We start from the raw sequence: 144179 nt of genomic DNA, 5'->3' as shown, positions 1-144179 counted from the left end.
CCAATATAACTTGCAGCCGGGTGCCAAGGACATGCTGAGTGGTGGGAATGACATAAGCAGCCGGGCTGGATTGTGTAAGTAGGGGAAAGGTGACTTCTCCTGTCACACTTTGTGCTGTTCCACCTGGAGGGCCTCCGGGGCACTTTGTGAGTCATTTAAAAGTCACTTTTCAAGGTGAAACAAAGCAGAGTCCCTTTTTCTAAAAAGCTTTAGAGATAAAGTTTTCAAGAGACTGACACAGCCTTCCTGTTGTTTCCAATTCTGTGCTTGTGTCTCTGGATCTCTGCCCACTCACAGGCCCCACACTCTGGGTCTCAGGCCTGACTTGCGCTGCACATGCAGCCTAACCCTATTACAGCTCAGCCCCCTGTTAAAATTAAAGGGGATTTCACCTTTACATTAACTTTTAGTATGACTAGACTAGAGAGCTGTGAGGGGCGGACCAGGGGCAGAGCTGAGGCGGGCCGAAAAGAGGGATTACAACTTTATTGGCTAATACATTGTAAAACTGGCCTGGTATTGACTGGTATTTTACCAACCCTACCGATGGGCCCCTGTTGCTGGATCACTCATAGGGTTGCCATCCTAGCCGGTAAAGCACCTGCCGGTAAATTTGTAATACCCTTTAAAAAGAGCCCTCGGCCTGCCCCCAATCCCCTATAACTAATCTTTTCTCCTCAGTCTTCGGTTCTCTGCGCTGTGACCCTGCCCCTTTTGATGTCGCGGCCCCACCCCTTTTGTTCCCGCCCCCCACCAGCCGGTAAAAAATTTAAGAAAAGGTGGCAACCCTAATCACCCACCACCAGCCACTCCCCCCCCCCTGTGTGCACCTTATACATACTTTTGTCGCAATCAGCAGAGAGCAGTGACAGAGGGCAGGCGGGGATTGGGTCTGGGATGGCAGGTTAATGAGGGTTTTTTCCTTGATGTCCCACCCAGTCCGATCTTGAGAAAGTGGCAATTTCTACAGGCAACAATGTGCCCTTCTTCTATCACCCTTAACTAAACAAAGGATAATCAGGGAAGATTGTATAGTGTGGGAGACAGGTCTGGGCTGAGAATTAAAATAGGCCCTGGCATTTCAGGTACACAGGCTCAATCAGCCCTATACAGAGGCTCAATCGGCCCCACCAGCCCACTAAATACTGGCTTTCTATGGCACCTTATTGCAGCCCCTCTGGCATTTGTCCGGGCCTGGTGGTAGCCTATTGTTCAGATAAGGAAGATCAAAGCCTCTGAAGCCTTGGGAACAATGGGCAGGTGGGAAGCTTTCCGGAATCAATAACAACCATGATTTCTTTGAAATCAAAGTAACCCACATATAAATGTGTGACATTGGCAGCCAGACCCGCCTTACAAGTTTAAAAAAAATGGTGGCCAGGGAACAACCCTACAAGTTAAAAAAAGATCCCACAAAAGTAAAAAAAAACCCACTGGTGGTCAGGGTCCCCCATAAAAGTAAAAAAAAACCCAAAAACCATTGGTCTTCTTCATCGGCTTCTTCTTTGGCGGCTTCTTCTTTGGCGGCTTCTCAAGCACCCCATTTAAAGTGGACCTGTCACCCAGACACAAAAATCGGTATAATAAAAGTCCTTTTCAAATTTAACATGAAATCCAATTTCTATTTTTTATTAAAATAATCATAGCTGTTGTAAGCTCATTTAAAAATCACAGCTGTCAATCAAATATTGTCTGCCCCTCCTCTATGCCTTAGGGAAACAATTACTTTCACTTTCCATTCAGTTCACTTCCTAGATGTCACTGCTCTCCCCCCATTCCCCCGTTCTCTTTACCATTTAATTGTGTAGCCAGGGCATGGGGATGGACATCAGGTCCCCCATTCTGGTGCACAAACAAGATTCTGAGATGATACAAGGCTTGTCTTAATAACAGTGTCCACAAAATGGCTCCTGCCTGCTTGCTATAATTATTAATTCCCAGACGGAAGTAAGCAAGATTCAAATAAATTATATAGTGTAATTAAAGTTCATTTTGCTTGGCTAATGTGATAAAATAGGATTTTGAATAATTTTCTGGGGTGACGGGTCCCCTTTAACATTAAACTTAGTGTCCCATAGGCAGGCCCGGACTGGCAATAATCTGTGGGTTCTGGCAAATGCCAGAGGGGCTGTTATAGGGTGCCATAGAAAGTCAGTATTTAGTGGGCTGGTGGGGGCTGTGTGGGCTGATTGGGCCTCTGTGTACCTGAAATGGCAGGGCCTATTTTAATTCTCAGTCCGGACCTGCCCATAGGGCATTTGCCCCAATAAACAGATTGCCAGTCCAGGCCTGATAACAGAAATCCTTTTAGGCTAGGGGCACATGATGTACAGGCACAGCATTGCCTGGGTGCACATTCAACGAGCAGATTTTCTCCCGTTTACAGTGGGTTTCCTGAGAATGTTGGCATTTAAAAATGCCCGATCCCCCCATCTCTGATGTTAAAGGGGTGGGATATGGCATTCACGTGTCTATAAATAAAGACTGGCAGAGGAGAAGTGGGGCATAATAAGGTCGCAGATGGAAAGAATAGTTCAGCCCAAACCCACATTTGACCCAGGAGATATGGATGCCAGCCCAAAGCCACTGCCCTGACCCATGGGGTTGAGGCTAGTGTGCCACACAACAGATGAACAGGAATAGGTCTAAAGGCATCAGGGGAGGAGTTTGATTGGTAGAAGGTTCATCATAAAGATGATGGCCTTAAGAGAAATGGGATTTACAGACCAGCCAAAATCAGAAATATTCAGCTCAGTACCCAAGTAATAGATTCTCAGGAAGTCCCAGTGAGTGGCAGTAGCACAGGCATCCGATATCAGTGTTACACTGGTGTTTAATTTCCAGATGCAGCTTTTACACTCTCAGCTTTCAGGAAAATGGCACATTGATTTATCTGCAGTCTTCACCATATCCCATTGCATTTCTATAGCTTTTTTTTACAGTTCCCCTTGGGGTTAAACTCAAGGGGCAGAAGGTAGATGGCATCCGGTCACAGAAGTAGTTGCAAGAGATAAGAAATCAGGGATTTATATAGTGATTTTTATCTAGGGATTTAAATGACACATTGATTTACAGCTGCACTCATCGCCATATCCCATCTCATTTCTGTAGCTTTTTTTTTTTTTTTCAGTTTACCTTGGGGTTAAACTCCAGTAGAAAGTAGATGGCATCCGGTCACAGAAGTAGTTTCAAGGGATAAGGAATTAGGGATTTATATAGTGCTTTTTTCTCGTGGGACTCAAATCGCTTTATAGCAACAAAGGCAGCCATTATAGGTACACTAAGTATGCCAGGACACCAGGAGATTAAGTGACTTTCTAGGGTCGCAGGTCACTGGTGGGCAGGTTTGAGTTGAGATTTGGCCAACCATTCTGGGTAAGGGTTGGAAGTAGGTCAGACTGGGGAAGTATACTCCTCCTGAAAATTCAAGTAGGGTTTGGTGTGGGGGTCAAGGTTTTGCAGGTTAGGGTCGGTGCATGTTAAGGTTTTGCAGGTTATGGTCGGGTGTGGGTTAAGGTTTTGCAGGTTACGGTCGGGTGCGGGTTAAGGTTTTGCAGGTTATGGTCAGGTGCAGGTTAGGGTTTTGCAGGTTAGGGTCGGGTGCGGGTTAAGGTTTTGCAGGTTAGGGTCAGGTGCGGGTTAAGGATTTGCGGGTAAGGGTTGGGTGCAGAATAAGGTTTTACAGGTTAGGGTTGGGTGCGGGTTAAGGTTTTGCAGGTTAGGGTCAGGTGCGGCTTAAAGGAGAACTAAACCCTTTTTATTAAAATCCCCTACCCTACATAGACCACCCTCCCTGCTCTCCCCCCCCCAGCCTGGGTGTTACCCTGGGTAAATGCCCCTAACTCTTTACTTAACCCTCGTTGCAGATTCAGGGCATTGGAGTTCACAGGCGCCATCTTCTTCTCTTCGGTTATCATCAGGTCTTCTTCTGGGTCTTTGGCAATTTCCGTGGCTTTCGGCGCATGCGCAGTTGTTCAGGACCAGCAGATTGCGGAAACTGTGCATTCGCCGACACGCCATTCTCTTCCTGAAGATTACCGAAGAGAAGAAGATGGAGCCTGTGAACTCCGATGCCCTGAATCTGCAATGAGGGGTTAGTAAAGAGTTAGGGGCATTTACCCAGGGTAACACCTAGGCTGGGGGGGAGCAGGGAGGGGGTCTATGTAGGGTAGGGGAGTAGGGGATTTTAATATAAAGGATTTGGTTCTCCTTTAAGGAATTGCGGGTAAGGGTTGGGTGCAGGTTAAGGTTTGGATCGGTGCGGGTTAAGGATTTGTGGGTTAAGGTTGGGTGCAGGTTGAGTTTTTCATGACACACACACATCACTAGTCACAAGGAGCTGCCACATGAAATCAAACCAGGGTCTCTAGTATAAGATCAAAGGCTGATCACTTAAGCTCTAGGCCAACTCTGATGTTGGGGTGCCTGCCAGAGACCCCAGAAAAAGGGTAAGCTCACAGGTGGAGGCACTGGCCAATAACAGTTACTTACCCGAGAACAGAATGAATCTCAATCTCCCTCTTTAGCTGGTGTTTCATTGGAATGAATGCTTTGCCAGCCATCAACAACTCGAATAGAAGAGTGTGTTTAGTGGTATCTATAGGTTCAAGTTTATGGTACAGCATTATTAAAGGGGCAGACAGAAGTACCAGATATGTTCTAAATTACCAATACTATATGCTCATCTCCCAGTAGTGGGAAACAGGTTCAGTTTTTTTAGTGCTACAGGAGTTCCATACCATCTCCTTAATCATATTTTGGATATTCCTGAAAGCTTGAGCATTTTGAATTTATTTTAAATATGTAAGCCCATTCTTGTTTCCCATGCTGTAGTATAAGAAGGCATATTTAAGTATTTATAATCCCTTAATCGTGTGTAAATTAATGCTAGAGTGTGTCTAAGCTTTGTATCCAGTGAATAAAGGGTTTCAAAAGTGGTCAGTTTTCTGCATTTGGACTTTGTTAAAGGGTGGTTCGCCTTTCAGTTAACTTTTAGTAGGTTATAGAATGGACAATGCTAAGCAACGTTTCAATTGGTCTTTGTTATTTATTTTTTATAGGTTTTTTTTCTTTTTTTACTTATTTGACTCTTTTCGGCTTTCAAATAGGGGTAACAGACCCCATCTAAAAAAACAAATGCTCTGTAAGGCTACAAATGTATTGTTGTTGCTACTTATTACTCATCTTTCTATTCAGTCCTCTCCTATTCATATTCCAGTCTCTTATTCAAATCGCTCCATAGTTGCTAGGGTAATTTGGACCCTAGCAACCAGATTACTGAAATTGCAACCTATAGAGGCGATGAATACAAATCTAAATGACTCACTTACAAATAAATAAAAATGAAAACCAATGGCAAATTGTCTCAGAATATCACTCTCTACATCATACTAAAAGTTAATTTAAAGGTGAACAACCCCTGTAACAGTAAAGTATATATAAAAAGTGTTGCACTTGCAGATATCTCTAGTTATCTGTAGATAGGGTTGCCACCCTTTCTGGAAAAAAATACCAGCCTTCCTATATTTTTATCTTTTTTCCCTATTAATAACATTGGGATCAACCATAATTTTTACTGGCCAGGAAAACCTATCTGTAGATGACCATCTCTCTTTGGTTTTTATCACAAAAGGTATCATTTCTACTTCAGAGGGAAGGAAACATTTCAAAACTGGATTGGATAACCTGAAAGCAGTGCCAAAACCCAGATCTAATATACCAGGTAAGGATTCCGGATTTTGTGTCAGTGGAGACAGGGAAGATGGTGGGTGAATAAACTTATGCCATATTTCCAAGCGATTATTATGGTACTAAAATGTGTGTTTTGGCTAAGGGAGGAATATCAATTTTCTCTAAGTGTATTCATTGTACTGTAGAAGAGACTTTTGTAAATTCCAAAATTTTAGTCAGGATACTTGCTTGATAGTAAATTTCAAAGTCTCCTTTAAATAGTTTGTATAAATCTTCCCTTTTAATCCTACTTCATTTTTGGTTCCACGTATAGGCCCCAATGGTTTTATTTAGGGCAGTAGGATTAGGAGATGGAATCATAGAGAAGAGATAATTACGTTTTGGTAGTCCAGGTATGGGATCCGTTATCCAGAAACCTGCTATTGCCAGCTGCTGGTAATTTTTCTGACCAGTCTGACCACCAAGTAGTCAAGGAAGTTGTCAGGAGAAAAAAAGCACTGCTCTGATGTTCTTCTGCTTAGGAAAGATTTGAGAAGGGTTTCTAATTTTTTTCCTAAGCAGAAGAACATCAGAGCAGCCCTTTCTTTCTCCTGACAACTTCCTTGACTACTTGGTGGTCAGACTGGTAGGAAAATGACCAGCAGGCTGTTGGAACAAAATTCATTGATGTTAACAGTACATGTAACCTTTAATATCTTGGAATTAAAATAAATAATGAATGTACATTGCAAATATTCTTACAATAGCACTCTCATCAATTTTGCATTCACTTTAAACTATATAGAGCACCTTCAACTAAAAATCCTTCGTAACTCCCATAGGCACCACTTTCGTCAGATTTACCCTTTGCAAGGAGGTAGACAGGTACCACCCCACCAGGCTTGCCTGAAGTTAAGTTCCCAGTGCCCAGTTTGTCCTCTCCCATTCATTTGCACCATAGAAATTAAATCTTACTTTTTTTCATGTTGCTGCTGGTTCCAGGCAACATGTCTCCCCTTCTTTTTCTAATTTATCTTAATATTCTGATGTAAAGTTTTCAATGAAAAAACATAAAAACCTTAAAGAGCTGGGGGGCCCTGTGGGGTGGATACATAGAAACAATAGAGCCGCCGTGGGTGCAGAATCAAAGAAAGGACTAAGATCTCAGGGGCAGTATGATGAAGTTTCAATGCTTAACTCACGGGACCTCTCAATAGATATATTATTAGTTCACCCACTGAATATTTTTGTTAAAGGGGAACCCCCCCAAAAAAACACTCTGTGCTAAAAATGAAAAAAAAAATTCTACACAACTTTCCAAAATCCATTTATGCATCATTATAGTTATATGTAAGTGTCATTGCTACTGTCTGGCTATTTATATTCTCTGCACTGCTGGTTCTGACTCCCAGTTTGTTTAACCCACAAATGGCTACTTGAGTAAGAAAAAAAAACTTATTGGATCAAAGTTTTTAAGTGAAAATATTTGCTTGGTTGGTAGAATTGGCTCACAAAACTTCAAACCAGTGGGTCCTGGTGCACGTACCCTGAATGGCCACCTTCCAATCCTCTTACATCAATTGGTTGAAGTACAGCACCACAATTCTTTTCTTGAATGTCTTTATTAGGAACACTGGCAGGACCTGGATAAGCAACGTTTCAGACGGCACAGAGCCTTTTTTCAAGCTTACCATTAGTGATGTGCGGATCAGGGTTTTCCTGACCCGCACCCGCACCTAACCCGCCCTGCTGCAGCTAGGGTTGCCACCCGGCCGGTATTTTACCGGCCTAGCCGGTAAAACACCTGCAGGGGCCGGCAAAATCCCCTGCCCGCCAATGTAAACTTACATTTTCTTCGGCTTCAGGCATCGGCCCCGCCCCTTTTACGATGCTACTCCCCATGGCTCCACCCCTTTATGATGCTACCCCATGGCTCCACCCCTTTTGCATCACACCCCGTCCCTTTCTTTTCCGCCCCCCACCATGGCCGGTAATTTTTTTTTAAAAGGTGGCAACCCTAGCTGCAGCCCGCGCCCGCCCACACCTGCGCTTCCGGGGTCCTTTTATAGACCCGCCCTGCCAATGAAGTCACAATGACGTCACAAAAGGGTGGGGCGATCAGATGCGAGACTATAAAAACCGGAAGTCGGATGCCGGCATTTGAAGGTGGTGGGCGAGGAGAGCAGGAGAAGAGCTCAACCCGCACCCGCCCGCCACCCGAGAGGAGCAGTGCGAGGTCGGCCCGCACATCACTACTTACCATACATACAATCAACAATACAGCTTTTTGTACAGAAACATATTGCGCCATCTGCTGGCTGATTGTTACACATCAGTTACAATTTTCAACAGGTTGATTACATTGTCACAAGCTGATATCCCGTTAACTCTTAAATGGTTGAACAATCACAAGTTAGCCCAAGTTCTAAGATATCTGTAAGACATAAATTTAAAAACAATTAAACCCAGAAAATAGCTTGTAGATCGTATTCCCTATTTAATCCCTGAGGAGTGAGGGTTTCTAATCTTCTAATGGCTTCTTTCCTAAGGGCAAGGCCAGACATGGCGTTTTTTACGTTGCATACATACGCCACTAAAACCACACGCGACTGTCAAAATGCGTTTTTCAGCACGTAGGTTTCTTTTCCCAACATGCACTTCTTATTGTTCTCGTTCCCCATAATTCCGCTGGCTGGAAATAGAAAAGCTATTTAGAAATAGAAAAACTATTTACATGCAAAATGGAGCAGGAATGATCATCAATACACAACGTAATTACGTCACCGGTCGTAAAAACGTATATGTGTCATTTATCTTGTGAGAATTATGATGCCATATTGAAAATACGCTGCATGTTTACGTAACGTGTGGTTTCAAACTTGCAGATCCTATAGAGTCTATTTATTTGGTAGTTTCTTGAATTATTGGCGTTTCTGCTAAAAAAAATGCCAATACTGGTGTCCCGTGGCAGATTTCAGCTAGCAAGCAGCCTGTGAGAATTGCCATAGTGCGTTTTCCATCAGTTTCAGTGGTAGTGCATTTATGCGTATTTACGCCTGACAGAGCTTTTTTAAAAACGCCGCGTCTGGCCTTGCCCTAAGGAGCCCATTGGTCCTGTCATCCCCTCGTTGCAATCTGGATGCACGATCTATAACCTGATATTTTAACTGCTTGTTCCACCTTTTTTGTCCGGTTAATTCATGTTCCCTGATCCGTTCTCTAACTGGGCAACTCGTCTGGCCCACATACATTAAACTGCACGGGCATCTCATTACATAAATGGCGAAATCTGTTGCACAAGTTTAATAACCCCGTACCCATGTGTGGATGATAAATTACATCACCTTTATGGCAGTTAGAACAGAGGTTGCAACTCAAACATGGGAAGGTGCCACATTTTACCAGACCCAGAAAACATTGCTGTGGCTGTACCACCCCCAAATCTGATTTGATTAACATTGATCCAATTGTCCGATTTCTTTTATATTTGTCAAACCAAGTCACACCAGGGATGCCATCCCTCAAAACTCCCCAATGTTTCCTTATGATGGTGGTGATGGTTTCCTTATGACCTGGTGGCATAGTACATTAAATCTCGAAACAAAGGGAATACGATCTGCGTGTCCTTGCTGTAGGCCTTTTCTTATATTTGTTCTCTCTGGAAGCTCTACCTCCTCCCATTGTTTTTGTAAGAGATTATTGGGATACCCTCTCTCCCTGAATTTTTCTTCTTAAGTGAGAATGTCACAAATGGAAAAGTGCATTTCGAATGAGCCTTTAATTAACGGTGCTCACCCCAATCTGTACATTACTAAATAAATATAATCCCCCACACACCTACCTGCACCCAACCTTCCTGCACAGATAGAGAAACCAGCACAGCTGCCCTGTTCTAATAGGCTAAGCTCTGTCCAGCTGTGATTTCATTGTCTTCAGGGGATCAGTTTAAAGGTTTAAATGCAGTGGCGGAACTACCGGGGGAGCAGGGGGTGCGAGCGGGCCAGGGCCTGCACCCCCTCAGGACCCCCCGGTAGACCGTGCGCCGTTGCCAAATGCAGCCGTTCGGAGGGGGCGGGGCCCGGCTGTGCGTCACACACCAGGGCCCGGCCCCCTCTAGTGACGCTTCTGTTTAAATGTATCATGGCAGGCCACTCTGATTCCTAAGCAGCCATGGACCTAAATAAGTGCCAAAATGAGTTCATCTGTGGGTGGTATTAAAGGTGTAGGGACTACAGAAGTTACCACTCCCCTTAAAAACTGGATACATGTTAAATCCACTACAACTTTTTGGCAATCGCTTTAGAAGCATGTTGCAGACTGATTTCTGTGTTTCCGTACAACATGCAAAGTCAGTATAATGATACATGTGGGGCAGAGACCTCTTTCCCTGTTTGTACCATAATAAGTCATCTTCCTTCATTATTATGTGTTATTATAGGTGCAGGTGCTTCTGCAAATGTAACAACTAGAGCTAATAAAGAACACTAATTTAATTAAACTAGTTTTGCCACAAGGGGGCGCTAGAACCCTATATTAATTCTGACAGTTGCAGAAATTGTCAGGCAAGTTACACTCTTGTGTGTTCTGTTTTCATCTCAATTCATTTTTTTTGAGTGGCACTTTCTATTCTTCCCTGTGCCAATAACTATTATGAAAAATCTATTGCCATGGTACCATACCAAGTAAAACAATATGGCAGCTCCCACCCATATGTATAAATATAAATTACATTGTTCTGAGGCCTGCAGAGCAGAGAGGCACAGATTACAGAGAGATAAAATGATGATCAGGACCGCTGACCCAAACAAGGACTTGCTGATGGGTTTATTCCCCAGAAGGGACAATGACCCCCCACCACGGAGAATTCACAGATGAGATCAGAGCACAGTCAGTGTCTCCCATTGAAGAGGAGGCCTCAGTGCTCCCACATCTGCTTGACAGTCTGCAGGTCTCGCCTGAGCGAATCCTCCATATCCTGACGCTCACAAAAGGCTCTGCGCAGTCACATGGATCCGTCAGCAGACAAGGAGCTGTGCTCAGTCCAGTTGGTAACGCTTGTCACATCCTATTCATTGGCCCATCTTCCCTGGCCAGTGATTGCCTTTGTACCGTAAACTCTTCCTTTTTCTCACTCCGAGCTTCTCCAGACTCCCGGCCGCCTTTCTCATATAGAAAAAAAAAATGAAAGGCCCCAAAAGCCGATGTGTCGCCAGATCCCTGGTTCCCACAGGCGCTGCAACTCCCGACAGCCAAAGGTGACGTATTTCTGCTGTGAAGGGCCGGGGGACCACCTAGAAAGAGATGGAGGGACAAGTGGCACAGATGAGAAGGCAAATGGGTAGAAATAGGAATGAGCGAAATATTTAGCTGCAAAAAAATATGCCCATGGACTCTAATGTATAATAGAAAAAAAGTTGAACGAAGAATGCCCTTTGACTTCAATGCGTTTGGTGATTTTTTTTCGGCAAAGCGAACCAGCTCAGATTCACCCATCACTAGTTATAAATTGGGGCTGAGTGAAGAATGAGGGGAAGGAAAGAGTTGCTCTAAGGACAAATAAAGGAAACGAAAAATGAATGGATACTGGGAAGCTCCTTGAAATAACTTTTTATTTTTGGGTTTCCATCCCCTTTAAGGGTCAGGGCACACGCTCAGATTCGGAGAGATTAGTAGCCCGGCAACAAATATCCTCTTCTTCGGGGCTACTAATCTTCCCGAACTGCCTCCCGCAGGCAATTAAAATTCTAGCTGACGGGAGGCAGTTCGGGAGATTAGTTACCCCAAAGAAGAGGAGATTTTCCTCAGGAGGAAACTTCGGGCGACTTCGGAAAACAAAGCGATCCGAGTGCCATCCCGCCAGCATCTCAAGTACATTCTAGCCGGCAATACCTTCCAAATGCCGGCTTCCGACTTTCGGGTTGAAGTTTTATAGAGGCACGCCTCTTGCCCCGCCCATTTTGACGTCATTGGAAGGTCAGCGCAGGTCTTTAAAAAGAACACGGATGTCTGGCTCGGATGCAGGCCCGGACTGGCAATCTGCGGGTTCTGGCAAATGCCAGAGGGGCTGCTATAAGGTCCCATAGAAAGTCAGTATTTAGTGGGCTGGTGGGAGCTGTTTGGGCCTCTATGTGGGCTGATTGGGCCTCTGGGTACCTGAAATGCCAGGGCCAATTTAAATTCTCAGTCCGGACCTGCTCGGATGGGCAAGGGTGGAGGGAGGGCAGGTGGCGGGTGTGTGCTTGCCGGAAAAAGCCCGACCAGCACATCACTACTGTATATATATTCTTCCTTGGACTGGTTACAAGATTTCAAGGTACCCTGTGAGTTGTAGTACAGGGTAGAGGGAATATGGAACATATTTCAACTGGTTCATCCCACCTTGATCTTTTTTTTTTTTAAATATTTGTCTATAATACACAAAAGACAAGATTATCTTGTAAACTAAATCCTTATAAATGGTGACTAGTGATGTCATCAGTTATAAACAGTGAGTAGTGATGTCATGTTGTCACAAACTTGTGTATTATAATAAAAACGTACCCCTTGTTGGCCTTCAGCCTCATGCTTTTATATGGTCATGGAACTCCTTGGTGATTTATAATATCCTTATATTTTACAATAGCGGGTACTTTATTCACTATATAAACATGGTTAAAACATGTGAATGCATCTGTTAACATTGCTCTACAAGCCGCTTGTAGACCTGTCAAGGAAACTGCCATATCGCTTGATACTTTAGCTGCAATTGCTTGCATGAACCAGCAGGTGGAACTCATGCACCACCAGTTATTCATACCACTGCCACTTGTGTGGGATGTGGTAGTGGGATACATTTAAGATAACTGCCAATTATAAGGGTGCAGCCAGTTGCATATAAAGGTCTATATAAAAATATTTTCCATAGTGGCATATTTACCCTTGTACAACAGCATGTAGGGTTAGTGGCAGCTATGAAACCCAAACAGCAGTCACTCAATTGTCAACCTGCTTCTGGCTTCTGTTCTGGATGTCCCATGTTGTTATTATTAGCAAATTCATTGTAGCACAGAATCCCGAATCTTTTGTGAAAGATTTGGCTGAATCTGAACCCTAATTTGCATATGTAAATTAGGGGCTAGGAGAACTGCTCATGGTTATGAAAATTTTTAATTCCTTTTTTGTGTGATGAAGTTTTTTGGATTCAGTTGAATCCACTGAATCTTGACCCAATCCCAAACCAAATCCTGGATTCGGTGCATCCCTAATTGTAGCATCATCCTGATTTGTTTAGGATAACCCAGAATGCCTTGTTCCCACAGAAGCACTGATTGTTCTTTATTAAGCAGAGGTAGATGGTGGCTCAGTTTTTTTGTTGTGCCTCTGACATAAGCACAACTCTCTGTATGGACCACACAATCAGTGGCAGTGTATATCATTTATACATCATGTTAACAGCAGCAACATGGAATCGAAAAGACTCCCATGGGGTAAGAGAAAGGAATCTTTGGCAGTGTATTTGTTGTTTAGAAACACAGGCACCTGGAGAACATGGGCTTAGTCCTTTTATCCTTGGGAGTGATGGTGATCCAGCCCAGGCACACAAGTGCTTCTCATATCAACAAACAATCACTGGAAGGGAACTAAAAGTAAGGGCTTAACAATCAAAAAGGTGGTCCATATAAAATTGATTCCTTTTTGCACAGCAGTCCTGTACTGGCAGAAAGAGTCAGATGCTGACGCTGTTCTTATGTAGCTGGGAAAAGGGACGGTGCCTTAAACATATCATCTATAAACCAGTTTATTAGCAAAAACATTTGCCTTATAATGCACATTCTAATTAGCCAAAATTAGATCTTGCAGCTCCCATTGCACCCACATATTGTTTACTCCAGGTGAGTGAAACAATATGGGCACACACATACATATCACGAGTGGACTGGATCCCTTATGGGAGGTGCAACCCAAAGCAGCCGGTGGCTATAAAACAATCACTAATGCCCCCAACACTAATCCCATGAGCAAAAGACATGGACCCAGGTGTACCCCAGGCAGGCAGGATTCACACCGGAGGGGCTGGGGGAGGTTTATCCGAAAATATTGCTTGAAGATTCCATCTCTGATGCTGCTGAACTACAATTCTCAGCTTGCTTTAACCCACAACAGTATGTTAGGGTTGGTCGTTCAGAGACATTACAGTAGCACTCTAGCAAGCGGGGTCCCACTGAGACATGGCCACAAAGAGCCCTTGATGAGTGAAGTGCAGTGGAAGAGCTAGCAGTGCAGGAGGCTGGCTCGTAATAATAATTATAATATTGCCAGTGTCAGTAACTGCGGGGTACGTTCCATCCGCGTTCCATTAAAGTTTTATTTTGATTGTCTTCCTGATTCCCTCTACAGGGGAAAAAAAAAAAAATCAATTAAAAAATGCTGCTTTACAGTTTGAATAGAAAAAAAGAAGAAGAAATGGGGTCCGAGAATTCACTTTATTTTGCTTTCCTTTTCCTGGGAGGCTTTTGGGGGGTACCTATGAGACAAGAAATATACAGGAGTCAGAGAGGAACCAGAGGGGTGACCGTGAATACCTGTCTGCATGCACATGATTTTTGGCCAGATATTAATCAGACCCATTTGAGATGAGACTCAAACTTTCCTTACTCATATCTGGCTGCTATCAAATATTAGGGAAGCCGTCTTCAGACCACAAGCTGCCAGCTCAAGAGTTAGCAACCAAATTTTTGGATACACTTTCACCTTAATGCTCAATACACAAACTCTACATTACACATAGACCCCTTTAATCCAGGGGGCCAATGTCCAAAGTGTTTCACATAACTGATACAATCACTCTGTAAAATATGCTTTTAATCCGTTTTAAATGCCGAGAAGAGGCATTAGCGACCCGACCCAGGGCATCAAACACGGTTCGGAAAGGCTTAGAGGAATGCTTTGACATCAAAGGTCAATGGAGAATTTTTCTCCCAGAGAGATGTTACCCACTCGAGCGGTTTGCCCTCCAGACGAGACATCACATACCCCACCTTGGCGCATTCACTGGAGTGAGGGTTTTATACTTGAATTGGATCTGGCACTGTGTAGCGAAACCTCTGCAGGCGTGAGGATCCCCATTATAGCGAGGTGGAGGAGGAGGGATACGTGGCTCGCCAGCCGATGAGACTGCAGCAGGAGGAACAGCGGCTGTGGGAGAATTACCAGCAACTGGAGATGCTGGATTGAGTATTGAGTACCTGCCCAATGCGGAACTGCTGAGCTTCATAATCTTCCATGCGGTAAGCAGCGCCGTCGGGTGCTTCCGGCAGTCCTGACAGATGGCAGTGGATGTGATTTACTTAGACTTTGCTAAAGCATTTGATACAGTGCCACACAGAAGGTTACTTGTTAAATAAAGGAATGTTGTCCTGGAACATAGTATTTGTACCTGGATAGAGAACTGGCTAAAAGATAGACTACAAAGAGTGGTGGTAAATGGAACAGTTTCTAATTGGACCAGTGTTGATAGTGGAGTACCGCAGGGCTCTGTACGAAGTCCTTTGCTCTTCAACTTGTTTATTAATGACCTGGAGGAGGGCAGTGAAAGTACTGTTTCTATTCTTGCTGATGATACATATCTGTAGATTCCAATCAGGGTGCTGTCGGTTTGCAGTTAATTGACCATTGTAAAACTGGACAGCAAACTGTAAAATGAGGTTCAATGTTGATAAATGCAGGTTATGCACTTTGATATGCACAAAAATAATATAAATACAAGTTATACACTAAATGGCAGCGTGTTGGGAGTTTCCTTAAATGAGAAGGATCTTGGGGTTTTTGTAGATAACAAGTTGTCTAAATCTGGGCAGTGTCACTATGTGGCCACTAAAGCAAAAACAGTTCTGTCTTGCATAAAAAAGGGCATTAACTCAAGGGATGAAAACATAATTCTGTCTCTTTATAGGTCCCTGGTAAGGCCTCATATGGAGTATGCAGTGCAGTTTTGGACTCCAGTCCTTAAGAGGGATATAAATGAGCTGGGGAGAGTGCAGAGACTAAGTGCAACTAAATTGGTTAGAGGGATGTAAGACTTAAATGATGAGGGGATTGTTTTCTCTGGAAAAAAAGGCGCTTGCGAGGGGACATGATTACACTTTACAAGTACATTAGAGGACATTATAGACAAATAGCAGGGGACCTTTTTACCCATAAAGTGGATCACTGTACCAGAGGCCACCCCTTTAGACTAGAAGAAAAGAACTTTGAAGCAACGTAGGGGGTTCTTCACAGTCAGGACAGTGAGGTTGTGGAATGCACTGCCGGGTGATGTTGTGATGCTGATTCAGTTAATGACTATAAGAGGGACTTGGATGATTTCTTGGACAGACATAATATCAAAGGCTATTGTGATACTAGACTCTACAGTTAGTATAGTTATGGGTATATATATATATATATATATATATATATATATATATATATATATATATATATATATATATATAATTTATGTGAAAGTAGGGAGGGGTATGTGTATGGATCCTGGGTTTTCATTTGGAGGGGTTGAACTTAATGGACTTTGTCATTTTTCAAACTGATTTAACTATGTAACTATCTTACCAAGCCATGTAGAGCAAAGAAGAGACGGCCATTATGGATATGCCCCTTTTTATGTTGGGATACCGATGTGAACAGGCTCGATGAGGAGGAGCGGGAGGACAACTGTATGCTGGGAGCAAAAGAAGACAATAAGATCAGACAAGCAGGTATAATACGTTGTTTAATTATGAATTGACTCCTTATATTGTCTCTATGTGTTGGCTTAAGACTCTACAGACGCACTACAAACACACTATAAGGGTGATGTGCCATGACTTCTGTCTATTGGGGAGAGTGTGGAGGGGACACTTAAGGGAAATTCCAGGTTGGCAAAGGTGCAGCCTCTGAGTTGCAGGAGGGAGGAGGAAAACACATTTTTCTTTGGCAGCAGCATTGGCACTAGATCCACCAGGACACATATTGCAAAGAACACGGTCTGAAGAACCTGGAACAGAGAAACAGTGTTATGCTTACCCAGCCCAAAAATGCACCCACCCATCCCTTTAATGGTGACTTTATGCTTGAGCTTGGACTTGGGTCCAGCTGGGGGTTCATTAAAGGGGTGGTTCACCTTTAAGTTAGCTTTTAGCATGTTATAGAATGGCTTATTCTAAGCATCTTTTTCAATTGGTCTTCATTGTTTATTGTTTTTTAATTATTTTTATTTTTCTTCAGACTCTTTCCAGCTAAAGAACAAATGCTCTGTAAGGCTACACATATATTGTTATTGCTGCTTTTTATTACTCATCTTTCTAATCAGACTCTCTCCTATTCATATCCCAGTCTCTGATTCAAATCAGTGCATGGTTGCTAGGGTAATTTGGAACCAAATTGCTGAAATTGCAAAGTGGAGACTGGCTGAATAAAAAGCTAAATAAATCACCACACTGGAAAAGTGGAATGTGAATAAGAGAGCCTGAATAGAAAGGTGAGTAATAAAAAGTACCAATTACAATAAATGTGTAGCCTTACAGAGCATTTGGTTTTTGGATAGAGTCAGTGACCCTCTTTTGGAAGCTGGAAAGTGTCAGAAGAAGAAAGCAAATAAATGAACTATAAAATAAATAATGAAGGCCAAATGAAAAGTTGCTTACAATTGACCATTCTATATTACACTAAAAGTTAACTTAAAGGTGAACCGCCCTGCAGTTGGAGTTGGAAACAGTAAAAGGGATGAAATCTCTACACAGTCGCAGACTGCTCTACAGGGAAACAAACAAAGCTGCTTGAGTTCTGCATGGCTGGGAAGTAAGGCGGGGGCTCCCCTTGCTGTTCATAAGAATGATTGTTTCCCTGCTCAGCAGTTAGAGACCGTCTGACAATTCCTATCCAGAGCAGTAAATGAAGGGAGAAATTCACAGCATACAGTCAGGTTTCTTATAAAATGGTACACATTAAAGTATACTGGAGATAGGTTTCTTTTTCATTAAAGAAAGTAAAAAGTTGTTTTTGCCTTTGAGCCCTTTAAGAGGCCTAGCATTTGCAGGATTAGAATATTTAATGATATATTAAATATTTAATGATGAGCACCCTTTTCCTTAACTGTCCCAAGAGCTCACGCTCTATAGGGAATAATATGCTACAGAATGTCCATGCAGCACTGGTTCTGTTACACATCAGGAGACACAACAGGTATCAGGAGACACAACATATTTCATGATTTCACAGGGAAACATCTGTAGTTACACAAGGGTCACATTCCTGAATCCCTGTTTGTGTTGGATCATCCATTATCTTTGACTTTATCCAGGGGCCCCAGAGTTCCTAGATAATTCAAGGGGGCACCAATAATTAATGTATAGGGGGGATTATGTAAATGGACTCAATATCTTGTATAATAAATAGGGTAGATGCTGTGGGGTTGTGGGGAGTACAGACAGGTGGGAGGATCAGACAATCACAAAACACTCACTTGTGCAAGCATGTTACTGACATGTATAGAGGCCAGCGACAGTCCCTTTCTATGGTTGCTGCATGACTCTCACTTAAAACCCATCTGTACCATGATAAGCTAAGTCTATGGCATCCTATAGAGGCACCCCCTAATCTGCTTGTCCACTCGGGTACGTTCTAGGAGCATAGTGGAGGCTGCAGCAGCATAGGGGATAAACCAAGTGGACATGCAAGATGGAAGGCAACACTGGAGAAGCATTTATACAGGATCCATACACAGAACTCAGACTTGGCCAGGTTAGTACCCAATACCAGCCCATACAGGGCCATCCTAAACATCTGTCTCATGTTCTTCTTTTTGTATGATGTAGCGCAGGCATGTCCAACTGGCGCCCCGGGGGGGCCGCATGTGTCATGTGGCCCCACTTGTGTGGCCCCCGACATGAAAGTCTGCCTGCTGTGTATGCTTAACATGTGTAAGATTTAAAAGGGATCACTACAGAGATTAGCTGGCCCCTGCATTGTTTAAGACTCAAATTCAGACTGTAAACCCCTGTATTGTTCACACATATATTCCTCCCTGCATTGTTCACACCTGTGCCACCTCTATTGTTTCAATTCAAAATTGGGAGTTCATATAGTTATTCAGCCAGGCCCAAGGGACTCGCCCCAGTTCAAAAAGGCAATCAACTGCAGAAAAGTTTATATCAAAAACGATATAAGTCCCAAGGCCTCTTCAAGTAAAAAATATTAATTTATTGTTATTCACATTAAAACAGTAGCTGGTACATACTACCCCACCTTACGCGTTTCGCACCCTCGGGCGCTTAGTCATAGGTGTATCAGATACACCTATGACTAAGCGCCGGAGGGTGCGAAACACGTAAGGTGGGGTATGTGGTGTAGTATGTACCAGCTACTGTTTTAATGTGAATAACAATAAATTAATATTTTTTACTTGAAGAGGCCTTGGGACTTATATCGTTTTTGATATAAACTTTTCCACCTCTATTGTTCACACACCTAAAGCCCTGTACTGTTTACACCTGAGACCCAGACTGAAACTGCCCACATTGTTCACCTGTTCACACTTCATACAAACTGTATGTAGTACATTTTAGAGTGGTCTTGATAGGTTTCCCTGTCTCTTGCTCTGTTATGCCGTACCTATGCTCCTTGTGTGTGCCATAATCTGCTTGCCCAGTGCTGCTTGAGTGTGCCATACTTCATACCTCCCAACATTTTGGAAATAAAAAGAGGGATAAAAAAAGTTTCTGCACGTATCGCGGTGAAATATTTTTGCCCACGCCCATTTTCTGCCCACACCCCCTAATTACCATGTTCATTTTACAAAATTTGGCAGGTTATGAAAGTATGAACATATTTCTGTGTTTTTTTTTCAATTATTACAGTTTTGCTAATGAAGGTGAATTGCCCTTTAAGCTGTGAGTCTAACTTCTCCCAAGCGACCTGTTATATTATATTGTTAAAATTACTTATCTTGAAATTTTATCTTATCTACAGCTGTGGCTGTTCTGGGCTCTCTGCCAAAAGCCAATTTAGTTAGAAACTTTGTTTCTTTTTTTGGCTGTTCAGTGCAGACAAAATCTGGACTTTCCAGTACAAACGAGGGACTGAGGGTTGAGCTGTCAAAAGAGGGACTGTCCCTCTAAAAACAGGATAGTTGGTAGGTATGTCAGGAGAGTCATTTTTGCAACTGGTTTTCATGTAATTTTGGCGTTATTTAGCGTTTTATTCAGCAACTCTCTAGTTCGCCATTTCAGCTATCTGGTTGCTAGGGTCCAAATTAAATTGAATGAGGCTGGAACATGAATAGGCGAGGAACTGAATAGAAAGAGTAATAAAAAGTAGTAATAACAATAAATTTGAAGCCTTACTGAGCATTTGTTCAGTGACCCCCATTTGAAAGCTGTAAGAGTCTGAAGAACAAGGCAAAAAGTTCTAAAACTATAAAAAAAAAAATAGATAATGAAGGCCAACTGAAAAGTTGCTTAGAATTGCCCATTCTATAACATTCTAACAGTTAAATGTGAGCCATCCCTTAAACTAGACGCAGGGCTGCAATTGGCAATCACGGGGCCCCGTACAACAACATTTTCAGAGCCCCCTTTGGAGGTTAGTGCCCCCCATAAGTTTTTTTTAAAAAACATTGGTGCTAGGGACCTATAGAGCATTAAAATAATACATTGGTGGCTAGGGGCTTAAAAATAAAAAACAAACAAACATTGGTGTTCAGAAGAACTGAACTCGTGGCCTCAGGACTTTAACTTCGGCTCCTTTCGTGACATTAGGTTTTTTCGCGGATTCAGGACTTCAACTTCTGCTCTTTCCGTGGCTTCAGGTCTTTTTGCGGCTTCCGGACTTCAAGTTTGGTTCTTTTCGTGACTTTGGGTCTTATCGTGGGTTCAGGACTTCATCTGCTCGGCTCTTCGGGACTTCGGAAGAGGCGGCATGGCTTCAGTGCTGTCTAGGCGGGCCGGCTATTTGGAAAAGTGCAGCACAGCTGGGGCCCCCTTTAGGCCCCGTCCTGGTACTGGAGTACCCCCTGTGCCCCCTTGATGGCGGCCCTGACTAGACGTATAGTCCAAATACTGCTGATAATACTGTTCCTTCTGTCCATATCGTGTGTAGAGAATTCTTGTACTGTACTGTTGGTAGTGATACTAATAACTGTAGCCATTTGGTTTAGTAATAATTATAGTACAGCTGGTAATAATACGGGTACTGCTGCCCATATAATGTAGTGAACATGCTAGTGCCAATGGCATAAACAATACTATAAACAATATTAATGACTTTGTCTCTGCTACTAATATTGAGCTAGTTCAGATATAACTGCCCCGCCATAGATCATACTCAGTACAGCTGTTATTATTATTGTTATTTATTTGAATAATTTCTCACCCGGGAAGCACCTTCCTTCTTCCTAATGATATAACGACCCAGCCAAAAGCATCGCGGTTACCATGGAATTGGCCTCTGGTTTTATTACCAGCACATACACAATGTATCACCATGGTGACTCCACTTACAGTTCTTGACTATAAGGCTGATCATATAACGAGAAGTGCTGACTCCAGTAATGCCCGGAGCGACGCGGCTTCATATTCAGATGTGCCTGGAGGAACTCGGCATCGAGCTGCTCAGTGCTGACTCTTTATAACCATTATTAACATTCAGCTGAATATGTTTGTTATGTGCAGGAGTCAGATCTCTTTGCCTGAAAGAAAAAAAATCAAATCACACACACACAGCTTTACAAGCCAGACAGAATTTTAACTTGGAATCTACGAATCAGTTACACATATATAGGCTTGTTTGCCAATTACGATTTAAACTGGCCATAGACATACAGATCATAGCCTAAAGTCGAACGATCGTCCGTGCCAATCTTCCGACCTGCAACTAACCAGATAGTAGGGGTGTCCAAACTTTTTTGCAATGAGGGCCAGATTTAGTGAGGTGAAAATTAGAGATGTCGCGAACTGTTCGCCGGCGAACTTGTTCGCGCGAACATCGGGTGTTCGCGCTCGCCGGAAGTTCGCGAACGTCGCGCGACGTTCGCCATTTTGGGTTCGCCATTGTTGGCGCTTTTTTTTGCCCTCTCACCCCAGACCAGCAGGTACATGGCAGCCAATCAGGAAGCTCTCCCCTGGACCACTCCCCTTCCCTATAAAAACCGAAGCCCTGCAGCGTTTTTTCACTCTGCCTGTGTGTGCTGAAGAGATAGTGTAGGGAGAGAGCTGCTGCCTGTTAGTGATTTCAGGGACAGTTGAAAGTTTGCTGGCTAGTAATCGTTTTGATACTGCTCTGTTATTGGAGGGACAGAAGTCTGCAGGGGTTTGAGGGACATTTAAGCTTAGGTAGCTTTGCTGGCTAGTAATCTACCTTCTACTGCAGTGCTCTGTATGTAGCTGCAGTGGGCAGCTGTCCTGCTTCTGATCTCATCTGCTGACTGCTGCAATAACAGTAGTCCTTGTAAGGACTGCTTTTATTTATTTTTTTGTTGTTTTACTACTACTACTACTACTACTACTATAAGAGCCCAGTGCTATTAGTCTAGCAGTGTTGGGGAGTGGGACTGGTGTGCTAATCTGCTGCTCCTAGTAGTTCAGCAGCACCAACTTTAATTTTTTTTTTTTAATATTCATTTTTTTTTTATTTTACTTTTTTTTATTTTACTACCGCTGTAGTAGTGTATAAGTTGACCTTTTAGGCATTATTTGCCCTGTAGGCATTATTTGCACACTGTTTTCTTCAACCCGCCATCGAGCTGTGTGACCTTGTTCACATTCTGTCTAAATATCCATAATATTACCGTCTCCAGAAAAAACACCGGAGTCACTTTTTTCAAGCAGCCATAATATATTTTACGTAATCCGTATCCACCGCTGTAGTAGTGTATACGTTGGCCTTGTAGGCATTATTTGCACACTGTTTTCTTCAACCCGCCATCGAGCTGTGTGACCTTGTTCCCATTCTGTCTAAATATCCATAATATTACCGTCTCCAGAAAAAACACCGGAGTCACTTTTTTCAAGCAGCATTCATATATTTTACGTAATCCGTATCCACCGCTGTAGTAGTGTATACGTTGGCCTTGTAGGCATTATTTGCACACTGTTTTCTTCAACCCGCCATCGAGCTGTGTGACCTTGTTCCCATTCTGTCTAAATATCCATAATATTACCGTCTCCAGAAAAAACACCGGAGTCACTTTTTTCAAGCAGCATTCATATATTTTACGTAATCCGTATCCACCGCTGTAGTAGTGTATACGTTGGCCTTGTAGGCATTGTTTGCCCAGTTTTTTTGGCCACAGCCACTGAAGCACAGAGGCCAGAAAAAATATGCCATATAAATGCTGAAAATAGTCATTTTTTGCCATACGTTGACTCAACGTATATGGCAAAAAATGACTATTTTCAGCATTTATGTGGCATATTTTTTCTGGCAACTGTGCTTCAGTGGCTGCAACCAAAAAAATTTATATTTTCAGCATTTATATGGCATAATTTTTCTGTCAACTGTGCTTCAGTGGCTGCGACCAAAAAAATGCATGTTTTCTGCATTTATATGGCATAATTTTTCTGGCCTCTGTGCTTCAGTGGCTGCAACCAAAAAAGTTTATATTTTCAGCATTTATATGGCATAATTTTTCTGTCAACTGTGCTTCAGTGGCTGCGACCAAAAAAATGCATATTTTCTGCATTTATATGGCATAATTTTTCTGGCCTCTGTGCTTCAGTGGCTGCAACCAAAAAAATTTATATTTTCAGCATTTATATGGCATAATTTTTCTGGCAACTGTGCTTCAGTGGCTGCGTCCAAAAAAAACTGGGCAAACAATGTCTACAAGGTCAACGTATGGCGAAAAATGACTATTTTCAGCATTTATATGGCATATTTTTTCTGGCAACTGTGCTTCAGTGGCTGCGTCCAAAAAACTGGGCAAACAATGCCTACAAGGTCAACGTATGGCAGTTGTTTAAAGAGAACAGTAGATTACTAGCCAGCAAAGCTACCTAAGCTAAAATGTCCCTCAAATCCCTGCAGACTTCTGTCCCTCCAATACAGAGCAGTATCAAGCAGATTACTAGCCAGCAAACTTACTATCATCTGTCCCTGAAATCACTAACAGCTCTCCCCCTACACTATCTCTTCCAAGCACACACAGGCAGATTTTTCAGATACATTTTTGCCCTTGATCCCCCTCTGGCATGCCACTGTCCAGGTCGTTGCACCCTTTAAACAACTTTAAAATCATTTTTCTGGCCAGAAATGTCTTTTCTAGATGTTAAAGTTCGCCTTCCCATTGAAGTCTATGGGGTTCGCGAACCGTTCGCGAACCGCTCGCGTTTTTGCGCAAGTTCGCGAATATGTTCGCGAACTTTTTTTCCGACGTTCGCTACATCCCTAGTGAAAATATGTGAGGGCCGACCATTCAGCCTGACATCCATTCCGAGGTATCTAGCTTGCAATCAGGATCATTCACTCCTGGAGATGGACGTGTGCACGGCGTTTAGGAAGTGGAGAAGTAGAGTCTGTTTGGACTTAGCCTTCTTTAAATAAGGAATCGTGAGGCATAGCAGTAATATTTGGGCACATGATTAGTGAAATGATCGTCTATACTGCTGCCTGTGTGCTGAAGGTTTTAACAATAGACACGCACTGGCACGTAGTCACGCACTGCTCTCGCATACGTCTTTCGTTTACTGTACTGGTACGTCAGTACGTCTATTGCACCTTCAGCCCTAAAGAAGTATGTGAGAGTGGTGCATCACTCTGTGCCAGTCTATTGCTAACACCTTTAGCACACATGCAGCAGTATAGACTAAACAGCAGGTCATTTCACTAATGTGCCCAAATATTACAGCTACGTGATTCCTGATTGCACTGTGCTGGCGGCCACATTATTATTAATTTCATGACGGAGGCTGAGGGCCGGTATAAATTTGAAAACGGGCCGCAATTGGCCCGTGGGCCGGACTTTAGACATGCCTGATAGCATAAAGTAGTAAAGAGAAGAAATAACAAGATTCTTTGGTCATTTATTGGCAGACAGCAGTCACATAAAAGTTATGTCCAACAAATCATAGTGACTTTATAGTATTCTCCTATTGATATTGTCAGATAGGCAATACATGCAGAGATATTAGCGTCAGCCAATATAAAACTTTTAACCTATCTGATCTAATGATTGCCACGGTACAAAAAAAGTCAGGACAAAAATAATTTTGTACGATATTATCTTTGCCAGCTTTACTCCTACACCTCGTAATGCTTCTCACTCTCACCGACTTTAGCCCATTGTTGTGCGATACTCTTTTTTTTGTAGACCCTAGATCAGGGATCCCCAACCTTTTGAGGCTGTCAGCAACATTCAGAAGAAAAAGGAGTTAGGAAGCAGCACAAGCATGAAAAATGTTCTTGGGGTGCCAAATAAGTGCTGTGATTGGCCATTTGGTAGCCCCTATGTGGATTGTCAACCTACAGTGAGGCTCTGTTTGGCAGTGCACCTGGTTTTATACAAACAAAAATAAGCACCTGTTTTGAGGCTACTGGGAGCAACATCCAAGGGGTTGAAGAGCAATGTGTTGCTCACGAGCTACTGGTTGGGGATCCCAGCCCTAGATAGAAAATGAGATTTTACTTACACCATCCTTGTACATCTCAATCTCCTCAAACCGTTGCCGATCTCCGCTCCTTACTCTGGCGAGTCTCTTTGTATCTCACCAGTTACTTCATGGTTATGGTTCCTCCAGTGGGACAAACCTCAATTGGTGTGTGTAGTGTGTCCCATCCTAAAAAGCAATGTGGCAAGAAAGGTGAGGGGAAAAGGGAAGTGGGCTGCAAATGTCAAAAACTTTTTTTTATTTAATAATTTAACATTAAAAGCAAACACATGTTTCTTGTGTTCCCACACACTTCTTCAGGGGAATTAAACTTTTAAAGCCAAACTTCTTGCTGTTTATGTCCCATGATTCCATTCCATATATCTCACATTTGCTGCTGTCATGTGATCAGAAAAAAAAAATAATCATAAATGCAGAGGAAAACAGTAAAAATCACGTGATTGCCAGGAAATAAGTATTGTTGGTTAAGCATGAAAACCAACAGTAACAAATGCATCCACATTAATTGTGATAGGAAACTCTAGTGGTTAACCCAACCCAATAACTCGGGGGGGGGGGGATTTCTCATCACATAAACTACTAACTGAAGTTCCTACAATGTTGTGATACCTGCTTGCAGGTGGGCCCAGGAGGTACAGCCAGCACCACGAGGCCCTAATTAAAGAGCGATTTCAGAATATATTGGTAAAACAGGACAATCTCTGGATATGTTGGTGGCCTACTATTAATTTGCTGTGGGGCCCAGTGACATCTAGTTATGCCACTGGTCACCATTTTCTTTGCATGGCTTATACCTATTACAGTTTTGGATTTTGGTTGACCCAGTGCTGGTCAGGTGGCATAATAATAACATCTTCGTATTAATCTCCTTGCTTTGACAATGACATTTTTGACATGCAGGTATAGGGATACCATATATATATATATATATATATATATATATATATATATATATATATATATATATACTGTATATAGATAGATATATATATATATAGATATATATACACTTCAGGCTGTGGTGCACTCCAATCCAGCAGAGTTTTACTGCCTGGGTGCTGTCATATATAGTGCAGATAGTCGTGTTCCAAGGAATGACGCACTCCAGGACTTCATAATGAGATCAAGCAAAGTGTTTAAGTTTAATTGTCAACGTTTCGGTCCAGTCTGGACCTTTCTCAAGGTGTGTATATATACGCACCGCGTCAGAATTTGACGCTGCGTGTCCGAAACGGACGCTGGCGTGGCCAGATTTGATACCGCCGACCAAAATTTCTACGCCGACCCCTCCGACCTCCCCACAAAATGTAGATTATAATGCATAATGTACCCCCCTACTAGAAATTTATAAAGATATCAGAAGTCACTACGGCCTGCGGCCTCATGCTTTTATATGGTCACATAACTCCTCTGTGACTTCAGGGGCGTAACTACCGGGGGAGCAGGGGGTGCAAATGGGCCAGGGCCCGCACCCCCGCAGGCCCCCCCCCGGAAGATCGTGCGCGCTGCAGCCGGCTGGAGTCGGCTGCAGCAGCACAGTATAATCGCGCACACGGCTCGCACCAGGGCCCGCCCCCACCAAGTTACATTACTGTGTGACTTATAATATCTTTATAAATTACAGTAGGGGGTACATTATCCACTATATATACACAGGGATGGGATCTGGAAACATGCTCGGAATTCCCATAGACTCCATTTTATCCAAATATTTAAAAAATTTTTCCTTTATCTCTGTTATAATGAAATAGTCCAAACTCAGATATAATTAACCCTTATTGTAAGCAAAACCAGCCTATTGGGTTTATTTAAAGTTTACATGGTTTTATAGTAGTAAGGTATGAAGATCCAAATGGCAGAAAGATCTGTTATCTGCAAAACCCCATTCTGGCTAACAGGTTCCATACCTGTACTTTATCTTACAGCACGTTCCAAAGCAGACCAGTCTTTTGCTGTAAAAGCATCATATAGTTTATTAGTCCTGAATTCTTGCTTAAATATACGCCATGTGTTCCTGGGTGCAGGATGTCCATTTAGCCCCAGTGTTTAATCACCAGTACACAGACTGAGTTTAAACTGACATTTCCATGAAACAAAAGGGATCTTGTTAAGAACATGACCTAAAGAGAATGCCCATTATTTAGTCAAAGATTACAAGGAATTAAACACAATCTTTGCATGAAGGACATTATCTAATACACGTTGATGGATTTTATATAAATAGTTTCCCTTTAAATAAAGTTGTCTGATGCCCTTAATTGATTTTGCAGCTTGTTGTAAGTGGCATTCTTATGGGATGTTGGGTCAGTGTAGAGCAGGGATCCCCAACCTTGTGAACCCGTGAGCAACATTCAGAAGTAAAAGGAGTTGGGGAGCAACACCAGCATGAAAATGTTCCTGGGGTGCCAAATAAGTGCTGTGATTGGCCATTTAGTAGCCCCTATGTGCATTGTCAACCTACATTGAGGCTCTGTTTGGCAGTGCACCTGGTTTTTATGCAGCCAAAACTTGCTTCCAAGCCTGGAATTCAAAAATAAGCAACTGCTTTGAGGCCACTGGGAGCAACATCCAAGGGGTTGGAGAGCAACATGTTGCTCACGAGCTACTGGTTGGGGATCGCTGGTGTAGAGCATAAAAGGCAGGATTTAAGGTCTCTGATATTACAACCTGCTGTCCATATACCCCTTGGCTTTCCTCAGTTAGTAGAAAAACAATTAAGTGTATAGGGAAGCCATGGATATTTCCAGATGTGCTGATATAGCCTTTCATGTTATAATATCTTTATAGAACCTTAACCATGGGTTCCCATGTTGAATGAAAAAGCTGACCCTGTGAGGGAAGGACAGCCTTCAGCTCTGGTGGAATTTTTTTTTTAATGTTGGTGACGTAAAACGGGTATTTTTGTGCTATTGTCATTTGTGTATGTTATTCTGTGTCCTTAATATCCTCAGGAGAACAAATATGGTTAAGTAGAGGGAGAAAAGAGCTTTCTTAAAATAATTTGCAGGTTTCGTGATATACATGTAGCATTTAGAGTCATGCATATGGCTGTTTATATGAACCCTTTGTTCTCATCTTTTTATTGCTTTGTCCTAAATCTACTTCTAATCAATTTAAATCAGACTTTTACCTTTATGCTTTTGTAATTTTTGTGATTCCCAAACAGCTCTACGTGTGTTAGTAGCAAGATATCTACAGGGAGCAGAACTGCGAGCTTTTTAATTAGGCAGCTGCTACCTTTACCTACCAACTTTAGGCTGATCATTTCGAGTTATTGCACCAAACGTGACATCTTCCACTAAATATGAATCTAAATTGCATAATTAAAATATATAAACACCATTATCCTAAGTCAGTCGTTATTAGACTTTTTCAGTTCAACCCCCTAAGTTCTAGTTTTGTCAATATCCCCACTTAGCTCATAACAAGGTTACAGATATATAGAAACATTGGGGTAACAGGCACCCTGCTATAATTCCAGGGGTACCCAGGGCACAAATAAGCACTCACCCCATATGTCCCCCTAACTGGCCTTCAGGCTGGTCCCCTTAGCTCATAACAAGGTTACAGATATATAGAAACATTGGGGTAACAGTCACCCTGCTATAGTTCCAGGGGTACCCAGGGCACAAATAAACACTCACCCCAAATCTCCCCCTAACTGGCCTTCAGGTTGGTCCCCTTAGCTCAGCCCCTTCATGTATTTGGGTCACAAAATGTTGCTTGTGCAGTGGGTAACACAGAAGGTATGTAAACTTTGATGAGGTTGTCCTGTTGAGCTGGGTAGGAAAATACAGTAGATTGAATCACAACATTAATTACATATAAACATGGAATTCTCTTTTTCTTTTAATGAACATTTCTGTTAAGGCAGTATGGTAGAAGAAATGTAGTTAAACATTATGGAAACCCCCCTTAAAAATCATAAAGGTTGTTCTGTTAAGAGAACCCCACGCCGCATTGTTGCAGGCCCATGGCATGGGGTTTTGGCTAGGGTTGCCACCTGGCCGGTATTTTACCGGCCTGGCCAGTAAAAATTATGGTTGATCCCAATGTTATTAATAGGGAAAAAAGATAAATATATAGGAAGGCTGGTATTTTTTTCCAGAAAAGGTGGCAACCCTAGTTTTGGCTGGTGTCACATCCATAATTTCAGTGTTATAAGACCCAGTAGTCTGGTCTGTGATACAGAGGCACGTTATCTGCAGAGATATCATTTGCCAGATGGCTGCAGGCAATTTGGGGTAATAAGTATATGGGGGGCAGCACAGCACAGGTAGTTTTAAAGAGTTAATGTGGTGACAGCTCCTGAAAATGAACCAACTCACGGCAGCCCTCTAATTGTCACTTATATATTCTTTGGTTGTCTAGTAACTATGACTACTGGAATGTAGACATTTAAGAGCGAGAGAGATGGGTTGGGGGGGCGAAAAAAGCCTGGTTTCCGTGACAACTGATGAAAGCATAACTGCATGAAAGGAAGAAAATAAATAAATTAAAATCATAACAGAGAAAGTGCTGCATCTTTATTTTTGGTGGGATGAAATCATCGAGGAGAAGGCAAGTGAAAACACGCCATAGGGGTGCGTGAGGATTTATGGTGGTAAGTACCATTGTACCTATATGCAATTTACCCTGGAGCGGTGTAGGCTGAGCTGTGCCGGGCAGCTGTCTTGGAAGGAGACTAATTAAAGGTGAAGTGCACCTCCTGATAGAATATGGGTGATCGATGCTGAAGCAGCATGTGGCGGATCCTAGGGGGGCTTTGTAACTTCTACACTGTGTTTAAGTTCAGTGCTGTGTTTGGTGATGGTGAATAAGCAGAAAGCAGGTTCCAGTGGCTCATATATTCTAACCTGCACCCTGTAGTAACAGCAGCTCATCCGTAATTAAAGAATATATACATATTTTAAAATATAAATATGCATGAATTTGGGAATGTTTTTGTCACCTCCATGAATTTCACCTGGTACCACTAATTTCTCCTGCTGTCAGGCTGCACAAATAAGCAGGGATTTTTTTTGGTATAATTTTCTATTATTATATAACAGCACATATTCAACCTTACATTCTTCTTGGTTACCAGGAACACTTTCTCTGTCAACTGCGGGACTGACCCCCTCCTTCTCATGTGTTTTCCCCCTCAGTCCTGTCTGTGTCAGGATAATGATCTGAACTGAGCAGAGCTTCTTGCAGATATTAAGAAATTCACGTTTCTGTCAGTGTAGGAATATCTAGATACTGGCCATTCTGCTGTTTCGTAATTGGGGAACACATGGAAGGAAAGTAAATATTGTTAATTGTTTTGCTTTTCCCAAACGTGGTTCTGGCCTTTTCTCTGTCATTATACCATGCTTTAGTTTTAGAGCACGTGGCTTGTCTAGGAGAGAGCCTTGTTGTTGCAGAATGGAAGAGAAGAACAATGTCTCTCCTATTGCCATGGGGTTAAACCCTAGATCATTGCCAGTGCCCATTTGACAAACATTATTGCAGTGATTGACAGAAAATGCTAATGTGCTGCTTGAGCTGGAACACAGAGTTCACAGGTGATCAGTTCTAAATCATTTCCTGACCTGAAAGGAGCTGCTGTTTAACCTCCTTCCCAAAGCATCTGTCATTATGAATTAATTGATACAGACTGCCCTAGCGCTAACAAACCTTGTTATATTGCATTGGGGGTGTATTGTGTGGTTTGAGGATGCTATTACATTGAGTTTTCCACATTACAAGGTCCTCCAAAGGATCAATAATAGGCTTGGCACAGCCTGTCTGAATAGAGAAGGGAAATTAAATATATGAAGATGTGAAGGAGAGCTGGAGATGCGAGGAAGAGCTGGAGATGTGAAGGAGAACTAAAGATGTGACAGAGCTATAGATGTGAAGGAGAGCTGGAAATGTGAGGAAAAGTTGGAAATGTGAGGGAGAACTGCAGATGTGACTGAGAGCTGGAGATGTGAGGAAGAGCTGGAGATGCGAGGAAGAGCTGGTAATGTGAGGAAGAACTAAAGATGTGAGGGAGAACTGAAGCTATAGATGTGAGTAAGAGCTGGAGATGTGAGTAAGACCTAGAGATATAACAAAGATCTGGAGATGGTAAGAAGAGCTGTACGGAGAGCTAAAGATGTGAGGAAGAACTGAGTAGGTGCAAAGTATGAGTAGACAAAAAGGCCTGGGGCCAACAGTATTCTGAAGCTTTGAAGGCAGTTACAAGTTCATAAAGATTAAGGAAGACAGAACAGGACATAGAAAAGAGGAGATAGTTTGCGTTAGTAGATGGATTGTGGATGAAATTTACTTTGTTTTTTAAGAAGAGAGCAAAGCCATGAGGAGAGTGTAGGAAGAAGAGTGGAAGTGTAGGAAGTTGAGAGATTTAGGGGCAAATTTACAATAGGGTGAAGTGGCTAACACTAGCGAAAATTTGCCAGTGTGATATCAATTCGTTACTTTGTCAGTGCTGGCGTAAATTCGCTAGCGAAGTGGACCTACTCTGTCCAGGCGAAGTTGCGCTATGGCGAAGGGACGTAACTACGCTAATTCACTAACTTGGGGATTTTACTGAACGTTACATCTTGCGCCAGACTTGCCTTCGCCACCATGGCGAAGTGCAATAGAGTAGATAGGGCTTGCTTCAAAAAAAGTTGAAATTTTTTCTTAGTCCCAAAAAAGCTGGCGTCTTTTACTTTTTTAAGGGTGATAGGCTGAAAAAGATCGTAAATTTTTTTGGGGGTACATTTCCTAACATATGGCACATAAACTATACAATGGGCACATGTATAGGGCAAAATAACAACTCTATTTTATTTTATGAAGCTTTCCCAGGCTTGTGTAGTGTAATGTATTTGCTGCTACATACAAGTCCATTGTACTTTAACTTGGCGCCGTATGCAAATTAGGCATCGCTAGCGTAACTTTGCTTTGCTTGACGAATTAATGGTAGAGCAACTTAGCTACATTTCGCCTCCCTGAGCGCAACTTCGGATTTTAGTGAATTAGCGCATCCTGTCAAAACTTCGCCTGGCAAAGTGCGGCAAAGCCAACGCTGGCGCAACTTTGAAGGTAAGTAAATTTGCCCCTTAGTTGGTTAGGGATTTAGAAGGGAATTGAATAAAGAAAACATGTGTCATGAATTAGGCTTATTATTGTTTATGAGGATACTGTAGTAGTCTTTCTTGGCCTTTGATAGGGCATGACAGGTGGAATTTATAATGAATGAAGGCTGCTTGTGTATGGATTTTCCTCCACATACGATCTGCAGATTGAGTACAGATGCACAAGAATCACAGGAGTTTAGCCATGGGCATGAATCATGAATACAATGAGCCTGTAAGGGTGCATGTGAGTTGATGGTGGAAGATAGAATGTGGCTGTAGTTCTTAACCAGAATATTAGGAATCCTTAAGGCAAGAGAGACTGGTCTTTAGAGGGGGAGCCAGGGTTGGCAGGTCAGTAGTTGGAGGAAGGAGAGTGATAAAATGAAGATAATGATAAGAAAGTGGGAAGAGATTTTTGATGAAGACTAGATCCAGAACGTGGCCATCCTTATGGGTTGATATGCCCATCTACTGGAGTTCAAAGGAGGTAACTGTGAGATGGAGAAAAGAAAGGACCAAGGTAGTGAAGGATCATCGATGTGACAATTAAAGTCACCAAGGATTATTGCAAGCCTGCCATTCCCGTCAGAGAGCAGCTACCAGAGGCACAGACAGTGAACAGATTGTTTGAATTAAGTAGGTTTTTTAGTACTTTGCTATACATATTGGCATAGAGTGCTTCCTATACAAACATGTCTCTCTGAGTTAACTGGGTCTGATACTTACAGCCATAAACTCAAAATACAGTTCACATGCTTATCCCTTCTCCATGGCTACACAGTTACACAATTTAGTGCCAAACATGTACCAGCGACTGTTCCATTACATTCATACAAATACTGTGCATACACTGGCACATGGTGGGCCAGACTGGGCGGATCCAATCAATAGACCAGTGGCCCAAAAATCATACGGGAGACCTGCTGAGAGAAGTCTTAAGGTCCCCATGGATGCAAAGATTTCTCTTGCCGAATGACCGATTTTAGCGAAGTCCGACCAATCCTTCGAAATTATCGTGTGGTTAGTGGGATTCGAACGATCAACATCTTACGATTTTTTGGCTGATATCTGTCAGGAAATTGATCGGCCAGGTTAAAAAATCTTTGTCGGTCCCAGTGCAATCTATCTACTGTATGTTTGCAGGGCCAAGCAGGCAGCTACCCTTTGTTTTCCTGGCAAATGGTCTTTTTAGTTGATGGACAATTTGTACGATCGTTCCGAGATAATCGTGGTCTCAGATCTTTTAAAAATCTCAACATCTATGGCCAGTTTTAATGAAGGACAAAGCCCATGTCATATACAACTTGTTTGTTGTTTGGCCCCTTGAAGCAGTAAGAAGTGGCCAAATCGGCAGGCACTGTTTGCCCGTATATAGCCAGTTATAAAGCAAAGCACCACAAATGTGTAAAGTCAAATATTAGTCCTTGGGGCTTCAGCTTGAACCCACTAAAGACAGGCGCTGACATCTGTGGGTGTGTGAGAAATAAGACTTATGTTGACATCATATAAGTCATCATTCTTCCCATTCCTTCCATAGCCGTGTAATATGCTTAACATGTTCCTCTTTCTGTCTGACCAATTAGCACTAGTCCCAGTTGGTTCTGATATACATATCTTTGCTGTCTGATCCGACCCTTCTGATCACAGGTCCCCTGGCGGGAAGCCCACCTCAATTACAGTGTCATAAACTCCAGAAGCAAAATATGCATCGTCCAAGTATCATATTGTGGGAATAAAAAATCTGACAGCAAATGAACAATATTTTAACAGCCCTCGCAGAACATTCACAAGCTCACAAGCCAAAACAATCATTGGCAAGCTTACAATCAGCTTTTTAGCATACTGTATGTAAAGGGAGACAGATTAAAGGGGAAGTCTACCTTAAACAATCTATCAGTAGGATGTAGACAGTGGTGTTTTAAGGGAACCTACTCCCTGCTGGTGCTTACAGTATCATTACAGTATTTATTTTATTATTATTAACATGTATTTATATAGCGCCAACATATTGCGTAGCACTGTAAAGTAAATGTGATTATACAACTACATCACATGAATTACATACATAGAACATATGGAGTAACAAACATCACAATCAATACAGGTACAAAAAGGTGAGGAAGGCACTATGCATAGGCATACAGTCTAAAGGGAAGGGAGTAATACACAAGGTGTGGGAGTGGGCAAGATCAAATTAAGTGGGTGAGAAATGTGGTATTGTATGCGGTGTTGCATTTGGTAGTTAAGCAGAGTGAGGGTAGGCTTCTCGAAAGAAGTGCGTTTTCAGAGATTTCTTGAAAGCAGAAAGGTTGGGAGAAAGTCGGACAGACCGTGGGAGAGCGTTCCAGAGGAGAGGTGCAGCCCTTGCAAAGTCTTGAATGTGAGCATGTGAGGAGGTAATGAGAGAAGAGTTGAGTAGCAGGTCAGTAGAGGAGCGTAGTAAGCGGTTGGGTGAGTATATAGAAATGAGTTCAGAGATGTAGGGTGGGGAAGAGTTATGAAGTGCTTTGAAAGTCAGTGTCATTAATTTGAATTTGATTCTGAAAGGTAATGGAAGCCAGTGCAGGGATTGACAGAATGGCGAGGCAGAGGAGGAGCGGTTGCTGAGGTATATGAGCCTTGCAGCAGTGTTCATTATGGACCGGAGAGGTGACAGTCTCTGGAGGGGGAGGCCAATTAAAAGAGAGTTACAGTAGTCTAGATGTGATATGATGAGAGAGTGAATAAGAATTTTGGCACCGTCTTGGGTGATAAATGATCGTATTTTGGATATGTTCCTTAGGTGGAAGTGACATGATTTAATAAGTGACTGGATATGAGGAGTGAATGACAGGGCAGAATCTAGGATAACCACAAGGCACCGGGCCTGGGGAGAGGGGGTGATAGTGGAATTGTTAACTATGATGGCTACTTCCGGGATGTTACTGGTGTTAGTTGGAGGAAAGAGAACCATTTCAGTTTTAGAGAGATTTAATTTAAGGTAGCGTTGCGACATCCAGGTAGAGATAGCGGACAGGCAGGAGGAGACGTGAGTTAGGAGTTCTGGGTTGAGATCAGGAGATGAGAGATAGATCTGAGTATCGTCAGCATAGAGGTGGTAGTGGAAACCATACGAATTTATTAATTTGCCGATGGAGGAAGTATAGAGGGAGAATAGTAATGGTCCCAGGACAGAGCCTTGAGGAACTCCAACAGAAAGAGGTAGGGGAGAAGATGATACTCCATTGTAGGAGACACTGAAGGAACGATTGGTGATGTAAAAAGAGAACCAGGACAGGGCTGTGTCACGAAGGCCAAGCAACTGGAGGAGGAGAGGGTGATCTACAGTGTCAAATGCGGCTGAGAGATCAAGCAGTATTAGTAGTGAGAAATGATTGTTGGCTTTAGCGGTTAAAAGGTCATTAGTTAGTCGAGTCAGGGCAGTTTCTGTGGAGTGTTGTGGCTTAAAACCAGATTTTAGGGGGTCCAGCAGGTTATTGTCAGAGAGGAATGAGGTTAGTCGGTTGTAGACTAGGCACTTAAGTAGTTTAGAGATGAAAGGTAGCAGAGAGATAGGTCGAAGGTTGTCAAGATTGGAGGGATCAAGAGAGGGTTTTTTCAGAATGGGGATGACAAGAGCATGTTTTAGTTGAGAAGGAAACACTCCAGTTGTGAGCGAAAGATTAAATAGGTAGGAGGGCTGGACAGTTTCAGCTTTTACTGTTAACTGTATGATATCTCAGAGTAATGCTGTGCCGGGTTTTCCAGTAGCCTTACATTAAGAGGTCAGGAGCAGTTCCGCTACATACTGTATGATCTGTCAGTAATTCTGTGCTAGGTGTTACAGTAGCCTTACAGTAGGAGGATAGTAACAGTTCCGCATTGTACTGCTAATTGTGTAAGTGATACTGGGTTGGTGCTCCTACAGTAAGTAGTCTTAATATAGGAATTACATCTAGTAAATCTTTTCAGTTTCGTTATATATCCATTCTGCTTTGAAAAAAAAATTGCCAGACACCCCTTCACATTAATTACCTGATTCTGTGCTCATATATATATAAAAAATTGCTATTTCTTTAAATTGGTGTTTAAACAGCAATCTTATAATATATGAGCAAGATGAGTTACCTTACAGTAGGAGACAATTGGTCTGCTTTGGGCTACATTTAATCATGAGTCCACCAATTTGAGGGCTGGATTTGATACATTTGGTAATTGTGTCCCAGTCATAGACTCTTTTAGTTTCATGATTTAATTGACAAAGACCCACCCAGGCCGCAATATATATATACAATAGTGATGTGTGGGTCGACAAAAAGTCGACCTACACCCAACCCTAACTTGCCCATTCAGCACCCGCATGTGACCCTAACCCGGCAGGTAATGGGTGCACCCCATTGCAAGGGGAGGAGTTTGAAACGAGTTCCTTCCTTTCTTGTGCTTCTTTTTTTTCTTGTTGCTTGTGTGATCCAGGGGCACGTTTGTCATGGCGTGGGTAGAGCTTTAATGACCATAACTGGTAGTGTGGTGTTCCTGCTCATAATGTTCCTGCCACTGCAGCTCTGCGTGGGTGTACAAAATCACACGACAAGGGGTTTAACCTTTTATTTCCTTCCACCAGTGCCTCTTTACACATATCAAAATGTTGAAAATGAAACATGATTTTTCCTTTACAAAACTCCTTGCAGTTCTCTGCATTCTCTTATTAACTATTTGATCTGGCACGTGGTACCCTTGGCAAGCCAGCTGCCAATTATGGGCACCAACAATGCCAATATATAGTTACATAGTTCATTTGGGTTAAAAAAAAGGCAAAAGTCTAGCTTCTGAGCATATATATTTATACACACACATATATACTTACTAACTGTACATCTTAAGCTCACACTAGTCTTGCATATTATACTTGTTCAAAAAGTCATCTACACCCCTCTTAAAGGCATTAATAGAATCTGTCATCACAACATTCCCCAACCCCGCTGTGAAGAAGCACCTACGCTGCTTCAAATGAAAGTTCTGTTCCGCTAGTCTAAAGGGGTGGCCTCTGGTGCGTTGATCTTTTCTATGGGAAAAATCTCCTGCTATCTGGCTATAATGTTATCTAATGTACTTGTAAAGAGTAATCATGTCCCCTCACAAGCTTTTCTCCTGAGAAACAACCTCAACCTTGACAGTCTCATAGTTTCATTGTTCCATTTCCTTTCCCAGTCTAGTTGCACATCTCTGCACTCTCTTCAGCTCATTAATATCCACCTCACCATTGTCAGAATTAGGTCTATTAAAAAGGCAACTATTATCAAGTGGTTCCTAAATTGTAGAGACAAATGAAGAAAAAAAAACCAGTTCAAAATTTCTGCTTTTTCCCTGCTCCCTTCAACCAATTCACCTCTCTCTGATGCAAAGGGTCCCATTCTTTCTGGTAACATTTACATATTTAAAAATGAACTTGAAATGTATTTTCCTTTTTGCTGTAATGCTGTTTGAATTCACAATTTTTTTGGTCTGATTGCTTTTATTTACATGTTTTATTGGCTTCGAACTTCGAAATTCGACCATTGAATTAAAATACTTTGAATTCGAATATCGAATTCAAACTTTTTTTCATCGAATTTGGCTGTTCTGCGGTCGAAGTAAAATCGAATGATTGAACGATTAAATCCTTCAAATCAAAAGATTCGAACAATTTTACCGTACAATGGAACGATTTTTTAAAGAGACAGTACTTCGATTATCGATTGGTCGAATATTCTAACTATTTTTAATTTGAATCGAATCAAAAAGTCGTAGTATCCTTTTCGTATCCAAAAAATTACTTAGAATTTCGATTTTTTTTTTACTTCGAAAATTCCCTCGAATTCACTTCGACCCTTGATAAATCTGACCCTAAATGTTTTGCTTTCCAATATTTTGCCTTGCTTACTAGGAGAATTTACTGCACCCAAGAAACCTTTTCTATGCTTTTTGATACAATGGATGCCCTTTTGTCATCCAATTTGCCCATTGGTGTGGGTACCCTGGGTTTCTTTCTAGAATAAATATTTTAGTGGGTTAATATGGCCTAAAGTCAGCAAGTCCAGACACTGCTGAAGGGCCAGAAGTCATTGTGATTTGTGCCTTACTGACAGATCCATTGCAGACCAGAATACCAAGGCAAAGGGGAGTATTGTGCTCAGAAATGGAAGTGAAGCAAGTGACAGGTCTTAAAGTTAAAGGTCTTATTGATCAGGTGCTTGACCTTAAAGTTAACTTTTAGTATGTTATAGAATGGATAGTTCTAATGGCTGTCATTTTTTCTCTTTTTTATAGTTTTTGGATTATTTGCCTTTTTCGTCTGACTATTTCCAGCTTTCAAATGGGGGTCACTGACCCCATCTAATAAAGAAATGCTCTGTGAGGCTACAAATTTATTGTTATCATTACTTTGTATTACTCATCTTTCTGTTCAGGCCTCTCCTATTCATATTGCAGTCTCTTATTCAAATCAATGCATGGTTGCTAGGGGAATTTGGATCCTACCAACCGGATTACTAAAACTGCTACCTGGAGAGCTGCTAAAGAAAAAGCAAAATAACTCGAAAACCACAAATAATATAAAATTAAAACCAATTGTAAATTATCTCAGAATATCACTCTCTAGAACAGGGGTCCCCAACCTTTTTTACCCGTGAGCCACATTCAAATGTAAAAAGAGTTAGGGAGCAACACAAGCATGAAAACGTCCCCCTGCCTTGGGGTGCCAAATAAGGACTGTGATTGGCTATTTAGTAGCCCCTATGTGGACTGGCAGCCTACAGGAGGCTCTGCTTGGCACTATACTTAGTTTTTATGCAATTAAAACTTGCCTCCAAGCCTGAAATTCAAAAATAAGCACCTGGTTTGAGGTTTGAGCAACATCCAAGGGGTTGGAGAGCAACATGTTGCTCACGAGCTACTGGTTGGGGATCACTGCTCTAGAACATACCAAAAGTTAACTTTAAGATCAACAACCCCTTTAAACGGTGCCATGTTTTTATAGTTAGTGTCCAGGCTCAAAGGAACCCTATAGTGACTATTGGAATAACATGAATATAGTTCTGCCTAATGCAGGTAGGGTGCAAAATGCAATCAAATGGGGGATTGAACTCGTTGTTTCCCTTCCACTCTTTGAACAAGGCCAATTTTCTTGCTTGTAAAACCCTCCCTTGTCAGATATTTACTCAAATTAGATGTGCACCTTGCCCCTTCTTTAATAAATATGCTCATAAATGTATGGAATGTGGATTCATCCAAAGGTCTGATTTTCCCATTAAATCTCATATATATGTTATGAAACTGAGTGGCTGCGGCATTTGAACTCTATGATCCCATTTGGAGAAAATTGGGCTGTTGGGAAGGATTAAAGATAAATCTAAAGTCTTCGAGTGAGTGGGAGGAAAGGAGGGAATATGGAAAATATGTTTTTGGAGATACAGTTTAAGAAATAAGTGGAAGGAGAGTGGAATGGGATGGATGGACCCGCCAGTCACACAGCTTGTCAACCGGCTCTGTCATTTCATGGGTATAACTGAGAAATGGGTTGTTCACCTTTAAATTAACTTTAATTATGATGTACAGAGTGACATTCTGAAACAATTTGCAATTGGTTTTCATTATTTATGGTTTTTGACTTATTTAGCTCAGCAGCTCTCCAGTTTGCTGTATCAACAGTCTAGTTGCTAGGGTCAAAATTACCATAGCAACCATGCCTTGATTTGAATAAGAGGCTGGGATATGAATAGGAGAGGGCCTGAATAGAAAGATGAGCAATAAAAAGTAGCAATAACAAACAAATTGTCCTTTACAGAGCATTTGTTTCATGGGTCAGTGACCCCCATTTAGCTGGAAAGAATCAGAAGAAAAAGACAAATAATTTAAAAAACTATAAACAAAATAAATAATAGAGACCAATTGAAAAGTTGCATAGAATTAGCCATTCGACGACATACTAAAAGTTAACTGAAAGGTGAACCACCCCTTTAATGTAGAGTCTCCTCTGCTTTGCTTTATCCATTGTCTATTCTGTGTTTCTGTAATGTACCTTGTACTTCCCCAAACCAGAATAGTGACCAAAGCGAATATTAACTCCAGTGCCTTCTGTAAAGAGAGGTATTCCCCTGTACTTAGCACAATTCAGCAGGAACAGCCCCTACGTTTGCTCATAGTCTGTACAGAGAGATCCCATAAAACTATGTCAGCATAGGTATTCCTCTGTACTAAGCACAATTCAGCAGGAACAGTCCCCTAAATTAGCTCATAGATTATACACTATGGCAGCATATATATTCTCATATACTAAGCACAATGCATTGCAACTGCAATGATAACTAGTGGCAAATAACTGTTAAACATGTGTCATGAATGCAACTATAAATTGCAATTTCTCTAATTAGTCAATATTTTATTTTTGGGTTTACACCCCCTTTGAATTTTCCAAAGGGCATTATTTTATAATTGTAACCCTTTTCCTGCCAGCAGAAGGTCAGGTTTATGAGCTTGACGGGAATAACATGTTGCTAGGCAACAAGTTTTTCCAATAGTGTCAATTTAAATCTAGGACCGTAGATCCTCCATCATGGGCAGGCTGTCATTTTCCTTGCTGATGGTATAAAATATATTTAGTTGGTTGGGAAGGGGTATTCTTGTTAGTATGGTGTAACTTGTCATTTGTGAGCAGGTAGAACAGCAGTGTGTGAATGTGCAATGCTTGTATCACTTGTGATATGGTACAGATTCATCTTATCAGCAGATGGTTTAATTACTGATCCCCAGTATTTACATAGAGAAAGGGAAGGATGAGGATCTGAATGTGCAGGATCTGTGGGAGTGATAACTGATCCCCAGTATTTACATAGAGAAAGGAAAAGATAAAGATGAATACACAGGAACGGCAGGAGTGAGTATATTGGTTAATAATACTAGTGTACAGAGGCAGAACTCTGACTCATCCCTTTCTGTTTTCCACAGATGCATTTTGTACTCAGTGTTGTGAGTCACAGTTACTTGTAAAGCGTGTGCACCCCATGCCCCCCTCCATTGCCTGTCACACGCTCACGTTTTGGCTCCGTGACTCACTGCTCTGATCTGCCGAAACAAAAACATCAGCAGACTCTCAGGCATAAGGGCAGCGGCGACTTGTTGCGCTCTCTTTCCCCGCCAACATACAAGCCAGTAAGTGCAGCATCAAGCCGAAGAGAGGGTAACACATGGGGTAGGTGCATCAAAAGCAAGAGTTATATGGTGCAATAGGAGGAATTTGAAGGAGGAGTTATATGGAGTGATAGGAGGAGTTATAGGGAGGAGGTATATTGCACAATAGGAGGGGATAGAGGAAGGAGTTATAGGGAGGAGTCATAGGGATCAATAGCTTGGGTTGGAGGGAGGAGTTATATGAAGTTATAGAAGGAGTTATAGGGATCAATAGGGAGGAGTTAAAGGAGGTGATAGAGGGAGTAGTTATATGGATCAAAAGGAGGGGTTAGAGGGAGGAGTTATATGGGAAAATAGGAGGAGTTAGAGGGAGGAGTTATATGAAGTTATAGGGATCAATAGGAGGGGTTAGAGGCAGGAGTTATATGAAGTTATAGGAGGAGTTACAGGGATCAATAGGGGGAGTTATAAGAGGTGTTAGAAGGAGGAGTTATATGGATCAAAAAGGGGTTAGAGGGAGGAGTTATATGGAACAATAGGAGGCATTAGAGGGAGGAGTTATAAAGAGCAATAGGAGGAGTTAGAGGGAGGAGTTATATGAAGTTATAGGAGGGGTTATAGGAATCAATAGGAGGGGTTAGAGGGAGGAGTTATATGAAGTTATAGGAGGAGTTATAGGGATCAATAGTTGGAGTTAGAGGCAGGAGTTATATGACGTTATAGGAGGAGTTACAGGGATCAATAGGGGGAGTTATAGGAGGAGTTAGAGGGAGGAGTTATATGGAACAATAGGAGGCATTAGAGGGAGGAGTTATATAGCACAATAGGAGGCGTTAGAGGGAGGACTTATATGGAGCAATAGGAGGAGTTAGAAGGAGGAGGTTTATGGATCAATAAGAGGGGTTAGAGGGAAGAGTTATATAGAGCAATAAGAGGTGTTATAGGAGAGTTTATATGGAGCAGTAGGAAGAGTAAGAGGTGAGGGTTATATGGGCCAAAAGAGGAGTTATAGGGTGAGAGCACAGTACAATGTATATGGCTATAAAGTTGAATAGAGATTATAGGAATGTAAGGTCCATGTCCCACCAAGTGCCTATCCACTATTCCTTTCACCCTGAAAATGCAGTGGTGTCAGTGCAGTCAGTGTACAGTGATGGTGGGTCAGAAGGAAGTAGCTCTGCATTTTTTTCCAGCCTAAATGCACTGGTGGAGAATACACAGCGTGTGGCATGGGCCTTAGGGGTTGGTTTGGAGGAATAAAAAATATCCCATAAAAGTAATATTTGCACTGAACCTTGTAATAGGAAATGGTTGAGGCCTAGTACAGCCATAGAAACCCAGGAAATACAAAGCTTTGAGAGTGGTTTAGGAGAGGACAAAGATATTCAGGAGTGACCTTTCCTGCCCTTTCCATGACATTTTTCTCTTGAGCAGTACAGGGTTAACCCACTTAGCTCCTGCTAGTCTCTTAGCTTGTTGCAAATGCTGAAATTCTGTTTCATGTGTCACAACTTCCCCTTTTGAAAGCCTCTGCGTTCAACGTTATATTCCTTTGCCGAATTATTGCTCCAGGCCAGCTGCACTGATACAGAGGGTGTTTCCCGGGGGTGTCTTGCACTGGTTAGTCACATGTATCCTGGTCTCGTAGGGGTGCAAGAAGAGAGAATTGTAGACAGTGTTACTCTGCATTAAACTTGTGGGTTCAATATTTTGTATTTTGTTTTAAGCAGGAAATGAAGAAACTTCTGTGTTTCCGGCATGTGTCAATCCAGCTCCGCTCAGGCACAAGGTGTTAAAGCGCCATCTTCATTCAGCAGATCCCTCGGTGAGTACAATGACCCCTGGCTATCCATCTTTCCCTATGAGCTAGTGCTCGAAAATGTCTTGGCTCAATTCAACAGCCTCCCAATAATTATGTCTCTATTATAACACATCTGATACTGATTAAAAACAATGCTGGGGCAGATCTACTCAGTCCAGAGAAGAGAACGTTTAACCACTTTTGTGTTTTGAGTTTAATACAGGAAATTGTTTTCAGTTGTGTGCTAATTGGGCTTATTAAGTAGGAAATATGGAATTTCAAGGGAGATTCTACTTCCAGATTTTGTTAGTCACTATCACAGTGTAACCCCCATATCATATATGCACATAATGTAACTGTATAATATATAGGCACAGATATACCCCCATCTTTCCCCCAACCACTGTCACAGTGTAACCCCCATATCATATATGCACATAATGTAACTGTATAATACTGTATATAGGCACAGATATACCCCCATCTTTCCTCCAACCACTGTCACAGTGTAACCCCCATATCATATATGCACATAATGTAACTGTATAATATATAGACACAGATATACCCCCATCTTTCCCCAACCATTGTCACAGTGTAACCCCCATATCATATATGCACATAATGTAACTGTATAATATATAGACACAGATATACCCCCATCTTTCCCCCAACCACTGTCACAGTGTAACCCCCATATCATATATGCACATAATGTAACTGTATAATATATAGGCACAGATATACTCCCATCTTTCCCACAACCACTGTCACAGTGTAACCCCCATATTATATATGCACATAATGTAACTGTATAATATATAGACACAGATATACCCCCATCTTTCCTCCAACCACTGTCACAGTGTAACCCCCATATCATATATGCACATAATGTAACTGTATAATATATAGGCACAGATATACCCCCATCTTTCCTCCAACCACTGTCACAGTGTAACCCCCATATCATATATGCACATAATGTAACTGTATAATATATAGGCACAGATATACCCCCATCTTTCCTCCAACCACTGTCACAGTGTAACCCCCATATCATATATGCACATAATGTAACTGTATAATATATAGACACAGATATACCCCCATCTTTCCTCCAACCACTGTCACAGTGTAACCCCCATATCATATATGCACATAATGTAACTGTATAATATATAGGCACAGATATACCCCCATCTTTCCCCCAACCACTCACCACTCCCACACCTTGTGTATTACTCCCTTCCCTTTAGACTGTATGCCTATGCATAGGGCCTTCCTCACCTTTTGTACCTGTATTGATTGTGATGTATGTAACTCCATATGTTCTATGTATATAATTCATGTGATTTAGTTGTATAATCACATTTACTTTACAGTGCTACGCAATATGTTGGCGCTATATAAATACATGTTAATAATAATAATAATAATAACCACTGTCACAGTTATAGGGTTGCCCTTGTTGATAAAGAAAAAGGAAATTGTACAGGAGGTGCAGTACCAGGATAGTTAGAATAATATAAAATGTATTTGAGTTCTTAATAATTTCCTCTGTTGAAATAGCAGGGTCTATTAATGTCTATATATATGTCTATATATAGTAAGCAAAAGGGTAATATAATTTCAGAATCCTTAGCATGGTACCTGGTTTTAGGTCCTAACCCATAAGATAAGAATCCCTGGTTACTAATAAATAGCTAGCTGGAGTGTTTCCTTTCATATAACACAGAGTATTGTCCCCAAGACAAAATAGCCATAAAAATATATATTAAACCTGGTTCTGATACTGAGTTACTGTGGTTTGGAGCAATGATGTGCCTCCTCCCCGGCTGCCTCCTTCTCTCTCTGTCCCTATTTGGAGCAGTTAAATATGAAGAAAGCCAGTCTCCTGCCTGTGATGAATTGTCTGACTCCTGTTGATCAACATTCTTATCCCAGGGCACATGGTCAGTGTAATTTAGTGGGATGGAAGTGGTATAAAGGTGATACCTTTATTGGCTAACTAAGATAATAACAGCAAGCTTTCAGAACATTTTAGTTCCCTTTTCAAGCTGATCTCAATGAAGCTGTGGTAATTTACAAGGGGATCTGCAAGAGACAAGCAGATAAGGTAAAAGATAATGTGGGTCAAAGATGCTGAATATAAATTAGGGCTTCATTAATGGAATGTGGAATTAAAGGAATTCCATATGATCTCTTAGTCCAGATCCACACATGTTGGCATTTCTGACAGGCCTATCTTAGTCCACATAATTAGCAGGCCTATCTTAGTCCACATAATTAGCATTTCTGACCTGGTGCAGGCCTTTTTTAGTCCACATAATTAGCATTTCTGACCTGGTGCAGGCCTTTCTTAGTCCACATAATTAGCATTTCTGATCTGGTGCAGGCCTTTCTTAGTCCACATAATTAGCCATAAAAAAAAATCCAAGTTTCCATTAGTTTGTACTCCCACACTTTTCTTTCATTATCTGTTTTAAAATTGCCCTTAAGAACCAAAATTCTTAAATCCTTTACAGAGTGATGAGGGCCATTGGAATGATTTCCTATTGGTGTGTGCAGTTTTTTTTTATTGGTTACAGTGAATCAGTGGTGTGTGTTTCTCTTTCTTAGACTTTGCCCAGTCTCTTCTATATAGTCCCCCTGTTATGCATTTAGTGCATTGTATTGAGTACCTCGGAGTTCCATGACCTGTATAAAAATCATATATGATCATGAAACTCCTTGGTAACTTATAATATCCTTATATTTTACAAGAGTGGGTACTTTATTCACTATATAATCTACAGTCTGGTCATTTCCATATGGGACCATACTGTAAATTATATCCTTATAAACGGTGAGCTCTGACGTCAGAACGTGCCGTTTATAACAGGTGCCCCCAGGCCACCGAATTTGATGCAGCGCGTTGGAATTTCACAACGCGCATCCAAAACGGACGCCGGCGTGCCCAAAACTGGCGACCAAAATTTCTACGCCAACCCCTCCGACCCCCCCTCCTGACCCCCCCTCGGAGTTATGTGACCTGTATATGGAGTTATATGGTCACATAACTTCTCGGTGACTTCTGATATCTTTATAAATTTCTAGTAGGGGGTACATTATCCACTATATAATTTACAAGAGGGGGTACTTTATTCACTATACATATATATATATATATATATATATATATATATATATATATATATATATATATATATATATATATATATATATATATATATATATATATATATATATATATATATATATCCCAGAGAAAGCTTGCTGTGATTATCTTAGCCAATAAAGGTATCACCTTATACCACTTTGTTATTTTTTATTTAAAAATGGTTGCCCTGTAACATTTTTACTGGCTAACATGGTACAATTAGTATATATATTTAGTACACAAAAGCTATGAATATCTTGTAAATTATATCCTTATAAACGGTGAGTACTGATGTCATCAGTTATAAACGGTGAGTTCTGATGTCATTTCTGTCACATGACTCACTGAAACGTGTGTATTATAAAAAATAAAGTTTCCCTTGTTGCAAAATATGAGGATATTAGAAGTTACCTTGGACTTCCATGACCTGTATAAAAATATATGGTCATGAAACTCCTCGGTAACTTATAATATCCTTATAATTTACAAGAGGGGGTACTTTATTCACTATATATATATATATATATATATATATATATATATATATATATATAGTGGATAATGTACCCCCTACTGTAATTTATAAAGATATTATAAGTCACCGATGAGTTATGTGACCATATAAAAGTACGAGGCCGCAGGCCGAGTGCTTTTATACAGGTCACATAACTCCTAGGTGACTTCTGATATCTTTATAAATTTCTAGTAGGAGGTACATTTTGTGGGGGGGTCGGAGTCGTTATTCTGGCGTCAAAATTCTGGCGTCAAAATTCTGGCGTCAAAATTCTGGTCGCCTGCGTCAAATTCTGGTTGCCCGTTTCGGACGCGCGGCATATTTTGTAAATTATATCCTGAGTTCTGATGTGATCAGTTATAAACGGTGAGTGCTGATGTAATTTCTGTCACATGGTAACTTATAATATCCTTATAATACACAAAAGCTATGAATATCTTGTAAATTATATCTTGTGTGATAAATGATCGTATTTTGTATTCCTTAGGTGGAAGTGACATGATTTAATAAGTAACTGCATATGTAGAGTTCCTATGGTATGCCTCTAGATTACTAATTATTCAAAACAAGGTATCCCTGTAGTTGCATCTCTTTGCACTCCTAAAATGACATTCCCACATAACCCCAATTGTTTGCACCTCATTCAGAACAAGGAAGTCCTGTAGGTCAGTGGTGTAACTACAGTACAGCAGGCCCCACAGACCCAGACCTCTCCTAACTTAAATTTAAGCTCCCACTGCAAACTAGCAGCAGCAGGCATTAGTCGACCATAGGATTAGAGGTTCCCATGCTGTACTCCCCTCAAAGATTTTTTATGCGGGGGGGCAGGCACTTTCAGATTACACCACTGGTGTTGGTGCAACTCATTGCACTCCTAGAGTGGAGTTCCCATGGAATGCACCAAGCTTACACAACACCTTAGCTTCTATTTACCATTATTTTGTGCCCAAACATACAGCCAAAGCAACCCAGGAGTTTATTAAAGCAAAGAAGTGGAATATTCTTGAATGGCCAAGTCAGTCACCTGATCTGAACCCAATGCATTTCACTTGTTGAAGAATAAACTTCGGACAGAAAGGCCCACAAACAAAGCCGCTGCAGTAAAGGCCTGGCAGAACATTAAAAAGGAGGAAACCCAGAATCTGGTGATGTCCATGAGTTCAATATTTCAGGCTGTCATTGGCAGCAAAGGGTTTTCAACCAAGTATTAGAAATGAACATTTTATTTTCAGTTTTTTAATTTGTCCAATTACTGTTGAGCCCCTGAAATTAAGTGATTGTGTTAAAAAAGGCTCTAGTTCCTCACATTTTTATGCAACCTTTTTGTTCAAAACACTGAATTAAAGCTTAAAGTTTCTTGATACTTTCTCGATTATCTTTATAATCAGAAAATATTTTAAAGATCAATCTATATATTTGGCACATTTTTTGAGGTATCTCTCTGTACAGGCAATGAGCAAGCATAGGGGACTGTTCCTGCTGAAATGTGCTTAGTACAGGGAAATACCTATGCTGCCATAGTTTTATGGTATCTCTCTGTACAGACTATGAGCAAACTTAGGGGACTGTTCCTGCTGAATTGTGCTCAGTACAGGGAAATACCTATGCTGCCATAGTTTTATGGTATCTCTCTGTACAGACTATGAGCAAACTTAGGGGGCTGTTCATTCTGAATTGTGCTTAGTACAGGGGAATACCTATGCTGCCATAATTTTATGGTATATACAGTACTTTGCTTTCATTCACACTGCGATGAGAAGAGCTAAAAATATGAATGAAACGTTTTGCCTGACTCCATATTTGACACAAAGTAGCTTTTATGTGCGATTGTGATTTACAATATTGTGGGGGATGGATCTCCAGACAACAGAGACTATAGCCGAACCAAGAAATCCCAAGTCTTATGTCAAAACACAGAGCAGAACTAGGCCATGGGAATGTGGGCAGCAAAACAGAGCACCTGCAGTGACTGGATATTGCCTTGTGTAATTCATTTCTTCAGTAAGGAGACAGAGGAATAATATTATTTGAGAGCTTTGCTTCTACACCCAACCCACTGTGCTCCCTGATATGCACTGTAACAGGCAAGAAATTGTTCCCTGCTAGAACTTTCCATCTGGTTGAATGGAAATTGCTCAACAGATTAGAGTAGGTTGTTGCCTTTTGATCAGAGTTTCAGATCTCATCATTCCAAATCTTAAATAAAACCATGTTGTGTAAGTCAAAATCTGGCTGTTGATTTGAATGCCGTCAGACGATTATATAATCTCCAGTTCCTTGAATTATAACATTTACGGCTACAAGGAATGGCAGCACATTTCTGCTTTTTAAGCTCCAATCCGTATCTCCCAGCTGGTTCCCATGTTCACGAATTTATTATGGCATGAAAGCTTTTATGCTTCCATTGCCCTCTCCTACATATAGGTCATGTCATAAAACAGCTAACCCTTTGGCTGAGCCAACCATTATCCTTTTATTTTAAAGGCTGGCACCTCCCCTGCTCACTTGAATGTTCTTGGAAAGACTCTTTAATTTACTGTATTGCTCCTCAATATGGATAATTACATGGATAGAATGCTCTTCTCTTTTCATGTCAGAAGTATACTTCGACATAGACAATTGTATGCAATATTCCAGCCTGCCTTTGATATTTACAATGGTATTTGTGGCATCCTGTTTGCTTGTGAACTAGATCATGATATTGACGTGGATTCACAGGGGATGAAGAGTGATAATAACAGTGGAGGACAGTAGGCAGCTTAGTTCTTCTGAATGTCTTAATAGTGAAGCACCTGGATTCACTTGAGGCCAGTGTCACAGACAAGCTTAATCTGATGGTGGAAACAAGCTGTCTTACTTCTGGGGGCTGTTATTCTTGCCCTGGACATTAACTCATATTGAAGAAATAATTGGTAAAATAATCTATCATTTCAATTATTATTATAGTTTTAAAATGATATCTCGAAACTTTCTATAACAATGTCAGAAACACCCTATGATGAGTCCCAGGCTGCAAAGATGCATACGGAATATTATTACTTAGAAAGAGATTTCCACTTATGGGAATGAAAATACTGAAACTGAATAAACAGTATCCTTTGGCGGTTGTGAGCTATTAAATGGTGCCTCCCTCTGTTGACAATGAAACCTTCTGAAATGTTCCAAAAATGTATTATTGGGTTATAAAAGAGTAAGAAAATGTTATAAATGTAATGCTACAGTACATTGGTGATTGTTGCTTTCAGATCAATCACTTCTGATAAAAACATTTTTTTTTCCTATGACAGAAGAGCTGGTTGATGAGAGCCTCCGGGATTTTCGATGAGAACCACTCAAAATGGAAATTTCAAGTAGCTCGGTCTTGTCAACGGAGTTTCCATGGCCCACATCTGCTGCCAGCGGTATCTCTTCCAAACCTCCCAAGGAAAATGAGGGGGTATCTCCACAAGCTGTATTCTTAAAGGCTCTTACTGTTCCACTTTGTCAATTGGCTCAGCAAGGGAATATTCAGCCATCATTCCAGTTGACAACTGGTGGTCAAGGCTTACCAGTGGACAGTTCTAATATGTCTGTGATAATAAGCCCACAAACACCAGCTATAACCCAAACATCCCCAGCCCCTACTCTTACATTGAAAATCTTAAACACTTTACCGATTCTACAACCCAACAGCTCACCCAGTCTCATAGGAACCCCTCTAAGCAAGTCAAAGAATGCAGGGAAACACATATGTACACATTGTGGGAGAGATTGCTTGAAACCAAGTGTTCTGGAGAAGCACATTCGCTCACATACGGGAGAAAGGCCATTTCCCTGTGTCACTTGTGGTATTTCATTTAAAACGCAGAGCAACCTGTACAAACACCGCAAGACACAGACCCATGTAAATAATTCCAAAATGAGCTATGATTCTGACTGTGGTAATTGTCAAGATGAGAAAGCTGCTAAGCAGGTTGGAGAATATCCCTCAGGATCCCATACTGTAGGCAAAGAAGCTCAAAATAATACATCAGACAGTAGGGTCGCTATGAAGGAACACATTCATTCTCTAATCTCAGGAAATGAAACAACTGTACCTGTCCATTTTTCTCAGACGAACAGTGGGAGAACACTAGAGGAGACCAAGCAAGATTCTTTTCCATTTGTCTTATCAACTTTATCAAACCAAAAGGGAATGCTGAAGGGTCAACGTTCTCCCACATCCACTAAACAGATTTACCTGCAAAGACAGCAGGAATCCTTTGTGGATAAACAAAGGGATAGCAGTCCCTCTGAGCGTAAACTGAAGAAGTGTGAGAGCACGGACTCTGGATATTTGTCCCACTCAGACAGTGCCGACCTCCAGATGTTTACAGGTAGTCCTCTTCATAGTCTGTCAGAGAGCAGCATGGAGTCTGAAAACCTGCTCGGCACAAGTATCAGCACCTCTGCCACAGAATTCGGAGATAAAATGGGGATAAAGACACTGGAGGAACGAATATCCTTGCTAATTTCACAAAATGAAGCAGTGGTTGATGATACGCACCTGGACAATGTTCGTCCACGAAAGACAGCTTTGTCAAAACAAGGTAGTATTGATCTCCCGATGCCTTACACTTTTAAAGATTCCTTTCACTTTGATATGAAGTCTTTTGATATGAACAGAAAGAAAGTATCATTATGCTCAGCCAAGTCTATCTTCACTCCACCCGAGAAAAATAAGCCTCTCTTTTTTCATTCTGTACCTACTCAGTTCTCCACAACTATAGACTGCATGACATTGGCCCGCAGTAACTCTCTGCCATTTGTGGATAGGCAAAGGGTACCTCCAGATAAAATCGATATTCATATGAACAGGCAGAGTTGCCACAAAAAACAGCCTTTAGACGCAAGCTTTGCCAATCTCTTTCTCACCAATACAGCAGTGTCCTGTACTGTAGACCTTTCAAGCAGTCATCCTCGAGGACTTGTTAGGCAAACGGCTGTAGATGAGATACCACAGCCTCACCCTTGCGAAAGCCATGGTTCTGAAGAAATAAAGAATAAAAAGACAAACGCTGTTGATCGATCAGGTTCTAATAGTAAATCCATGAATAAGAAAGGATCTCAAAAGAAAGCAAACATGTTTTCTCATGAGAAGTGGCAAATGTATGGGGATGAAACATTCAAAAAATTTTACCAAAAAATCAAGAAGAATGAGGGCACGAGGAAATCAAAGCAAGATGCGTCAGCACCAGATGAACTGTTGAATAATGAAGAGAATTGGCAGAATTTTACTTCTGCGGTGAAGTCTGGTGAGTGTCACACTTCACAACCAAGGCCTTCATCTGCAAGTTTGGCCTCCAACAATTCATATTTAAGCTCCCAGGTCAAATGTTCATTTGGAATCCCATCAGGAGACAAAACACAGCAAAGAACAATGGAACATCAGATACCCAGTGAAGATAGTATTCCCTCCAAAGATATTCCAAACTTATTAAACTCAGGAATGAAATCTATTCCATCTGCTCAAAATATTTTTTGTGATTTGGAAAATGATCTTAAGCCACTGAGAAACCAGCAAACTGATATATCATCTTCTGGCTTGGACATGGTTTTAAGCAAGGTTAATAATGAACGGTGCAAGGTCACCAGTGTTTCAAAGACAGAGGACAGCAAAGTCTTCATTCCAAATTGTGTACAGTCTCCTTCAAAAAGCAAAAAACCCAAAGTGGAAACTCATAAAGATAGATCGACCACAGTAAATAACAAATGTATAAAAAGAGAGATTCCCTCTCATTCTGAATACAAAAATAATGATATATGCACATTCCCAACATCAACAGAAACGACTGATTTAAAAAGAAATATTGAAGACATTGATATGAACAGGGGGCCTGATACCATAGACAAGCAGTTATTCAATAATAATATCTTATCCTCTTCTACATCTTTACAATCCAAGGAAGCTCACACAAGCGTTGTTCACTCTGAGAAAGTAGGACCAAGTATTCTATGGAAATCTGTTTATCAGTCTACTGAGCCATTATCCACACAGAAAGAAAATGCCTTCTCTCCAAGTTATCAAATCAAATTACATGCTACTGGACCACAAGTTACTTCTTCCCTTGAGGATAAGCTTGGTAATGGATATGTTATTTCATTTGAAGAAAGAAAAAAATCAGCTGATGTTTTGAGCTCCACGCAGTTGATGGAGCACAGAGACACCTCATATCTTGCAGATGATGAATCAGAGACAGATCACCATAGAGGAGAAGCCACCAAGCTCACAAATGTAACAATCTCTTCTACACAAGTGAGTTGGAATGATGTACATCCCTGTTCCTCTTCAGTGTTTACCCACTGTCCACAAGATAAGAGTTGTAGTGTCGAGGGACAGGGGCATCCTATAGGCATATTGCAGAGGGGAATGACCTTAGACTATACTGTACCTGAGAAACCTTTCTACAGTGGTGGATTTGTAATTTCTTCTGATCTTCCTTGCCCAGATCAGATACTGCAGTGTCTTAGAATTGAAAGTGATGAACAAATGTCAACATCAATGAAAACAGCAGCAGAGGAAAGCTGTGCTCCGAAAAAAGAAAATGGTGGCAAGATGTCGTTCAATTTTATTACCAACTCCTCCCAGGATCAAAGCAGTGTGCTATATTATACTGACCCAACTGCCCTCAAGCCCCCCTGGAACCACCAGGCCAGTGCAGTAACTACTCAGGAGCAACAATGCCCTGTAGTGAAAACAGCCAGTGTATCGTTGGCCTTAGACAAACTCAACATCCAGTCTACGAAAGTCACCTTCTCAACCTTAAGCACCGAGTCAAAACCTACATGGTGCTGTCTGAATAGAAGTGTCCCCCTTCCAGCTGTGCAAAAGAAATGTTCATCAATCTACTCCACCTTACCTGAAATGTGTAAGGACAAGAAATCAGGATCTGTCCCTCTTACTTCATCCATAGATGTGAGGCATAAAGTCAACAACAACATAGACTTTCATATAAACTTGACTGGCAATCCTGATCTTCAAGATTTATTCCTGCCTGAGCCCTCAAGCAAACAAAAGGTATGAAAAAGTTCTGGGTTGAGCCACAGAATCATTTGAGGGGTATACACAGTAGTTTCCTTTCTTTTTCAACAAAATAACAGTTCACAGTCTGTTCTCTTTCCATTGTCTAGGAAACTTCAGAACCTTTGGGCTGTTCTTTCCCAAACAGCCTCTTGGAGGACAGCGGGATAAAAGAGCACGTTTGTATATCCAAGACCACAGCAAAAAAGGACAACAAGACACTGGGAAATATTAGGCACAAGAAGAAGTATGTAAAGAAATCATGGGGGGGGGGGCAAGCAAAGCTGTGATTGGTTGTAAGTTTCAATTAGACATCCAATCACAAGGCAAGCTTCTATTTTGTTGTACGGTATAAGGCTGTATAGCCGTATTTATTATTTAAGCTTATATGTAACCCTGGGTGGTAGCTACAGTATTTTTTTCCCTTAGATGGTACAGTAACTAATTATTTGCCCAGAATATGGGAGGGAGCTGCCATATTGTTTGCCATAAATAGTACACAATGATGGCAGAGATTAATGATTTCCTGTTTAGAGAAAATTTAAATAAAAAGCCAACTCATTGGGGTAGTTTTACTTTTTTTAAAACTCTTGCTAAAAAATAATAATCAAGTAAACAGCTCATATTCTGAACATTGGGCCTGATTCTGTGCAGGGGCAGCACCATTGCTCAGGGGAAACGGAAACTTTTTGGAGCGAATAAGCTGCGGAGGTGCAGAAATGTTCTTTCACATCACGTGACCAAGCAAAACCTCTGGCACAACCAGAAGAAGTTCAGTTTTCCTTCTCATTGGGACACAGGTAGGCTTCCCAGATGTCTTTAATATTTTGGTGGGATTAAGGACACACAGTTTCTGGGGGCATTTAACATATTGGGTTGCTTTTATTTTTCCTGCTGATTTCAGAAGTGCTTTGTGCTCACAAAACAAAATTAGCATATGATGTAGTAAGATCCAATGCTTAGGCAAGATTTTCAGTGTTGAATAGAAATATTGGTGGGGCCTGATGAATAATACCAAAATATTTATCTGGATATAAATATGCTTGGCATCACCATCTAATGGTGGAACTAGGGACTTATCCCAATTAATTTGTATCCTGGAGAAAATTCAGTATTAAGGCCAAGGAATCCCCAGGGTCTATTAGTTAGAGAAGAGTGTTGTTGGCATAGGGTAAACTTTTCTCCTCCTTGCCTATATTTATTCAACTTTAAACGTGTTGCCATTGTCTAATTACAACTGCCATAGGTTTACTCCCAATAGGGAAGACAGAGGTCAGCCTTGTCTGGTCCCTTTAGTGGTCTAAATGGAGGGTGAGAGGAGGCTGGGGCCATCTTTGGGAATAACAGAGCTCCATACTACTAGGATCACAGGACCCTCCCTGCCAAGTAGAATGGGGCCTAAATGAATTATGCATAGTCATGCCCCTGATCCCCTCCCCTAGTCATGACCATTATACTAAACCACACCCACTATCCCACAAACTCTGCCCCTTTCATGACCCTCAAATGAAACTTTACATCCCACCAAGTACCCCTGCCAACACCCCTGTACCCCCTGTAGAACTTTAACTGACACTGTATGTGTACTATACATGAAACAGATCCATTTAGAGTAACCTGGACCAAATTAATATCACTTAAAAAAATATGGCCAGTTGATGGAACTGCCTAAAGACACCTCCACTCCTGAGAAAGATTTGGGCTGGGAGAAATTCTCATAGATGTATAATACCTTTACAAATATGGAGTCTGTACCATTTAGTTATAACCATCTGGCTGTTGCCATTTTCTGGCTGACACTGGTGTAATAACTTCACCTGTCTCGTATTTACATATAGGGTAGACCACAGCTTGTGTATTGGAGAGGCACAGAGATGAAACTTAGAGATGTCGCGAACTGTTCGCCGGCGAACTTGTTCGCGCGAACATCGGGTGTTCGCGCTCGCCGGAAGTTCGCGAACGTCGCGCGACGTTCGCCATTTTGGGTTCGCCATTGTTGGCGCTTTTTTTTGCCCTCTCACCCCAGACCAGCAGGTACATGGCAGCCAATCGGGAAGCTCTCCCCTGGACCACTCCCCTTCCCTATAAAAACCGAAGCCCTGCAGCGTTTTTTCACTCTGCCTGTGTGTGCTGAAGAGATAGTGTAGGGAGAGAGCTGCTGCCTGTTAGTGATTTCAGGGACAGTTGAAAGTTTGCTGGCTAGTAATCGTTTTGATACTGCTCTGTTATTGGAGGGACAGAAGTCTGCAGGGGTTTGAGGGACATTTAAGCTTAGGTAGCTTTGCTGGCTAGTAATCTACCTTCTACTGCAGTGCTCTGTATGTAGCTGCAGTGGGCAGCTGTCCTGCTTCTGATCTCATCTGCTGACTGCTGCAATAACAGTAGTCCTTGTAAGGACTGCTTTTATTTATTTTTTTGTTGTTTTACTACTACTACTACTACTACTACTATAAGAGCCCAGTGCTATTAGTCTAGCAGTGTTGGGGAGTGGGACTGGTGTGCTAATCTGCTGCTCCTAGTAGTTCAGCAGCACCAACTTTAATTTTTTTTTTTTAATATTCATTTTTTTTTTATTTTACTTTTTTTTATTTTACTACCGCTGTAGTAGTGTATAAGTTGACCTTTTAGGCATTATTTGCCCTGTAGGCATTATTTGCACACTGTTTTCTTCAACCCGCCATCTAGCTGTGTGACCTTGTTCACATTCTGTCTAAATATCCATAATATTACCGTCTCCAGAAAAAACACCGGAGTGACTTTTTTCAAGCAGCCATAATATATTTTACGTAATCCGTATCCACCGCTGTAGTAGTTTATACGTTGACCTTGTAGGCATTATTTGCACAGTGTTTTCTTCAACCCGCCATCTAGCTGTGTGAGCTTGTTCACATTTTGTCTAAATATTGATAATATTATCGTCTCTAGAAAAACCACTTGAGTTACTTTTTTTCAAGCAGCATTCATATATTTTACGTAATCCGTATCCACCGCTGTAGTAGTGTATACGTTGACCTTGTAGGCATTATTTGCACAGTGTTTTCTTCAACCCGCCATCTAGCTGTGTGAGCTTGTTCACATTTTGTCTAAATATTGATAATATTATCGTCTCTAGAAAAACCACTTGAGTTACTTTTTTTCAAGCAGCATTCATATATTTTACGTAATCCGTATCCACCGCTGTAGTAGTGTATACGTTGACCTTGTAGGCATTATTTGCACACTGTTTTCTTCAACCCGCCATCTAGCTGTGTGACCTTGTTCACATTCTGTCTAAATATCCATAATATTACCGTCTCCAGAAAAAACACCGGAGTGACTTTTTTCAAGCAGCCATAATATATTTTACGTAATCCGTATCCACCGCTGTAGTAGTGTATACGTTGACCTTGTAGGCATTATTTGCACAGTGTTTTCTTCAACCCGCCATCTAGCTGTGTGAGCTTGTTCACATTTTGTCTAAATATTGATAATATTATCGTCTCTAGAAAAACCACTTGAGTTACTTTTTTTCAAGCAGCATTCATATATTTTACGTAATCCGTATCCACCGCTGTAGTAGTGTATACGTTGACCTTGTAGGCATTGTTTGCCCAGTTTTTTTGGCCGCAGCCACTGAAGCACAGAGGCCAGAAAAAATATGCCATATAAATGCTGAAAATAGTCATTTTTTGCCATACGTTGACTCAACGTATATGGCAAAAAATGACTATTTTCAGCATTTATATGGCATATTTTTTCTGGCAACTGTGCTTCAGTGGCTGCGACCAAAAAAACTGGGCAAACAATGCCTACAAGGTCAACGTATGGCAAAAAATGACTATTTTCAGCATTTATATGGCATATTTTTTCTGGCAACTGTGCTTCAGTGGCTGCAACCAAAAAAACTGGGCAAACAATGTCTACAAGGTCAACGTATGGCGAAAAATTACTATTTTCAGCATTTATATGGCATATTTTTCTGGCAACTGTGCTTCAGTGGCTGCGTCCAAAAAAACTGGGCAAACAATGCCTACAAGGTCAACGTATGGCAGTTGTTTAAAGAGAACAGTAGATTACTAGCCAGCAAAGCTACCTAAGCTAAAATGTCCCTCAAATCCCTGCAGACTTCTGTCCCTCCAATACAGAGCAGTATCAAGCAGATTACTAGCCAGCAAACTTACTATCATCTGTCCCTGAAATCACTAACAGCTCTCCCCCTACACTATCTCTTCCAAGCACACACAGGCAGATTTTTCAGATACATTTTTGCCCTTGATCCCCCTCTGGCATGCCACTGTCCAGGTCGTTGCACCCTTTAAACAACTTTAAAATCATTTTTCTGGCCAGAAATTTTTTTTTTAGATGTTAAAGTTCGCCTTCCCATTGAAGTCTATGGGGTTCGCGAACCGTTCGCGAACCGCTCGCATTTTTGCGCAAGTTCGCAAATATGTTCGCGAACTTTTTTTCCGACGTTCGCTACATCCCTAATGAAACTGCATTAAGATAATGAAATAGTTCTGTATTGGGGTAATGTATATAAGCTGATATATATATAATTCACAAATTTGAGTACAATGTCATAAGGTGGAGTTAGCTTGGTTCGTGGAATACCTTGCTGTTATCAGCAAGTGGAAATTCTACTAGCTGACCATTACTATTATAAACAAGTATTTATAATGCAGCAACATTTTCCGCAGCGCTGTACAAAAAATGGGTGTATACAATATAACATGTATTCCGTAGAAAGGTACAACCGATAACTAATACAAGCGTATAAAAACTGTTTGGATAAGTTTATCCAATGCAGATTCAGCTGTCGGAGGGTATTTGCGAACATAGAATAGGACTGCGGGACCAAATCATCAGTAGGTAATTGTTTGGATCATGTTACGTCCTGTTCTAGTTCATTTCATGTATCTTTAACAGATGTTCTAACTTTGGCAAATGAGGCTGCAACCACTGCCAGGCAAGCTTCCCATAGTATATCTGCCACTGGTTGGACTTTTAACCAAGTAGGTCATAAAGGAGAACTAGAAGCAACAAATTATTATGTCTACAACTGCTGTATTTGATATACTGAATTTACTACCCCAGCACAAAGGTTTAGCTGCCCTATAACTGTAATGATCCAGGCCTTCATAGTTGTGCACAGGAGGATTTTGTTAGGAGTGTCTATTTGAGCCGCAGATGTCTTTCTTGAAATAGTCCAGCTGGTGCTCAGGTTTCTCCAGAAATAAGATAACTTGATGCCTTTATGTAATAAGGTAAGTAACTGGTGTGTGCAGGGCAGCCATCAGGGGGGGACAGGGGGGAGAGTTATAGGGGGCCCCGAGGGTAAGGGGGGCCCAGCCACGCCACACTTACTTGATTAGCCGGGCCCCCCATCTTTCTGAGAGCTGCTGACTTCGGGAAGGCATGGACGTTTAAGGGGCCCTGGCCACCAATTTTCTTATAATGTGGGGGGGGGGGCCCTGGCCACCAATATTGGCCACCAATTTTTTTTTCTCATGTGGGGTCCTAGCCACAAATATTTTTTAATGGGGGGCCTGGACACAAATGTTTTTTTATGGGGGGCCCTGACCACCAATATCTTTTTATTTTTTATTAACATGTGGGAACCCTAGCCACCAATATTTTTTTTGTTTTTTTACTGCGTGGTGGGGGGCAAACCTGTAGGTTGGGCTTGCAGTGGGCGCAGCCCAGGAGGCCCAGGAAATTTTGTCGTATGGGGCCCTGTGATTTCTGATGGCGGCCCTGGGTGTGTGTGCTGATTACCCACCTGCAGCCCTTCAGAGTTGGAAGTTGCAGCAGCAGCTGGATGGCCACAAATGGACACCCCAGGATTAGTGATGTGATGATTTCATACTTTAATGGAGATTTAAACAATTCAGAATGCCTTGTCCAGTTTTCAGTACCTGTTAGCAATAATTTTCCTGCTTCTCTGGAAGGAATAGCAGTTACTGCTCAAGACATTTTCTGCATCAACTCTGAAGAGCACGAGGGATGGTTTGCGTTATTGGGACCATGGGGGGTGCCATACAGATTTCCTTCCTCTGCTGACAGGTTTCCCAGTGTCTTTTATTATAGACAAGTTCCCCTGTTCTGCTCAATATAATCATCTTTATTCTTTCATGTCCAAGAATTTGATCAAATGTGCAGATGGTAAAGTAATGATGCGCTCCAGTCTAGTAAAAGGAAAATTGAGGATGGTTTCTTATATGTAGAAACTTAGAATATGATGGCAGAAATGAACTTGGACTATTTGCCCTGTGATGACTAAATCAAACTAATCAATGATCTATCCTGTGTCATGTTCCCTATGTCTTTACAGTTACATCTGCCCTGCCCTTTCCTTGTCTTTCCTTGCCTACTGGCCTCTATCCTTCTACAGTATATAGCCCATCTGGACTACCCATACCCTAACTGCCTGAGATCATACTATTGATGTTCCATCTTACCTCCTGCTCAGGGGAGCCCTGTGTCCACATCAGTCTTTCCTTGCCTACTGGCTTATATGCTTCTATATAGCCCATCTGGACTACCCATACCTTATCTGCCTCAGATCAGACTATTGATGTTCCATCTTCCTCCTGCTCAAGGGGGCCCGGTGTCTGTCCCAGGCTTTCCTTGCCTACTGGGTTCTGTCCTTCTTTATAGCCTATGTAATCCATCCATCTACCCTGTCCATTCCCAGTCTTTCCTTGCCTACTGGCTTTCATCCTTCTATATAGCCCATCTGGGAACCCATACCCTAACTGCCTCAAATGATGTTCCATCTATATTTATTCAACTTTAAACGTGTTGCCATTGTCTAATTACAACTGCCATAGGTTTACTCCCAATAGGGAAGACAGAGGTCAGCCTTGTCTGGTCCCTTTAGTGGTCTAAATGGAGGGTGAGAGGAGGCTGGGGCCATCTTTGGGAATAACAGAGCTCCATACTACTAGGATCACAGGACCCTCCCTGCCAAGTAGAATGGGGCCTAAATGAATTATGCATAGTCATGCCCCTGATCCCCTCCCCTAGTCATGACCATTATACTAAACCACACCCACTATCCCACAAACTCTGCCCCTTTCATGACCCTCAAATGAAACTTTACATCTTTTTGCCATGGTGCCCCAAGTACCCCTGCCAACACCCCTGTACCCCCTGTAGAACTTTAACTGACACTGTATGTGTACTATACATGAAACAGATCCATTTAGAGTAACCTGGACCAAATTAATATCACTTAAAAAAATATGGCCAGTTGATGGAACTGCCTAAAGACACCTCCACTCCTGAGAAAGATTTGGGCTGGGAGAAATTCTCATAGATGTATAATACCTTTACAAATATGGAGTCTGTACCATTTAGTTATAACCATCTGGCTGTTGCCATTTTCTGGCTGACACTGGTGTAATAACTTCACCTGTCTCGTATTTACATATAGGGTAGACCACAGCTTGTGTATTGGAGAGGCACAGAGATGAAACTGCATTAAGATAATGAAATAGTTCTGTATTGGAGTAATGTATATAAGCTGATATATATATAATTCACAAATTTGAGTACAATGTCATAAGGTGGAGTTAGCTTGGTTCGTGGAATACCTTGCTGTTATCAGCAAGTGGAAATTCTACTAGCTGACCATTACTATTATAAACAAGTATTTATAATGCAGCAACATTTTCCGCAGCGCTGTACAAAAAATGGGTGTATATAATATAACATGTATTCCGTAGAAAGGTACAACCGATAACTAATACAAGCGTATAAAAACTGTTTGGATAAGTTTATCCAATGCAGATTCAGCTGTCGGAGGGTATTTGCGAACATAGAATAGGACTGCAGGACCAAATCATCAGTAGGTAATTGTTTGGATCATGTTACGTCCTGTTCTAGTTCATTTCATGTATCTTTAACAGATGTTCTAATTTTGGCAAATGAGGCTGCAACCACTGCCAGGCAAGCTTCCCATAGTATATCTGCCACTGGTTGGACTTTTAACCAAGTAGGTCATAAAGGAGAACTAGAAGCAACAAATTATTATGTCTACAACTGCTGTATTTGATATACTGAATTTACTACCCCAGCACAAAGGTTTAGCTGCCCTATAACTGTAATGATCCAGGCCTTCATAGTTGTGCTCAGGAGGATTTTGTTAGGAGTGTCTATTTGAGCCGCAGATGTCTTTCTTGAAATAGTCCAGCTGGTGCTCAGGTTTCTCCAGAAATAAGATAACTTGATGCCTTTATGTAATAAGGTAAGTAACTGGTGTGTGCAGGGCAGCCAACAGGGGGGGACAGGGGGGAGAGTTATAGGGGGCCCCGAGGGTAAGGGGGGCCCGGCCACGCCACACTTACTTGATTAGCCGGGCCCCCCATCTTTCTGAGAGCTGCTGACTTCGGGAAGGCATGGACGTTTAAGGGGCCCTGGCCACCAATTTTCTTATAATGTGGGGGGGGGGCCCTGGCCACCAATATTGGCCACCAATTTTTTTTTCTCATGTGGGGTCCTAGCCACAAATATTTTTTAATGGGGGGGCCTGGACACAAATGTTTTTTTATGGGGGGCCCTGACCACCAATATCTTTTTATTTTTTATTAACATGTGGGAACCCTAGCCACCAATATTTTTTTTGTTTTTTTACTGCGTGGTGGGGGGCAAACCTGTAGGTTGGGCTTGCAGTGGGCGCAGCCCAGGAGGCCCAGGAAATTTTGTCGTATGGGGCCCTGTGATTTCTGATGGCGGCCCTGGGTGTGTGTGCTGATTACCCATCTGCAGCCCTTCAGAGTTGGAAGTTGCAGCAGCAGCTGGAGGGCCACAAATGGACACCCCAGGATTAGTGATGTGATGATTTCATACTTTAATGGAGATTTAAACAATTCAGAATGCCTTGTCCAGTTTTCAGTACCTGTTAGCAATAATTTTCCTGCTTCTCTGGAAGGAATAGCAGTTACTGCTCAAGACATTTTCTGCATCAACTCTGAAGAGCACGAGGGATGATTTGCGTTATTGGGACCATGGGGGGTGCCATACAGATTTCCTTCCTCTGCTGACAGGTTTCCCAATGTCTTTTATTATAGACAAGTTCCCCTGTTCTGCTCAATATAATCATCTTTATTCTTTCATGTCCAAGAATTTGATCAAATGTGCAGATGGTAAAGTAATGATGCGCTCCAGTCTAGTAAAAGGAAAATTGAGGATGGTTTCTTATATGTAGAAACTTAGAATATGATGGCAGAAATGAACTTGGACTATTTGCCCTGTGATGACTAAATCAAACTAATCAATGATCTATCCTGTGTCATGTTCCCTATGTCTTTACAGTTACATCTGCCCTGTCCTTTCCTTGTCTTTCCTTGCCTACTGGCCTCTATCCTTCTACAGTATATAGCCCATCTGGACTACCCATACCCTAACTGCCTGAGATCATACTATTGATGTTCCATCTTACCTCCTGCTCAGGGGAGCCCTGTGTCCACATCAGTCTTTCCTTGCCTACTGGCTTATATGCTTCTATATAGCCCATCTGGACTACCCATACCTTATCTGCCTCAGATCAGACTATTGATGTTCCATCTTCCTCCTGCTCAAGGGGGCCCGGTGTCTGTCCCAGGCTTTCCTTGCCTACTGGGTTCTGTCCTTCTTTATAGCCTATGTAATCCATCCATCTACCCTGTCCATTCCCAGTCTTTCCTTGCCTACTGGCTTTCATCCTTCTATATAGCCCATCTGGGAACCCATACCCTAACTGCCTCAAATGATGTTCCATCTTCCTCCTTCTCAGGGGGGCCCGGTGTCTGTTGCAGGCTTTCCTTGCCTACTGGGTTCTGTCCTTCTTTGTAGCCCATGTAGTCCATCCATCTGCCCTGTCCATTCCCAGTCTTTCCTTGCCTACTGGCTTCCATTCTTCTATATAGCCCATCTGGACAACCCTTTCCCTAACTGCCTCAGATCAGACTATTAATACTCCATCTTCCTCCTGCTCAGGAGAGCCCAGTGTCCATCCTGTGATTTTGTCTCCTTCGGGACTTACAGTAGTCATTTATAAAGATTCCATACAAGGGGTGCAAACTAAGTATAAAACAAAGCTCCTGCTTCTACTTTGAACTGTTCACATCAGGAAACAACACCCTGCTAAAGAGAATGTAATATTCACTATAATTTTGCAGACAGAAACAGCTATAGCCGGTATCTATTAAGTATTTATTAAGCCAGAAGAAACCCACCCTTAATATGACTAGCGTCCTACATTTTCCCATGGAACCTGTGGTGCGAGTATATAAAGCTGACACTTTGATAACACTGGATCCTTTTGGACTAATATTTGGAGTACTTTTCTGGCAAACTGTATCAGAAATTATTTCTGGTTCTGGGAGTTAACCCACCACCATGTAAGCGGCACCAGAGGACTTTATAGGGAACCTGAGCTGTGTGATAGCCGCTTGGGAAAGAAGATACAGAAAATACCAACACGTTAGAGGATGTTTTGAGAAGAACATTCCCCTTGTTGGAAACAGAAGGAAAGCAGAGGCTCTTTGGATTTCCAGTTGACTCCTAGGAATGTTGTGCCCAACCAATATTGTCATGGATAGACCTATTTGTCATAAGCATGCATAAAATAAACATCACCCTTTGAATCAGCAAATCAGAATGTCACAGCTGTCTGGGCCCATGACACGGGCTCCAACTGCCCCAAAAATGACAGGGTGCATATCTTAGTATTTGATAACAGAGGAGCAGCAGATTGCAGAGATGAGGAATGTACCAAATAAATCATGTAACAGAGATGTTGGCAACGGAGTGTCAGAAGTTATTAGAATACAATCTAATTGCCCATTAGGCAGGTTCTTTGATACAGTTCAGAGCATCCTTCCCACGAGCAGAGCTAATATCTTGTCATTGAGACTGCTGGAAACTGCCATATCGGATACGGCCGGATAATCCCAGCCCAGCAGAGGCATCACTCAGATTTATATTGGCATCCATCGGAATGCTCCCTCCCGTTTCACAGTGCACAGAAGAATTCCCTTCACATTCCCAGGAAATAATGATTACTATGGGACAGGGGAAATAAGGCCTGGGAAATTCTCCTTCTCGGCTTCTTATATGTTTTTTGTTTTAAGCAAATTCTTTCCTGATGAAGTGATAGTAAAATTCCCAATGCTTTCTCTTGTTTTTCATGGCCAGCAGCATGAAAATGTCATAACAGCTCCTGCTTTTAGTTAAGACAAAAATGTTACCTGCAGTGTCGCTCCTGGGTACCGCTCCGCTGCATTGTTATGTCCTGCTGTATGGGGATATCATTTTCCCAACACCTGACCCATAACACAGGATTATTTACTACTTTCCTTATCAGATGGGAATTCGCAATGTGAAGGATTTTTACTACAAGGAGCGGAGGGTTTTAAGATCCTGAGAAAATGAAACATCTGTCTTAAAGGTTCCCATATGCTTCACAATATATCTGTACTATAATGTGTTTTTGTGGTGGGTAATCAGTGCCTTTACAGAGTTGGTTAATTTCTACTCTCAGCACTTTGTGACAAACTCTTCCTTTCAAAGGGCTGCAGTTCGGGAATGTGATATGGCAGAGATCCTCAACCAGTAGTTCATGAGCAACATGTTGCTCACCGACCCCTTCAATGTTGGTCCCAGTGGCCTCAAAGCAGGTGCTTATTTTTGAAAGCAAATTGCTCACATACGGAGCGCAGACCAATTCACGCCGAAGACGCCTGTCTGTGCTCCGTATGTGAGTCATTTGCTTTCATTATTGGAATCCTTGGGCGAGTTGCCAAAGTCTTGCGAGAGCTAGTGACCAGCCTGAGACACCGTGCCGTGGTGAGCTCCGCCATCAGCACTTCGCTTTACCAAGAAACGATTAGTTTTGAAACCAGGCTTGAAGGCAAGTTTTGGTTGTGAAAAAAATAGGTACAATGCCAAAAAGAACCTTCTTTCGGCTGCCAGTCCAAATAGGCACTACCAAACAACCAATCACTGCACTTACGTATATTGCTCCACCCAGGAACATTTTTTATGCTTGTATTGCTCCCCAACTCTTTCTACATCTGAATGTGGCTCATGGGAAAAAAAAAGTTGGGGACCCATGTGCTATGTTCTTACTGTACTATACCTGATATCTCACAGCCACGGTCCCTTCCCAAAGACTATTATCCCACTGTTACTATAGGCACCATCTCTCCATACTATACCTGCTATCCCACAGTCACACTCCCTTCCCAGAGACTATTATCCCACTGTTACTATAGACACAATCTCTCCCTACTATACCTGTTATCCCACAGTCACACTCCCTTCCCAGAGACTATTATCCCACTGAGTCTGTTACTATAGGCACCATATCTCCCTACTATACCTGCTATCCCACAGTCACACTCCCTTCCCAGAGACAATTATCCACTGTTACTATAGGCACCATCTCTCCCTACTATACCTGCTATCCCACAGTCACACTCCCTTCCCAGAGATTATGATTCCATTGCTACTATAGGCACCATCTCTCCCTACTATACCTGCTATCCCATAGTCACACTCCCTTCCCAGAGACTATTATCCCACTGTTACTATAGGCACCATCTCTCCCTACTATACCTGCTATCCCACAGTCACACTCCCTTCCCAGAGACTATTATCCTACTGTTACTATAGGCACCATCTCTCTCTACTATACCTGCTATCCTACAGTCACACTCCCTTCCCAGAGATTATCATTCCATTGCTACTATAGGTACTTTTTCAGGATTTGAGAAAAAACACAAGTGCAAATATACTGTACACAAGAATATTCTGTGGAACCTAGAATAGTCTGAAGTTGTTAAAGAATAGAATCATGAAAAGTCGTTTGAAAAAAACTCGGCAAGTAAAAGCTGGCAAGGAGATGGTATTTATCACTGACAGCACCAATCATATATTTCCTGTGCTTCTTTGTAGAATGTTCTCCAACCACAAGCCAATTTGTACAAGCAGGCTGCCAAGATATAATTTACAGAAACCTATGGTGACACTGATTATAAACAAGGCAAAGGGTTAGATAAACACTGGTATTTTAGTCGTTTCCACCTACTAAACCTTTCTCTTCAAGATACAAAGATTTAAGATGAGAGACGGAAGGATTTTGTATGCTATCTGTTGCAATGATAGAGATTTTACTAGGTGTTGAAGAGGTTCTGTCTTGTGGAAGAGCAGAAGGATTCTAAGCAGTGGTCTGGGAAATTCATTCGTAGAAGGTTGCAATAGTCTAACTGGGATAATAGGATATGGGCATGGATTTTGTTTTAGCTGTTACTTTTGACGGAAAAATATCAGATCTTGGCAAAAAATGGCAGGTTTTGGCAAGAGAGTATTTGGCATTTTATTAGAGAATGGGAGGGACTGGTAACCCCCAGGCAGCATTATGAATTTACAGGGTTAATGGTCATGCAAGTTCTTTAGTCAGCACTTGTAACCTCTTAATTGCTGCAGTCTGGTGCACGTCCAGCGGTTTCCACCTTCAGCTTATTACAGCAAATTTCTATGTCATGGACAGCACCATCACAAATTTCTTTTCTTTAAAATGCCTTTATTGAAACATGGGCTCTGACCCATGTCACTAGGGGTCACTGTGATACTGTGTATAAATAACTGTGAACAGGTGCTGTTTGGGTCAGAGCCCATGTTTCAATAAAGGCATTTTAAAGAAAAGAAATTTGTGAGGGTGCTGTCCATGACATAGAAATAGGGTTAATGGTCATGCCATCTGTATTAGTGGTAAAGGAAGAGAAGGGCCAGAGTTTGGTGGTAAGAATATATGCTCTATTTAAGGCAGGTTTATTTTGAGATGCTGTTGGTTATTCCAGGAGGAGATAGGTAGGAAGCAGTTAGAGATCATTTGTTAGTGAAGAGGTGTCTAAATATATTGCGTTGAAGGAAGTCCCACATAAAACATCAAATATCTCAAAAGCATAAAGGAAAAATTACAATTTATTAAATATGTACTGTAGTTTGGGTGCAAGGAGGCTAATATTTGTTTTTAATAATCCATCTATTCACCACTTCTCTTGGAATCCTAATATGTTTTCACTTCTTCCTCTGTACAGAAGACTACTCGTTTCTCCTAAACATCCTGGGTCCCAAAATCTTATCTAAAGTGTCACACTCAAAATCTAATTTTTCCAGAAAAAATCTTTTCTATAACCCATAAATTCCAAGGCAGTGATATTTCACAAGCACTTTTCACACCTGGGGCCCAAGACAGGAACAATCTGCTTTTTGTCCGGACCACCGGCCAGTTCACAGCTCCCCCAGTAATACGTTTTAGATTTATCGCAAGAGAGCCAAATACACTTATATTTTATGGGAGAATGTGGAATCTGTGCGAAAGAGGACTTTAGGGTGTATATCTTTTATAATTTGCAGTCTTTTTCCCTAGATAAGAGATGGCTGCTTGGGAGGCAGTGTATCCAAACTTACAACAAAGTAAAACTTCGGGGCTCTTTAATAAAAGAGTAAAAGCAGCTCCGGGCACAGTATTGCATGCATTAAACCAGTGCTGCTCAACTGGTGGTCCGTGGCCACCCCCATGCTGTGACTACTTACCTTGTATACATGTTCTAAGATATCTGTACTGAGATGAACTGCCTTACTCAGACTATAATCCCCTGCATTGTTCACACCAGAGGAGCAACTGCACTGTGCCACTATACATGTGTACTGTCCTGATCAGTTACTTACATGGTCCTGATAGGTTCCCTTTCTCTTGCCCTGTGAATGTCCTATGCTCCCTGTGTGTGCCATACTCTCCTGCCCTGTGCTCCCTGTGTGTGCCATACTCTGCCTGCCCTATGCTCCCTGCAGTGGCGTAACTAGATATTACTGGGCCCCACAGCAAATTATTTTTCAGCCCCCAAAATGTCTAGAGATTGACCTGTTTGACCAATATTTATTGAAATTGTGTATGAATTAGGTCCTCATGGGGCCCCTATACTACCTGGGCCCCCCTGCAACCGCTGGGTCTGCTTCCTCTGTAGTTACGCCCCTGGCTCCCTGTGTGTGTCATACTCTGCCTGCCCTATGCTCCCTGTGTGTGCCATACTCTGCCTGCCCTATGCTCCCTGTGTGTGCCATACTTTGCCTGCCCTATACTCCCTGTATTTGCCATACTCTGCCTGCCCTATGCTCCCTGTATTTGCCATAATCTGCCTGCCATATGCTCCTTCTGTGTGCCATACTCTGCCTGCCCTATGCTCCCTGTGTGCCTTACTCTGCTTGCCCTATGCTCCCTGTGTTTGCCTTACTCTCAGGGCCGGAACTAGGGGTAGGCAGAGTAGGCACATGCCTAGGGTGCAATACTTAGGGGGCGCCAGGCACATACCTTTCACTGCTGCCTACCCCAGCTAGTTGCACGTGTTTGAGCGCCTTCACACGGTGAGTGGGTTGAAGCTGCCGGTTAGCGTGTATGCTCACGTACGCTCGTTTCCCTACACGCGCTTCCATATGCATGCTCACATACGTGTGAACAGTGGAGGGGGCAATGCTGCTGCCCTGGTTGCCTGTGTAGCATACTCTGCCTTCCCTATGTTCCCTGTGTGCCATACTCTGTCTGCCCTATACTCCCTGTGTGTGCCATACTCTGTCTGCCCTTTGCTCCCTGTGTGTGTGTCATACTCTGCCTGTCTTATGCTTCCTGTGTGTGCCATACTCTGTCTGCCCTATGCTCCCTGTGTGCCATACTCTGTCTGCCTTATGCTCCCTGTGTGTGCTATACACTGCTTGCCCTATGCCCCTTGTGTGCAATACTTTGCATGCCCTATGCTCCCTGTGTGTGCAATACTCTACCTGCCCATGCTCCCTGTGTGTACCATACTCTGTCTGCCCTATGCTCCCTGTGTGTGCCGTACTCTCCAGCCCCATGTTCCCTGTGTGTAGCATACTCTGCCTTCTCTATGCTCCCTGTGTGTGCCTTACTCTGCCTTCCCTATGATCCCTGTGTGTGACATACACAGGGATTCAGGCCGTCAGTACAACAGAAGACAGCACCTTCTTACAGTGGGGTGCTCCCTAGGATCTCCATCCACCCCTTCCCAAAGCTGATATGAGCCTTAACTGCCAGATTTAGCCACAAGATATTTTCATTTTTACAAAACAAAGGGCATGATCCCTTTTTAAAGCAGTTGCCCTAAGCACAGGCTTTGTCTACAACATGCTGTTATGCTGTACTACTATGCCAGTTGTGCCTACTTTCGTGCAATACAGCCATGGAGCCCTGTAGTTAACACCTGCCTTCATATTAGCACCACCCAAAATAGGCCAAAAAAGCAAACAAGCACTAATTCAGGTCAGAAAAATGACGTAAAGCCAAATGCGTTTTGTGCTAAATAATAAATCATGTGCTAGGATCAACAATTCCTAGCATTATGGTATAGAATAAACCAAGTGGGAGAATGCTGGTATTATTTTGGTTTATGTGTAGCTTTATATGTAGTATCTCTAGCTAGTGTTAGAAGAGCTTATAAAGGCACTTTTGGTTGCCATCTGGCAATCTTTCTACATTATTGGTCCTGTCAGCATAAAGCCACATGGACATGTCATTGCTTTTGAAATCTTTGAAGACTGAAGAATATTCTCACGCTTTATTTTGTTGGTCTCTGCAGGGAAATAAGTTAAGAATGGTATAAGAACGTCTGCTTCATTAACACTGGAATGTTCACATGCACCGATTGCTCAGTGTGATGTTCACAAGCTTACAAACCATCTCCATGTTAAAGTGGGCCAGAAAGATTCTTGACAGCATTACCAGTTAGTACAAATACAGTATATAAGAGAAAGAAGGCAGAAGGTCTCAGAGGAACAAATAATTTGTCAAAAAAACACATTCTTCTCAGTGTTTTGTGCTATTTTTTGGCCTTGTCGATGGAAGATTAATTTTTACTGCACGAAAGCATCTGCCAGGAACATACACAGTGTATGTAGTAAGAGAGCAAAATTTGGCACCAGGATGGATGGGAAAGCTCAGTTATGCACCACAAATATATGCAAGATGGGCACAGTTTATCTTTTCACCACTTCTCTTGGAATCCTAATATGTTTTCACTTCTTCCTCTGTACAGAAGACTACTCGTTTCTCCTAAACATCCTTGGGTCCCAAAATCTTATCTAAAGTGTCACACTCAAAATCTAATTTTTCCAGAAAAAATCTTTTCTATAACCCATAAATTCCAAGGCAGTGATATTTCACAAGCACTTTTCACACCTGGGGCCCAAGACAGGAACAATCTGCTTTTTGTCCGGACCACCAGCCAGTTCACAGCTCCCCCAGTAATAAGTTTTAGATTTATCGCCAGAGAGCCAAATACACTTATATTTTATGGGAGAATGTGGAATCTGTGCGAAAGAGGACTTTAGGGTGTATATCTTTTATAATTTGCAGCCTTTTTCCCTAGATAAGAGGTGGCTGCTTGGCACAGTCCTGGTCATAAAAGGGAGCAATGAAGACAGCAGGGAGAGATAATGACAGTAGGAAAAGATTGTGACAGTACAGTAGAGCACCAAAGAGACAGTATGGCAAGATTGGGACAACAGGGCAAGACAGAGAAAGTAAGTCAACATTATTACAGTAAGACAAGATAAAGACATGAGGGCAATATGGACAGGGTAACAATTATTATAGATGGCTATATCAGAGCATATAGAGAGAGAGAGTAGATGAGAAGAATGGAAACCATATTCTGAAGTGGAGACAGTAGATCAAAATGGTGACAAGATGGAGTTGGACAAGATGGAGACAGTAGGGCAAGGGGAGACAGTAGGAAAAGATGGAGACAGTCGAAAAAGATGGAGACAGTAGGGCAAAATGGAGACATCAGGAAAAGATGGTGACAGTAGGACAAGATGGAGAGAGTAGGGCAAGATGGAGACAGTAGGAAAAGATGGTGACAGTAGGGCAAGATGGAGACAGTAGGACAAGATGGGGAGAGTAGGGCAAGATGGTGACAGTAGGAAAAGACGGAGACAGTAGAAAAAGATCGAGAGAGTAGGGCAGGATTGAGACAGTAAGGAAAGATGGAGACAGTAGAAAAAGATCGAGAGAGTAAAGCAAGATGGAGACAGCAGGAAAAAATGGAGACAGCAGGAAAAGATTGTGACAGTAGGACAAGATGGAGACAGTAGGACAAGATGGAGACAGTAGGACAAAATGGATTCAGTAGAAATTTATTTTGACAGAAGAGTATTGTGACAATATTAGGGCAAGTTGATGGTTAGATGAAGACATTAGGGTAAAAGAGCAACATTATGGCAAAACAGTGATGGGCATGTGAGATGACAATGCTGTATCCCATTGCCCTATTTTAGGGTTGTTATATATATATATATCGGTTGTTGCTACCACCACAACTGGTATTGCTTCTAGATCTGACCTATCTACTTAAGCATATAGGTCCAGGTCCAAAACAGTAAAAGATCGAATTCAATCATTTATTCAGCCACTGGCGGTGCCTCAGCGATGTTATCAGTAGGGTCACACTCCAAAAGCCTCTCTATGTTTGGATGGGTGCCATGTGATCATACAATTAACCCTGCCAATTCAATGGTCTTGTGAATCGAAGAAATGCTGAATCAAAGTCTCTAATTACCCCTTTGCTCAGAGCTGATTAGTGCAAGATTTATTTCCATTGCCCCCATTATAAAATAACAGGCTGCTGATCAAACAAAGGTTACTATTAATGGTTACTATTACATTAACAGCACTGTTAAGCAGCAGGTTCATTTTATATGAACAGACTGTAGCATTTAGAATAATCTTTTATATCTCTCAATACCCAAAGGCACCCTCAGCTTTATTATTTACCTTGACTTTGATGTCTCAGTACTTCATCTCTACATACTGAGCACTTTGATGAGCCCGAAAAAAGAAAAAACACAAATTGCAAAGTTTGTTTACTTATCCCTTAAAAAACCTAAGTAAAATGTTAGTTGCCCAGAGGCATCGTTGGATGCCCCAAAAAAACAGCAGCTACTGAATGAATTAAAGTTCTATATAGGAGGCAGTGTTACCCCTGCCACTGCTACTTTTATTGCAAAAGGTATAAAGACTAAGCTTTTTTATTAGTTATCTGGTATATATGTTGTTAGCTCTGAATATGCTTGCTCTGAAACCTTTCACTATACTCTATCATATAACAGCCCCCTCACTTATTCAAACTGGCAGCAGCCAAGACACAGTATGCAGCTCCCACATAATTTCTGCATCTGTTTTACCCTAAAGAAAAGCAGCAATTCCATTTTTGTTTGTTAAGCAGGTGAAGTATTAATAAGGGGAAGCACAGACATCTGTGGTTAGTCAAACTGCAAAAAATATGACGGCATGGCCCCATTCTTTGCCCTTTGCAACCTGTCCTGCACTTTAGAACTGACCCCTTATGAGTTGGGGGGATGGGTACCTGAACAAATATTGAAACCCCAAACCCTAAATTCTCTTCCATAAGGCAAATAAATTGGGTAAATATTGTCGCGGGCTGATACTTGCTATTACAATCGGGATAGAAAAATCACAGGTCTAACAACAAAGTTAAGGCCCTGATACATGGGCAGAAATAAGTCAGCAGCTTATTGCATAGTGTATAGGGCCCTCCGATGGGCTTCTTCGATCGATATCTGGCTTAAAGTTGGGCAGATGTTGATCGGCCGGGCTTAAAAATCCTGTCGGATCGAGGACCGAATCGGTTCGTTGATGCGGTCCTCAATCTGACCTCCTGTTTTCTCGTCTTTATGATCCAATCGTTGGGCCCTAAGGTCCATGATCGGATCAGCCCTAAATTGCCCACCTCAAGCTGGGCATATAGGGGTGAGATCCGCTTGTTTTGCAACCTCGCCAAACAAGTGGATCTCCATATGTCTGGCCAGCTTTAGTGTAATTGAACCCTGGGTGGGACAAGGGGTGAAGGTAATAGAATTCATACTCTCAGTGTCAGAGTGGGGGAGGCGGGGTCCACCAGGAAACCCGGGCAAAGGGCACACCACTCCAGTCACACTCTCCCCCTGCCTCATACTGGCATGCCCCTTGCTCCTAATAATTACCTGCCACCATTGCACAGTAGATTATTGCCTGTCCTAGCGCTCCACCACTGTACCACACAGCTTGCCAAGGTGCCTGGGATGGTGGGGCCCAACAGGACCGCGGCCCACTGGGTTTTTTCCCTGTGCCCTATTTTGCCATTTTACACTGCACGCTCTTTGAATCGGTGGTGTAACTAGGCCCACAACAAATTCATTTTATGGCCCCAAACATGTACAGAGGTTGTCCTGTTTTTCCATTATATGTTGAAATAGCTCATTAATTAGGGCCTCATGGGCCCTATACTTCTTGAGCCCCCCCCCCCAGGGTCTGCTTCCTCTGTAATTACGCCCTACTTCACATTAATTAGCCCAGTACACTGCTGGTTGATTGCCAAGAGTGAACAGAACTGGGCCAAGTCTGCCCATGTTCCTACCAAATGCCCCCTATAGGTTTTGGCTGCATATGAGCATGATTATTATTATCATGTATTAGTAAGCATTTGTAGCTGTAATAACCAGAATTGCAGGTTGGGGCACCTAACGGCCTGAAGCCCAAACAAAAACCAGCTCTATACAAAGAGGGCGTTTAATCCCTAAAGTGGATACGTCTGGGAGTAGTAGGGAACAGCAATATATAGAGCCTGAGTAAATACTGTCTGCCAGAGAATAAACACGTGTGGAGCAACAGGGGGTCCCACAAATGTCTCACTCTGAAAGGATTTTCAAAGAGAAAGCAGAATATTAAAGAAAAGAAGAGAAGTATTCACCAGGGCAAAAACCATTAAAAAGGATCAATAAAATAAAACAGCTTTTGGCAGGCTAGAATTTTTGGCTTTAGGTGAAAGAGAAAATAGAAGGGGGTAAGGGATGAAGTGAATCTGCTGGTGTCTAATGTAGGCTAAAGACTCCACATTTGACACTCATAACCAAAGAATCAGGAACTTAGCAAACACATATTTTTGGAGTTGGTCATTGATTCTAATTTCCACCAATTTCTTTTTCAGCCGAAGGTTTTAATAAACTGAAGCCTCCCCGAAGAAAAATAACCGCAGGCAAATGTGGAGAGCAGAGGGTGAGCTCTGAAGTTATGCACCACCTTGACGTGTACAAGAAGAATGTGGTAGAGGTAGATAATTGTCAACTGCAGCATCTTCTACTCATGGGTCCTTTACCAGGGTTGGCCGTCAGGCTCATGAGATGAAAAGAATTTCATTATTTCGTTTAGCTTTAAATATTAGTTCAATGGCCACTCAAGGGCTGCAGGTTGGGAAAAAGTGGTGTAAAGTGTTTCTATCTCCTTCAGGTCTTACTGCTGCCACCTTTATCACGCACTGATGTGCCAGCTTGCCCTTCTATCACCCTCTACTCCTACTGTCACCAGCTTGCCCTGCTGTCTCCTTATGCCTTATGTCCATGAATAAAACACAGATGGCACATCCGATGCTTGTGAAACCAGTTGTGGGTTTATTAATTCAGCTCATAAATGGCAACGTTTCGGGCCACTACACTACCCTTTGTCAAGCCTTTCCTTATGTTTTATGGTCTGCCATCTTAACCAACTGTCTCCATCCTGTCCTACTTTCATATTTTTGCTTTGCTTTCTATATCTTGCCCTACAGTCACCATCTTGTCCTGTTCTCATTTTTTCTCATAATCTTCCAAATTAAAACTGAGGAATGTTGCCAGAACGTGTGGTTAGGTGGGCTTAGGCATGCCTTGCTAACTGGACCTGCCCTGTCCTTCGCTTGGGATTTCATAGTATATTATCTGCTGAAATGTTCACCAGTTACAAGCATGCAGAAAAGCAAATAGATGAGCAAAACAAAATAATCAAAGAGTACAATAGATCCTAAATTATTTTTAATGATATACAGTAAATTGTAAAAGAAGAAAAAAAACATGAAAAACCAAACATACCTGTTAGTTTTAAAATGGTGGTATGGAAGCTTTCAGAGAGAGCAATAAGAAATAAGATATAGGAATACATTTTAAATACACAATAATAATTTGTGCTAGCATGATTTTACCTGTGACAGATCAAAATTAAAAGAGAAGGGTAATAAAACCAACTTGTTGGCAGTTTGTTAGGTACCCCTCAGTTATTCTAATTAGTTACCTGTGATCCTGGGCTGGTGCCCCTCTTCTTCACAAAAATACGAGCCTGGGGTTCTGTTTACTGAGTGCTTCCGTGTCATCTTCTGTCCTTCTCACATGTGTCCCCTGTGCCAATTGTAGTAGGGTGGATGCCCAATAAGAAAGTCTGTACTTGCACTTGCCCAAGCCCAATGGGAAATGCCGGGAAGACCAAAAACGATGGTGGTATACTGCAGACAGAACACTAGACTGGTGATTTTTTAAAGAAAATGAGCATCCAGCCCAGGGTAACACGTAAACCACTACAACTTGGCACCAGTTACCAATCACCTTTTTATCTGTTACTTCCTCTATTGAGCTGTGTTGCCTTCAACCTGACCAACTTTAGCTGCCATACCCTTCTTTTGGCATCTTGCACTATTATCTCTATGTTGCCATGCTGTATCTATCTTTCCCTACTGTCTCCACCTTGCCCTGCTGTATCCATTTTGTGATACTGTCTCCACCCTGTCCTACTGACTCCATGTTGTCATATCTTATCTTACTGTCAACTTCTAGCTATGCTGATTCCATCTTTCTAACTGTCTCTGTCTTACCTTACCTCCATCTTGCCCTACACTCTACATTCTTTCCTACTGTCTCCAGCTTGTCCAGCTATTTCCATCTTGCCCTACTGTCTCTGTCTTGTTTAATTGTCTGTATATTATCCAACTGTCCTTTCATCTTGCCCTTTTGGCACCTAAGTGCCCAACTGCTGTGCTGATGCCCTTTTGCTTACTGTCTTTATTATACTGTGCCGTCTCCGTATTTACCTATGATTGCTCATCGTGCTGTGTTGTCTCCATCCTGCCCTGTGTTCTTGATTGTCTATTACTATTTTCATCCTGTCCTATCGACACCATTTTGCTCTATTTGTCATCTTACCCTACAGTTGCTTGCCTTTCCATGCATTCTATCCTCCATTCATTCAACTTCTGCACTCCTGTAATAGCAGCTTCAGAACAGGGCAGAGAATGTTACAAGTCAAGGTGAATGAAGCACAGAGGACTATGCTACAAGACCCCTTTTTTATTCTACAAATATAATAAAGCAGAACATAAAAATCACTAAAGAGGTCAAAAAACAGGAATAAATTCCCAAATGCTGAACAGCCCGTTATTTCAAAGCATGGGCTGAAATTTCTTTGTAGTATTATGGCCACTCTGGGAATCTTAAATTCTTCCACATGTGCTTTATTTGGGCTGAACAGCAGGAGATTTTCATTACCATTAAAAGCAAGAGTTATATTTATCTGCTCACTCAGTGCATCTTTGTAACACTGCTGGTTCTTATCCCTCATGTGTGTCCATTTGGATCTCTTTGACCTCTCAGCTTCTGGCCCTCCACTACCATTCCCAGGGTGCACTGCTCGGACATTGGGTAGCAATTAATGAGCAAGTTATTGTTCTTGTAATCTTTAGGAAAGTATCAGCATGGCCATCAAGTGAAATGCAGTTTCCAAACTGCATTAGTTGCATAGATATTCCAGCCCACTTTGCCCCCTCTGTATCATACTGACTTATAAACCTAATACCTAATAAACTTAATACCTAATAAATGTTGTTTTACATATATACTTTTCAGATTTTCGCTTTTCTTAGCAGATTTTTTGGCTGTTACTTTTGAAATAAGGGGATAAAAATGTAATCACCGCTGTTTCTTTTAACAGGACCCTGGATCGGCCAACCCGGAAAGGCTAAAAACAGATGCTGATAACTCAGTACCAAATTTAATGGCACTGTCTGCTGACATCAAATCAGTTACCAGTCTAAACATGAACACGTGTTTGGCTGAATTAATGGTGCAGTCAGAGATTTTTCAAGATGCCTGTTTAAAGCAACAGAAGTCTATGTTGTCTTCTGCAGAGAGTAATGATGTTTTCATCCAGGAAAACAATGAAGATGGAACATCTTTCCCAGAGATAAAAAAGGACAATATACAGCAAAATCCCATAGATGTTCTACCACTAAACCCTACCCAGAAAGTCTTACATAGATCTAAAACCATAGCAAGCAGCTTAGAAGGTCAAGCTGTACAGAGTAATTTGTCTCACAACATTACTCCTAACGATGCAGTTGTGTCATGCACCAATCTCAGTGCTCCAAGATTATCACATCATGGTGATTGTGGAACATCATTGTGTAACTCTCATGAGCTCCAAGGTGTTGTCATTCAAACCTCAGAAGGTACAACATCAGTTGAAGGTTCTTTAGAATCCAAAACCAGTTGGCTTAAAGAGGAACCTCCATCCCAGAGTCTGATTAATCTGGATGACTCCCAACCAATGCTTTTTCAGTGTCAGAAAAAGCTCAGCCTTGAGGTGATGAGGAAACAAACCCGTGTGGATTACAGCGACTCAAGTAGCGATGATGAAGATAGGCTGGTTATTGATGTCCCTCAACTCATGGGTAATGAAAAACAGGCACAAACATCATAACATTTTTTTTTAAGCAGACGTAGCTGCTGAACAGAAGGAATCTGTATTATTTTTAACTTAGGGTAGTAGGAGTCATCTCCGATTTAAGGCACTGGACATTATTTTCATAGTCTCTATGGTTCCTGTGCCATTTTAGCCAAGCAGACTTGCAATTCTGTTTTTTTTTTGTCCCCCCCCATAGAATACCTGGCGCCTGCAGCAGAGGGAAAGATTTTTTTATTTTCTACTAAAACCCTTCATTTTATTAAAGGACAAAACCTTCAGCCTTATACATAGAAGGTTTTAAGCACCTTATACCAACGGACGATGAAGAAGACGAACAAATAAGCCATCATTTATAGGGGCTTAGAACTTTTTTGAGGTATGGAAGTTAACTGCTGGGACCATAGATGTCTGTGTTTGTTTCCCACCCCAGAACTGTGGAGTTTAGCCATGTCCAGCACTTTGAAACGATTTTGATGGCCCCAAACGTCTTATTTTTATTTTACTGGGCCGCCATATAACTGACAGCTTGATTGCGGGTTTCCAAAGGTAACCCACCTACATACGTGTAAAAACCTGTCCATTTCCTTTCTTTCTACATGTCGGCTATATTTATATTTGTAAATACTGGGTCAATACCACAGGACCTGTGTTTCTGACAATTTATATATATATATGTATTTATAAAATTGTTCCCAGGACAGACTGGATCCTCTTAAATCAGTTATACCACTTTAATAATTGACTTTCCGAAGCAGTGCAAATTCTGTTTGCCTAATTATAGTCAAACAGGAGTAATCTTATTCCCATTGCGTAGAAATGTTGATTTGTTTTCCGTTCTAAGGCCTGTAAAGCCTGTTTAATTGGCTAAAGGAAGCAAGACAGGAGAAATGTATTAGGGTTGTCATCTGAGCCATCTGTGCATTAAGGTTTGACAGGGGCCCAGGGTGGCTCCTAATGATCCCCTTTAATCAAGTAGAATTTCCTCCTGTAGAAGCATAAAGCCTTCTGAAAACAGAAGGTATTTACTTGTGTCGTGCCATATACATAGCAACCAGGCTAGGTTCTCTGCTCCTGTAGTAGTTAATATTAACTAAACTGCTATGATAACATTTCCACACACGGGGGTGTCATCAAACTGTCGAACACAGGCAACTGAATCCGAATTCTGCTCATTTACACTATCTCCCTTGCACTGGAGACTGGAATTAGGCAGAAGAGAAGTGTTATTGAGTCTTGAAATGAGCAGCTATCATGTCTCATTCAGCTTTTAAGATAGGGTTTTATGTTTCTCTTTTAAAGCTTGAGGAAATGCCGACCGGAGGACTGTCTGATATTTTTCATTCCAGCTGACACTATGCATCCCTGTAAAACATGAACCCAAATAAAAGAGAGCTATGTGTAATTTTCCAGATGATTCTTCATTCAGTGTGCTTTAGCACAATGGTCTCCTAACTGTGGTGGTGGACCCCCTAGGGGCGCAAAGTAGTTAAAGGGAGGAATGTTTTTTCATTGCTATTTGTAAACCTGCAAGTATGTGAGTATGTGAGCATGTGGCCTTATTGTAAACTGACAGGGACCCAGTATGAAGGGCAGTTAGGATGATATTTGGGCAAGTGCTTGTTTGTGCCCTGGGTACCCCTGGAACTATAGCAGGGTGACTGTTACCCCAATGTTTCTATATCTGTTACCTTGTTATGAGCTAAGGGGGCCCAGCCTGAAGGCTATTTAGGGGGAGACTTGGGGTCAGTGCTTATTTGTGCCCTTGGTACCCCTGGAACTATAGCAGGGTGACTGTTACCCCAATGTTTCTATATCTGTTACCTTGTTATGAGCTAAGGGGGCCCAGCCTGAAGGCTATTTAGGGGGAGATTTGGGGTGAGTGCTTATTTGTGCCCTTGGTACCCCTGGAACTATAGCAGGGTGACTGTTACCCCAATGTTTCTATATATCTGTAACCTTGTTATGAGCTAAGGGGGCCCAGCCTAAAGGCCAATTAGGGTGAGATTAGAGGCGAGTGCACATGTTCTATAGTAGGGTGATTGTTGCATCTATACTATATATATCTCAAGAACAAAGTGCTTGACCACAGCAAGCCCAAAAACCTCATTAGTAGAGAATCATCAGACATTGGTTGTGGTCACCCCCAAAAATAATCTCAAAACTTTAAAAGGCTCTAAGATAAAGACTAATGGTCTCCCTAGAGATAAATTTATGAGGAGCCTGTAAGATTTTATTCATGATTGGTTGCAAGGCTCCATTGATTAAGATGGGAATGCCCTTAGCACTGAGCTGTCCAAACCTGAAATGCAAAACAACTGCCTGGCTCTTGTCTTGTATCATTAGGAGAGACGTTTAAATGAATAAGACGCTTTTTCTGCTTTGAATTACAAAACTGATCAGCGCCGACTCTCCCACTAACAGGTCATGTTTTCTTAGGAGCTTCAAACGAGCCCAGGGCAGGATAAAGGGGGTTGGGGGGTGGGTCTGACAAGATGAAGAATCATTTAAACAGATCCTCCCTAAGTATTTATGGCTCGTGTTTATCCTGTTCGTGGAGCTTGAGTAACTCCCAAATAAAGGAATTAGGTTATTATTTAAAGGATACTGTAATCAGAATAAAATGTATTTTTAAAAGTGGGTTCCTATTAGAACATAAACATTACACAGAAAATAGGGAATAACCCCCAGACCCGAGGGTACTGTGCCTGTACTCTGCTCCCATACTATTCTTACCTATATCTTCAGCAGATGAAATGCTTGCTACCAAATTAAACACAAATATATTTGCCTTTTGGTATTATGGAATTTTTCCAGACAATCAGTGGAGTTTTTTTAACAAATCTTTTGATAATTATTTTGTTTTTCCAACTCTCTCTTTCCCATATGTGAGTCAGCTTTATTAGATCCAAGCGTATGTATGTTTTTTTGCCAAAATTCCAAGAGAAAGGGGGAATTAATTTCTCCCTGGGACTGTGAAGGATTGTTCCTGTAGGAGGAACTTTTCCAATCGATACATTCCTGATGGGATAAAATCTTCTGCTGCTTCATTGGCTCACTATAAACAGATGCAGAGGTTTTTTTCGTTAGCAGCTATTTGTGTTTGATGTATGTATATTTTTATATTTCTTACAGTCCCAATGTATTGCTTTATAAGCTACACGAGGATCTAATACATGGAGAGACCCAGAGAAAGGGAGAATGCGTTCAATTTATTGTACAGAAAAGAAACATGAGGCCCAGCAGAGCTACAGCTGTTTATATAGGGGAGAGGGGCTGGAATGAGTATAGTTATTGTGTATAGTAATTTGAAGAACTAGCTATACAGGTATGGGACCTGTAATCCAGAATGCTCGGGACCTGGGGTTTTGAAGATAATGGATCTTTCTTTAATTTGGATCTTCATACCTTAAGTCTACTAAAAAATAATTTAAGACTGTGTTTGCCTCCATTAAGGATTGATTATATCGTAGTTGGGATCAAGTAGAAGGCACTATTTTTTTATTACAGAGAAAAAGGAAATCACTTTAAAAAATTTGAAATATTTGAATAAAGTGGAGTCTATGGGAGATTGGCTTGCCATAATTCAGAGCATTCTAGATAATGGGTTTCCGGATAACGGAGCCATACCTGTACTACTAACTATAATTGCATGCAGGGCTGCCATCTACTTGTATTACTCTACACATTTTCCTGCAGTTTTAGCCCCTTTTTTGACAATATATTTTTAGCAAATGCATTGACACCCAGTCTGAAGGCAGTGGCATCTTTGTTCAGATACAAGTCGCTTCGTGGCATCGAAATCCAGGATCCTTTACGCTTTAATGGTGAGTCTGAAACATTAGAATTCTCTTTTTTTAAGATAAAATATTCCAGATGTTCTGTTTATGGCTTCTTCTTTTGGAACAATATCAACACAGACACCAATACTTATTGCCATTTTGACAGTGATGTTTGAATTGGATGGGGGCTGCCTTTAAGAGGTCTCGCTTAGTGGTGGGATATAATGAGTGAACACATTCTAATGTATATTTAGTCTATGAGCAATAGATTGGTTTAAAAACCTTGAAGGAACCAATGGCCTTTCCAGTCGCGTAACTATGACAATGAGGCACATACACGGGATTTATATTATGTAGGCTGTATCTGAAACATATTTGAGATTGTGCCTTATAGATAAGGATGGAGAAGCAAGTTGGGATTGTTTCGATTTCATATACATTAGATTCAATTCACATTTTGCACTGATCTAAGAAGAACTTACTCTGGGCATTGTATTAGGTAAAGACTCAAGATATGTGTCTGAAACTTGAATCTAAGGCTGTTAAGCCTTGACCTTTCTATCCAGTTCATCAACAATCAAGTAGGGTTAAGGTCCTCACTTTCAGCTTTCCTTCATCTTCCTCCTTCTAATGGTTCTGACAAGGGTTGGAAGTGTGCTTATGACCTTTATCCTGTTGTATCACATAGGGCTGCAGAATAAATCCCATACCAGAGGGCATGGCATGGCTCTGATTAATTCTGAATAACAGTCACTGTATGCAGGTCCCTAATCAACCAAACACCCCCAAACCATAATGCAAACTCCTCTGGTTGCTTTTAAACACTGAGAAAGAATTCTCATGTCCAGTAGATGATATACAAAAACTTTTTGGGATGGACCAGAAATGTAAAACATGGATTCGACAGTCTACAAAACTTTTGTCAATTCTCCAGGAGTCTAGTTTTGTATTTCTCAGCCCAAGCAAGCCTCTTTAGGCTAGGGTGGCTGGGGGATGAATTCTGTCCTAGCCTTAATCCTATTTTCTTGCTATGGCTTTCTGAGCTTCTGCATGAACCTTCAAGACATAGCTGGGTTTATTTTTAACAGATAACACGTATCAAAAGGTTTTCTTGTCCTTTGGAGCATATTTTGTTTCCCTAACTTGCAGCAAGCTACCGTTTCAATTTTATGGTCTTATTTCTTTTCTCAACCAGACATTCTAAGTTATTAAATGCATATAACAGTAGATATTTTGTGTCGAGTGGACACTTCAGAAGACTCACAGGAGATAATAATGACCCTGAAATAGAAAACCATGGATAAACAGCTATATATCAATAGTTTCATAGGCCACATCTAATTACTGTTAGCCCAAGTGAATTTTGGCATATCTTTATTTCTCCCTTTCCCACCGTTTTGTTCAGAAATAAAATGATATTATGAAGAACAGTCTGAAAGTTGTCTACTTTACAGTCGTACAAACGTTATTCTTGCAGAACTGATATGTTTTTCCTGGACTCCTAATCACTTTCTGGAACCGACCCCTCTCAGCAGTCTTTGGGAAGAATCATAAAACTTGGTTTTTGTACCCCAAGAAGAATGTCACCTTCTCTTCACCTCTCAGTAGAGGAATTAAATGGCACAGCATCCAGCTCAGCTTCCAACATTTCAAAGTTTGTACGATCAGTGGAAGAGGCTGGTGTCCTGCGGTTGTACATCAAGCTATGTGCATAAGGTCACTCTTTTTGTTTTCACACAGTAAACCATCATCTTAGCCTTTTGTACTCTACCTTCTATGAAGTGTACTGAGAGTTATCAGGATACCATAAACACTTCTCTAAACTCTGAATCCTGCTGAGCTTCTGCAGCCGGGGCTAGTCTTTTATGACAATTGCACAATAGCTTTATATTACCTCAAGAAATCTTTTTAAATATTATTTCCATTATTGCTGTCTGCTGATCTTTGGCTGAGTATTCCTCAAAAGTGTTTGTTGAGGCTATTTAACAATATTTTTTATTGCATGCAACTATTCACACCCTGTCTGTAAGACTAGTCTGAAGACCAGGAAGAGCAAGTGCTGGGTGTAACTGTGTGTACATAGACTGTACATAGACTGTTAGACTAGTCTGATGACCAGGAGGGGCAAGTAATGGATGTAACTGTGTGCACATAGACTGTTAGACTAGTCTGATGACCAGGAGGGGCAAGTAATGGATGTAACTGTGTGCACATAGACTGTTAGACTAGTCTGATGACCAGGAGGGGCAAGTGATGGATGTAACTGTGTGCACACAGACTGTAAGACTAGTCTTATGACCAGGAGGAGCAAGTGCTGGGCATAACTGTGTGCACATACACTGTTAGACTAGTCTGATGACCAGGAGGGGCAAGTGATGGATGTATCTGTGTGTACATAGACTGTTAGACTAGTCTGATGATTAGAAGGAGCTGGAGTGTCATGTTAACTGTTCATATTGAATCTGACAAGACTGAATGTAATTTCACTTCCGTACAAGTTACTTTTTCACAAGCAAAGCAATGTGACCAATTGACCAGATCCTTACAGCGATTGATCTGTCATAAGAAGGATATTTACCTTTACTATTCTTCTTGTTCTTAATGCAACCAACTGATGATTAAAGTCTCCAACTTGAATCCCCACTTTGCACTTTTTGGAGCATGGGTTGGCAACATCTCCCAGTTGTTGTTCAGTCTTATGTGCTTTGTCCTTTTTACAAGATGGGCTACAAATTACTACTACTTCAGCTGTTAGTTGGACTACATAGTCACATCTACATCATCCAACATCTTCCAACAACCATTCAAAGCAAAGGTGACCAGGCAGATGGGAAGCCCAGAGAAATGAGGCAGATAACCTTCAGTGCAATTATTCATCCTCTTCATTATCCAAGAGAACGATACTATAGAATCTGAAAACATTCCAAGTCCCACCTCTGATCCATAGTGTATCACTGTCTCCTCATTATCAGTTGTTTGTCTGGGAATTCAGCAGATGGAGAGAAGCTATTTCTATTTGTTTTACTACTATAATTTACGTGCTCAAGCTGAGCCATATTGGGGAGAGAAGGCTTTGAGTTTGCCCTTTGCAGTGTGTCCAGATGTAATGATATATCAGCACTTCCAATTACCCTTGACCCAGGATACAGTTTAAAATCTGGGAATGGGGAGAAGAATATATGGTGACAGATTCCTATAAGCATCCTCTCTAACATAAATCTCCCTTTCTTTCTCATTATTTTCTGTTGAATCAGGAATCTGCAACCTGCTGTTCTGATAAATTACACATTCTCATGTGATATAAGAAATAACTGAGCTGTTCTTGTCATTCAGTGTGTAGGGGGGGATTTAATGAAAACAGATGGGGTCATTCAGCTGAAATTTGAATATTGGTCACCGTTGGTCCATGATAAGAAACATTATGTCAATATTATCCATACACGTCCACCTATCAGAATGCTGCATTTTGTTGGAATTGTCCACAGTTTGTCCATATAAGAAATGCTATGTCAAATTGATTCTTGCACTTCCACCAATCAGAATGTTGCATTTTTGTAGCCCTGCTGACCATACAGACTTAGTTGCAATAGTGGTCAAGAGTCACAAGTGTGAATTAGCCTTACTGGAACAAAATAGGGAACCAAATCTGGTTATGGTGAGAAGGGCTGAAAGAAGCCAAAAAGTTCTTAGCTAGCAATTATATGCAAAGTGATGACTTCTGGAACAGTACCATCAAAAAAGTTTTTTAAAGTAATGAAAATATCATGGAGTGTTGCCCTGCACTGGTAAAACTGATGTGTTTGCTTCAGAAACACTACTATAGTTTATATAAACCAGCTGCTGTGTAGCAATGGTGGAGATTGGAATAAGGCTATATGGTATAGGTTAAATAGAGGATAACAGATAACACCATTATGTTCTACAGAGTTTATCTGCTATCTGCTGTGTAACCTGAGCCTTTTCTCCTTTGATTAGCTGCCCCCATTGCTACACAGCAGCTTGTTTATATAAACTATAGTAGTGTTTCTGAAGCAAACACACCAGTTTTACTAGGGCAGGGCAACACTGCATTATATTTTTAATTATTTTAAAACACTTTCATTTTCAGATTTTTTAAATGTTACCTACACAGGAACAAACTCGTGGCTGCCATGGTTGGCCTTAGTTTTAGGAGGGGGACTTAAACAAAGGGTAAATTTCATTCCTGGCTCCATATTGGCTGTTTCATCCTGTAATATATGGGTGTCTAAAGGGCACGATATTTTGTGGATTATAAAGCTGGTGAAATCAAAACTCCAGGAAAAAGTGTGTTGCAGCAGCAAGTAATGCTGCTTAATTCTGTACCGGCTTGGGAAAAGTTGGATTATGGGTCCCTGGAGTGGATGGAAGAGACCAGGATGGGCTTCCATTCCTTGCTCCATGTAAGGGTTACAGCTGCTTAATTAGAGGTAGTTTGCTAGTTAATTGATAGTTAAAAGAGGTGTGGAACAACACCTCAGTGCTGCTTACCACTAGAGACCTCCAGTAGTGGAGGAGGGTGAGGGGCCACATGTGCTTCTGGGCACCAGGGAACAAGAGAGTGATTCCCCTGAGTTGGAGAGAGGACAAGAGAAACCACTCCCAGGAGTGTCTCAAGTGTGCCCAGAGAGGATTCTGGGTTGGGCTAAACTCAAGCGTGAGTAAAGAGAACACCAGTGAGGGTGTGAAGCAAGACTGTTTATGTTATGTGATCCCCCCATGTGAAGCCAGTGGGCTGAAGAATTGTGTTTTGTTGAAAATAAAAGCCGGCCAAAAGCTTTTTTTTATTGTTAGCCAATATAGGTATCACTTCTACAATCCTTTTTGTATTTGTTTGTTTTTTTAATTTGTTATTTTTGCTACTGGCTAACACGGTACCACAGTTTTTGTTTTGTGCTTATCAAGATCATAGTAATCCCCAGATTTCACATTAAAACACTGTCCAGCCCTTACAAGAGATTTGTGACATCTCCTAAATATTATCCCACACCACATGTCCTGCTAATCATTCAATAACAGGATAATGAGATGTGTTCACCATTACAGACCACCAGTCATGCCAAGATATCTCCAGCCTACAGTTGCCTAAAGAACCTTTAGGGACAATTCATTTTCAGTCTTTGTGTGGTTGATCTAGATGGGTCATATACTATGTTCAGATGATCTATTGCAGGGATCCCCAACCTTTTGAACCGTGAGCAACATTCAGAAGTAAAAGGAGTCGGGGAACAACAATAACATGAAAAATGTTCCTGGGGTGCCAAATAAGGGCTGTGATTGGCCATTTAGTAGCCCTTATGTGGATTTTCAACCTACATCGAGGCTCTGTTTGACAGTACACCTGGTTTTTATACAGCCAAAACTTGCCTCCAAGCCAGAAATTCAAAAATAAGCACTTGCTTTAAAGGCCACTGGGAGTAACATCCAAGGGGTTGGAGAGCAACATGTTGCTCACGAGCTACTAGTTGGGGATCACTGATCAATTGGATCCATTGCCTGGCTGACACTTATTTGGGTAACTGTAAACCAACCACAATGTCATCAAGAGTCATCCATCAATACTGAGAGTGTTCAGTGTGGACAGGCAGCTGAGCACAGTGGCCATAGGTGGGCCATCATTAGACATGTTCCTTGTCTCCCCTCATCCTTCCCAAGTTAATTTTTCTACATCCAGCACTAACTCTTGGTGAAAACAGTGTGGTGGGACAGGTTTACAGATTGCCCTCTTGGCCTTGGCTGCCAAAGCTCCTTGTTGTTGCCCTGCTTAAACATTCAATAACCTGCAAGGAGAACATATTTGACTGTATTAATATTTTATTTGTTGCATTTGCTGGGTCCATAACCTGGCACAGCATTGCTACAAAGGTCAAATTACATATCTGAAGCCTCCAACGAGAGAATTCCAAAATGTATCAAGGAAAAAGAGATACAATTCATCCTTGGCTTTACCTAGCAAAACCTTAAGCCATAGGAGTCTCTTCTGCTTACTCAACATACATACAGTAAGTACTGACTCATCATCAGTGTAACGTTCCTTTAACATGATACCATTTACTGCCAATTAGATATTAATGGGAGCCTTGTGCTGCATGTCTGGCTAATAAATCAGTGCCATGTGAGGGGAACTCAGTAGCAGCCTAATGGGAATAAATCTTCCCTCAAGTCCCTTTAAAACTCTGGTTACATTGTCCATTCTGCCCCAGGTGGGGCTCAACTCTTAGTAATGTCACTCACATGTTACACTCCAGTCCACATTGAATTTATAAGAGAAAAGGTCACAGGTTGAGGATGAGTGCAAAGAGTCTGTCCTGCCATCCAGCATTTTGGGTGAAATTGCTCATGAAACACTTGTGGAGCCATTGCATCCGACTCAACGGGTCACTGTCTGTTTTATTGCTGGTGTTTAGAGACCAAAACAGTCCATCTAAAGAGGGAAAAAGGGAATCAGATTTTCCCAGACAGGAAGGAATGTCCAATAAATAGTTTATTACATTATGTGCACTAAGATTTAGTGTCTAAATGTATGTGCTATACATATTCCTACAGACAATTCTTAGTATTTTCTTCTTAAATCATTTTCATTCCGTTTTTTTTGTGGTACCTTAAACTGGCTCTTGGAAAGGTTCTGAAATTAAAGGGGAACTTAGTGTTCTAGTAATAATGTATTTGAAACAAAACAAAAAACCTGCTCTCTGTGTTTGGAAATCAAAAGTTTGGATACATTAGGCTATGGCTCAATCATCTGAGGCCTCTCAAAGCCCAGTCTATATTAACATTACATTACACCCATTTTAGGGTACACATCTGAGGACTGTCCTACGTAAATTGGGACCCTTGGTTCCAGGGTGACACCTGTCACCCTCTGGGTCCTATAACAGCTTTGCACAAGAGTCTCATCACAGTTTGTATCACATCCATACACCCATCTGATACTATTCAGTTGGCACACCTGTTATCCAGAATAACAGTTAACTGATCTTTCCATAATTTGGATCTTTACTTAAGTCTACTAAGAAATAACATTAAATAAACCCAATAGGCTGGTTTTCCTCCCATTAAGGATTAAATATCTTAGTTGGGATCAAATACAAACTACTGTTTTATTATTATAGAGAAAAAGTAAATTATTTTTTTAAAAACTGGATTATCTGAATAAAATGGAGTCTATGGCAGATGGCCTTTGGAGCGATGACGGCTTTCCAGATAACGGATCCTACACCTGTACCCCAAATCCATCTAGACCCCTCACTCACTTATTGATACAAAAAAAACAAAAAGCAAATGTGAGCATTGTGTTTATTTTTCCCATTTCATCTAAAAGGAATAACATTCTTGGTTTAAGTAGATAAAACCTACCATTAGTATAGTGTACAAGTATAGAGGGCCGCCATCATGGGGGGACAGGGGGGACAAGTGGCCCGGGCCTGAATGGGGGCCCGGCAGTGCTGCATTTTTGAAAGAGCCGGGCCCCCCTTATGAGCGCTCGAGCCGTGTGGCCATTTCGCAGGTTGCCGAATGTGGAAGTGCCGAAAAGCCGAACAGCTGAAGTCCCGATTTTTTTTGTGGCCCCAATTTTTTTTAACTTTTAAGGGGCCCTTGCCACCAATGTTTAAAAAAAAATGTAAATATAAGGGGGCCCCTGCCACCAATGTTTTTTTTTAAAAAAAATTTTGGGGCCCCAATTTTTTTTAACTTGTAAGGGGGCCCCTGCCATCAATGTTTTTTTGAAAAAAAAATTTGAAAATTTTTTTGGGGCCCCAATTTTTTTTAACTTGTAAGGGGCCCTTGCCACCAATGTTTAAAAAAAATGTAAATGTAAGGGGGCCCCTGCCACCAATGTTTTTTTTTTTTTAATTTTTTTGGGGCCACAATTTTTTTTATGTAACTTGTAGGGGGGCCCTGGCACCAATTTTTTTTTTATAAAAAATGTTAAAAAAAATCTGGGCCTGGCCACAAGAATGACAAGTCTGTATATCCTTTACATTTGTTATTGGGCCAGGCCCCTAGAATTGGATTAATTGGAGCCCCATTTTTTTGCACCTGATCCAGACCTGAAGTGTTAATTTTGCAGCCAGTGGTATTCTATGTGTTGAGTGAGACTTGGCAGCATGAAAGCATTCTTACGTTCTGTTCCTCCGGGTAATAACTGGAAGTACTGTATCAAATTACCAGCATTTCAAAGAAGACCCCAAGTTGCCAATTAAAGTTCCATTGTACATTTCAGTAGCCCAGGGGCTATTCATTCCTGAACCTCACTGCACCTGCAATAGATGGGGCTGCTTTTTGGTGTGTGTGTTACATTAGAGACTCATTCTATGGGTTGCCTTTATGTTTAAGGTGAATCAACTCCGTCCCCTTTAATCCTCTACATGACATGAGAATACAAGTATATAATACACAAAAGCCAGGGGCGTAACTATAGAGGAAGCAGACCCTGCGGTTGCAGGGGGGCCCAGGAGTGTAGGGGGCCCAGTGAGACCCTAATTAATTAGCAATTTTAATATATCTTGGTAAAATAGGCCAACTTATAAATATTTTGGGGCCCTAAATTGAATTTGCTATGGGGCCCAGTAACAAATAGTTACGCCACTGACAAAAGCCATGAATATCTTGTAAATTAAATCCTTATAAACGGTGAGTTCTGATGTCATCAGTTATAAACGGTGAGTTCTGATGTCATTTCTGTCACATGACTCACTTAAATTTGTGAATTATAATAAATAAAGTACCCCCAGTTGTAAAATATGAGGATAATAGAAGTTGCCTCGGAGTTCCATGACCTGTATAAAAACACTCTGCCTTCGGTCTCGTGTTTTTATATTGTCCAGAAACTCCTCGGTAACTTATAATATCCTTATAATTTACATGAGGGGGTATTTTATTCACTATATATATTATACTGTAAGCTTTTCATAAGCAGGTTGATTCATTTATATTTTGTGGCCTTATCCAGAAAGTAAATGTAAAGTCAAAGCGAGGCACAGTCACCTCAAGGGCAGAAATAGAGGACCCCCCGCCCCAATCTGCAGTGCAGAAATAAAAAATGTATTGTATGACATTATACGGACAATGCAGAATAAGCAAGATAAAAAAAAGATAATGGGTCACATTGATTTAAATAGCCAATTCCATGGCATTCGCCAACAACTGGGTCAGAAAAACTAAAATATGTCTTCCTTTTCTAAAGGGAACTCATTTAATTGTGTGACACTCTCTTTCTTTTTAATGGAAATACTCAATGTGCTGTAAACTCTGCCCCCAACATTCCCCTTTATTTAGGGGCTTACAGTAAATGTACTGGGCAAGGCTGTGCTGAAGTCTCTGCCCCCCACATTAGCTGCATTCAGACATGAGAGATCCTGGCTGCCCGACCTTTCGTTTGACTACAACTGTCAGCATTCCATGGAAACTGGTGCAGTAGTTCTAGAACAGCTCCAGGTACAGAGATATAGACAGATATGACAGATATAGAGCCAGCGGGGCTCATACGATATAATATAAACACTGGGCACATTTGCACCTGGTCAAAAACCCATGGCAACCAATCAGATGACTGCTTTGCGTTCAACCTGCAGCTGGCTGAAAAAAACTAATCACTTATTGGTGCTAATGGTTACTGCCCAGGTGCAAATTTACCCAGTGTGACTGAACATGATCCTACTGACACCTGTGCTGCTAGACTGTAAGCTCTTGTGCTTAGCTCATTGCATATACAGTGTCTTGTATTTGGGTTAATATCATTCCAGCTGGAATAGTTTGAGTATCAGTCACTGGGCCTGGGCTGTGTTTGTCTGTGAGGTTTGTGCCTGGAGCAGCTGAGATTCTGGCAGAGAGCCAGTCCCTTCACACCTGCTCCATGTTCCTTGGCTTGTGCCTCACACCTCCACATTCCTCCTCCTGGAGCCAAAAAGGTGAGTGTGGGATCTTAAACAAAACGGTGTCTGCTGTTTCCCAGCTCCGTGTATGCCCTCCTGCTGATTCCCAGCTCTGTGTCTGCCCTCCTGCTGATTCCCAGCTCTGTGTCTGTCCTCCTGATGTTTCCCAGTACTACATCTGCCCTCCTGCTGTTTTCCAGTACTATATATGTGCCCTCCTGCTGTTTCCCAGTACTATATATCTGCCCTCCTGCTGTTTCCCAGTACTATATCCGCCCTCCTGCTGTTTCCCAGTACTATATCTGCCCTCCTGCTGTTTCCCAGTACTATATCTGCCCTCCTGCTGTTTCCCAGTACTATATCTGCCCTATTACTGATTCCCAGTGCTGTATCTGCCCTCCTGCTGTTTCCCAGTACTATATGTGCCCTCCTGCTGTTTCCCAGTACTATATCTGCCCTCCTGCTGTTTCCCAGTACTATATCTGCCCTCCTGCTGTTTGCCAGTACTATATGTGCCCTCCTGCTGTTTCCCAGTACTATATGTGCCCTATTACTGATTCCCAGTACTATATCTGCCCTCCTGCTGTTTTCCAGTACTGTATCTTCCCTCCTTTTCTTTCCTAACACGTAATACATATCCCTATGGTAGGTAACAGTAGGAGACTATGCTATAGGGAGGACTAATCTGGGGATCTTGTATTTGCAGTAGGAGATGATGGTTAATTTCCCCTTTAATGGAATAAGTGCATCAGTTACTTGCCTGACAGAGTGACTTGCAGCCCATACTGCATGAATAACTACAGCCATTGTGGCCCCCAGCATAGCCATTGCAGAATATTATTTGGACAGCCCCCATCAGTGCATTGGTGGCCCCTGTATAAAGGTATCAGCCTCCAACAATATCACTCTGACCCCCATTCAGCACTGAATTCTCAGTGGGACAAACTATTTTCCTAAAGTGGGAGGGATCTGATCACTACACGGTTAATGGGCGCCTAAAACTGCAGGAAAAAAGATTGAGGGAGGGGAAAAACAAATTTTTGTCATTTTTTTATCCTCTTTAAATTCCAGAGAGAAAGCAAAATGCTGGTGTCAGTGATAAGTGGGAGCAATTGATCTCCACTGAGCGCGGAAGCTGCTGATCGCTCGCTGCGGCCTGTGGGTGGCGCCTGACTCCTCCGGCCTGACTTTAAAGCAGCCGACTGTGCGAGCGTTTTGCAGTCGCTGCAGCTGCAGGATTATCTCCCTTCCTACTGACAAGTCTGCTCCCTCCAAGGGCTCTCCCTGGTCGCTGCCCCACACCAGCAGGAATGTATCAACCTGGTCATCTCTGAACCCCAAGGATTATTTGAAAGAACCCCTTTATTTTTTTGGGGGTAAAAAGAGAAGGAAGTTTAATTTCTTGTTCTATGCAGAGTTTGCTGCTTCTCATTGGGGGTTCATGGAGCTCAGAGCATTGATTCTGCTGGGGATTATTGTTACCTCCAACACAGGTAAGTGAAGCTGCCAGTTCTGTATCCCAATACCCACTTGTTGTTTGGGGGGTGATTCAGTTCTTTTCATGCTGCATTATATTAACCTTGCTTCCAGTACTTTTTCTGTAGTTTTGAATGACTTTTATGGGGATCTCGTGCTAAACTCAGCATTTTATAGGTGCATTATTATTTTGGGGTGTCTCAGTACCAGTGTGCATTACTGTTCTAGGGGAGGAATTAGGGGTACAAAATTAGTACAGTGGACGCAGGATCATTTTATTCCGGTTGGTGATACTGAATAACCATCTGTAAAAGCAGTAAATATCCAAAACTCCAATATTATGGCAGTCGCCCGATATTGGGTATTTCAGTGCCCCTTTAGTAGCTGCGGGTTGGGATATGACAGTTTGGTGACTGTGTAGAACAGGGGTGCCCAACCTTTTTAACCCGTGAGCCACATTCAAATGTAAAAAGAGTTGGGGAACCACACAAGCATGAAAAAGTCCATTGGGGTGCAATATAAGGGCTGTTATTGGCTATTTGGTAGCCCCTATGTGGACTGGCAGCCTACAAGAGGCTCTACTTGGGACTATAACTAGTTTTTATGCAATTAAAACTTGCTTTCAAGCTTGGGATTCAAAAATAAGCCCCTTCTTTGAGGACCCTGAGAGCAACATCCAAGGGGTTGGAGAACATCATGTTGCTCACGAGCTACTGGTTGGGGATCACTGGTATAGAAGATATTATACAGGAGACACAAGTGATGCTCCTACCTGGGGACTTACCTGAGCTTACCCTGACAATAGTATTTTTGCTGCTATGTTTTAGAGGAATTATAGTTTATATTAAATGCCAGCTGCCTGTGTATTCTATATTATAGGAGCAGCTCACAGTTTATAACAGGGGGGTTGCGTTTCATTTGCTGTCACTTGACCTATATATATAACGAATGGGTTCTAATAAAGGGGGGCACCAAGCTGACCGTTTATATTAACCCTTAGCATTATGCCACAGAGCCTGTCGCACGGCACCATGTGACTCTTGTGTAATAGATCCAAGGAAGGTGCCACTCCTGTGCCTTTGCTTTCCTACTTGGCACCATATACAGGGCAGGATCACTTGTAAATAAAGAAGGGGAACTTGGAAAGGAGACTCCGGGATCTAAGCTGCACAACCTGCAATAGAGTCAGTACAGTTCTTAGGTGGGCAGGTGTCTTTGTCCAATACGTGACTCTCACATTTTCTGATGTTGGAGTGTTAATTTACAGACCCTTAAGGTCATGCTGAAAAGGAAAGTTATGCCCCATGACTGGAGAGGGAGAAAACATGTAATGGATTAAATGTCAGCTTCCCATTTTACTTATTAGGAGACTTTTGGGCACCCCAAGTATATAAAGGAATGCGGGAGCCCTACCTGCAGTTTCAAATGGGTCCCTTATATATGTAGGGTTGCCACCTGGCCGGTATTTTACCATCCTGGCCAGTAAAAATGATAGTTGATCCCAATGTTATTAATAGGGAAAATAGATAAATATATAGGAAGGCCAGTATTTTTTTCCAGAAAAGGTGGCAACCCTATATATATATATGTACTATTTACACATCTGTATTTACATGGCGTGGAAAGCAAACACAGACCCCCATTCATCCCCAAATGTATAAGTGGGAGATTCAGGCCGGGGGGGGGGTTGGGGAATGATTATTGGGGAATACAGTAAGAAACATGGGTGGTCAGGGCAATACATTGTTGTTTTGGACAGGAGACTGATCTGCAGGGATGGAATCATATAGAAATGATCAGCAGGGAAGCATAATACATTTACATGTATATACCTTAGGGCAGAGCCATATGGTCAGATTCGGGGAGATTAGTCTCCCAGCGAGAATTCTCTTCTTCAGTGCGACTAATCTTCCCCGAACTGCCTTCCCGCCGGCTAGAATCCAATCTCCGGCAGGATGGCACTCGGATCACTTCATTTTCCTCGTAAGGCAACTTCGGAAAACGAAATGCTCCGAGTGCCATCCCGCCGTCGATTTACATTCTAGCCAGCGGGAAAGGCAGTTCGGGGAGATTAGTTACTGGGCGACTAATCTCTCCGGATCTGAACGCGTGTCTCTGCCCTTAGTGTCAACCAGTGGTGTAACTAGATGTTACTGGGCCCCACAGCAAATTAATTTTAGGGCCCCAATCATATACAGAGGTTACGGTATTTTACCAATTATGTTGAAATTGCCCATTATTTGGGCCTCATGGACTCCCCTTATACCTCCTGAGCCCCCTGTCTAGTTACACCCCTGATGTCAACGCCCTTCCATGTGGTCTTGGCTCACCCCAATCTTTTTCAGCAGAAATCATGCCAAATGGTAATTAGGGACCTGTTGTGAGAATCCAGTTCCCTCTTCCCCATTGTTATCATCCCTTGGTTTGGGGGGGGGGGTGCAGTTTTTTATATCTATAACTAGGTCTCGGTGATTGTATTAATCTTGATAAATTACGCAAGAAGTGAATATGGGGAGGAATGTGATATATTTATGTTGTAAGGAGAGGCACAACAGCTAGGGCCATAGAGCTGCTTTTTTTTTTTTATTACTGGGCAATAGGGACTAGTGAAAGATCTGATTGGATGGACACACCTCACTTTATGTGAAATCTGTTTCATATGATCCCGAAGACCTGACGTGGTGTTACCTGACTGTTCCTGAGCTCAAAGGGCTTTGAAGACAAATCCAATAATGTTCTGGAATTATTTCCCGTCTGGAATAGGGGGGGGGGATAACATTTCATAAGCATAACAATTTCTTAGTAGTTCTGTTATCAATTTGTCTCTGTAGAATCCAGATTAAAGGAATATTCCCATGCTGGGACTGACACAGGGGTGGGGGGCATGAGCAGGGGGAGAGAGAGGGGCTCTACTGAGCCATATGGCACGGAGGGCTATTCCGAAGTGCCGTGCGTAACCACATACAGACAAACTGATAAAGTAGCTAACAAGGGAGCTGCCCTTAAGAGCTTGCACTCTCTGAAGAACAAGGAGGGGTAAAAATCTCACTATTAAAGATATTGGGACACATAAGGGACTGTGCCGTTGGTTTTGCCTCTCTCTGCACCAGCCAGAAGTTAGGACGGAATTATTTGAGCAATGCCCACAAAGTAAAGCAAGTGACTTGTTTTACTTGCCCTTTAAGGATATATGTTAAACCATTGCTCCCTTGAGCATTTCTTGCTCAGTGCCAGGGAGTAATGTTACTTCAAACTGAAAGGGCCGTAACATAAAACTTTTCTTTTTCCCCAAACTCCAGGTTTTGCTGTTGTGTCTCTGCCCCAACCACCGGGGGGCAAACTGTTAAACCAGTTACTAAAGGAAGGAGCAAGGAAAGGGAGTCGAGGGGAGAAGGAATCTGAGACCAACCCCCTCCAGCCTACAGGGTCTGTGCCTTTGGGTACAGCATCTCCAGGACCCCAAGGGACTCCAATTCCTGGATATGAGCAGAGGAGCCGCACCTCACATCTGCCCGGGGATTCTGGGGGAGCCCACAGGAGAGATCGGCGTTGCACCTGTTATACATACAAGGACAAGGAATGCGTATACTACTGTCATCTGGATATCATATGGATCAACACCCCTGAGTAAGTCCTTCTCTTATATACCCCCAGCAGGTCCTGATTGGAAGTCCAAAGACCCCCGGGGGCACATGTTATAGAGTTAATGCTGTAGTGCACACCTGAGACCCCAGCGAGTCTAGCTTTATATAAGTGACGGTAACTCTATTTTACTGTGAACCCCAGTATACTGCATACCTTCCCACCACTAATGTCCCCTTTATTTCCTTTAAAAGGGCAGTTCACCTAACTTTTAGTATGTTATAGAATGGCCAATTCTTAGTAACTTTTCAATTGGCCTTTTTTATAGATTTGAATTATTTGCCTTCTTCTGACTCTTTCCAGTTTTTAAATGGGGGTCATTGACCCCATCTATACAACAAATACTCTGTAAGGCTACACATTCATTGTTATTGCTACTTTTTTATTACTCGTCTTTCTATTCAGGCCTCTCCTGTTCATATTCCAGTCTCTCATTCAAATCAGTGCAAGGTTGCTAAGTAATTTCGATACTAGCAACCAGATTGCTGAAATTGCAAACTGGATGAATAAAAAGCCAAATAACTCAAAAACCAAAAATAAAAAAAATGAAGACCAATTTCAAATTGTCTCAGAATATCATTATACTAAAAGTGAATTTAAAAGTGAACAGCCCCTTTAATGCTCTGTTATTTATTTGCTCCCCCTATAAAAATGCTTAAATGTAAAGTTTTCCTTTTAAGTAACATGCCTTTTGCTATATTTAAAATCAAATTCTAAAGATTCATATTTCAGGGGGTCACGCAATGAAGATCAGTCGGCTGCTTTCAGCTAAATTAGACAAGGCTGCTGCCTGAAAGCTCACATTTTCCCAGCAGAAAAACTGAGCGAGAGACTCGTGTCTGGTGTCAGAGAAATAAAAATGATCATAAAACTAACATTGGGTCCTAGACCCAGACAGCCGTGTGTTTGGGGATTTGGCAGTAGAGAGATAGAAGGACTGCAGGACTCTGACTATTGGTAATGTTACATAAAAGCTCTTATTAGAGAAAAGATACAACTTGTAGCATCGTGTACATTAGAGGAAAAAAACCCCATAATATCCATTGAGTTTAGCCCTTCAATTTAATTCCTACTTATAGTTGCCCAAGAGAGAAAAAAATACAAACAGATTCCTTCTATACAAAATCTCAAGGAATTCCCTTGGTGTAAGGATTTTTTGAGGTTGGTGGTAGAAAATATATTCAAAAATTCTTTTTTTCCTTTTAAAAATATCAGCCAACCTTTAAAGTTTTTTAAAATGTCATCCTCAAAAATAAATGTCCTTTTATAGCTTTAAGTAGGCGTGGTCCTTTTACACATACAGTATGAATAAATATATAAGCTTTTCATGTATTTTTTTTTGGAGGTTAGTAAATAAATACCAACATTTTTCTTCTTCTTATTTTTATAATGTTATAAAATATTTTTTTGGTAGAAATGGTCCAATTGTCTGTTACTTGTACAGCAATAGTCAATATACATCCAAAGTCAGTCCTCTTACATTTTCGATTTATACAATAAATCAGCCGATCCGTTTTTAAAATATTGTTGACTCCATTTTATCCAAATATTTCAAATTTTAAAAATGATTTTTTTTTCTTTGTAATAATAAAACAGTACATTGTACTTGATCCCAACTATAATAAATCCTTATTGGAAGCAAAACCAGTCTATTGGGGTTATTTAATGATTTAAAGGACCAGTAACATCAAAAAATGTTTTAAAAAAAATTCGTTAGTATTCATTGAAAAAAACAAACCACCAAGACAAATTAAGCTTTCAAAATCGCAAAGCCTTTATTAAGAAATAACTTACCAAAACACTTCTTCAGAAAAGGCGACAGGGTGACGATCCATCGTGCGGCACTCGATTTCTCCTCCCTGGCTGTCTCCTATAAGGAAGGCAGGGAAGAGAAATCAAGCGCCGCACGATGGATCACAATCCCCTTTTCTGAAGAGGAGCGCAAACCGAGTTTCGGTGAGTTATTTCTTAATAAAGGCTTTGTGATTTTAAAGTTTCATTTGTCTTGGTGTTTTTTTTATTTTCAATGTATACTAAAAAAAAAATGTTTTAAAAATTTGATATCACTCGTCCGTATGAAGATCCGTTATCCAGAAAACCCTTGTCCCTAGCATTCTGGATAACAGGTCCCAGCAGTACCCAGACACAAAATGTTGGGAAATAAGAGATTTAATAGCGTGAACCAGACCCTCTACGTAAAATTAGGGAATGCTTTACCCATATGTTTAATTTTTGTCCCTATGAGACTAAACATCAGGATCCTGATGAAGGGTGGGTGTTCCCCCCCCCCGAAACGTTGATGGGTGTTCCCCCCCCGAAACGTTGATGTTTGGTGGCTGAATAAAAGGGGATATTCCCCGACTGCATTAATCAGCGTGTGCGCGGATCCGTTTCTTATACACATTGGTTGCTAAGGGACCCGGCCGGGTCAACGGAAGGAACGCACCACCAACTGCAGGATTGGTGAACTACAGGTGTGCGGTAGGAGAATTACATTGTGAATGAGAAAAGGCCAGCGCAATGCACTTGCGGCACTTCAATTTCCGAAATCGCCCAAAGTTGCCTCATGAGGAAACTTCGGGCGATTTTGGAAATCGAAGCAGGCGGAAGGCAGGAAGAAGGCAGTTCGGGGAGATTGTCACCCCGCAGAAGAGGTGATTAGTCACCAGGCGACTAAATCTCCATGAATCTGCCCATCTGCCCCTAACAGTGGCGGAACTACCGGGGGAGCAGGGGGTGCGATTGGGCCAGGGCCCGCACCCCCTCAGGGCCCCCCGGCAGCTCGCGTGCCACTGTTTCCGGGCCAAAAATCACGTACGGAGGGGGGCGGGGGGCCAGACTGCTCATCCCGCACCAGGACCCGCCTCCCTCTAGTTATGTTACTGGCCCTTAAGGTCGGCGATATTGGGCTGATCCGATCGCTGGGCCCTAGGGCCCGATATTGCCCACTTCAATGTGGATCCGATACGGGCGGTCAGATCGATGATGGGATTTTTTAACCTGCCCGAACGATATCGATCGGGGAAACCTGTCGGATGGGCCAACAAAAGGGCCTTAATTAGGGTTGCCACCTGGCCGGTAAAAATGTTGCATGATTGCAATGGAAGTATTGGGAAAAACCATAAAAACAAAGGAAGGCCGGCATTTTTTTCTAGAAAAGGTGACCTTAATATATAGGGACAGAGGCTTGGGGAAAGTATTCAAAGGAGTACTACCTGATACAGTCATTTGGAAAACTTCAACAAATTTCAATGACAAATAGAATAATTTGACACGACATCAAGGGTGATTAGCTAATTAACAATAAATAGTTAGTAAGGGGAAAGGCATAAAGATAGAGAATGTGCCAAAGACACAAGTTTCTGCAATAAAGTGATGTATCCAGGGCACAGTAGCGGCTGCCTCTGTAGTACAGTTTTGTTTTCTTATTTGGCTTCTGGGAGAAACGGCAGCTGTGATAACCTTTTGTGTTTATATCCCATAATTAATCTGCCTCTATAAATATGAGGTTCATGTTGGTTCAGCCCGGGTCTCATAAAAACACATTCTCTGCTCCAGTGTCGGACTGGCCCGGCGGGACACCGGGAAAAAAAGCCGGGCCAGACCCCCTCTACATATAAAAATTTTGGGAAAAAAAGTTTTCGGCAATGCGCATCGCCGCTCGCACATGCGCACGAGAAGCGCCGCTCGCGCATGGCGGCGTTCGAGCGGCCAAACTCGGTGCGGCGCAGTAAGGGGGCGGGGGGCCATGGACCAGCAGTCCCGGTGGGCCCTGGGCCCCCCAGTCCGACCCTGCTCTGCTCTTATGCTTTTAATAGCAATGACATTTACTGGAACGACTGTAATGAATGTATACTGGGAAGTTGCTTAGATTTATATTATTTGTTTTATATGTATAATAACCATTTTATTTGATTGTGTGACTGCAGGTCGCCGTTTTGCAGATGAAGAGTATAGTTAATTTAATCAGGGTTAATCTGTGCCTATATATTATACAGTTACATTATGTGCATATATGATATGGGGGTTACACTGTGACAGTGGTTGGAGGAAAGATGGGGGTATATCTGTGCCTATATATTATACAGTTACATTATGTGCATATATGATATGGGGGTTACACTGTGACAGTGGTTGGAGGAAAGATGGGGGTATATCTGTGCCTATATATTATACAGTTACATTATGTGCATATATGATATGGGGGTTACACTATGACAGTGGTTGGAGGAAAGATGGGGGTATATCTGTGCCTATATATTATACAGTTACATTATGTGCATATATGATATGGGGGTTACACTGTGACAGTGGTTGGAGGAAAGATGGGGGTATATCTGTGCCTATATATTATACAGTTTCATTATGTGCATATATGATATGGGGGTTACACTGTGACAGTGGTTGGAGGAAAGATGGGGGTATATCTGTGCCTATATATTATACAGTTACATTATGTGAATATATGATATGGGGGTTATCCTGTGACAGTGGTTGGAGGAAAGATGGGGGTATATCTGTGCCTATATATTATACAGTTACATTATGTGCATATATGATATGGGGGTTACACTCTGACAGTGGTTGGGGGAAAGATGGGGGTATATCTGTGCCTATATATTATACAGTTACATTATGTGCATATATGATATGGGGGTTACACTATGACAGTGGTTGGAGGAAAGATGGGGGTATATCTGTGTCTATATATTATACAGTTACATTATGTGCACATGTGCTGCATATGTTACACATGTGTTTGCCTCTGGCAGTGCTACATTCTCTATCGGATGTGGATTCCATAGCACATTTCTATCTCTTCTGTTTAGGAAACACGGCACATTAGATTAGGGAGAGGCCAGTGAGAGGCTCATGGGGAGAGACATCTGCTCATTGCTGTTGCCCTTTGTAGCATGTTCAGAGTGTGCTGTTTGTGTTGCTGCAGATCAGGGAATGCTGAGAACGAGGGGATGAGCGGTGGGAATGAAAGTTGATCGCGGCTGCCTGCCATCCAATGCTAAAGCAGCGCACGGGAAGCCGACATGCTCTGATCTATACCATGTTTTGGTTTATATTCCAGTAACTTGCCAAATATGTAGAACTCGCTGAAACATGCCTGAACATTGGGTGTGCGAATCAAATTAATTATTTTGCGGGGGGGGGGGCATTTCTTAGAATTGGGAAACTGTGGTACATCCCTGTGCTCAAACACAAGTAGAATTACTCCTGGTTTTTGTAAAGAGTTTTATTTGCCCTTTATTTACTGAAGATCTGTAGAATTTTTCATGAAGACTATGGGGTATATTTATCAAAGAGTGAAGTTAATAGTGAAGTTCCGCCACTAGAGTGAAATTCCGCCACTCTCCATTCATTTCTATGGGATTTTTATGGGCGTATTTTCACCCATTGACTTCACCCATTGATAAATACGCCTTTCAAAATCCCATAGAAATGAATTGAGAGCTGCGGAATTTCATTTTAGTGGCGGAACTTCACTCCTTGATAAATTTACCCCTTGGTCTCTCACCAAAGTGGAAATTAATTGGCAACTTCGGAATTTAGTTGCAACTATATGTATCATATATATTTTTAATTCACACAAAGTAAAAGAAGGACACGATCCCCCTAGTGTAATCCCATATTTCTTTATTAGAATGAAATGCACTTACAAGATTGTAGGAATCAACAGTTAGGGTTGCCACCCCGTATTTTGCCGGCCTGGCCGGTAAAAATGATAGTTGATCCCAATGTTATTAATAGGGAAAAAAGATAAATATATAGGAAGGCTGGTCTTTTCCAGAAAAGGTGGCAACGTTATGAACAGCTCATAAATTAGCGCATTTTCCTGCACCGGCGTCTGTTTTTGCCGGCAGCATCCATTTTTTTGACGCAGGTGTCTGTTTTTTTTTTACACCGGCGTCCATTTTTTTTTTTTGATGCCAGCGAATGTTCGCAACCGTTTTACGAATTTATTCGCCGGCAGCGAATCGTGCAAATTCGCCGCAAATTTGCACCTGCCAAATAAATTCTCCCATCAATAGTTCCAGGTATTTTTAAAATGATTCAACTCCCATGATCTCTCTGGCGCAGGATTTATATTGTTGTTTTCAGCGCCGTTTAATGGTTACATAGGTAGAATAGAACATTTTGTACATCAACCTCCTGTGAGAAAAAGAAGAATCTATAAATAAGCGCGTCTTCTATTTCCAACCTGGCCCCTAGCTTGGGCTTCATAGAGAATCTTTTCGAGTTCTGGAGCCCGAGGGAGGGAAAATGTCTGATTAGAACCATATTAACATTAATGTCTTTGTTGGCTCCCCCTCGGCTTCTAATAGGGTTACACAGATATATGAAACACACCCCTGCGAATTCAAACACAATTCCACAACTTTCTTGGACAGCAAACATTTGTGCTGAATTTCTCCATAACTGACCGATGGTTCACCTGGAAGATCATCTAGGAGAGTAAATAGTTAAAGGGCTGGTTCACCTTCAAGTCTAACTTTAGTATGTTATAGAGTGGCCAGTTCCAGTCATCTTCATTTACATTTTATTTATTTATTTTAATTATTTGCCCTTTTTCTTTTCAGGGAGTCACTGACCCCATCTAAAAAATAAATGCTCTGTTAGGGCTCTTACACACGGCTGTTTTACCTGCGCTCCCCTGCATTGCGCTTTTTTCCGTTCAGCCGCAGGGGAGCGCAGGAGTAGACACAGTCAATAATTTTGACTGCGTTCGGCGCATACATGCAGCTGTGTGAGTACAGCCCCCTTCAAAATTATTGACTGCGTCTATTCCTGCGCTCCCCAGCGGTCAGGGTCGGACTGGCCCAGTCTCTTATTCAAATTAGTGTATGGTTGCTAGGGTAATTTGGAACCAGAAGCTAAATAACTCAAAAACCACAAATAATTAATAATGAAAACCAACTGCAAATTGTCTCAAAATACCAGTTTCGCCATCATCCTAAAAGTTGTCTCAAATGTGTACAACCCCCAGACAGAAGTGGAAGAGCACTAATAGATGCAAAATGATGCCATTTATTGCACACTGAGGGGGCACTTATGTTTGGGGACAGGCTGCACTCATGCTACGTAAAAGAATCCTATTTGCTAGAATCCTTCATTGTGCCACCAAAAGCAGGCAACTCTGTATTCATGGGGGCAAGCACGATTCTCTTTTCTCCAAAAAGGGTTGTAAATGACCCCTCTTGTCCCTGAATCTCTCCCTTAAGAGCTTTAAGCCTATACCCCCTACTCTGGGACCCCCTAGCTGACTAGGACTATTATCTTTTTGTTATTTTGTTCTTGGGCACAGGGTGATTTGCACATCTCTAGAGACTCGTTTCGGACCCAGATCGAGGAGTAAAGTGGTGAAGAGTACAGGGGTCTTGGATCACAGAGATATTGCTATAGAATGAATCCAAGCAAATTCAGGAGTCTAGGCAGTGGCATTACTATAGAGGAAGCATAACCTGCGGCCATGGGGGGGCCCGGAGCGTGGGGTCTTCTTCCTCTATAGCAGTGATCCCCAACCAGTAGCTTGTGAGCAACATGTTGCTCCCCAACCCCTTGGATGTTGCTTTCAATGGCTTCGAAGCAGGTTCTTATTTTTGAATTCCAGGCTTGGAGGCAAGTTTTGGTTGCATAAAACAGTTGTACTGCCAAATGAGCTTTCTGTAGGCTGCCAGTCCACATAGGGGCTACCAAATAGCCAATCACAGCCCTTCTTTGGCATCCTCAGGAACTATTTTCATGCTTATGTTGCTCCCCAACCCTTTTTACATTTAAATGGGGATCACGGGTGAAAAAGGTTGGGGTTCCCTGCTCTAAAATAAATACCCTCCCTCCCCAACTGCTGTCTAAACTGCGGCAGGGAAGGGGGATGCAGGTGGACTAAAGACTTCAGCGCCACGTGGGAAGTAGGTGGGTGGTTGGGGATTACTATACACTAGGCCCCTCTGAAGATTTTTTTGCAGGGGGCCTGGTGCACCCTAGTTATGCCACCGAGTCTAGGACGTAAACTAGGTTCAAGCCTCTGTTTTCATTAGAAGATCAGCGTGAAACAGCCTTGGCTCACCCTGTGACACACGCTCAGATTCTGGGAGATTATAGTCGCCCTGCGACAAATCTCCTCTTCTTCGGGGCGACTAATCTCCCCGAACTGCATCCCCTGCCTTCCTGTCGGCTAGAATGTAAATCGCCGACGGGAACACGCAAACTTCAGGCGACTAAGGAAAATGAAGCACTCAGAGTGCCATCCCGCCGGCGATTTACATTCTAGCTGACAGGAAGGCAGTTCGGGGAGATTAGTTGCCCCGAAGAAGAGATTTGTCGCCGGGCGACTTTAATCACCCCGAAATCTGAGTGTGTGTCTCTGCCCTTAGACTTGGCCCTATTGCCTCTGCTGTTTGTCCCCCACCCCATAGAATGCTACAACTCTGCTTTAAGAAATGCATTTTTCCAAATTTGTGGCACGACATCACACCCAATATCTGTCTATACTGTACCTTACCTCCCCCCACCCCCCGGCCCTATTTCCCCCTACACTAAGAAAACCGTGAGTAGGGTGGAAATGGGTTACAGGTAATATAACAAAAATCCCGGAAAGCTTATAGGTGACTTACAGTAGCAGCCAAAAATAACTGTCTGAGATAAAGACAGCCCCTTATTTCTAGTTTTAGCACAAGGCATGTGAATATGACTCTCCCTGCTTGTCTTGTGTTGTGAAGGGCAATTCAACTCCTTTTAGACCTTCTCAACCGAACTTTGATGTTCCCCTGTGTCATCACTGAGATAAAGCTGTCGGCAGTGTGTTTTGTAAAAAAAACACCTCGTTTTTTCATTATGTTGTCAACTGCTCCGGCCAACTATGTTTCAGTTCGACAGAGAGTTATATAAACTTACATACTGATCATTTTATGTTTTCCTCTGCCTGCCAAAAATCCCCCTGAAAATTGCCGTATTGTTAGCGGATTAATCACTTTATCCTTTAATGGCTTCAGTGTGCTGACTGGGCATAAATCTTTTGGCTGGGAAATAGTCTATAAAAGCAAGATATCGTTACAGAATAAAGAAGATCCAGTGAAGACGACAGACTCTCAGGGGTAGTGCAAATATTAATGGTGTTGTGATCCAGACAAGTGAGTGCTGGCTGTGCCAGAAGAGTGTTTGGTTTCATTGGCCGCCTGATGGATACATCAGTGAGTGACAGACATGGCCAGAAAGTGAGAAGGTGCTGCTGAGATGCTTCCTTTGTGGTGGAACAGACTGGTTTTCTGAAACTGGACGTGAGCCAAAGTGAAATTAGATCTTAATAAACAAACCACCTATGGGTACCAGTTGATAAAGTCTTCACTCTCTGGAACATGTTCTTCCAGTTTCTTGACAAGTGTTTGTCTGCTGAACCTCCCCATGCCCTTCAGTGAATCCCAATTACTTGAGTCATTACCAGTCTGTTCCAATGGCTCCGTTTCTCTGTCATTTGGCATTGCTTCCTTATAGGGTTCAGTTATCTACAAAGGGAGGTTTAACTTTACCTTTTAGATTGTGTCAGCTCTTTATCCATTTGACTGTCACTCCCTTTCCCAGTGAATGTGATATTTTAGTTTAGTGAACAAATTTAGCAACTGGTTTAAAATATATTGACATAAAAAGTCACTGAGGGATTCAGTGACCATATAAAGGCACAAGGCTGCAGGCTGAGTTATACAGGGAACTCTGAGTATTACTCATGTATTATAAGGGATACTGTACCCCCTACTGTAAATGATAAGGATATTAGAAGTCACTGAGGGGTTCTGTGACCATATAAAGGCAAAAGACTGCAGGCTGAGTTATACAGGGAACTCTGAGTATCACTCATGTATTATAAAGGATAATGTACCCCCTACTGTAAATGATAAGGTTATTAGAAATCACTGAGGGGTTGTTCTGTGACCATATAAAGGCATAAGACTGCAGGCTGAGTTATACAGGGAACTCTGAGTATCACTCATGTATTATAAGGGATAATGTACCTCCTACTGTAAATAAGGATATTAGAAGTCACTAAGGGGTTTTGCTTAATAATACATATTTATTTTACATCATTCTAAGGTGCCATGAAAACCAAGTATAACAAGTTCCCTGCAATAAACCAATACTAGTGTAATTTGCCTTTATATTCCAGCTATTGGGGCCTATGGCTTAGCAGTTTATCTCTAGTGATGAGCAAAATTTTTCGCTGTGTTTTGCCTCAAAAATGACGGCCATAGACTTCAATGGGTGAAAATTGACGCCCAGGATCGCTCTACAAAAAAAATTGACGCCCATAGATGAATGCATTTTGGGAAATTATTGCCATTTTGCAAATTTTTGGCGAAACGGTCAGATTCGCCCATCACTAGTTATCTCAGATACTAATAGGGGCCTAATTTATTGGTTGTTCTTTGAATCTTCAAAGCCCAGTGCGTCTGTGTTAAACAACTGTATTGCATTTAATTGAAGTTGGACATTAGACCTGCAAATCCTTCTACCTCCCCCCAATAAAATAGAAAAGGAAGACCAATTGCACGTGGGGCATTGCACCCTTCACCCCCCCCAGAAAAGTAGTATTGCAGTTGGGTGGAGGCAGGCCAAGAGACGAAATGTTACCCCTGCAGTTGCAGGAATCTACTCCATCCTATAGTTATACCACTAAATAGCACTTCAGGCACTCAAATGTTACTCACAGTCAGCCAGAGGACAGTAAGTGGCCCTTGGTGCATTGGGGGGAACATTCTCTTATGTTGGACGGCTGCCTTGGCCTTTATTTGCCATTGAGAGTGCGAAACCCTGTTGTGTAACTTCCAAAATGGCAACTGACCAGAATGAATGGGCTGGAACTGTGGAATGGAATTAGTTGTCTGACAGGCTCTTATCCAGAATTCCTGTTGGCTCTGGATGCTGCCCATAATATACATGCACTACATACAGTACATACACCATATACATACACTACATACAGTACATACACTATATACATACACTACATACAGTACATACACCATATACATACACTACATACAGTACATACACTATATACATACACTACATACAGTACATACACTATATACATACACTACATACAGTACATACACTATATACATGCACTACATACAGAATATACATACACAATATACATATACTACATACAGTACATACTACATACATACACAATATACATACACTACATACATACACAATATACATACACTACATACATACACAATATACATGCACTACATACATACACAATATACATGCACTACATACATACACAATATACATGCACTACATACATACACAATATACATGCACTACATACATACACAATATACATGCACTACATACATACACAATATACATGCACTACATACATACACAATATACATACACTACATACATACACAATATACATACACTACATACATACACAATATACATGCACTACATACATACACAATATACATGCACTACATACATACACAATATACATGCACTACATACATACACAATATACATGCACTACATACATACACAATATACATGCACTACATACATACACAATATACATACACTACATACATACACAATATACATACACTACATACATACACAATATACATTCACTACATAAATAGACAATATACATGCACTACATACATACACAATATACATGCACTACATACATACACAATATACATGCACTACATACATACACAATATACATGCACTACATACATGCACAATATACATGCACTACATACATACACAATATACATGCACTACAGTCCTGGGGTAGATTCACTCCCTCTCCTGTCTCAGACCTGATTCTAGTCATTTCATTAGCTGATAGGATGGTGCCCAGGGGGAAATGGAGCAGCTCTAATGACCCTAGACTTTCCCTACAGCTGGAGCAGTGCACTAGCGATCTGCTCTTCATCCCACAGTAAAGGTCTAAGGAGCTTTGTTGTAGAAGAAAATTCCTGGGTGAGATTCAGGTTACCATTCAGGTCATGGGCAGAACCGATGAGAGCGAGAGAATAGTTGCCCCCCAACAGGCTGTGGCTGTTAAAGGGAAATTATTAATTCTGGTAATATCAGAGGCTTTTACATTTCTGCAGGCTTGGTAAACAATCACATATAATGTGCTGCTGAATTTATGGGTTTCATGTTGCCTGAACGTTGCCCATTGTCCTGCTGCTGCTCTTTTGTCATGGTCTTTCTCTACAGTCTCTTATAATGTATTCTGGCACCATCTTGTCCTGCATTGCCTTCTATATCCTCCTTGTCTCTGGTCCTTCTTTATGGTGTGCTGCCGGTGCTCTCAGGCATTATTAATAAGGGGTTAAAATAGTTTGCTCACCTTCCAAGCACTTATTTCAGTTCTGTTGTTTTCAGATTGTTCACCAGAAGTAACGAGTCTCTTCAATTCCTTTCCATGTTTTACTTTTGACCATTTTACCAAAATTGAAGTGTAATGTTTCAGTGCGGCTCAGTAATTCAGGCGCAGATTGTGAACTGTTACAATTTGCTCCATTAGTTGATCCATTTCTCAGCAGCATTTCTGGAATATCAGCAACTATTGTATCAATTCTAACAGCTGCCTTTAATGAAACTCAGGGATTCTGCTCAGCAGGGACAAAGATAAGAAATGGATCAATTTAGAACACTTTACAGAGTCAGAGATGGTTCAAAATGAAACGTTAAATTGAACAAATGGAAAATAAATTGAAAAAAATTGAAAAAAAGTTTTTATTTCTGGTGAAATTTCTGAAAACAACTGCACTGAAGCAAGTGTTGGAAGGTGAACAACCTCTTTAATTATGAGCTCATGTTTAAGTGGGTGCGAAACACGTAGGGCAGATGGAGATGCAAATATACATTTTTAACTTTGTACACATAAAATATATATTTTTGAACTCATTTTCTCTGACTGCCAGTTGGCCCTGCTTCTTCTTCATACCCTTTAATTATGTACCTGGGAATGAACTGGAAGAGAAAGTGAGACAAATCTTCTCCATCATTTTGTCCCGCTGGGCAAACGGGTGCCCTAGACTGTTATCTATATTTAGAACAACATTTTTCTGTTCACTTTAATTTGGATGAAGCGGAAGGAAAATACATCTCAACCGAGGCAGAAAAATGGAAGTGAACACAGATGTTCCCTAAATGGATCATGAACAACAGGAGCGTGTGTTGTACAGCCGTCCCTTAGTAATGGCTTCCACTTGCCTCATTTTATGGCACTTCTCACTGTAATGTTCCTTTTGAGGAAAGAAAGAGCTTTTCCCTGATCCTAATGATATCATTGTTCCGTGCAATGCTTCTATTTCTAATCACTGTTCCTTTACTACATGCAAGCAGTCGCATATCTAGAGATTATGGGGTCCCACAGCAAATAATTTTTCAGGCCCCTAAATGTCTAGAGGTTGACCTGTTTAACCAATATGTATTGAAATTCTATATAAATTAGGGCCTCATGGGGCCCCTATACCTCCTGGACCCCCCTGCAGCCTCAGGGTCTGATCCCTCTGTAGTTACACCCCTGCATGCAGGAATGGGCAGCTGAGGTTTTTTTTTAATGCATTAATAAATGGGTGCTTCACCTTTGAGTTAAAGGACCAGTAACATCAAAAAAAATTTAAAAAAAATGTGTTAGTATACCACGAAAAAAAATTATACTTTAAAATCCTTTATTAAGAAATATCTTACCGAAACGCTGCTTGCGTTCCTCTTCAGAAAAGCCGATCCATCGTGCGGCACTCAAATTCTCCTCCATGCCTTCCTTATAGGAGATAGCCAAGGAGGAGTAATCGAGCGCCACACGATGGATCGTCACCCTGTTGCCTTTTCTGAAGCGGAGTTTCGGTAATTTGTTTCTTAATAAAGGCTGTGCGATTTTAAAGTTTAATTTGTCTTGGTGGTTTTTTTTCGTGGCATACTAACAAATTTTTTTTTTAAAAAAATGTGATGTTACTGGTCCTTTAACTTTGATGTGTTATAGAAGTTATTAGAAGTGTTATAGTTCTAAGCAACTTAAATTGGTTTTCATTATTTATTTTTTATACTTTTTGAATTATTTGCCTTATTCTTCTCACTCTTTCCAGCTTCCAAATGGGGGTCACTGACCCCATCTAAAAAACAAATGCTCTGTAAGGCTACAAATGTATTGTTACTGCTACTTTTTATTACTCCTCTTTCCATTCAGGCCTCTCCTGTTCATATTCCAGTCTCTTATTCAAATTAATGCATGGTTACTGGGGTAATTTGGACCCTAGCAACCAAATTGCTAATATTGCAAATTGGAGAAGTGCCTATCGACTGGGGTATCGGGGTATACTTTGTCAGGTTTTTGTATTAGTCTTTCCCACACACCAGTCTGCAAGGACACCTGCACAAACACATTCAAGCTAAGGCATGTGTGATGTCTCTTAATTGTAATTTTCTCACCTATTAAAGGGTGGAGACACACATCTCAATTAATAATGCAATTACAGTTTTACATGGAAACCTGCCAAATACATAGAAAGAAAAGTTTATAGAATATAACCAGAAAATGGATTATTCATATATACATGTTATTTTTACATTAAAGGGATACTGTCATGGGAAATTTATTTTTTTCAAAATGAATCCGTTAATAGTGCTGCTCCAGCAGAATTCTGCACTGAAATCCATTTCTCAAAAGAGCAAACAGATTTTTTTTGTATTCAATTTTGAAATCTGATATGGGGCTAGACATATTGTCAATTTCCCAGCTGCCCCAAGTCATGTGACATGTGCTCTGATAAACTTCAATCACTCTTTACTTCTGTACTGCAAGTTAGAGTGATATCAGCCCCCTCCCTTTCCCCCCCCCAGCAGCCAAACAAAAGAACAATGGGAAGGTAACCAGATAGCAGCTCCCTAACATAAGATAACAGCTGCCTGATAGATCTAAGAACAACACTCAATAGTAAAAACCCATGTCCCACTGAGACACATTCAGTTACATTGTGAAGGAAAAACAGCAGCCTGCCAGAAAGCATTTCTCTCCTAAAGTGCAGGCACAAGTCACATGACTGGGGGCAGCTGGGAAATTGACAATATGTCTAGCCCCATGTCAGATTTCAAAATTGAAAAATCTGTTTGCTCTTTTGAGAAATGGATTTCAGTGCAGAATTCTGCTGGAGTAGCACTATTAACTGATGCGTTTTGAAAAAAACATGTTTTCTGATGTGTGACATAAATATGTTACAAATGTCATTTGTCCCCTTGGCAGCCCCTTGTACCTGCACTGCACCCTACCTTATAAGAACTAGAGCTTAGTAAGGAATGTTCCTACTAGGGTGCAGATACGGAAAAACTAATTGCATGAGACTTTTTTTGTTCTCCAGAAACACGGAATGTTGCTATAAACTCTCTATACATCCACTGTCATGAAATTAGGAACTCCCATAGATAACGCCAATGATTATAGGAGCGATATCTTTTAAGGGGTTGTTCTCCTTTGAATTAACTTTTTATATGATGTAGGGAGTGTTATTCTGAGACAATTTGCAATTGGTTTTCATTTTTTTATATTTGTGGATTTTGAGTTATTTCGCTTTTTAATTCATGCAGGAACTACATAACCCACAATGCATTGTACTATAATATTCCTTATTGAAATCATGTGTGCAGAGAATTGTGGGGTTTGGAGGATGCAGGATGTTGATACAAAGTAACAGTAGTCAGTCAGCTCAGCAAAGTAGTCAGAGAGATCAGAAGGAGAGCAGGGGGCTAAGTTTAGGGAACTGTTCCAAACCATTAAATATCATGAAAAGTCTGCATACTGTTGAATTGATGTATACTGCAATGTTGCTTGAAATACTGTTTACTTTTCAAAAAGCTTAAGTTATGTTTGTGTGGAGTTCCCCTTTAGGGTTAGGGCACACAGGCAGATTCGGGGAGATTAGTCGCCCGGCGACAAATCTTCTCTTCTTCGGGGCGACTAATCTCCCGTACTGCCTCCCCTGCCTTCCCGCCATCTAAAATGTAAATTGCGGGATGGCACTCGGAGCGATTAGTTTTCCCAAGTTGACCAAAATTGCCTCACGAGGAAACTTCGGAAAATGAAGAGCTCTCAGTGCCATCCCGCCGGCGATTTACATTCTAGCCGGCAGGAGGCAGTTCGGGGAGATAAGTCGCCCCAAAGAAGAGGAGATTTGTCGCCGGGCAACTAATCTCCCTGAATCTGAGTGTGTGCCCTGATCTTTAAGGGAAAATCATCAAAAACCTCTTTCCCTATTAACTACACAAAAACAATTTCTGTAAAGCGCCAGGAACCAGTCTGGAATTAGTTACGCTGGACTCATTTCATTGCGGTGAATGTGCAGAGACAATGTATCCGTCCAGTCGTTATATGGCAGCAATATCATGAAGGCAGAGGCAATATGTCGGGGACTCGCAAGGAAACTTTTTTTTCTTTACTTCACAAATTCCTAATGTTTTAATGTATAGTGAAAGACAGCTTACTCTCCCACTGATTTGCCAACAAAACAGCCTGGAACAGCTATGGAGTATCTGTGAAACTGGTACCAGCAGGGCGTAAATCTAAATGAAGCATTTTACTGTCCCCCAGGGGCCCCGCTCAGCTACAGGCTGTAATTACTGCATTTGCTATGGCTGCAGCTCCTTGCTGGAACACAGTAATGTGTTAATATATTTATATATCTATGTGTGTGTGTATCTGAATTCTGTTTGTGTGTAATGTTTGGCTCAAACTTCATGGGCTCCCGGCGTCTCCGGCCACGGGGTGTTCACTGAAAGCTGCTAAAGCAATAAAATATAAGCATTGAGCATGGAAATGATCGGTGTTTTCTAGGCAGGTGGGCCACTAAAAGATAGGATATTGTTTTGGAAGGCCAGGGGTTTGGCGCTTGTGGCTAGAAATATGCCTTTCCCACATCCAACCATTCAGCTAATTTTATGCCTTTGTGGTAGCTCCGATACAGTTGCTGATTCGTTGTGTTGCTGTTCCTATATAAACATATGGACATGGTAGCTGCAGTAGAAAAAACCCCACAAAACTGACCCTTTGCACTAGTATGTATGTATACATGTATGTATGTATGTATATGTATATCTGTGTACGGAATTCTGGGAAAAATGACCAGGATCCTGCCTAAACTTTTCATTGACGTTGGTCTTTTCCCCAGAATTTCTTATGCTTGCCTCTAGTGTATGTATTTGTGTTTTGAGAAAATTAGATTGTCAGCTCCTATGGAGCAGAGCCAGATCTGACTAATATTAAAGGGGTTGTTCACCTTTGAGTTCATTTTTATTATGATGTAATAAGAGAATTTGTAATTGGTTTTCATCTTTTGTGTATTATTTGTGGTTTTTGAGTTATTTAGCTTTCTATTCTCCAGTTTGCAGTTTCCGGGCTCAAATGACCCTAGCAACATGCATTGATTTGAATAAGAGACTGGATATGAATAGGAGTGGGCCTAAATAGAATAGTAATAGAATGTAGCAATAACAGTACATGTGTAGTTTTACAGGGCATGTGTTTTTTTTAGATGGGGTCAGTGACCCCCATTTGAAAGCTGGAAAGCGTCAGAAGAAAAGGACAAATAAAAGAACTATAATATAAAAAAATAATTGAGACCAATTGAAAAGTTTGATGGATTGGTCATTCTATAAAATATTAAGTTACAGGGTCGGACTGGGGGGTCCGGGGCCCACCGGGACTGGTGTCCAGGGCCCCGCTCTAGCCCCCGCTACCTACTTTTTAGGTGAGTCCCTGCTCGGCGCCCAGGCGGCGCATCGCGCATGCGCAAACGGCGCGCATGCGCGAACACAAACGGTGCTCGGCGCGCATGCGCCAAAAATTTTTTTATTATTTTTTTAAAACTATCTGGGAGAGGGGGACTGGCCCGGCGGGGGCCCACTAGGGTCGGGGCCCACCGGGTATTTTCCCGGTATCCCGCCGGGCCAGTCCGACACTGTTAAGTTAACTTAAAGGTGAATTACCCCTGTAAGCCTTTGTATGTACAGGATCCACACCCACTTCCCAGCCACAACCAGCGTCTGATTGGGCCGATGGGATGCCGGGAAAAAACCCGGTGGGCCCCAGCCCTTGTTTACCCCGCCGGCCCAGACCCTTTCCACAGAGTGACACCTCCTCCCCCTCTGCTCCTGACCTCCGCCTGGTTGCCCCGGCTCTGCCTCTTTCTCCGCCCCTTGCCCCACCCGCTCCGCCTCTTGCCCTGCCCACAAACGAACGCGCCGTAGGTATGCACTGCCAGCAAACTCACCTCTGCCCTCTCCCGCCTTTCTTTACTGTATAGACAATTGGGTGGTATGTATATTTGTTCTAATGCACTAATACCTTGTATATTGATGTTTTTCTGAATTTACATTGTTGCAATTGCCACATTAACTCTATATAAAGATAGATTTTTCTGATACCACCCTTGTCTGATGATAAGTTTGTGCTTGAGTGTGCATACCTAACATTTGGTGTAGAATGTAAGGTAAGGCAGGGTTGCCTTGGGTACCAATACTGAATGCAAACAAATAAACTGGAACCAGATTTTACGAAGAAACTTCCTTATATATTTAATAAATCAGCCCCTTCCTGTTCTGATAATGGACGAATACCTTGGAATAAGTAAAGTTGTTGCATCTGCTGGGCTATACGTGCCCCTCGTTGGATTCCTGCTTATTAACACGACAAGGAGAAAAGGTGCAAAGACTTGGAAGTTGTTCAGATAATTGGGCTCAGTGGGGTGGGTGCTTGGAAAATACACTTCCAGTCTCACTTCCTAAAGAAAATATACAGTAATGCTCTGATTGACTGCTCACTCTTGCCCGGTGCTTGGTCCAATGTGGTGCTTTGTTGGATACTGTTTAGATTCACTTGTCTATGGGAATGTTGGGCACCTTTTGTCCCAATCAGTGAGGGGGTTGTGACCTGGTAATTTCATTATTTGTCTATGGCATTGGCATATGATGAGAATTGAGATAATAATTGAGTATAATAGAAAAGTCTCGACCCAAACAACTCTGGGACAAGAGCTGCCCATATCAATGTTTACAGGTAGTACCCATTAACTCAATGGTTTTGGGGGTTTATCTATTGCTGGAATACACGAGCATAGAGACCTAGGGCAATGTAAGTAAGTAATATGTAAAGTGCTGCTGGTCTTACAAAAATTGGGGTGGGGGGATTCTGCTGCCTTACAGAACATATTGGCTGGAACCTGGTTGAACCCGGATATTAACTTGCAATCGTCCAAAAGGAAATAAATTGCATAGGAATCCCTTCCATTGACTACAGGTAGCATAACTTTATATTAGAGCACATAGGTCTCAATATCCATGACAATTGGGCATAGAACACTAGTATTTTGGGGCAGCTTTGTGGCCACTTAGGAACATTTATTAACTGTGTGCACAGGTGCTCTTTCTGCACATTCCAGATAAGAGAAGGAATGCTTGTCAAGATAGTTGGTGAATTAAGGCTTCTGCCTGGTATTGGTTGAACCCCACAAGCATTATTCTTAAACCAATTGATTTCTCAGAGCTTTCAGAAACCTTATCAAATAAATCACTTATAGACCAGCCAGGCATCCCGATTCCCAGCAGTGCAAGGTACAGATTAAGCTTCAACGTAATTAAACTGAAATCCTTCATTGTTGTGAAAGGTAAGACATGCTGCAATGTTATCCAGAACCTTCATATATTTAGTATATATTAAAGATATTGGTGCCCTTTGTTAGGGTTAGTTACGGTCTATTAGGGATGCAAGGCCTCTCCCAAGAGCTTAAAGCCCTCCTACATGGGCCAATAAAAGCTGCCGACAGACTGAGCAAGCAGCTGATTGGCCTGTGTGTGGGGCCATTCGACGAGCTTCCCAGATCGATATCTGGCCGAAGGTTGGCCATATCTCGATGGAGCAGTTTAAAAATCCCATCGGATCGCGGCCACATTTATGGCCATTTACCACCGCTTCAGATGCATTATGATCCAATCGTTGGGCCCTAGGGCCCACAATTGGATCAACCAGCTTCAATGTGGGCAAATTGGGGAGAGATCTGCTTGTTTGGCGGCATCTCAACGTCTATGGCCACGTTTAGAGTCAATTGTGCAAAATGCAGTGGGGAGATAGGGAAGAGATATGGTAAAAAATACTAAAGCTCAACAGGGGTTACCAGGTCACAATAACAGGCCTCTAATGTGCTGTAATTGGTGAAACCATATAAGAACGTGACTAGAGCTTCTAATGTTGCCACTTCATACATGATTGTTGCCCGTGATTGCAAATAACAAAAATGCCCTGAAAGAGATCTGATCTATGTAGAAATGCACATGCCACTCGTTTGTAGCTGGTTAAATATTGTGTTGCCCTTTTCCATTCCTTGGCATTAGTAAATAGAGCTGTAAAAGGTTGGGAGTGTTTTAACATCTTCAGCATCAATAAAAGCCGCCATTTCAGATATGTTTTTGGCCCGAGAGTTCCTGGACTTTGCACCAATGGCTTAACTGGTTGACGTGGGAAAGAATATGTTCTTGGCCAATAAATGGTATTTTATTGGAAAGGTTTCGTGTCCCAGTGTGAGTCAGCAGAGATAGAATAAAACCCTAAGTAGTGACATGCTTGCTCAGGTTATATTCTTGTTATTGGTTATGGGCTAAGTATCAAAGGACCAGTATTGCCAAAAATAAAAGTCAAACTAATGTCTTGGTTTTTACCAAACGGTAGCTGTAAAGGAGTAGATCACTGGTACATTACATCTCTCTCAGCAGAAACTGAGCTGGCAGTGCCTGAAAGAAAGGAGTTAGTGCTGAACTGTAACTATGTGCTGTGATAATACAGGTATGGGACCTTTTATCCAGAATGCTCAGGACCTGGGGTTTTCCAGATAACGGCTCTTTCTGTAATATGGATCTTCATACCCCAAGTCTGCTAAAATACAGTTAAACATTAAATAAACTCAAAACTTGGTTTTGCTTCCAATAAGCATTAATTATATCTTAGTTGGGATCAAGTTCAAGGTATGGTTTTATTACAAAGAAAAAGGGAATCATTTTTAAAACATTTTTGATTTGATTACAATGGAGTCTATAGGAGACGGCCTTTCTCATAATTCAGTGCTTAATGGGTTTCTGAATACTGGATCTTATACCTGTATAAGGAATAACAGGAATTGGTTCCTTATGTTTCTTACGCATCAGCTGAAGGTTACTCCTTGGTACGCTTGATGGTTGAGGCAATTGTATCGAAGCAGTATTAAATATTCAAATAGCCAGTGTCTTTCCAGCTTTAGTTCCTACACTAAGACTGGTGCTGCCACCCCATACTATTTCCTCTTTATTGGAGCACAGAACGTGCTCACTATACCTAAATATCTTACACTGCTGGGTGGCTATCACAGGAGCTAGTCTTACTTTCTAAGCCACATTAAGGTTTTCTTGCACCACTGCACTAAGGAAGGTTACCTTAGGACATGATCTTGAATTCCTGTACTGAGGCCTCCCTCCACCCCACCAGGACCTTGAGTCCAGAAAGGACAAATATGTGGCAAGGGGCTCCATATCAAGGTTTAATTTGTGTCTGAGGGCCAACATTTGTTCAGGGCAGGGGTGATTCTAGCCCCTTTGCCTCCTGAGGCAGCTTGCGACTGCCACCCCCCTATCCCCCTCTGCGCTCACCTTTTTTGGCACCCAAAAGGGTCCTGGGAGTTCTAGGGGCATCCAGGTTTCTAGTGCAGTGAAGTGCAGCTGTGCTTTCTGCACTAGAAGAGCCAAATTTCTGGTTTAAAAACAGTAAATTCATCTCTTAACGTTACTAGGAGCAGCATTTTTGCCTCCACTGGTAACCATTGGGGCACTGCCATCTGAGGTATGTTTCTCAAATCACCTCTGGTTCAGGGTCTCACTTAGTTTATAAAAAATCAACTTGCTGTGATCAACCATTAGAGCTCACCCCAAATCTGAACTTAATGAACCTTCAAGGCCTCACTTAGTTGATAACAGTTTGTAAAGTAACCCAACACGCTGTGATCAGCCATTCTTGCTCACCCTCAATCGCAACCTAACTCACCTTCAAACTGGGCTTCAAGACGAATTTAGGAGAAGAAACCGGAATTGTCCAAAAGTCCAACTGTGTCAGGCCTTTAAACTTAGGTCCTCCGGGGGTTTGAAACCTATTTTTATAAAATATGACAAAGTTGACTGATACTTCCCTTGTGCAGTAAAACCATAGAGAAACAAGTGGTCAGTGGCGAGTCTTATATGAAGAACAACTGGCCAAGTTGGGCTTGTTTAAACTGGAGAAGAGGTGCTGAATTGGTAAAAATAAGAAGAAATTAGGTTCTAACAGGGAGTTGCCACAGTGGCATCTTTGAATTGGAGGTATCTGTGAAGTCATGAAGGTATTTTTGGATAGAGATTTACAAGTTATCTCTCATCTACGTAGGGACTATTTGAGCAAACCTATAACCGATTGGTAAACCAAGTCCAGCTCTGCAAACCATGGTTCCAGAACCTCTCAAAAAGCATTCCTGCTCATAACCACGATCATTCTACACAATTCCCTAGTTTATATTGTGTGGTTTGGAAAGGAACGGAGCCACGGTAATTTATAATTATGTATTTCGTTACAGTTATTGACTGTTTCTGGAGCTCCTCCAGTGGTACTTGAAGATCCATTCTCCAAAACTGTGTTTGTTTGATCTCAATCATTAACCTTACTCCTATCTCTGAAGAATTTATTTGGCACTGGGAACAACTACAAAACATAAAATATTGGGCCAAGTACGTCGCAACCTCACCCTCAAAAAAAATAAAAATCTCTGTGTGAATTCCATGGAGCAAAATATCATCAGCAGAACATTCTCTAAGGGTTCCTTCATTGCGACATGGACTGGGCTTTTGGCAGCAATTCTCTAAATTCCCTTCCAAGTATTTATAGTCTTTTTGGATTTGTTCTTTCCCATTAGATCATATAGCTCCTTCTCCCTTGCAGAGCGCCAAACGTCTGTGAGTGCCAGACATTCTTCATCACGCGAGAACAATTTGGATCCAATAGTGTTTTCTTTTTAATTAACGAGGTTCTCAATGGGTAGTTAGCAATGAATTCTGATTGGTTTCTGATTGGACATTTGATAAGATGGCAAGGACTGTTTGGGCATCTTATCTATTTCATCAATCTAATCTATGAATCTAATTTAGCAAAGCTATTGTTCTTATGTTTCTTCAAGTCAGTGTTTTATTTTATTTGGCTTAGAAAACTATTTCTGTTATAAATGTGATTAGTTTAGTAGAGCAGCTCAGCCATTGAGAGTTTGTATGTTCTCCTCATGTCTTTGTGTGGGCTTCCTCCAAGTACTACTGTTTTCAAGGCTGGACTGGCCTGTTGGGATACTGAGGAATATCCAATGGGCCCTTCTTTGACAATAGTGGGCCTGTTCTACTGGGAACAGCCCAAATTCTCTGACAGATGTTTGTACCTTTCACACTGCATAATGGCTACAACATGGAGTGCTCCTATACAGTAACGATAAACGGCTGAGGCACACTATAAGCTATACCAGGGGTCTCCAACCTTTTTTATTCTTGAGCCAGATCTAAATGTAAAAGAGTTGGGGAGCAGCACAAGCATGAAAAAAATGTTCCTGGTAGGTACCAAATAAGGGCTGTAAATTGATATTTGGTAGCCCCAATGTGGCCTGGCAGCCTACTGAAGCCTCTGTTTAGCAGTAAATCTGGTTTTTATACAACCAAAACTTGCCCCAAGCCTGGAATTCAAAAATAAGCTCCTGCTTTGAGGCCACTGAGCAGAACATCCAATGGGTTGGAGAGCAACATGTTGCTTGTGAGACACTGGTTGGGGATCACTGAGCTACACCCTGATACTCTACTGGCACCTCCAACCCATATTTTTTAATACAAATATACAGAGAAGGAATGCTTTGGTCCCACAGTCTATACCATGGTACTGTGCACTACATGTAGGATATGGGTCTAAGAAACCGTCATAACTCAATGAACTCTGTCTGTGTCAGCTGATTATAGCTGTCTGTTTGACTAATGGGGCCCTCCGACAGGCTTCCACAATTGATATCAGGCTGGGTAAAAAATCCAGTTGGATCACGGCCGCATGATCGGATCAGCCCGATATCGCCCATCTCAATGTGGGTATATCGGGAGAGATTGGTGGATCTCCCTATGTATGGCCACTTTAAGAATACGTCGACCACAATCTGAGTTACTAAGCCCTTAATGTGACTAAAATTCTAAAAGAATTAGAATTTGTCCAGATTTTATTCATCCCAACATGAGGTGAGGTTTTGGCCAGAGCACATTAGGTTTAGATCGGGCCTTTAGATTTCAGGGGTAGTGCAACCGATGACTGTGAATATTTTGTTTCGCTCTTATGTTCGTACCGGAACAGTATAGGAAAAAGTAAAAGTTGAACAGCCAGAGTCCAGATTCAGACTGATAACTGCACCGTGGGTGAGAAAGTCCAATCTTCGTGGCAGCCAAGAAACTGTAGCTTTTATATATAACTATGTGTCGAGAGCTTGGGTCTGACATTATAAGTGCTAATGACGGCCCAATTAGATGCAATTTACAGCAGGAGAGGATTAAAGGGATTTACAGTGTTCAAGGCTTTGTGGGAAGCTGGGACGTTTCTTTGCATCTCGTAGCCAAGATCTGCATCAGAACAAGCTTGTTAAATGGATCAGATAAAGTGATTGGCTGTAGGAAGTCTGACCTGTGCCAAGAGCTTTAGTAGCTCTGTAAATAGACCTTATAGAATGTATGTGGTATGTGAAGAGACAGCAGCTGCATGGGATTTGGGACTTCTGGTAGGTAGGACTCCTTATAGTGGTGAGATTAACAACATAGTCTTTAGCTTTAGGGTAAGTGCACACGCTAAGATTTGGGGAGATTTCTTCGGTGCGACTAATCTCCCCAAAAAGCCTTCCTGCTGGCTAAAATTGAAATTGTCGGCAGGTTGGCACTCTGAGCGCTTCTTTTTCACAGTCGCCCGAAGTTTCCTCGTCAGGTGACTTCTGAAAACAAAGCCATCCTGCCATCGATTTACATTCTAGCTGGCGGGGAGGCAGTTCGGGGATATTAGACATTGGGCGACTAATCTCCCCGAATCGCAGCGTGTGTCTCTGCCCTAAAGAGAAAGTAAAACAAAACCTTTTAATACCTTTTAGCAGGGCCCGCATCTGCTTTTTACTTGTATACTTTTTACCAACTAATGATGCCAAGAGGTTGCTATGGGAGCCAGATTATGAGACTTTATTTCGAATTGCTTTTTTATTTAGGCCTTCTTTTTTTCATATTTTGGGCATCGCTGCCTGGTTACCAATGTCAGTAATCCACATAGCAATCTATAATGGAGATCTGTAGAACATAGGGATAACAAACAAAAAAAGGCAAAATTAATTATAAATGGATATCACAGTATTAAAATGTTGTATGATTTCCATTTTATAGGGAAATATAGCATATTTGGAATTAGGGTTTATATTCATGTATGTTTTTTATACGTTATGCACTTTGGCAAAAATAATATAAATGCAAGTTATACACTAAATGGCAGTGTGTTGGGAGTTTCCTTAAATGAGAAGGATCTAGGGGTCTTTGTAGATAACACGTTGTCTAATTCTGGGCAGTGTCATTCTGTGGCTACTAAAGCAAATAAAGTTCTGTCTTGCATAAAAAGGGCATTAACTCAAGGGATGAAAACATAATTATGTCTCTTTATAGGTCCCTGGTGAGGCCTCATCTGGAGTATGCAGTGCAGTTTTGGACTCCAGTCCTTAAGAGGGATATAAAGGAGATGGAGAGAGCAATAACGGAACTAGGTGGGGACGGGCCCTGGTGCGGCCTGTGCAGCCCCCCCCTCGTCCGACTCCAGCCGGCTGCAGCGCGCGCGATCTGCCAGGGGGGGGCCCTGCAGGGGTGCGGACCCTGGCCCAGTTGCACCCCCTGCTCCCCCGGTAGTTACGCCACTGGGAGAGAGTGCAGAGACTAAGTGCAACTAAACTGGTTAGAGACTTAAATTATGAGGGAGACTGTCAAGGTTCGGGTTGTTTTCTCTGGAAAAAAGGCGCTTGCGAGGGGACATGATTACACTTTACAAGTACATTAGAGGACATTATAGACAAATAGCAGGGGACCTTTTTACCCATAAAGTGGATCACTGTACCAGAGGCCTCCCCTTTAGACTAGAAGAAAAGAACTTTCATTTAAAGCAACGTAGGGGGTTCTTCACAGTCAGGACAGTGAGGTTGTGGAATGCACTGCCGGGTGATGTTGTGATGCTGATTCAGTTAATGACTATAAGAATGGCTTGGATGATTTTTTGGACAGACAGAGTATCAAAGGCTATTTTGATACTAAGCTCTATAGTTAGTATCGGTATGGGTATATAGAATTTAATTAAAAGTAGGGAGGGGTGTGTGTATGGATGCTGGGTTTTCATTTGGAGGGGTTGGACTTGATGGACTTTGTCTTTTTTCAACCCGGTTTAACTATGTAATGTATTGGCTGTTAAGTACAGTGAGCTGGACTTCTTTTGATGCTTGTTTGTATTAATATGTGGGAGACTCCATACTGCTGCTTAATGAGCTCAAATGTGTAGAAAACATGGCTAAAATTGCCACTCAATTGCCTCATCAGAAATGCATTCATACATGGCACAGACATCCAGATGCAATACATGAACTGTTATATGATTCTGATATGGATATCACCATGCAATACAATAATGAAATGTATTTGCTGTATCAAAGCAAAGGCAACAAGGTTACCACTACTTAAAACAAGTCAGAGCAGGGCAAGTCAACCCTTAGAGTTGATCCACAGTGATGTGTGTGGACCAATGAGAACACAGACCCCAGCTGGAAACAGGTATTTTGTGACTTTCACAGATGATCACTCCAGATACACCAACGTATATCCAATGAAGCGCAATATTGAAACACTGCATAAACTCAAGGAGTAGCAGAATCCACAAACAAATTCCAGCGCAATCTTGTGACACTAAGATCTGACAATGGAGGGGAGTACACAACCATTGAAGCTAATGCATATCTAAAGAAACAAGGCATTCACCATCAAACAAGTGCTCCATACACTCCAGAAAAGAACGGTGTAGCGGAAAGAATCGCACACTTGTAGAGATGACCAGGTGTATGCTAAATGATGCCAACCTCCCAAACTAATTCTGGGGAGAAGCAATAACCACAGCAACATACCTACAAAACCGTCTACTGGGTGGAGCTTTGTTTACAACGCAGAATAAAGATGGCCGAAGCCAATTTAAACCATGAATTAAAAAATAAATAAACAAAAAACACGTTACACGTTACAGGTAGCCAAGTTCAATTGATTTTCCCTTTTTGGTTAATGGTTTTACGTTAAAAATTTGGGACTCAAGAAGTTCCGGAGAACGATTCCCTGTACAACTGGTGGTGGTCTGACATTAAGTGAATGCCCCCCAGATGGACAGAAAGGCTACTGCAAATTCCTCTGTATCTGTCTTGTTAAATGATTATATTAACATAATTGTCCTGGCAGAAGCCTCTCCCAAAGCACCCATATAAACCAGCTACGGGCTTTGTATCCAACATAGTTTTGTGTCTAGGAAATCAAAAACCTCGGTGGGCCTGACAAACATGATAAAAATCCTAGTCAAAAATGTGTGTTTATGTTCCTCCTAAATACACTCTTGTTATTAAAAAGACCAAATGTATTTCAGGCATGAAAGTCTGATATCCCACTGGCAGGGCATTTGACATGACTTGTCTACATTCTAACATCTCTATATTATAGATGGACTGAGGTTTAATGGTGCTTAAAGTACATCTCCTGCTGTGCAATATGCTGACTGGTTCCATATAATACCCTTGAGTAGAGTCTCCAGCTGTGCTACACTATATATGCTGTCTGGAAACGTCATATAATAATATACAATGTGTGGGCTGGGAATTAATAGCACTTAAAGTACATCTGCTGTACAATATGTTGAGTGTAGGTTACTTATAATACTCCTGAGTACTATCTCTTGCTGTGATATATAGTGCCTGAAAAGTGCATATAATGCTATAACTATCATTTCCTGCTGTGATATATGCTTCCTGGGGGTTACATATAATCCTGAGTACCATATCCCATGCAGTAGATTTTTTTGGGCTTTGCAGATATTGCACAGAATATCACATAAATAATATTATTTTAGGTTATATTTATAAAACACCAACATATTCCACAGCACTCACATATAAATAAATATACCATGAACATACAGATTTTATACAAAAAAAAACTGCTAAAAGAGGTGAAGAGGACCCTGCCCAAAATAGTTTATAGCAAGAGTATCAGGGCAGAGCCACGCGTGGAGATTTGGAGAGATTAAGTTGCCCGGCGACACATTGGCTCTTTTTTGGGCGACCAATCTCCCCGGACTGCCTTCCAGCCGGCTAGAATCTAAATCGCCGGCTGTATGGCACTCTAAGCACTTAGTTTTCTGAAGTTTTCCGAAGTTTCCTCGTGGGGCGACTTAGGAAAACGAATGGCTCTGGGGGACCCCCTCTAGCTTCACAGTTCCCTTCTTTGAGGAACTCAGAACTGACTGGCCCAGCTTCCAGTACAATAGTGCAAAGTGTTTTTTAGCCAATAACACGTCTTTAGTTAGTTGGGTTAGTGCAGTTTCAGTGGAGTGTTGTGGCCTACAGCCAGAATGTAAGGACTCCTTCAGGAAGGTCAGACAAGAAAAGTATCAGTGAGTTGTAAACTAAAGTAGTTTAGAGATTATGAGAAACAGAAGAATAGATGGGATGGAGGTTACCAAGACTGGGAAAATTGAAGGTCTTAGAACAGAGGTGACAATGTGCATGTGATGGCAATAGTGTCGGACTGGGGTGTCCGGGGACCATTGGGACTGCAAACTCAGGGGACCCCCACACCAGTTGAGTGCCCCATACCCCAATCAAGCTCTTCCACCCGCCCCTCCCCCCATGCCCCTTTTTTACCTTTGGCAGCCACAACGTGAGGAGCAGCTACAGATTCCTCATGGGGATCAGGCCTGGGCAGGGTCGGAATGGGCCGGTGGGACACCGGGGAAAAACATGGAGGGCCCAGAACTGCTCCCTGCCCCTGATCACTCATCATCGGCCCCAATCGCAGCAAAAGAAGGAAGGTACTTGCATTCGGGTGTGGGGTGTTTTGCTGCAGGGGAGGGGGAGCCCTGAGACAGCAGCCCACCAGGTTTTATACTGGTTTACCATCTGCCCAGTCTGACCCTGGAGAGCAGTGATTTAGTGCAGAGACATGCTCAGATTCGGAGAGATTAGTTGTCCAGCGACAAATCCTCTCTTCTTCAGGCGACTAATCTCCCCAAACTGCCTCCCGACGGCTAGAATGTAAATCACTGGTGGGATGGCAATCGGTGCGCTTGGTTTTCCAAAGTCGCCCGAAGTTGCCTCATGAGGAAACTTCGGGCTAATTCGGAAAATGAAGTGCTCAGCGTGCCATCCCGCCGGCGATTTAAATTCTAGCCGACGGGAGGCAGTTCGGGGAGATTAATCACCCCAAAGAAGAGCAGATTTATTGCCGGGGGACTAATACTCCCGAATCTGAGCGTGTGTCTCTGCCCTTAAAGGTAGAAAAAATTTTAGCAGGTTATTTTGAGAGTGAAGAGTGCAGTGAAGTTGGTTTGTTATACTGAGCAGAGTCTAATGCATTTTGACCAGGCCAAAGCAAGCTCATTAAGGGCAGTGATGAGTGTGTTATAACAGACACAGGGAGCCAGATTAGCATAGGAGATATTGCAGTAATAATGACCACATTGTATGTGCTGGATACATATTTGCAGGGGATAGGAACATTATTATTATTATTATTTTGCATATTGCCTACATTCATGCACAAGGACCACACCAGCAGAACCCTTTCCTGCGAGTCTAAAAATGCATTAAGCTCAGGAGCAGCTTGCCGAAGGGTTCTGTGCGTGCGTAATATGTATCAAATAATATAGACAGCCTGTCAAGGTTCAGAGAAAATGAAGTTCCTTCCCCTTTAAGCGGAGAAATGCCAGTAGGTATTGGGAAAGGCACTTTAATATACATTGGACTATTTTTGCTACTTCCTACAAGGTCTGTAGCAGCAGTGCCAGGACCAAAATAACTGATAGAACAAGATCAGAACAGCTGCTTCTGTTTGATAGGAAGGTTTCTTGGCTGAAATAAATTCACGTCGGCTCAAAAATAATATTTATTTCTGATGTCAAAGTCTCTTAACGTCTTGTTAATATGAAGCAGGAGGGGCTCTGGGGACACAAGGAAAACACATTACATATATAGTATAGCTATAGGAAATTTCTCATGCAAAAGTGTTACTTTTCAGTTCATCAAGCAACAAATAAATTATTATTGTGAAGTGTTACCCCAATGTTTCTATATATCTGTAACCTTGTTATGAGCTAAGGGGGCCCAGCCCGAAGGCCAGTTAGGGTGAGATTTGGGGCGAGTGCTTATTTGTGCCCTGGGTACCCCTGGAACTATAGCAGGGTGACTGTTACCCCAATGTTTCTATATATCTGTAACCTTGTTATGAGCTAAGGGGCCCAGCCTGAAGGCCAGTTAGGGTGAGATTTGGGGCGAGTGCTTATTTGTGCCCTGGGTACCCCTGAAACTATAGCAGGGTGACTGTTACCCCAATGTTTCTATATATCTGTAACCTTGTTATGAGCTAAGGGGGCCCAGCCCGAAGGCCAGTTAGGGTGAGATTTGGGGCGAGTGCTTATTTGTGCCCTGGGTACACCTGGAACTATAGCAGGGTGACTGTTACCCCAATGTTTCTATATATCTGTAACCTTGTTATGAGCTAAGGGGCCCAGTCTGAAGGTCAGTTAGGGTGAGATTTGGGGTGAGTGTTTATTTGTGCCCTGGGTACCCCTGGAACTATAGCAGGGTGACTGTTACCCCAATGTTTCTATATATCTGTAACCTTGTTATGAGCTAAGGGGGCCCAGCCTAAAGGCCAGTTAGGGGAGAGATTTGGGGTGAGTGCTTATTTGTGCTCTGTGTACGACACATTAAAAACAAATGGGCTATTTTCCTTCTTTTTTTTCTTCTTCAAAGGTGTTTCATGGCTTTTCCACTGATCCTCAACTCTTTATTCACAGCAGGGAACTATATGGAATCTGGCAAATCTAAGAGGGTGACAGATTATTAAAAACCTGGTTTTCCTTGAATTAAGGAGTTGCCGTGATCTGAAGGTTATTTTCAGCTGAAATAGATGGATTTGGCTCACTAGGGGGGCTGGATATATTGCCTGAGAATGCATTATATTTTAATAGATTCTGACCTCAAAACATGAGGAACACATCCTTCAGCTATGAACTTGTTACAGCGGTTATTGATCTACCCCATTCCCTAGGGCTTGTTACATTGATCTCATAGGGAGGCGAATCTAGCCCAAAACTATTGTTTTAAAGAAACACCAACATTTGGAAACTGAATCTGAAAGCTTTTTTTGCCATGGGGGGTTCTGTTCTCACAGTTACTGGCTGGTAAATTTGGTAGGATGCCAATATCTGATTTTGTACCATCTTTCAGCAGGTGTATGCTGTTGTATGATATGGGGGTTACACTGTGACAGTGGTTGGGGAAAGATGGGGGTATATCTGTGCCTATATATTATACAGTTACATTATGTGCATATATGATATGGGGGTTACACTGTGACAGTGGTTGGAGGAAAGATGGGGGTATATCTGTGTCTATATATTATACAGTTACATTATGTGCATATATGATATGGGGGTTACACTGTGACAGTGGTTGGGGGAAAGATGAGGGTATATCTGTGTCTATATATTATACAGTTACATTATGTGCATATATGATATGGGGTTACACTGTGACAGTGGTTGGAGAAAATATGGGGGTATATCTGTGCCTATATATTATACAGTTACATTATGTGCATATATGATATGGGGGTTACACTGTGACAGTGGTTGGAGGAAAGATGGGGGTATATCTGTGCCTATATATTATACAGTTACATTATGTGCATATATGATATGGGGGTTACACTGTGACAGTGGTAGGAGAAAAGATGGGGGTATATCTGTGCCTGTATATTATACAGTTACATTATGTGCATATATGATATGGGGGTTACACTGTGACAGTGGTTGGAGGAAAGATGGGGGTATATCTGTGCCTATATATTATACAGGTACATTATGTGCATATATGATATGGGGGTTACACTGTGACAGTGGTAGGAGAAAAGATGGGGGTATATCTGTGCCTGTATATTATACAGTTACATTATGTGCATATATGATATGGGGATTACACTGTGACAGTGGTTGGAGGAAAGATGGGGGTATATCTGTGCCTATATATTATACAGTTACATTATGTGCATATATGATATGGGGGTTACACTGTGACAGTGGTAGGAGAAAAGATGGGGGTATATCTGTGCCTGTATATTATACAGTTACATTATGTGCATATATGATATGGGGGTTACACTGTGACAGTGGTTGGGGGAAAGATGGGGGTATATCTGTGCCTATATATTATACAGTTACATTATGTGCATATATGATATGGGGGTTACACTGTGACAGTGGTTGGAGGAAAGATGGGGGTATATCTGTGCCTATATATTATACAGGTACATTATGTGCATATATGATATGGGGGTTTCACTGTGACAGTGGTAGGAGGAAAGATGGGGGTATATCTGTGTCTATATATTATACAGTTACATTATGTGCATATATGATATGGGGGTTTCACTGTGACAGTGGTAGGAGGAAAGATGGGGGTATATCTGTGCCTGTATATTATACAGTTACATTATGTGCATATATGATATGGGGGTTACACTGTGACAGTGGTTGGAGGAAAGATGGGGGTATATCTGTGCCTATATATTATACAGGTACATTATGTGCATATATGATATGGGGGTTTCACTGTGACAGTGGTAGGAGGAAAGATGGGGGTATATCTGTGTCTATATATTATACAGTTACATTATGTGCATATATGATATGGGGGTTACACTGTGACAGTGGTTGGAGGAAAGATGGGGGTATATCTGTGCCTATATATTATACAGGTACATTATGTGCATATATGATATGGGGGTTTCACTGTGACAGTGGTAGGAGGAAAGATGGGGGTATATCTGTGTCTATATATTATACAGTTACATTATGTGCATATATGATATGGGGGTTTCACTGTGACAGTGGTAGGAGGAAAGATGGGGGTATATCTGTGCCTGTATATTATACAGTTACATTATGTGCATATATGATATGGGGGTTTCACTGTGACAGTGGTAGGAGGAAAGATGGGGGTATATCTGTGTCTATATATTATACAGTTACATTATGTGCATATATGATATGGGGGTTACACTGTGACAGTGGTTGGAGGAAAGATGGGGGTATATCTGTGCCTGTATATTATACAGTTACATTATGTGCATATATGATATGGGGGTTACACTGTGACAGTGGTTGGAGGAAAGATGGGGGTATATCTGTGCCTATATATTATACAGGTACATTATGTGCATATATGATATGGGGGTTACACTGTGATAGTGGTTGGAGGAAAGATGGGGGTATATCTGTGCCTATATATTATACAGTTACATTATGTGCATATATGATATGGGGGTTACACTGTGACAGTGGTTGGGGGAAAGATGGGGGTATATCTGTGCCTATATATTATACAGTTACATTATGTGCATATATGATATGGGGGTTACACTGTGACAGTGGTAGGAGGAAAGATGGGGGTATATCTGTGCCTATATATTATACAGTTACATTATGTGCATATATGATATGGGGGTTACACTGTGACAGTGGTTGGAGGAAAGATGGGGGTATATCTGTGCCTATATATTATACAGTTACATTATGTGTATATATGATATGGGGGTTATACTGTGACAGTGGTTGGGGGAAAGATGGGGGTATATCTGTGCCTATATATTATATAGTTACATTATGTGCATATATGATATGGGGGTTACACTGTGACAGTGGTTGGGGAAAGATGGGGGTACATCTGTGCCTATATATTATACATCATGTGTATATTTGACGGGCAGATTTTTTGCACAGAGAGTCTGTAGTATGTTGGATTGGGTAGTATCAAGGGGTTGGTGTGATTAAGACACAGAACAATAGACATGGTAATTTTACTGTAAAGGTGGTGGTTTCCTATTTCCCAGCAAATAGTTAGTTGATGTTGCATGTCGGGCAGCTGCATATTTTCCAGTCGACAGGAAAAACATCTGGACAGAAGGTCTGACAGTCTATACAGACTCCAGAGCCACATGGTTCCTTTGCACCAAAAAGTTGAATCTCCCACTGAGATGGTACAAGAAAATATTTAGAATTTCCTAATGTTAAATACATGAATCCAAAGGGCAAACCAGCTGATCCTTTTCATGGAGATAGCGACCCATTCTTTTTAACTCCCGTATGTGTCCCGTATGTGACACACCCATGCCACTTTGGGAGTCAGTCTCGGGGCAACGTTACTTTTTTGTAATGTGGGGGCAACATTTGGAAAAAAACATGAACGAGCTTTTGAGGAGAAAACTGTGTAGTAATGTCATAAAATGATATTTTCTCATGGAAATTAATCTTGCCCCTTTGGTGGGTATTTTTTATTAACTGTTGTTGCCCACGTCGGTGCAGCGAGACGTAGAAGAATTTGCCCATATTCCTAATGAACACTTCTCTGTAAATAATGGATGACCTTCAGCCAATCACACCCAACATGCAAGGCTGACATTTGGCTTCATCCCAAGTCCTACACTACATATTTAGCACATTGGAATTCTGTGATCGTGAATGTTTTCGTAGCCTTCAGACTGATGTCACCGGTCACCCCCTTCTCTCTGCCATTCCTCCTCGGGAGGCTGATAATTTACCTTGGCACCAGAGTGGGAAGCAGGGAGAATAAAGACCAAAGACCAAAGAATAATCAGTTGGAAACCTGCTGGTTAATGCCCATTAAGAGAAGCCACCCTGAAACCAAATATTGGGAGTCCATTTCAGCAGAAACATTTCTGAATCTTTTCATTTAGTGGGGGCTGGGCCCTTTCACATATGGTTTAGCTTCTATATATCAGTTATATGCAAAGAAGAGGATACAACTTCATCTTGTCTTACTTTCATCATCTTGCTGTACACTCTCCATCTTGCATTACTTTTTTATTCTTGCCCCAGTGTTACCATTTTCCTCTACTCCCTCTATACACTATAGTGTTCCCATCATTCTCAGTTGCCTCCATTTTGACTTACTGTCTCCATCTTGTCCTACTTTCTTCATCTTGCCCTAGTGTTGCCATCTTTCCATACTCTCTATCTTTTGCCTTATTCCCTCAATCTTGGCCCAGTTTTGCCGTTTCACCCTACTCCTTCCATTTCACTCTATTCACTCCAACTCGCCCTAGTGTTCCCATTCTTTACTATTGCCTCCATCTTGACTTATTGGGGCTCATTTATAAACACTTGGCAAATTTGCATCTGGGCAGTAACCCATGGCAACCAATCACGTTTGCTTTTATTTTTTAACCTGCTAGTTGGGTAACTGCCCAGGTACACATTTGCCCAATGAGTATAAATGGGCCCCACTGTCTCCAACTTTCTTCATCATGCCCTAGTGTTCCCATCCATCCTTATTGCCGCCATCTGGACTTACTGCCTCCATCTTGTCCTATATTCTTCATATTGCTCTGGTGTTGCCATCTTGCCCTACTCTCTCCATCTTGCCCCCATGTTGCCATTCTTCCCCACTCTCTCCATCTTGCCCTAGTTTTCCCATCCTTCCCTATTGCATCCATCTTGACTTACGGTCTACATCTTATCCTACTTTCTTCATCTTACCCTAGTGATGTCATGTTACTCTCTCTATCTTGCACAACTTTCTTCATCTTGTCCTACTCTCTCCATCTTGTCCTACTTTCATCATCTTACCTTAGTGTAGATCCACTGTCTCCATGCTGGTTCTACTGTCTCCATCTTGTGCTACTGTCTCCATCTTGCCCTACTGTTCTCATCTTGCCCTACTGTTTCTATCTTGTCCTACTGTCTCCACCTTGTCCTACTGTCTCCATCTTGTTCTACTGTCTCCATCTTGTCCTACTGTCTTGTCCCTAGTGATGCCATGTTACTCTCTCTATCTTGCACAACTTTCTTCATCTTGTCCTACTCTCACCATCTTGTCCTACTTTCATCATCTTACCTTAGTGTTGATCCTCTGTTTCCATGCTGGTTCTACTGTCTCCATCTTGCCCTACTGTTTCCATCTTGCCCTACTGTTTCCATCTTGCCCTACTGTTTCCATCTTGTCCTACTGTCTCCAGCTTGTTCTACTGTCTCCATCTTGTCCTACTGTCTTGTCCCTAGTGATGCCATGTTACTCTCTCTATGCTGCACAACTTTCTTCATCTTGTCCTACTTTCATCATCTTACCTTAGTGTTGATCCACTGTCTCCATGCTGTCCTACACTCCCCGTCTTCAATACCTAATATCCCACATAACTACTGCCTGTGACTTTGGCTCTGTTGTTGCATTACTATGTTCAGGGCACAGGATGACTAACCCTAACCTATTAAACTTAAGAGGCTGAAAATTGTTTGGGTTTCCATCTTTACCCATTTTCACTGTATTGGCTGAAGGCCATCTGAGTAAGCTGGGATCAGTGGTTTAGCAACAGCTGGAAACCTGGGTTGGAAGTGCAAATTCTCTGACATGGAATATGCAAAGAATTTGCCTTGTGGGCCAAATGAATGGCAGACAGTCGAGAGAAGATAAAGAATAACTGGTACCAGGTATCTGAACTTGTTACACTGATTAACCCTGGACAATTACAACCCTGTGTACCAGTAACACTGACTGAAGTAATAAGATATGGAGATTATTAAATATGGTATTTAACTCCTGGGTCAGGAATTTAATTGAATGGAACGATCAGTCAATTTCCAGTTTCAAAAACTTCTAGATTCTGTGGTGATGTGCCCAAGGATCTCAGGAGCACATGAGCTGTATTGGCCAACATAGACTTCTATATACACACACAACCCTGGCAGTTCATGTGCTTTTCCTCTATATGCCTGAACATCAACCCATTCATGGGAAAAGTGCCCCATGGATTTATTGGTAGACGGCAGCTTTCATTCCTGGTTAAAGCCGGTCCCGTGAGTCTGATTAGAGGATCATAAATCTGGCATTTGAAAGCTTGGATTAAAGATAAGACATCAGTACTGGGCTATAAAATGATTTCATTAATTAGTGGCAATTACAAATTCCTAAGTCTTATAGAGAAGCACAGAATGAAGCCAGAACCATCTGGCACTGGTACACAGCTATACTGTTCTGTCTGAGGTAAACAATATGGCAGTTCCTTCCATATGTATAAATACAAATATACAGAGAAGGAATGTTCTGGGCACACAATAAGCTATACCCTCATACTGTACTGTCTAAGGGAAACAATAGGGCAGTTCCTTCCATATGTATAAATCCAAATATACAGAGAAGGAATGTCATACTTTATGGTCTAAGGAGCAATAATCTGAGGATTTCAACAAAAGCATAAAATAAATAAGTATTTTCTAGAATATCATGATGCCATTTCTAAAAGCGACTTCTAAAAATAAATAAATTGGTGATGTGTTGTGCTTGTGCTAATGGGATCTTTATAAACAGTTTGTCCAAGGACAGTCCCTGTAGGAACAACTGTATGCACAGGTCACGGCCTTATATGTGCATTATATATTTATAGGGTAAAACTGGAGATCTGGAGATAAAGCAGTACATTCAGCCCATCAGAATTTCTGCCTTCAGAGCATTATGTTAAAGTGACACAGATCCTATCTGATCCCCATTGTAAGCAGCAGCCCTGTCCTGCTTTATGGCTGAGATTCTAGCTATCTGTATAACAGAGCATTCTGTCCCAGTGGCTGCACAGATCCTATCTGATCCCCATTGTAAGCAGCAGTCCTGTCCTGCTTTATGGCTGAGATTCTAGCTATCTGTATAACAGAGCATTCTGTCCCCGTGGCTGCACAGATCCTACCTGATCCCCATTGTAAGCAGCAGTCATGCCCTGCTTTATGGCTGAGATTCTAGCTGTCTGTATAACAGAGCATTCTGTCCCAGTGGCTGCACAGATCCTGTCTGATCCCCATTGTAAGCAGCAGTCCTGTCCTGCTTTATGGCTGAGATTCTAGCTATCTGTATAACAGAGCATTCTGTCCCAGTGGCTGCACAGATCCTATCGGATCCCCATTTTAAGCAGCAGTCATGTCCTGCTTTATCGCTGAGATTCTAGCTGTATAACAGACTCTATAGAGGATCCTTATAGCTGTGCATGTGGATCACCAGAGAGGCCAGTAGAACAGGAGTAACAGATGCAATAGAATTGCAGTGAGACAGAAATAGCTCTTTTATCCCTGTCATGATTAGCCCTCCTATGGCGTTTTGCATGACATTCCCCATGTGAAATTGTTCCAGGCGGTAGTGTGCGTCAGGGGATGCCATATGAACCACAGAGCTAACCCTTGTTCTTCTTTTAATGTTCCTAACTACTGTCCATGTGCCTGCCGTTATTTATTGGCCTCAGCTGGATGAAGTATTCCACTTGAAAGATTGATGATTAAAGGGATTATCTGGGGTAAATGTTTTTCACATGAAAGAGCACATGCAAAGAATGTAAATAAAACCAGTTTATTTTTTTATTAATGTATTTGTCAGTCCACTCAGTCCCACCCAGGACCCTGTTTTCCATTACAAGTGCAATGGGATTAAAGTGCAAGAGGCACAATTACTGGACACACTTCCACTGAGGGGACTGCATTTTGGGAAAGCTGCAATTTGCAATTGGTTTTCATTTTTTATTATTTGTGTTTTTTGAGTTATTTAGCTTTTTATTCAGCAGCTCTCCAGTTTGCATTTTTTTGGTGGGGTCAGAAGAAGGCAAATCGTTCAAAAACTATAGAAAATGAAGGCCAATTGAAAAGTTGCTTAGCAGTAGCCATTCTATAACATACTAAAAGTTAACTCAAAGGAGAATTCAACCTTTTTAAAAAAAAAAAAGCTCCCCTACCTCCCCCCCCCAGCATAGCTGCCCCCCGGGGAAATGCCCCTAACTTTAAACCTACCCCTTGGCGCAGGTTCAGGCATCAGAGTTTCACTCAGCCATCTGGGGGGTCTATGTGGGGTGGGGGGGTAAGGTTTTTTTTCATGAAAACGGTTGAATTCTCCTTTAAAGGCGACCTAGCCCTTTAATTTAATGGTCATGTTCAACTGGTGGCGTTGACTCAATCTAAAGGAGTAAAGTGCCCCAATGACATACAGTCAGGTCTGGGAAAGCAAAGGAATATAATTTGGGATGAGACCGTTTCCAAGCAAGAAATGTGACTAAAGGCAGCATTGCTATCCTCCCCTGGCCCATATTGGGTCTGTAGCAGTCACATGCAATGTTCTGCATCTCTTTGGTAGACCTTCCAACATCTGACTGGTTGAACTTTATGAACATTACTTTTCCTTATGTCTTAGGAGAGCTCAATTTTAGCTTGGGTAACCACAAGTAAGCCTGGCAATATAATGTGTTTCTCTAGGCCACTGAATTAAGTGCGATCAGAACTACAGTCATTTTTATTTGGGTCACATGTTGGCATTTTAGAAATACCTATTGATTCTTACACGGCTGCTAATGAATGTCACAGTCTCTGATCCCCATCTTGGTTTCCATTGGCCACACAGGCGAGTAGTTCCTTATGGACTTTCCAACTACAGAGGGAAGCGTTCCGCAGTGAGAAGGAGCCGGAGTTCCGAGCCCAGGTCAAGGTGTTCATGTGAAGACATCGGTGACCGTCAATGTGTCTACTTCTGCTCCACCACTGAGAACAGGAGAAGGTGAGTAGGTTATTCTTGGAGTAGACCAGGAAATCCTTCTTATCAAGCCCCAAACTGGGCTTAAGGGGAATGTCGACCTAAAAAATATTTTTTTGCGTAATAAAAGGAAACATAATTCTATGCAATTGTTTATATGGTTTTTAAGTTATTTGTATGCGTATTGATATTGAATGTGCTTGTCCTTGTCTATCCTCTGCACTGGTGGCCCAGACTGTTGATACAATGTAGGACAAGGCAGATGATTAACAGACCTGTCTTTGCTGGGGAACTAAGACTTTTGCAACATTGTTTAAAAAGTAACAACCAGGAGTTAAGCAAATGCTGCTTTCCATAGTAATTATTTTTACAAATAACTTTAAAGGGGCTTCCAACACTTTTTCAGTTCAGTTGGTTTCAGATGGTTCATCAGAAATAAAGACTTTTTCCAATGACTTTCTATTTTCTATGTGTGGCTGTTTTTCTGATATTGAAGTGTAAAGTGTAATTTTCCACCTTCTAAAGCAGCTCTGGGAGGGAGGGGGGGTCGCTGACCCTGCAAACTGTTCTAAATTAATACATTTAGTTGATACATTTCTTATCTGTGAGTTTCATTACAGGCAGCTGTTAAACTTGATATACCATCAGTAACTATAACAATAGTTACTGATACTCCAGAGATGCTGCTGAGAAATGGATCAACTAAATGTTGCAAAATTGTAACAGTTTAGAATCTGCACCTGAATTACTGAGCTGCCAGACTCAAACACCAGAGACAGGGACATTCAACTTAGATTAAATTTAGATTTTGGGAAAACTGTAAAAAAAATAAAAAATGGAAATTAATTGGAAAAAGTCTTTATTTTTGGTAAACTATATGAAACCAACTGAACTGGGAAAAGTGTTGGAAGGTGAACAAACCCTTTAAAGGGGTCGTGTTCACCTTTATTTTTTTATTTATTAAGTAAAGATGCAGTGACAAAATAATAATCAGATAAATCCATAAATTGGATAATTGGAATAAACAGAAATTGTGTCTTTGAATTGAGTTTTTAGTATGATGTAGAGAGTGATATTCAATTTGGAGTTGGTTTTATTTTTATTATTTGTGGTTTTTGAGTTATTTAGCTTTTTATTCAGCAGCTCTCTAGTTTCAATTTCAGTAATCTGGTTGATAGGGTCCAAATGACCCTAGTAACCATGCATTGATTTGAATAAGAGACTGGAATATGAATAGGAGAGGCCTGAACAGAAAGATGAGATAAAAAGTAGCAATAACATTTGTAGCCTTAGGGCAGAGACACAAGGGAAGATTCAGGGAGATTTAGTCACCCGGCGACTAAATCACCTCTTCTTCGGGCGACTAATCTCCCCGAAAAGCCTTCCCACCGGCTACAATCTAAATCACTGGCGGGATAGCACTTGGAGTGCTTCATTTTCCAAATTCGCCCGAAGTTGCCTGACGAGGAAACTTTGAGCGTCTTCAGAAAATGAAGCACGCTTTTCAGGGAGATAAGTCGCCCGAAAAAGAGACGATTAGTCACAATTACGCTCTCTCGCCCTAGTAACTTAATCCCCCCGAATCTTCCTGTGTGTCTCTGCCCTTACAGAGCATTTGTTTTTTTAGATTTAAAAGCTGGAAGAAGTTGGCAAATTATTCAAAAGCAAAACAAAGACCAATTGAAAATTTGCTTAGAATTAGTCATTCTATAACATGCTAAAAGGACGTAAGTGAATCATCTCTTTGGAGATGGAAGGCGATAAGCGGAAAGAGGGCCCTTGTTGTCACAGCCCCTGTGGACCCACAATGCCCCAGTCTGACGCTATATTTAATTCTGGGCATTTTAGTCCCATGTGTTTGCAGGAAAGTGCCATTCTCTCTCTTTTTGGCAGTGCACAAGTCTATACCACCAAGATCACAGACCAGCAAGACTCTCTTCAGACCGTAACGGGGCAGATGACTTTTAGGCAAAGGGGCCGCAATATAACTAGCAAAGCTGTAACCCTTGTACTGCCAAGTAAACCTACAAGTGACTAGGAGTCAGGCAGAACGTACTGTCCAACAGCAAACCAAATACACAGTTTAGCCTCACTGAGACTGTATGCACAGCTTAGCTCACAGGGGCAACACAGAGTACATTACTAGGGGGCTCTAAAACATTTAGTATTTTACAAATGTTACACTTGTGTGAGGCCACACAGCCAGCTTTATCATTTCAGTTGGGCTTTCCAAGAGGCTGTACAAATACTAGGAGTAACAATAATATTAGAAATTAGGCCAAAAAAGTATAACCTGTTTCTCGTTTCCCTTAGAATACATGAGTGATACTGTATAATATAATACATGAGTTCCCTGTATAACTCAGCCTGTAGCCTTGTGCCTTTATATGGTCACAGAACCCCTCAGTGACTTCTAATATCCTTATCATTTACAGTAGTGGGTACATTATCCCTTATAATACAAGTGATACTCAGAGTTCCCTGTATAACTCACCTGCAGCCTTGTGCCTTTATATGGTCACAGAACAACCCCTCAGTGACTTCTAATATCCTTATAATTTACAGTAGGGGGTACATTATCCCTTATAATACATGAGTGATACTCAGAGTTCCCTGTATAACTCACCCTGCTTTATATGGTCACCGAACAACCCATTCAGTGACTTCTAATATCCTTATCATTTACAGTAGAGGGTACATTATCCCTTATAATACATGAGTGATACTCAGAGTTCCGTGTATAACTCAGCCTGTAGCCTTGTGCCTTTATATGGTCACAGAACCCCTCAGTGACTTCTAATAGCCTTATAAATTATAGTAGTAGTAATCTTTAATTTACAACATGAAGTATATAGTACAAAAATGTATCTATATGCATAGGACTCAAGTAGGGCAGTGATGATAAATGTTAATTTAGAATTCCTTGCATTTCCCCCAGGGATCAGACCTCAGCAGTCTGGACACAGAAGGACAGCATATTAGACCAGAAGAGATTACTTGCTGAAGCCTGAGACCAGTGGGAACCTACAACACAGGTATATAATAATAGAGTTTCTAGCAACTAGACTGTCATGTCTGCTGCAAAATAGACAAATCAGACATAAAATAAGATGCTATATTGGAGAAATTTAACATGATTGTAAATGAACCACAGAGTATAAACCATTATTAATAAAAGGGATTTAAGGGGTGCTTCACCTTTAAAGTTACCTTTTAGTTAGTTATAGTATGGCCAATTCAATGGCAACTTTTCAATTGGTCTTCATTATTTTTTATCGTTTTTGAATTATTTGCCTTCTTCTTCTAACTCTTTCCAGCTTTGAAATGGGGATCATCTAAACCCAAAATTATACAAGGCTGCACATTTATTGTTATTGCTACTTTTTATTACGCCTCCTTCTACTCAGGGCCTCTCCTGTTAATATCCCAGTCTCTTCAATGCATGGTTGCTAGGGTAATTTTGACCCTAGTAACCAGATTGCAAAAATTGCAAACTGGCAAGCTGCTGAATAAAAAGGTGAAATAACTCAAAAATCACAAATAATAAATAGGAAAACCAATTGCAAATTGTTTTAGAATATTGCTCTCTACATCATACTAAAAGTTAATTTAAAGGCGAACAACCCCACTCCTGTTTCTTTCATGGCAGCATTTATGGCAGTAGACGTGACTCAAAATAGGGGAACATTGTTGACAAAAGGATTCATAGATGGTTGGTGTTAAAGCTTGGACAGTTGGGACAATCAGTTTCAAGTTTTGAAATGGACAGGTCACCAAATAAATAATTTGCACCACACTGGGCCCATAGACTGAGCAACAGTTAAGGAGTTGGCAGTAGTAATGGGCAAATTTGTCCCGTTTCGCTTCTTGAAAAATTCACGAATTTCCCACGAAAGTCATGAAACGGCAAATAATTTTGCGAAATGCCGGCGTTAAAGTCAACAGGCATCCGAATAATGTTGACGGGCGACTGTTTTGACGAGAGCCGGCAGTTTTACAAACTTATTCGCCACTAATTTGCGCCTGCCGAATTTATTCGCCCATCACTAGTTGCCAGTAGATATCTACCAGCGTTTGGGCACCTTTAGCTGTTGTGATTCCTTCCACTTGTGAAGATGAGAATCATCTGGTGCACTTTCAATTACTCAACTCATTCCTGTAACATAACTTTTACCATCAATCTTCCTGGACAGGGGAAGAAGCCTGGGCTGGGAGAGTGATTAATTCTGACAAATTGTTCCCCCTTTTTCTTTCTCCTGAAGGTTTGGAGAAGTCACTTAGGAGCCGTGATTTACAGAGACAATTGTGATTAATGTTGCAGAACAGAACTGTAGGCTGAAACCGCAGACGCACGCAGATCCTGCTAGCCATCGAGCATTCGGCGAAGGCTTACGAGCCATGCGAATATATTATTTTACCACTATGTCCTTACCTCATATATGGTATTAATGCACAGGAATAAAAAAAAACATGATTTATTAGAGAAGATTAAAACAAATATACAGTATATATTAATAATATGTTCAGGGACCCAAAACAACGCTGGTTCCTGATGAAGAAAATCAACTGAGCCACATGGTGCCCAAAAAGGGTGCTCTTATACACTGCAAACTGCTCCAAACTCACCAATATCAACAGACAGAGCCCAAGCAAGAGGCAAATCTCATTGGGAAATGAACCTCTACCGGCACCAGTTTGCCACATAAGCTCTCACTCAACCAAAGCTTCACTTCACGTACCCAACCCACTTTGCCTAACTTCTCCCCCTGCTTGAAAAGGGTGAAGAAATGCAATTACTTTCTGCAATTGATACAGAATACCTACCACTGAGCTTGACATCCACACTTAAGCCGCAGAGCTGTGGACCCCAGATGGAAGCAAAAAAAACTCTTTCATTTGAAGGCTTGAACAATATTAATAGGCATCGCTTGCTGAAGCTGAAGCAGAAACCAACAAGCCTCGTCCACCCAACAAGCAGGGTCTGTGAAAAGAGAAGTGTTAACTAAACATTGAGGAAAAAACTGAATTAAAAAAGTGTTAAAATAATTATAGAAAAAAAAATGCAGAAAATCCTTGGTCTCCTGTATTTATGTATTCAACGTGTATAGTGATTTATAATAACGTTATATTCCAAGGAATCCATCTAACACCGCTTCTGATATACATCTTTCCTAAGAGAATTATGACTGATAAACATATATTTTTTTTGTTTCCAAGCGTTATGAAGAGCTGCGTATTTTTAAATATGCTTTTAACAAGTCTATAAGCGTGAAGAATTTTTCCTCTTACATTTGAAAAAAAACTTGGGGGTTTATTTATCAAAGTCCGAATCTATCTCAATATTTTCTGCTACAAACTCCAATCAGATCCGCTTGGGTTTTTTACACTTGTTTATTATTACATTTTCCCAAAAATTTGCTTTGCGGGAAACAAAGTCAGATTTTTCTAAATTTTTCGGATTTTTTCATCCGATTTTTCTGGAATTTTCAACCAAGAACTTCGGGGTAAAAAAAAAAATCATTCTGACTTCTCCCATGGACTTATATGCAACCTTAACAGGTCTGAGATGCTGGGTTTATCAGATTCAGACTTTTCCATCCTCTGGGTTTAATATATTCCGAAAAATGTAATTAAAAAAAAAAATCACAAATTTTTCGTAATTTTTGCATTCGGAGTTTAGTAAATAACCCCCTCGGTGTTGGAAAAACTTGTTCAAGGGCCAACATGTTTAGGTAGATATCCTGATAAAATTGTGCGATTTTATCCGTTTGGAAAATTATTTGTTACCCAAGACAAGTAAATTGGCTTTTAAAACGCGGTTAGGTAGAATTAAAAAATTCAGCACAGGTATGGGATCTGTTTTCCAGAAAGCTCAAAATTACGGAAAGGCCATTTTATCCATATAATCCAAATTTCTAAAAAAAATTATAACCTTTTCTCTGTAATATGAAACAGTACATTGTACTTGATCCCAACTAAGATATAATTAATCCTTATTGGAAGCAAAACCAGTCTATTGGGTTTACTTAATGTTTACAGGATTTTCTAGTAGCCTTAAGGTACAGAAAGATCCGTTATTCGGGGAAAAAAAAACCCCTTGAGCATTCTGGATAAAAGGTCCCATACCTGTATTAAACTATCAATGGAAATTAATTTGTAAAGGCTGAAATATGATTTTTATATTTAAAATATTTACACACAATGTGAAAGGTCATTAATACTTGAAAACAAGTCATTCAGAATTATAAACTGTACATTTTTTGCAAAAAAAAAATTCCCCTTTTTCTATTTGTCGTTAAAGTAAATTTTGCTGAAATGAGAAATGGCAGTGAATCGTGTATCTGCCATGCAGACCCAATGTAACCCAACGTAACCAATGTGCCCCTTCTCCTCTTTAGTATGTTTTTTTTGCCTTTTTATAACACTCCTCTCGGCTCTTTGTTACTCTTATTAAGGGCAGAGAGACACACTCAGATTCGGGGCGATTAGTCACCCAGCGACAAATCTCCTCTTCTTCGGGCGACTAATTTCCGTGCCAAGCCTTCCCGCCAGCTAAAATCTTAATCGCCGACGGGATGGCACTTGGAGTGCTTCGTTTTCTGAAGTCATCTGAAGTTTCCTTCCGAGGCAACTTCTGGCCACTTCCGAAAACGAAGTGCACCTATTGGCCTCACGTCGGCAATTTACATTCTAGCCGTCAGAAGGCAGTTCGGGAAGATTAGTCGTCCGAAGAAGAGGAGATTTGTCGCTGGGCAATTAATCCCCCCCGAATCTGAGCATATGTCTCTGCAAAAATCACTTTG

The 144179-nt window shown here is 41.6% G+C and overlaps 2 protein-coding genes across 5 annotated transcripts; both read left to right on the top strand.

Annotated features, from left to right (window-relative positions):
* Positions 1-41364: 41364 nt before the first annotated feature.
* LOC108701776 lies at positions 41365-80018 on the top strand. 2 transcript variants are annotated; one of them, XM_041576228.1, is made up of 7 exons: positions 41365-41542; positions 43249-43346; positions 50287-54035; positions 54149-54285; positions 54693-54838; positions 75062-75129; positions 77860-80018. In XM_041576228.1, exons 3-7 carry the CDS (start codon positions 50337-50339, stop codon positions 78625-78627), a joined length of 4818 nt encoding a protein of 1605 aa, XP_041432162.1. In that variant the 5' UTR covers positions 41365-41542; positions 43249-43346; positions 50287-50336; the 3' UTR covers positions 78628-80018. The 2 variants fall into 2 exon arrangements, with proteins under 2 accessions (XP_041432162.1, XP_018092290.2); XM_018236801.2 differs by having other exon boundaries at positions 41366-41542; positions 75062-75183.
* A 12036-nt stretch (positions 80019-92054) lies between these two features.
* edn3.L (endothelin-3 L homeolog) lies at positions 92055-142738 on the top strand. Of its 3 annotated transcripts, XM_018233869.2 has the most exons (6): positions 92067-92320; positions 93356-93777; positions 97060-97387; positions 137248-137400; positions 140315-140411; positions 141639-142738. In XM_018233869.2, the coding sequence occupies exons 2-5, from the start codon at positions 93726-93728 to the stop codon at positions 140385-140387; spliced, it is 606 nt and encodes a 201-aa protein (XP_018089358.1). In that variant the 5' UTR covers positions 92067-92320; positions 93356-93725; the 3' UTR covers positions 140388-140411; positions 141639-142738.
* Positions 142739-144179: the final 1441 nt, after the last annotated feature.

This window comes from Xenopus laevis, chromosome 9_10L (assembly GCF_017654675.1).
Source record: "Xenopus laevis strain J_2021 chromosome 9_10L, Xenopus_laevis_v10.1, whole genome shotgun sequence".
NCBI lineage: Eukaryota > Metazoa > Chordata > Amphibia > Anura > Pipidae > Xenopus > Xenopus laevis.
This window is presented reverse-complemented; position numbering and strand designations above follow the sequence as displayed.

Excerpts from the sequence above, each read along its gene's own strand:
- edn3.L (XM_018233869.2), top strand. The coding sequence starts at position 93,726 with ATGGAGCTCAGAGCATTGATTCTGCTGGGGATTATTGTTACCTCCAAC. Across the intron at positions 93,778-97,059 it reads TATTGTTACCTCCAACACAG|GTTTTGCTGTTGTGTCTCTG; the intron begins GTAAGTGAAGCT and ends CCCAAACTCCAG. Across the intron at positions 137,401-140,314 it reads ACCACTGAGAACAGGAGAAG|GGATCAGACCTCAGCAGTCT; the intron begins GTGAGTAGGTTA and ends CATTTCCCCCAG.
- LOC108701776 (XM_018236801.2), top strand. The coding sequence starts at position 50,337 with ATGGAAATTTCAAGTAGCTCGGTCTTGTCAACGGAGTTTCCATGGCCC. Across the intron at positions 54,286-54,692 it reads AATATTAGGCACAAGAAGAA|GGGCAGCACCATTGCTCAGG; the intron begins GTATGTAAAGAA and ends GATTCTGTGCAG. Across the intron at positions 75,184-77,859 it reads ACAAGAAGAATGTGGTAGAG|GACCCTGGATCGGCCAACCC; the intron begins GTAGATAATTGT and ends TTCTTTTAACAG.